This window comes from Ranitomeya variabilis, chromosome 1, assembly GCF_051348905.1.
Source record: "Ranitomeya variabilis isolate aRanVar5 chromosome 1, aRanVar5.hap1, whole genome shotgun sequence".
In the NCBI taxonomy this organism is placed as follows: Eukaryota; Metazoa; Chordata; class Amphibia; order Anura; family Dendrobatidae; genus Ranitomeya; species Ranitomeya variabilis.
The window spans coordinates 552,058,694-552,202,872 of NC_135232.1; the positions used below are offsets into that span (position 1 = coordinate 552,058,694).

At 46.0% G+C, this 144,179-nt stretch overlaps 3 protein-coding genes and 1 long non-coding RNA gene across 8 annotated transcripts in view; 2 read left to right on the top strand and 2 right to left on the bottom strand.

Annotated features, from left to right (window-relative positions):
* Nucleotides 1-3,006: 3,006 nt before the first annotated feature.
* Nucleotides 3,007-33,167, bottom strand: LOC143803321 (uncharacterized). The gene is made up of 3 exons (XR_013220949.1): nt 33,031-33,167; nt 6,357-6,505; nt 3,007-4,197 (listed from the first exon to the last, which is right to left on the bottom strand). It is a non-coding gene; the product is annotated as an uncharacterized LOC143803321 (long non-coding RNA).
* Nucleotides 33,168-33,356: 189 nt separating this feature from the next.
* GBA1 (glucosylceramidase beta 1) lies at nt 33,357-113,431 on the top strand. 4 transcript variants are annotated; one of them, XM_077255851.1, is made up of 10 exons: nt 33,357-33,460; nt 73,200-73,388; nt 73,454-73,600; nt 73,663-73,796; nt 73,861-74,033; nt 74,108-74,345; nt 74,979-75,203; nt 88,545-88,711; nt 112,752-112,868; nt 112,944-113,431. In XM_077255851.1, the coding sequence occupies exons 1-10, from the start codon at nt 33,412-33,414 to the stop codon at nt 113,047-113,049; spliced, it is 1,545 nt and encodes a 514-aa protein (XP_077111966.1). In that variant the 5' UTR covers nt 33,357-33,411; the 3' UTR covers nt 113,050-113,431. The 4 variants fall into 4 exon arrangements, with proteins under 4 accessions (XP_077111966.1, XP_077111975.1, XP_077111983.1 ...); XM_077255860.1 differs by having other exon boundaries at nt 88,548-88,711; XM_077255868.1 differs by lacking the exon at nt 73,200-73,388 and having other exon boundaries at nt 33,390-33,460.
* LOC143803584 (uncharacterized) lies at nt 97,485-101,613 on the top strand. 2 transcript variants are annotated; one of them, XM_077281418.1, is made up of 3 exons: nt 97,485-98,694; nt 99,199-99,597; nt 99,915-101,613. In XM_077281418.1, the coding sequence occupies exons 1-3, from the start codon at nt 98,568-98,570 to the stop codon at nt 99,923-99,925; spliced, it is 537 nt and encodes a 178-aa protein (XP_077137533.1). In that variant the 5' UTR covers nt 97,485-98,567; the 3' UTR covers nt 99,926-101,613. The 2 variants fall into 2 exon arrangements, 1 of the variants encoding a protein (XP_077137533.1); XR_013220955.1 differs by lacking the exon at nt 97,485-98,694 and having other exon boundaries at nt 98,747-99,321; nt 99,427-99,597.
* Nucleotides 113,432-135,823: 22,392 nt separating the features above from the next.
* MTX1 (metaxin 1) overlaps nt 135,824-144,179 on the bottom strand; it is a 131,552-nt gene continuing 123,196 nt past the window's right edge. The window contains exons 4-8 of the mRNA XM_077255889.1: nt 140,601-140,693; nt 140,339-140,521; nt 139,471-139,547; nt 139,242-139,396; nt 135,824-139,160 (exon numbers count right to left, since the gene is read on the bottom strand). Of these exons, the coding sequence (XP_077112004.1) occupies nt 138,937-139,160; nt 139,242-139,396; nt 139,471-139,547; nt 140,339-140,521; nt 140,601-140,693 (732 nt within the window). The 3' untranslated portion in view covers nt 135,824-138,936. The remainder of the gene's footprint in view (nt 139,161-139,241; nt 139,397-139,470; nt 139,548-140,338; nt 140,522-140,600; nt 140,694-144,179) is intronic.

A 144,179-nucleotide genomic window follows, 5' to 3' on the forward strand; every position in this document is an offset into this window, starting at 1 on the left:
CACTTCCTTCACCCCGCTCCCGGCACCCCAATCAATATAAACCCGGGCCATTGGCAAGGGACAGCTGATGCCCCCAATCCCAGTGACAGTTAGGGTTTTCCCCGGAATGATTTCTTCAGGGGCCGCCAGTTCAGGTCGGATGAGGGTTCGTTCAGCCCCGGTGTCCTTGAGGCCTGTAGCAACATGGCCTCCCACGGTGACGTGCTGTACTTTGTCACGCACCCTCCCAGCCACACCACCCACCAAAAGAACTGCTGCATTAGGCCCGGGGCCTTGGATGGGGGTTTCTTTGGCTTGTCTGGACAGTAGGGACTGATATGACCAGTCCGGTTGCAGACGTAACGCTGGCGAGGTTCGGTGGTAGGTCTGATGCTGTTGGCTACGGGGACAGGACTTCTGGCATGGTGGCTGGCAGGGGTACTGGCGTTGGTTGCAGGTTTACCCCCTCTCCAGCTGGTGGTGACTGGCTTTTGCACTTCCGATCTACGGTTGGCCTCATAGGCATCGGCAATCTGCGCTGCTTTTGTCACGTCTTTGGGTTCTCTGTCCATCACGAACTGTCGCACCTCAGCTGGGCAAAGATGTAAGAACTGGTCTTTGATCATCAGGTCTCGCAGCTGTGCAAAGGTGGTCACTGACAGTCCTTGCGTCCACTGGTCAAAGTGGGTCCCCAGTCCATGTGCCACATCACTGTAACTGTCGCGTGGGCCACGTTGGAGGTTCCGGAACTTTCTACGGTACACCTCAGGTGTAAGCTGGTACTTGGCTATCAGAGCCTGCTTGATGGCCTCATAGTCACCATCTTGTTCTTGAGGGAGGGCAGCAAACGCCTCCAGAACTTTGCCTCTCAGCCCTGGGGTCAGGTATCATGCCCATTGGTCCCCAGGCAGCCGGTACTGTCTGCAGGCTTTCTCAAAGGCCCGCAGAAAAGCACCAGTTCAGCGACCATTTGAGCCTTGGTCTTGCCCTGGGAGTTCAGGCCATGGTACGTGCATATCCCAGCAAGAGTGTCCTTCTTCTGCTGGGTGTACCAGGCTTCTCCTTTCGCAGCCATGGTTGCCAAATATAAGATAGGATAGAAAAACAAAGAGAAAGGGAAGGGATAATTACCAGTACACACAATTGTCTCAGGACTAATAAACATTGAGTTCGTTCTCCAAACTTATTTGCGCAGAGTCCTCGCAAGAACTTTGCAAGTTGTTAGTGAGAGGAATGATTGCTCAAACCAAATCACTAATGTTCTAATATCCCAACGCTTTGCCACCAATTTGTCACGAATCCGCACCGCTGACACCAGTTTGTCACGATTCACACCGTGACCGTCACCCCTACGTCACGGATCGGGGTGACTTTAGGCCAACAGACGGCTATCACATGTGCAGGGGGCTTATCTTAGTTATCCCTCCACTCCACAATGTGGTAAAAAGACACACACACACACAAGGCTATTGACCTCTTGGTTTACAGCAGGGGATTATTTTAGGTATCCCACTGCTCTTCAATATACCATGAACTGCAGGGATCTATGAATATCCCGCTTACAGTTCGACTTAAAGCTTGCAGCTCTCTGGCGCCCCCCTTACTGTCAGGTCAGATTAGGTACTGCACCTAGGGTAATTAGTCGCCAGAAAGGCTGCCTGCTATGTACTGGCTATTGGGCACGCTGCAGCGACGCGATAAACTACTCCTGCTCAGGCAGGGACCATAATTATCAACGCCGCAGTCGCTACAGCACCCAAAAGCCTGCACACAGTATTGCTGCCACCAGCTCCGATTAAACGGGTCCGAAGCTAACCCATCACAGTAGCGCAATACCCTTCAAGAGACAGGGTACGTTTTAGAGCAGGAGAACGAATCTAGTATTAATTATTATACTCCGTAAAGCTTAGGCAGTGCTTTATCAAAATATTTTACAAAGATGTTACAAAAGAGACAATTGCAATTATGTACAAGGTAATTATAAAAAAAACAGGGATTACAATAAGAAAATAACACTTACATGTGGTCAGATCATTTCTGGCAACCAGGCTAGTGGAGTTTCCATCTGTTCCAGTGCATTAGGACTTGCAGTCAAGGCTCTTCAGGTAAAAAACTAAAAACTGACTGCTGGAAGCCTGCCAGAAACTTATAACCTGCAGCCTGTGACATCACAGAAAGGGCTGGCTTATCCAGACCCTCCTCTCTTTTCAGTCTGAGTAATTCAACCTTAAATTTGTCTAATTTCTATAACTCCGCTACAAAACATGTCATAGTCATAACAAACCCAGCATTCATCTCGTATTAACGTTGGCATTCTAATGAGATCAAATATGTCCTATCTGTGATGCATATTTACAGAGAAATCCAAAACTCTTTACCTGATGGAGTTAGAAGCTCATGTTTAGAGTGATGGATAGATGCTCCGATGGACTTTAGCAATCTCTATTTAAGATTCTCTTAGCCACAGTCCTTGGCCCAATATCTTACAATAATAGAACAAAGGACTTCCATAGATTTTGGAGCCATTTTTCCCAGTTCCAGCTAGTAGAGTTGGGAGGGGGCGAGTAACTTTCGTGGAGCCTGGAATTTATGACACCAGGGCTATAAAACCCCCTTCTAACATACATTCCGAAGCACACAGAGAAACAAGGAGAGCCAGAGAGAGAAGGGGGGTTTAGCCCAAAGCATGGGCTGAAGAGCAACTAAACTTATATGATATTTCATACCATAGCGTGACAACGGCTATCACATGTGCAGGGGGCTTATCTTAGTTATCACTCCACTGCTACAGTGTGATGAAAAAAACACAAGGCTATTGACCTCTTACTTTACAGCAGGGGCTTATTTTAGGTATCCCACTGCTCTTCAATATACCACGAACTGCAGGGATTTATGTATATCCCGCTTACAGTTCCACTTGAAACTTCTAGCTCTCTGGCGCCCCCCTTACCCTCAGGTCAGATTAGGTACTGCACCTAGGGTAATTATCGACCATATACACAAACGGAGTTCAAGTCCAATTTAATGTATAAAAATGTAATAAATTTTATTAATCAACAATAATCATAAAAACTTAAGTCACATATCACATAATTAATTTTACATGTTCAGCATGGGAAAACAACAATGGTACCAGACCTGTATGATAGCCTACTCACTGCCATTCATTATAATAAAGTGCTCAATGCCATAATACCTTCCAATGGGAAAGGAAAACAAGAACCCCAAGACCCAGACTATTAGTAACTGTTTCACATCATATATGTTGTAGTGCCAGTCTTAGCGCTCTTCCTTACCCATCTAGCAGACAGCAGGTGGTCACACAGTGCAGCCCCAACGCGCGTTTCGCGTTGGCTTCGTCAGGGGGCGGTACTGTGGTGTATACAGGGAGGATATTTATAAGATAACTGATTATTCTTAATTGCGCACAATGGTTCGGCGCATGTGCGCCGACGACCACGCCAGGTGCTGCATCCTGTTCGGCGCCCACCATGACGCCGCGCAACAGCGACGCCCAGCCGACGTCACTGAGGCGCACACGTCACTTACAGGCGCCGCCCACAATGCCCCGGGACTCCAGCCACGGCAGACATGCGCACTATGCACAGGAGGAAGGACCGCCTATGTCCTATGGGGAGGAATCACCGCTGCAGCCTACGTGAATATTAACTCTTTACTGACAAATATACCCACCCACTATTCTTACAGAAACCATCCCTACCATAAACAGTGCTAAATAGAACAACTTAACTGTCCCTAAGTCATTACCCAAATACTAAAGTGCTAACAGATTACATTACAGAAACAGTGACTGTGCCTGAAAATACGGTCATACTGCTACAAGTGAGTGACATTTAACCCCTTTACTATATAATCATTATGTGACCTTAAAATATATACATACACATTTCATAGTGTTAATACTTAAATACAAAAAGACATATACCAATGCCTTCTAAAAAACAGAAATTATTATTACGTGATATTAATATAAATGCATAAATAGTAGTGCCTTATAACAGAAATATAGGTGGATAATAATGCTGCTCCTCCGACATCCCACGTCACATCATAAGGCATAGATAGTTCTAGGGTCCATCTTCCAGATCTAATAACAGAATAAGCTCCCCCGGTATCCCATCATGATGTTCTTTAGAAAATGCTTGTCTCTTTGGCGTCATCACATGTATTAGCTTTCTAGCTTTTTTAGACTAATTTCTATATTTAAAACAAGAACATATAATGAATAAAATAGAAAAACAACACACACAATACATTAAAAATGGAGACTCTATTACAAAAAGCAACTGAAACTAACTTGTTCGTTCAGGCCCTCTGGAGCTACTGTATTTAGGACAGTGATCCACCGACACTCTTGTTGTGCCAGTTTTCTTTTTAGATCCCCCCCTCTAATGCCGGCCCGTATCTTATCTATCCCCCTAACTTTCAATTCTTTGGGGTTGCAATTATGATATGCCCTGAAATGTTTTGGAATTGGTTTTAGGGTGGCCACATCTTCCACTTCACGTGATGCAATTATGTCTCTCACATGTTCGCGTATGCGCACACGCAATTCGCGAGATGTGAGACCAACGTATATGAGTTTACATGTACATTCTGCGTAGTAGACCACAAATGTGGTACTGCAACTAATGTAGTCTTTGATTTTAAATTCTTTTTTACCATCTGATGACGTGAAGGATGTGGCCCTTACCATATTTTTACATGCAAGGCAGTCTCCACATGGATAGAATCCGTTCTTCTGTTTGCCGGCATTAAATGGGTCTGCAGCTTTAGCAACATAGTGGCTATGTACTACCATGTCTCGGATATTACTGCTTCTTCGTGATGTAAGTAAGGGTCTGTCAGGAAGACATTTTTGTAATACCGAATCAGTTTTTAGAACGGACCAATGTTTTTGTAATATGTGCCTCATCATTTCCCATCTATGATTATACATGGAGATGAATCTTATTTGGTTTTCCCCCATTTTCCTATCTTTCCTTTTTGGTCTCAATAGCTCATTTCTATTTTGTTTTTTAGCCCTCATGTATCCTTGTCTAATAGCCCGGCGACTATATCCGCGTTGATGAAAACGTTCACTAAGGTCATTTGATTGTTTCTCAAACATATGATCTGAAGTACATATTCGTCGAGCTCTTAAAAACTGTCCTATTGGGATGGCTTTAATTGTGGATCGAGGATGAGATGATGAGGCATGCAACAAGGCGTTCACCGAAGTCTCTTTTCGGTGCATGTCTGTATAGACATCTCCATTTTCCTGCACCTTCAGAGTGATGTCTAAAAAGGAAATTTCCTTTTTGTTATATGTATAGGTCAACTTGATGTTGGAGCTGCCACGATTGAGTCCCACCATAAATTGCTGTAGTTCAGAGACAGGGCCCTGCCAGATGAACAGGATGTCATCAATATATCTGTACCATCCTACAATTTGGGGGAAGGCCTGCGCGCCCTCTGACAAGATATTTCTCTCCCAATATCCCAAAAATAGATTTGCATACGAGGGCGCACAAGCCGCCCCCATTGCAGTGCCCTGTCTCTGTAGAAAAAAACGATCTTTAAAAACAAAAAAATTATGTGTGAGAACAAAATCTAACAGCTCCAACACCAGTTTCCTAGTATCTGCCTCTAAGTTACTAGACTCCAGAAAAAACCTTGTCGCATGAACCCCATCTGTGTGACGAATGCTCGTATAGAGCGATTCGACGTCTGCCGTTACTAATATCATATCATCCTCCATTACCACACCATCTACTCTCCCCAGGACGTCTGTAGTGTCCCTGACATAGGAGGGCAACGTATCAACTTGTGGTCGTAAATAATGCTCAATAAATTTGCATGTTGCATCACATAACCCTCCTATGCCAGAGACAATAGGACGTCCTGGTGGAGACGTCAAATCCTTATGAACTTTAGGAATTAGATAAAATGTTGGGACCACCGGATGTGGTATTAGTAGTCCATCCAGAATCTTTTTTGAAATAATTCCCCTCTCAAACGCTATTTCCACGATATTTCGTAGCTGTGCCTGGAATTTCTGCATGGGGTTTTGCGGTAACTGTGTATATGTATCTTTATTCCGCAATTGTCTGAAAGCTTCCCGTTCGTACCTCTCCACTGGCCAGATGACGACGTTTCCCCCCTTGTCAGCTGGTTTTATGACAACATCATCCCATTTTTTAATCTCCTCTAATGCCAGTCTCTGTTCCACCTTAAGATTATCCTTTTTTTTTATAGTTACTAATTTTTTTGAAATCTTCCTTCACCAATTTGGTGAATATTTCCACCTGTGGACATAGTGACAGGGGGGGAAAAGTGGTACATCTGGCAGCTATAGAGGGTGGAGAGGTACTTACCACATCCAAATTGGACTCTCGCTCTAGTGCCTCCAAATTTTCTAATGCCTCCATTTCCACTGGATCCATTATGCCGTGAGAAGATGACGGTTGATAATGCAGTCTTTTTAAGATAATTTTTCGTGAAAACAAGTTCAAATCTTTTACTGCTGAGAAAAAAATCAAAATTATTACATGGAGAGAATGATAGTCCTAACCCCAGGACTTCCTGTTGTGGCTTAGATAAGATATGCATGGATAAATTAATCACCTCTAACGTATTTGTTTTTATTTTCTTATCCATCTTTGGGGATGTTGTACTCTTGCGTTTATTGCCAAATTTTCCATTTTTCCACTCATTCCTCACGTGATCCTTTCTTTCCCATGACGTTCTAGCCATCTCCGTATTTTGAGTTCTCTCCTCAGCCGAGGATACTGAAGATAGTGAGGCTGATCGACTCCTTAAATACGTTTTCCTAGATGTACTACGTTTCTGCCACCTATATACACGATCTTGTTGTAGATCTGCCATATTTCTTTGATATTTTTTTGTTTTAAACTGCACTACTTCTGTCTCCCATTTTTTCAGGGCCACATCCATCTCACTTTTAAATTTTGGCACCATATCACCTGTCAGGCATTTGTTAATATCATTTTGGACTATATTTAGTTCCACATCTAGCTCCTTTAGTTGTTTCTCATTATGCTTGGATAGAAGTTCCATAAATTTCCGAGAACACGTAGTGGCTGCTTCCTCCCATTGTTTCACAAATTCTATATCATTAATAGTAGTAGTGTAGCATCGGGTGGTTTCGTCAAACTCAATCTGACAGGTGGCCCGCCCCCTATCAAGATGTATCAAAAGGTTGTAACCCCTCCTCCCCACCCTGTCAGCAGCTGCCTCTCCTTGTCTGTCTGTCAGCTTGTGATATAGTATGATATTGTTTGATCCTTGGATTATTATCCCAGTATTGTTTTTTATATTAGATTTTTTACATATTGCTAATTGGATACATTAACACAAACAGTTGTTTGTGGCACATATGTGTAAAATTGTGTTTTTATAACACACGGTGCCCCGTTATACAATTATATCCTAGTTGTTTTGGGGTCTTCTGTAAGCTGTATTTTAGAGACAGCTGGCCACTGCACATTTAGAATGAAACAGCATATTTTTCAGCTTATAACGCAGTTTCTCATTTTCAGGAGTTTTAAGAGGTCATGTTATGTGTGATAAGGGGCTACATGCTCGTGTGGTTAATAGATAAAATACAGATATAATATGCCAATTCACCAACAGTGACCGGCTTACACATAACTCGGCAATAATCAAGGGTAGCTATACAATACAAGACAATAGACTTTATTAAAGTATGTATCAGACAGGCGTGATATTTACTAAGGCAGCTGAAATGAACTTGCCTCTGTAATCAGAGCAGTGTATTTTATACACAGTGTTCACATATAGTGAATAGTGCTTCTATATGTATTTGTGCTGAGAGTGCATTCTGCAACCAGAGCAATACTGCTAGCTATCAGTGTGAAACTTTCAGACAAGTACAGTATATTCTGGACATATTATGTATAATTATTAGTTAATTGTTCACTAAAACGATCATTTCTGACAGAACAATGACAAATTTTGACAAAGACACTTCAATAATATAAAAATTCTTACAGAATATAAAAAGCAAAAACATTAAATATGTATGTACACATGCATGATTTAGCTTAAAAGACATATTATGTATAATTATTAGTTAATTTTTCACTAAAATGACACAAAATTGTGTTTTATAATACACCATGCTGTTTATTCATTATATGTTGTATTAAATAGAGTCTAACTGTCACATTACACGTCTTGCTGTACCAGTATGTATCAGACTGCAATGGCACATCACACTGCTTGCTGTAGTGAATAGAGCTTCTATATGCAATTGTGCTGAGAGTGCAATCTGTTATCAGTGCAATACTGCTAGCGATCAGTGTGAAAAAATTTTGACAAAAACTATCCTATATTAATGCTCGTATTTTTATTACACTCACCACAGGTCATATTATGTATAATTATTAGTTAAGTTTTCACTAAAATGATAATTTCTGCCCGAACAGCGGATTAAACTTGAAAATTTTGACAAAAACTATCCTATATTAATGTTCGTATTTTTATTACACTCACCCCCAAATGAGCCACTGCTAATTTGATGACCCGATTTTTATAATTTCAATACTATACATTAACTAAATGCTAGAGCTTATGTTACAATATTTTATCTGTTTATTTTATATCATATTAGATTTTCACATTATTTGTAGCTGTTTGTGTGGGTGCTATATTATGTATATTCTGTGTTTCTGCACTATTATTTGTTGAAAATTTTTCACTAAAATGATAATTTCTGACAGCGGCTTCTTTTGTAATATGCAACAGCCCATATTTGTGGCTTCTTTTTCTATTTGCAGGGGAGATGTGACCGTAGCCGCAGCTCACTGAGCGTTACCACCGGACTCACTTCTCTTTGGGGCTTCTGAATGTACACTATTCCCACCCACGGAGGGTTTTCCTTTAAAAATATGAATATTATTGAATATAATGCGTTACTTTCTTACTTTTCTATATAAATAGTGCAATAATTCGCACCCACGGACGGTTTTCCTTTAAAAATATGAATATTATTGAATAGTCTCATATCTCATCTGCGGCAATAGACTCTAATCATTTTTCATATTATTTGTAGACACTCTAACGGACATAATATGTATAGCCGGTGTTTTGACAAGTATGAAGCGGCGTGTTTTTATACGTTTATAACAAGCATAACCACTATATTGTAAACGTTTAAACGTGTATTTTATTCACAGTGTTCACTAGTCAAGTTTAGATTTATTTAAATTCACACGTGGGGTGTATGTACACAGGAATGATTTAGTTTAAAAGCATATAGTTCAGCGATAATGTCAGGAGTTGGACAGGCAGTTATCAATCTTTCATACGTATCACAGAAAGATTTTAGTTTGACCTGGGCGAGTTTAATTTGTGCGTACTGGCCAGCCATGGCAATAAATATTTTGATGTGTTCATCACTCCACACAGGGCCCCCCGTGTAACACGAATGTTCAGCAACAGTGTGTTTTTTACTGACGCGGTGCCGCGGCACGGCGCATTTCTTTAGAGGTAGTACATTGTCAAAATCGCTAGAAGATCCTGCAAGAGCAGAATCTGCAGACTGTACAGCATGGCGCACCCGTATATTGAACGGAACTGTGGGTGACCACATACCCTCAGAGAGCTGTTCGTTTTCACTGTTTTCAAAAGTAACTTGTGGTATGCTGTCGGTGCTATCGGCCTCCTGAGTTATGCAGGGGCTGTCGTTCTGTTTGTGATTGGAGTTTAGCATAGCAATTCCACATGCTTTTGCCTTACGCTTTTTAAAGAATTTTGCACAACTTCACTCCAGTCCCGCCTAATGTATTGTAGGTATACCTGTATTTTGGTGCATTTTTTTGTTTCATCTCGCAAAACATGCAACTTTTTGAGCTAAAAAGTCATAAAAACTTTTCAACACAGAAAAAATTAATATTATGCAAATTTTATGAATTGTGTGTGCCATTTTTAAGACTTTGACAGCGTGTCCAGGGGTTGTGTTATGTGTGATAGCCAGCTACGTGCTCGTGTGGTTAACAGATAAGATAAAATAATGAGTAAGAGACATCCTACAAAGAGAATCCTTTTCCCATTTCATTTGACCTGCGATATTCCACATTTTTTTTCAGCGTGCATGAGAAAGATTTAAACAAGTAGAACTTTTTTCTTAACTATATATTAAATGTAAATACTTGCCCTATTTATAATACTCTTTATATACTCTATATATGTGTACCGGTACGCATGTGCAAGAATAAATTTAAATGTTAGCCAGAAATCTAAAAAATCGAGTGTTTTTATAATCACTAGTATTCATATTAATAGTTACTTTTAACTATCCTTTTAGAGTGTCTAGTAGTTTTATATTCTTTGTCTGATATATTTCTACACAAAGCTTCAAAACTATTTTGTAATTTATAATGTATCACAGTAGTTTCATATGAAGTTACATCTTAGGCTCTGTTCAGACTATTGTAATATCTGTAGCTTAAAATAGAGCCAAATAGCTACTTTCAAATCAGGACATACACCATTGATTTTAATGGGGTCTAAGGGGGTTCTATCAAGGTTTTCCACATAATAGTTATGGAAAGAATAATGCTACAGAATTGTCCGCTCCAGTTATAAAACAAAAAATGATGAAAATTATCCCTGATGATAATGTGAAAAAGGCTTATGCAGTGGGTTTATGGATCTCTACAATAAACACCATGTGTAGAAATTTGGTTCTAGAACTTGTTGGATTAGTGAATATAATAACGTTTGGCATATTTTATAACATACAGCTAATGATTCTTGCTTTTAACTTGTATGTAACTGGTTAATGTTACTAATACCCTCTAACATGGGGTCATAATAAAGAATAATGACCTAGCTGGTTGTTTGGGTGATATTGTAAAATCATTTATTGTTTCTACTACTTGGCAATTGTTACATTCAGTTATTTTTATTTTTTTATTTATTTTTATTTTTTTCCTTGGATTTTGTTAGTCATTACAATTATTTTTGCTCCCAAGATAGGGTTTTAGAGTCACCAAGTAACATAAATGTGCAGGCTCCTGAATATTACAATTACAAAACATTCAAAGTTTGTTTCTCCACTTTTTGCAGATAATAAATCTTAATTTCTTTATAATTTGACTTTTAGTTATAGTTTGTTTCAGTTCTTTGGCGTTCTATGTATACCGTAAATTTTGCTTCCTTTCAGTGAATAATATAAGACAAATTATTTTTATTCAAAGACATCTAACTTATGTATACTTTTAAAGCTTTGTTACATTTCTATCCAGTCTACACCATGCTGTGTAACATAAATACATGTGGTCTTGTAGTGATTTAATATAGTGCACCAAACATGATATGGTTTTTAGTTTCTCTGAATTGCCGCAAACAAAACATATAAGGTAGTACAGCACAAGATGTGAGCGTACCCGCAGCTCACTGAGCATTACCACTGTACTCACTTCTCTTTGCTGCTTCTGAAAGTACACTATTCTCACCCATGGAGAGTTTTCCTTTAAAAATATGAATATTAATGAATATAATGTTTTACTTATGTTACAGTATTTTATTTTCCTGGTGTTACTTTTGTTCATGTATTACCGGCTTCTTCTTCAGTTGTGATTCGTACGTTTTCTATATAAATATGGGTAAATGAATTGTCCATTATAGAACCATTTTGAATCCATGTTTTGTAGACCTTCAGCATTTTGTATAACAGATGTGTTTCTCCTGATTTTTTCTTGGTTAAGGGATCACTGATGTTTTAATAAACTTTGAATAAATAACTGGTCATACATAAGAAACCTTGCAATATATCTTTATAGAAATAATACTTCTGCACTCATGGCCGCTTCTCCTCCACCTTTGCATCCTGAACTCATCATTCACTGTGAAATAATGCAAAAATCCATCTTTGTGCTGATGGAGGCATCAACATTTTGCCATTATAAGTTTGTGGTTTTGTAAAGAGAGAGGAGAATTGCAGAAAGGAGATGATGGCAGACAGACACACACAACACACAGAACACACGCACAACAAACACACATAACATACAGAACACACACAACACATACATCACACACAACAAACATACACACACAACATACAGAACACACAACACATGCAGCACACACAACAAACACAGAACAGACACACAGAACACACACACACAAGAAACACAGAACACACACACACACACACACACACACACAAGAAACACAGAACACACACACACACACACAAGAACCACAAACACAAACAACACACACGTGCTGCTGAAGGCTCTGCTGAGTCACCGTAGTGATTGACAAGTAGCTGCTATGGTGCCTCCATCAGCACAAAGATGGATTTTTGCATTATTTCACAGTGAATGATGAGTTCAGGAGGCAAAGGTGGAGGAGAAGCGGCCATGAGTGCAGAAGTATTATTTCTATAAAGATATATTGCAAGGTTTCTTATGTATGACCAGTTATTTATTCAAAGTTTATTAAAACATCAGTGATCCCTTAACCAAGAAAAAATCAGGAGAAACACATCTGTTATACAAAATGCTTAAGGTCTACAAAACATGGATTCAAAATGGTTCTATAATGGACAATTCATTTACCCATATTTATATAGAAAACGTACGAATCACAACTGAAGAAGAAGCCGGTAATACATGAACAAAAGTAACACCAGGAAAATAAAATACTGTAACATACGTAAAACATTATATTCATTAATATTCATATTTTTAAAGGAAAACTCTCCATGGGTGAGAATAGTGTACTTTCAGAAGCAGCAAAGAGAAGTGAGTACAGTGGTAATGCTCAGTGAGCTGCGGGTACGCTCACATCTTGTGCTGTACTACCTTATATGTTTTGTTTGCGGCAATTCAGAGAAACCAAAAACCATATCATGTTTGGTGCACTATATTAAATCACTACAAGACCACATGTATTTATGTTACACAGCATGGTGTAGACTGGATAGAAATGTAACAAAGCTTTAAAAGTATACATAAGTTAGATGTCTTTGAATAAAAATAATTTGTCTTATATTATTCACTGAAAGGAAGCAAAATTTACGGTATACATAGAACGCCAAAGAACTGAAACAAACTATAACTAAAAGTCAAATTATAAAGAAATTAAGATTTATTATCTGCAAAAAGTGGAGAAACAAACTTTGAATGTTTTGTAATTGTAATATTCAGGAGCCTGCACATTTATGTTACTTGGTGACTCTAAAACCCTATCTTGGGAGCAAAAATAATTGTAATGACTAACAAAATCCAAGGAAAAAAATTAAAATAAATAAAAAAATAAAAATAACTGAATGTAACAATTGCCAAGTAGTAGAAACAATAAATGATTTTACAATATCACCCAAACAACCAGCTAGGTCATTATTCTTTATTATGACCCCATGTTAGAGGGAATTAGTAACATTAACCAGTTACATACAAGTTAAAAGCAAGAATCATTAGCTGTATGTTATAAAATATGCCAAACGTTATTATATTCACTAATCCAACAAGTTCTAGAACCAAATTTCTACACATGGTGTTTATTGTAGAGATCCATAAACCCACTGCATAAGCCTTTTTCACATTATCATCAGGGATAATTTTCATCATTTTTTGTTTTATAACTGGAGCGGACAATTCTGTAGCATTATTCTTTCCATAACTATTATGTGGAAAACCTTGATAGAACCCCCTTAGACCCCATTAAAATCAATGGTGTATGTCCTGATTTGAAAGTAGCTATTTGGCTCTATTTTAAGCTACAGATATTACAATAGTCTGAACAGAGCCTAAGATGTAACTTCATATGAAACTACTGTGATACATTATAAATTACAAAATAGTTTTGAAGCTTTGTGTAGAAATATATCAGACAAAGAATATAAAACTACTAGACACTCTAAAAGGATAGTTAAAAGTAACTATTAATATGAATACTAGTGATTATAAAAACACTCGATTTTTTAGATTTCTGGCTAACATTTAAATTTATTCTTGCACATGCGTACCGGTACACATATATAGAGTATATAAAGAGTATTATAAATAGGGCAAGTATTTACATTTAATATATAGTTAAGAAAAAAGTTCTACTTACTTGTTTAAATCTTTCTCATGCACGCTGAAAAAAAATGTGGAATATCGCAGGTCAAATGAAATGGGAAAAGGATTCTCTTTGTAGGATGTCTCTTACTCATTATTTTATCTTATCTGTTAACCACACGAGCACGTAGCTGGCTATCACACATAACACAACCCCTGGACACGCTGTCAAAGTCTTAAAAATGGCACACACAATTCATAAAATTTGCATAATATTAATTTTTTCTGTGTTGAAAAGTTTTTATGACTTTTTAGCTCAAAAAGTTGCATGTTTTGCGAGATGAAACAGAAAAAAATGCACCAAAATACAGGTATACCTACAATACATTAGGCGGGACTGGAGTGAAGTTGTGCAAAATTTTTTAAAAAGCGTAAGGCAAAAGCATGTGGAATTGCTATGCTAAACTCCAATCACAAACAGAACGACAGCCCCTGCATAACTCAGGAGGCCGATAGCACCGACAGCATACCACAAGTTACTTTTGAAAACAGTGAAAACGAACAGCTCTCTGAGGGTATGTGGTCACCCACAGTTCCGTTCAATATACGGGTGCGCCATGCTGTACAGTCTGCAGATTCTGCTCTTGCAGGATCTTCTAGCGATTTTGACAATGTACTACCTCTAAAGAAACGCGCCGTGCCGCGGCACCGCGTCAGTAAAAAACACACTGTTGCTGAACATTCGTGTTACACGGGGGGCCCTGTGTGGAGTGATGAACACATCAAAATATTTATTGCCATGGCTGGCCAGTACGCACAAATTAAACTCGCCCAGGTCAAACTAAAATCTTTCTGTGATACGTATGAAAGATTGATAACTGCCTGTCCAACTCCTGACATTATCGCTGAACTATATGCTTTTAAACTAAATCATTCCTGTGTACATACACCCCACGTGTGAATTTAAATAAATCTAAACCTGACTAGTGAACACTGTGAATAAAATACACGTTTAAACGTTTACAATATAGTGGTTATGCTTGTTATAAACGTATAAAAACACGTCGCTTCATACTTGTCAAAACACCGGCTATACATAATATGTCCGTTAGAGTGTCTACAAATAATATGAAAAATGATTACAGTCTATTGCCGCAGATGAGATATGAGACTATTCAATAATATTCATATTTTTAAAGGAAAACCGTCCGTGGGTGCGAATTATTGCACTATTTATATAGAAAAGTAAGAAAGTAACGCATTATATTCAATAATATTCATATTTTTAAAGGAAAACCCTCCGTGGGTGGGAATAGTGTACATTCAGAAGCCCCAAAGAGAAGTGAGTCCGGTGGTAACGCTCAGTGAGCTGCGGCTACGGTCACATCTCCCCTGCAAATAGAAAAAGAAGCCACAAATATGGGCTGTTGCATATTACAAAAGAAGCCGCTGTCAGAAATTATCATTTTAGTGAAAAATTTTCAACAAATAATAGTGCAGAAACACAGAATATACATAATATAGCACCCACACAAACAGCTACAAATAATGTGAAAATCTAATATGATATAAAATAAACAGATAAAATATTGTAACATAAGCTCTAGCATTTAGTTAATGTATAGTATTGAAATGATAAAAATTGGGTCATCAAATTAGCAGTGGCTCATTTGGGGGTGAGTGTAATAAAAATACGAACATTAATATAGGATAGTTTTTGTCAAAATTTTCAAGTTTAATCCGCTGTTCGGGCAGAAATGATCATTTTAGTGAAAAATGAACTAATAATTATACATAATATGACCCGGGGTGAGTGTAATAAAAATACGAGCATTAATATAGGATAGTTTTTGTCAAAATTTTCAAGTTTAATCCGTTGTTCGGGCAGAAATTATCATTTTAGTGAAAAATTAACTAATATTTATACATAATATGACCTGTGGTGAGTGTAATAAAAATACGAGCATTGATATAGGATAGTTTTTGTCAAAATTTTTTCACACTGATCGCTAGCAGTATTGCACTGATAACAGATTGCACTCTCAGCACAATTGCATATAGAAGCTCTATTCACTACAGCAAGCAGTGTGATGTGCCATTGCAGTCTGATACATACTGGTACAGCAAGACGTGTAATGTGACAGTTAGACTCTATTTAATACAACATATAATGAATAAACAGCATGGTGTATTATAAAACACAATTTTGTGTCATTTTAGTGAAAAATTAACTAATAATTATACATAATATGTCTTTTAAGCTAAATCATGCATGTGTACATACATATTTAATGTTTTTGCTTTTTATATTCTGTAAGAATTTTTATATTATTGAAGTGTCTTTGTCAAAATTTGTCATTGTTCTGTCAGAAATGATCGTTTTAGTGAACAATTAACTAATAATTATACATAATATGTCCAGAATATACTGTACTTGTCTGAAAGTTTCACACTGATAGCTAGCAGTATTGCTCTGGTTGCAGAATGCACTCTCAGCACAAATACATATAGAAGCACTATTCACTATATGTGAACACTGTGTATAAAATACACTGCTCTGATTACAGAGGCAAGTTCATTTCAGCTGCCTTAGTAAATATCACGCCTGTCTGATACATACTTTAATAAAGTCTATTGTCTTGTATTGTATAGCTACCCTTGATTATTGCCGAGTTATGTGTAAACCGGTCACTGTTGGTGAATTGGCATATTATATCTGTATTTTATCTATTAACCACACGAGCATGTAGCCCCTTATCACACATAACATGACCTCTTAAAACTCCTGAAAATGAGAAACTGCGTTATAAGCTGAAAAATATGCTGTTTCATTCTAAATGTGCAGTGGCCAGCTGTCTCTAAAATACAGCTTACAGAAGACCCCAAAACAACTAGGATATAATTGTATAACGGGGCACCGTGTGTTATAAAAACACAATTTTACACATATGTGCCACAAACAACTGTTTGTGTTAATGTATCCAATTAGCAATATGTAAAAAATCTAATATAAAAAACAATACTGGGATAATAATCCAAGGATCAAACAATATCATACTATATCACAAGCTGACAGACAGACAAGGAGAGGCAGCTGCTGACAGGGCGGGGAGGAGGGGTTACAACCTTTTGATACATCTTGATAGGGGGCGGGCCACCTGTCAGATTGAGTTTGACGAAACCACCCGATGCTACACTACTAATAGTAAATGATGGAAATACTTGGACACGAAGTCCACGTGGTATCAGGCCACATCCCAAATACTTCTCCAGAAACGCCCTATTCCACCAAAGGCGGGTACGTTTATTTAATAGTTCCTTGTATGTTGCAGTTAAACCAGTGGTGTCTCCTATTTTAAAATCACTGGTACCATTGGCACCCTCACTGAACATTTTATCTAGCTGAGTCAGCCACGCTTTCTCGCGTTCACGATAATCCATTTCCTCCACAATGGTAGCTGTAAGGATACAGAATATAATAGCATAACAAAATCCCATCATGGATATACTTCGGCTCATGTGTTCGTTCATCTCACCATAGATGAACCCTGAACTTTGGCCACATAATCATATTAGGACACTCCATACTCAGACTTTCGACCATATACACAAACGGAGTTCAAGTCCAATTTAATGTATAAAAATGTAATAAATTTTATTAATCAACAATAATCATAAAAACTTAAGTCACATATCACATAATTAATTTTACATATATTTTAAGGTCACATAATGATTATATAGTAAAGGGGTTAAATGTCACTCACTTGTAGCAGTATGACCGTATTTTCAGGCACAGTCACTGTTTCTGTAATGTAATCTGTTAGCACTTTAGTATTTGGGTAATGACTTAGGGACAGTTAAGTTGTTCTATTTAGCACTGTTTATGGTAGGGATGGTTTCTGTAAGAATAGTGGGTGGGTATATTTGTCAGTAAAGAGTTAATATTCACGTAGGCTGCAGCGGTGATTCCTCCCCATAGGACATAGGCGGTCCTTCCTCCTGTGCATAGTGCGCATGTCTGCCGTAGCCGGAGTCCCGGGGCATTGTGGGCGGCACCTGTAAGTGACGTGTGCGCCTCAGTGACGTCGGCTGGGCGTCGCTGTTGCGCGGCGTCATGGTGGGCGCCGAACAGGATGCAGCACCTGGCGTGGTCTTCGGCGCACATGCGCCGAACCATTGTGCGCAATTAAGAATAATCAGTTATCTTATAAATATCCTCCCTGTATACACCACAGTACCGCCCCCTGACGAAGCCAACGCGAAACGCGCGTTGGGGCTGCACTGTGTGACCACCTGCTGTCTGCTAGATGGGTAAGGAAGAGCGCTAAGACTGGCACTACAACATATATGATGTGAAACAGTTACTAATAGTCTGGGTCTTGGGGTTCTTGTTTTCCTTTCCCATTGGAAGGTATTATGGCATTGAGCACTTTATTATAATGAATGGCAGTGAGTAGGCTATCATACAGGTCTGGTACCATTGTTGTTTTCCCATGCTGAACATGTAAAATTAATTATGTGATATGTGACTTAAGTTTTTATGATTATTGTTGATTAATAAAATTTATTACATTTTTATACATTAAATTGGACTTGAACTCCGTTTGTGTATATGGTCGAAAGTCTGAGTATGGAGTGTCCTAATATGATTATGTGGCCAAAGTTCAGGGTTCATCTATGGTGAGATGAACGAACACATGAGCCGAAGTATATCCATGATGGGATTTTGTTATGCTATTAACCTAGGGTAATTAGTGGCCCGAAAGGCTGCTTGCTATGTACTGGCTATTGGGCACGCTGCAGCGAGGCGATTTAACTACTCCCGCTCAGGCAGAAACAATAATTATCAATGTCGCCATCGCTACAACGACTCCCAAAGGCACAGTGCACGGTATTGCTGCCACCAGTGTTGTGAATTTGGATTCTGGGCTCCCCCGGTGGCCGCTTGTGGAATTGGACTTGTCATCCTCTTTCCTGTTTCACCTGGTTCCATCAGTAGTGGGTGTCGCTATTTAAGCTCATTTCTCTGGTGGTTTCTTGCCGGTCAACAATGTTATCTGATGCCTCTCAGTGCTTGTTCCTGCTTCTAGACAACTACTAGATAAGTTGGACTTTAGTCCATGTTTTGTTTTGCCTATTTGTTCCAGTTCACAGCTGAAGTTTTGTTACTGTGTCTGGAAAGCTCTCGTTGATCAGGGATTGCTACTCTGGCGTTATGAGTTAATGCCAGAGTTTAAGGTAATCTCTGGATGGTGTTTTGTTAGTGTTTTTCTGCTGACCATGAAAGTATACTATCTGTCTTCTGCTATCTAGTAAGCGGACCTCAAATTTGCTAAGACTATTTTCCTGCTGCGTTTGTTGTTTCATCTGAACTCACCGTCATTATATGTGGGGGGCTACTGTCTTCTTTGGAATATTTCTCTAGAGGTGAGCCAGGTCTTATATTTCCCTCTGCTAGCTATTTAGGTCTTAGGCCAGAGCTGGGCATCTAGCGATAAATAGGAAATGCTACCTGGCTATTTCTAGTTGCGCGGCAGGCTTAGTTCATGGTCAGTATAGTTCCATCTTCCGAGAGCTTGTCCCTCTATAGGCTTGCTATGATCTCTGTCTGCAGAGATCATGACAGTTTGACCGGCCAATAAAGTGTTAAAGACCCAGGTTGAGAAAGGAGAGTTATAAGAAGTCTGCTGGAATTTTTTTTTTTTTTTTTTTTTTTTTTCCTCCAGTCTGCCTTGCTGCAGTCTTTTTTCTCTCTCTCCTCCTAATCTCTGTATGGCTCTGTGTGCACCTGACAATAATGGATCTCCAGAGTGTAACTGCGGGTTTGAATAATCTCATCACGAAAGTACAAAATTTACAAGATTTTGTGGTATATGCTCCGGTATCTGAGCCGAGAATTCCTTTGCCGGAGTTCTTCACAGGGAATAGAGCTAGCTTCCAGAATTTCCGAAATAATTGTAAGCTTTATTTGTCCCTGAAGTCTCGTTCAGCTGGAGACCCTGCTCAGCAGGTTAGGATTGTGATTTCCTTGCTCAGGGGTGACCCTCAAGATTGGGCCTTCTCATTGCCAGCAGGGGATCCTGCGTTACGCGATGTGGATGCGTTTTTTCTGGCCTTGGGCTTGCTTTATGAGGAACCTCATTTGGAACTTCAGGCAGAAAAAACTTTGATGGCACTATCTCAGGGGCAAGACGAAGCTGAAGTTTTCTGCCAAAAATTCCGTAAATGGTCTGTGCTTACTCAGTGGAATGAGTGCGCCTTGGCGGCAACTTTCAGAGAAGGTCTCTCTGATGCCGTTAAGGATGTTATGGTGGGGTTCCCTGTGCCTGCAGGTCTGAATGAGTCCATGACAATGGCTATTCAGATTGATAGGCGTCTGCGGGAGCGCAAACCGGTGCACCATCTGGCGGTGTCTATGGAAAAGACGCCAGAAAGTATGCAGTGTGATAGAATTCTGTCCAGGAGTGAGCGACAGAATTTTAGACGGAAGAATGGATTGTGTTTCTATTGTGGGGATTCTACTCATGTTATATCAGCATGCTCTAGGCGTACAAAGAAGCTTGATAAGTCTGTTTCCATTGGCACCATTCAGTCTAAGTTTATTTTGTCTGTAACCCTGATTTGCTCTTTGTCATCCATTGCCACGGACGCCTATGTTGACTCTGGCGCCGCTCTGAGTCTTATGGATTGGTCCTTTGCCAATCGTTGTGGTTTTGATTTAGAGCCTTTGGAGACTCTTATTCCTCTGAAGGGGATTGACTCCACCCCATTGGCTAATAATAAACCACAATACTGGACACAAGTAACCATGCGTATCAATCCGGATCACCAGGAGATTATTCGTTTCCTGGTGCTGTATAATTTACATGACGATTTGGTACTGGGATTGCCATGGTTGCAGTCTCACAACCCAGTCTTGGACTGGAGAGCAATGTCTGTGTTGAGCTGGGGATGTAAGGGTATTCATGGGGACTTACCTTTGGTTTCTATTTCGTCGTCCATTCCCTCTGAAGTCCCTGAGTTCCTCTCTGATTATCAAGACGTCTTTGACGAACCCAAGCTTGGGTCGTTACCTCCGCACCGTGAGTGCGATTGTGCCATAGATTTGATACCGGGTTGTAAATATCCAAAGGGTCGTTTGTTTAATCTGTCTGTGCCGGAACATGCTGCTATGCGGGAATATATAAAGGAGTCTTTGGAAAAGGGACATATTCGTCCATCTTCTTCTCCCTTGGGAGCTGGGTTTTTCTTTGTCTCAAAAAAAGACGGCTCTTTGAGACCATGTATTGATTATCGGCTTCTGAATAAGATCACTGTTAAGTATCAATACCCATTGCCATTGCTTACTGATTTGTTTGCTCGTATAGAGGGTGCTAAGTGGTTCTCTAAAATTGATCTTCGTGGGGCGTATAATTTGGTGCGGATCAGGCAGGGGGATGAGTGGAAGACCGCATTTAATACGCCCGAGGGCCACTTTGAGTATTTGGTCATGCCTTTTGGTCTTTCTAATGCCCCTTCAGTTTTCCAGTCTTTTATGCATGATATTTTCCGCGATTTTCTGGATAAATTTATGATAATATATCTGGATGATATTCTGATTTTTTCTGATGACTGGGACTCTCATGTCCAGCAGGTCAGGAGAGTTTTTCAGGTTCTGCGGTCTAGTTCTTTATGTGTGAAGGGGTCTAAGTGCGTTTTTGGGGTCCAGAAAATTTCCTTTTTGGGGTATATTTTTTCTCCCTCTTCCATTGAGATGGATCCCGTCAAGGTGCAAGCTATTTGTGACTGGACTCAGCCTTCCTCTCTTAAGGGTCTTCAGAGATTTTTGGGCTTTGCCAACTTTTACCGCCGATTTATTGCTGGTTTTTCGGACGTCGTTAAACCACTGACTGATTTGACCAGACAAGGCGCTGATGTTGCTAATTGGTCCCCTCATGCTGTAGTGGCCTTTCAGGAGCTTAAGCGCCGTTTTGCCTCTGCCCCTGTGTTGCGTCAGCCTGATGTGAATCTGCCTTTTCAGGTTGAGGTTGACGCTTCGGAGATCGGAGCTGGGGCAGTGTTGTCGCAGAAAGGTTCCGACTGCTCCGTCATTAGGCCTTGTGCCTTCTTTTCTCGCAAATTTTCGCCCGCAGAGCGGAATTATGATGTTGGGAATCGGGAGCTTTTGGCCATGAAGTGGGCGTTTGAGGAGTGGCGCCATTGGCTCGAGGGGGCTAGGCATCAGGTGGTGGTATTGACTGACCACAAAAATTTGATTTATCTTGAGACTGCCAGACGCCTGAATCCTAGACAGGCGCGCTGGTCTTTATTTTTTTCTCGCTTTAATTTTGTGGTGTCATACCTACCGGGTTCTAAGAATGTTAAGGCAGATGCCCTTTCTAGGAGTTTTGACCCGGACTCTCCTGGTAATTCTGAACCCACAGGTATCCTTAGGGAGGGAGTAATTTTGTCGGCCGTTTCTCCTGATCTGCGGCGGTCCTTGCAAGGGTTTCAGGCGGATAGACCGGATTGTTGTCCGCCTGATAGACTGTTTGTTCCGGATGATTGGACCAGCAGAGTCATCTCTGAGGTACATTCTTCTGCATTGGCAGGTCATCCCGGAATTTTTGGTACCAGGGATTTGGTGGCAAGATCCTTCTGGTGGCCTTCCCTGTCACGAGATGTGCGAGTCTTTGTGCAGTCATGTGACGTTTGTGCTCGGGCCAAGTCTTGTAGTTCTCGGGCTAGCGGACTGCTGTTGCCCTTGCCTATTCCTAAGAGGCCTTGGACACACATCTCGATGGATTTTATTTCAGATCTGCCTGTTTCCCAGAAGATGTCTGTCATCTGGGTGGTCTGTGACCGTTTCTCTAAAATGGTCCATTTGGTTCCTCTGCCCAAGTTGCCTTCTTCTTCTGAGTTGGTTCCTCTGTTTTTTCAGAATGTTGTCCGATTGCACGGTATTCCTGAGAATATTGTTTCTGACAGAGGTACCCAATTTGTGTCTAGATTTTGGCGGGCATTCTGTGCTAGGATGGGCATAGATTTGTCTTTTTCATCTGCTTTTCACCCTCAGACTAATGGCCAGACCGAGCGGACTAATCAGACCCTTGAGACATATCTGAGGTGTTTTGTCTCTGCTGACCAGGATGATTGGGTTGCTTTTTTGCCATTGGCAGAGTTCGCCCTCAATAATCGGGCCAGCTCTTCCACCTTGGTGTCCCCGTTTTTCTGTAATTCGGGGTTTCACCCTCGATTTTCCTCCGGTCAGGTGGAATCCTCGGATTGTCCTGGAGTGGATGCGGTGGTGGAGAGATTGCATCACATCTGGGGGCAGGTTATGGACAATTTGAAGTTGTCCCAGGAGAAGACTCAGCGTTTTGCCAACCGTCATCGTCGTGTTGGTTCTCGGCTTTGTGTTGGAGATTTGGTGTGGTTGTCTTCTCGTTTTGTCCCTATGAGGGTCTCTTCTCCTAAGTTTAAACCTCGGTTCATCGGCCCTTATAGAATATTGGAGATTCTTAATCCTGTTTCTTTCCGTTTGGACCTCCCTGCGTCCTTTTCCATTCATAACGTTTTTCATCGGTCGTTATTGCGCAGGTATGAGGTACCTGTTGTACCTTCAGTTGAGCCTCCTGCTCCGGTGTTGGTTGAGGGTGAGTTGGAGTACGTTGTGGAGAAAATTTTGGACTCTCGTGTTTCCAGACGGAGACTCCAGTATCTGGTCAACTGGAAGGGTTACGGCCAGGAGGATAATTCTTGGGTCAATGCATCTGATGTTCATGCTTCTGATCTTGTTCGTGCCTTCCATAGGGCTCATCCTGGTCGCCCTGGTGGATCTGGTGAGGGTTCGGTGCCCCCTCCTTGAGGGGGGGGTACTGTTGTGAATTTGGATTCTGGGCTCCCCCGGTGGCCGCTTGTGGAATTGGACTTGTCATCCTCTTTCCTGTTTCACCTGGTTCCATCAGTAGTGGGTGTCGCTATTTAAGCTCATTTCTCTGGTGGTTTCTTGCCGGTCAACAATGTTATCTGATGCCTCTCAGTGCTTGTTCCTGCTTCTAGACAACTACTAGATAAGTTGGACTTTAGTCCATGTTTTGTTTTGCCTATTTGTTCCAGTTCACAGCTGAAGTTTTGTTACTGTGTCTGGAAAGCTCTCGTTGATCAGGGATTGCTACTCTGGCGTTATGAGTTAATGCCAGAGTTTAAGGTAATCTCTGGATGGTGTTTTGTTAGTGTTTTTCTGCTGACCATGAAAGTATACTATCTGTCTTCTGCTATCTAGTAAGCGGACCTCAAATTTGCTAAGACTATTTTCCTGCTGCGTTTGTTGTTTCATCTGAACTCACCGTCATTATATGTGGGGGGCTACTGTCTTCTTTGGAATATTTCTCTAGAGGTGAGCCAGGTCTTATATTTCCCTCTGCTAGCTATTTAGGTCTTAGGCCAGAGCTGGGCATCTAGCGATAAATAGGAAATGCTACCTGGCTATTTCTAGTTGCGCGGCAGGCTTAGTTCATGGTCAGTATAGTTCCATCTTCCGAGAGCTTGTCCCTCTATAGGCTTGCTATGATCTCTGTCTGCAGAGATCATGACACACCAGCTTCAATTAAATGCTAACCCAAAACAGTAGCGTAATTCCCTTCAGAAGACTTAGGGTACGTTTTAGAACAGGAAGAACGAACTAGTAATTTATATATTTTACTCCGAAAGTTTAAGGCAGTGTTTACAAAAAAAGGCATATAAAGATGTTACAATATGAGACAATTGAAAATGTACAAGGTAATTATAAAAATAACAGGGATTAAATAAGAAAGGTAAAACTCACATGTTCTCAGTTATTCAGGCAAAACCATGCTGGCAGGCAGACCCCAGATGTCCCAGTGCACAGTACAGCTCCTCGGGCAAAAAACTGCTGACTCTTGGGCTGGGTTGAGAGTAGAGACTTGTATACTCTAGCCCCGGGGCATCACTAAGGGCTGGTTAATTATATGCACTGAGGTCAGAGATGTTTAAGTTCTGAGCCTCTGGAGACAAAGACATTCCTGACTGAGGAGGGACCACAGGTGGCTTTGCAGGATTGGTCACCTGCAGTTTAAAGCCACACCCTGCTCACACACTAGCTTCAAATTACCCAGTGTCTGCCAGGTGTTTTTGGGACCATGGTCAGAAGTGCAAAAATCCGTCAGCTATGGTATTTACATTATCGTGACAAACATTTTCCTCACACCTCTGTCTTCTCAGAATCTTCTGCTGGCAGTTCCCTATCCTGGATCCTTCTGGACACTCCGGTTTCCACTCCAGGCTGACCAAGCCTCTCCTCACACAACCATCCAGATATCGCTGCCGGCTGGAACAGCCTTTCCGGGATTACGCAGAGCTTCCGAGATTCTCTCCACCGACGGAGCCAGTATTCCACTGTCTTGTTTATACGGTCTGTGCGGGTCATTCCTCTGGTTTGGGTATAGCGGCATATAGGCCACCTGGTGTTGCTATGGGAGATTCTCTGTATAGGGGTATACCTTGCCCAATGCTCCACTACGTGGTTCAGTGTCGTGGTCCAGAGAGTCCTCCCCTCAGGCATCTCACCCCTTTTGTTAAGCTTCTTTTAAATAAATATCTTTGGTTTTTGGAAGCTCATTCACCTATCTCTTGTGTATCGGGTATACAGCTACCACTGCACCATCAGTGGTCTAGTGAGTCCACTATACATCCTCACGCCCAGTGGGCATAACAGTTTGCCCAGGCCATGGACTCTGACACCCGATACTCAGCCCAAAGAGAGCTGGCTGCCCTTCTTCTGAACCAGGATCAGCTAGTAACCTTCATGCAAACCTTGGATACCCATCTGTCTACTTTACAGGCTGCCGAACCCACCAACATGAACCAGGTCATTCTCCTGTTTCTTGTGTATTGGATACACAGCTACCACTGCACCATCAGTGGTCTAGTGAGTCCACTGTTATGATCCTTAGTGGCTGAGGCTCACAGAACTGACTAGCTAAGTTAATGAACATAGAACGAGCTCTAGGGAGGTGGTAACTGGACTGACCGCAATTCTGATCCTAAACGAACACACTAAAGGTAGACGGTGAGCGTGCCTAAATTCCTGGACGTCTCGACGCAGCCTGAGAAACTTGCTACCCCTATAGAGAAAGTAAGACCTCACTTGCCTCAGAGAAATGACCCCAAAGATATAGGAAGCCCCCAACAAATAATAACGGTGAGGTTAGGGGAAAATACAAAACGTAGAAATGAAAACAGATTCAGCAAATGAGGCCCACTAATACTAGATAGCAGAAGACAGGCAGGGAACTGTGCGGTCAGTAAAAAACCCTATACAAAATATCCACGCTGAGAATTCAAGAACCCCCACACCAACTAACGGTGTGAGGGGAGAAACTCAGCCCCCTAGAGCTACCAGCAAGCAAGGAAATCACATATTAGCAAGCTGGACAAGGACAAATAAATAACCAAGGAACATATTGAACACTGATGAGCAAAAAATAACCAAACAGAAAACTTAGCTTCTCTAGAAGAGACTGATAGCGAAGGACTTCAGGAGAGATCAAAACAGCACTGAACACATCGACAGCAGGCAACAACTGATAGTCCAGGTGAGCTAAATAAGAAACCAGCTAACAGATAACGAAACAGCTGATCCAGCCTCAGACCTGCAGAATGACACAAAGAGCCACCAGAGGGAGCCCAAAGACAGCACTCACACAGTACCACTTGTGACCACAAGAGGGAGCCCAAAAACAGAGTTCACAACAGTCCACTATACATCCTAACGCCAAGTGGGTGTAAAAGCTCCTCTGGTCTCATCATCGGGCGTCAGATGTGGAGTCACTGATTATACAGGGCAAATAGAAGCTCTGGAGCCTCCGTTGGGCCCATCATCGGGCGTCAGGAGATGTCGGGTTACTGATTATAGAGGCAAAGCAATATCTATATTTAGAATGTAAATCACACAGATGGTACCACTGACAATTGGTCATTATAAAGCAAAAAGTGGATATAATAAAACGTAACTTTTAATAAATCAAAGAAACATAAAAAGACAGTCACCCAAGTGAAAACACAAATTGAGGCAGCGTCTCAGCCATATAGTAAATGGTCACAAAGACTAGTAAACCTCTATAGCATTAAAAGATTCCGACTGCGTCAGTGCTTACGGAATCAAAAAAGCTATGGTATGGTGTTCCTGAGACACTGTAAACAAACTTCACCTGTAAAGCAGCATCAATTTATATACACATAGTCGCATATGACTACAATGATTGGCTACCTTCAATCATAGCAAATAATGTGGGCCTGTTCACAATTAAATAAAAAACGGAACAGTCTCACCAATTCCATGGGCATCGGAGCACCGGATATTCCCTGGTCAAGCGATAATCCGGAAGAAGGAGAGATGACAATCCCTATGTCAATCCCTATAGGGCTACCAATAGGCTATCCCCAAAGCTCCTGCCCTTACAAGGGCAGTCAGCAACTACCCCTGCACACACATGCCCTGCACTCTCCCTATGATGTCGTCCCAACGCGTTTCTTCCAAGCTATATCATCAGGGGACTTGCTTGTATTAGGAGGAAGGTGCAAATGTGCTAAGTAAAGGAGGGACATAGAGTCCTGCCACCCTCTATGCTGTCCTGCAGAGAGTGATGGAGGTATAGGGCTGGTGTTAAATAAGAGCCGGAGTGTGAAAAAAAACACACACACATGCCGTTGTCAATTAGGAATCACATGACCAATGTGGGTAGTAAAAGAGTTATAGTCTCATAACCGCGCTCTGTGTGCACTCTGTATACTCCATAATAGAAGAATATGTAACCTTATGAGCATGTTAGAATACAGAGACAAGGGTGGAACTCAAGTGTCTTTGGAGTTGCACGCCAAGTGCCATACGGGCAATGGAGGCGCTTCCCATCATGCGCACTAAAACCGGAAGTGACCGCTGCCTAGCAACAAGACCCCAGGCTGTAAGCCGATAACGTCGCAGTAAAGCGCAGATCGGTACCAATGGGCAGTGCGGTAAGTATCAGGGGAAGTAAAAGAGTGCTAACTCAAGCAAAAATGAATGAACACTTACATGTCGAGAAGCGCAAACCGGAAGTAAGCGTAACTAGGTAACCTAGACGCTTATAGAGACGCTACCCATCATGCGCACTCAGACCGGAAGAGCCCGCTGACTAAAAACATGGTCTAGAATGTAAGTCCATAACGTAGCAGTAAAACACAGATGTAAAACACAGATCGGTACCAGCGGGCGGTATAGTATGTGTAAGAAGAAAATGAAAAATTCTTACCGAGGCCAAAATGAGTTAAGAACACTTATATGAAGGAGCGGGAGTCAGCGTAACTGGGCAACCTAGACGCTAATAGAGGCAACCACGAGCGGTGGAGACAATTATCATACCACAACCAGATGCTACAAGGTTAAACCACGTGCGAGAAAGAGGAATGCTCAGGTTAAAGCAACATAAGTGAACGGGCACCGTATAGTACTGAGACCAAAAAAAAAGGGGAGAAAAAATGCCGGCCAAAAGTAACTGTTACCAAGCTACCAAACATGACTGATAGGAACAATGAAGGCAAAAATCTCTCACAACAGGCCGCAGATATCTACAATATTTAAAAAATACACATGATTGAAGCACAATTGTGAACAAAACACATGAATAGAGCAGCACATTTAATTACTAACTCACAATGATATACCTGAAAGGCCATGTAAAAACAACAGAATTTGATGAGCTAGCATATGTTATATGCTTATTAGTCTTGCGAATCCCACAAATGAGTGACGGAAAAAGGGGGATTTCGGCATGATCGAATAATAACTGTATGATATCAGAGGGCAGCTACAAATAAAGGGGCTTAAGGGGAGTCATTCAGATGAAGCAACTGTAATTAATTTGATCATTAAGTCCATGTGGACTCAGTGTTTAAATAGAAGGTCCACTTGGCCTCCCGCTGGAGAAGCAATTGATCCCAATTGCCCCCCGTATAGGTTTTGTCACCTTCTCAATGGCCATGAATTTAAGATGTTTAGGTTGGCCATTATGTATATTATTAACATGCCGAGAGATAGGAGTATCTCTGCCATGTTCCATATCGCCAATATGTTCTCCAACCCTACGCTTGAATTCTCGGATAGTCTTTCCGACATATTCAATGCCACAGCAACAGGATGCTTTATAAATGACTCCTTTAGTACTACAATTTATAAATTGTTTGATGTTATAGTTTTTTCCTGTGACATTGCTCACAAAATTATTCCCTGTCTCGATATATTGGCAGGTAGTGCAGTGTCCACATTTATAGCAGCCCGTCACATTACTCTTAAGCCAAGTTTCCTTGGCAGGACTCGTAAAATGACTGTGTACCAGTCTGTCATTCAGCGAGCGAGCCTTTCTGTAGGTAATTGCAGGGGTGTCACCAAGATAGCTTGAGACATCTGAGTCCATCTGTAAGACTGACCAATGCTTCTCAATGATCTGTCTCACGTAGGTGGCACCATTATCGAAGGTGGTTATGAAGCGTACCACATCATTCTCCTGTGTTTTAATGGAAGGATTCAGTAATGCTGTTCTGTCTCTGCTTTTAGCCTCTTTATAGGCTTTTGTCAGAACCCTAGGTGAATACCCTCTGGCTTGAAAATTACTCCTCAATTCCTTTCCATGGGATTCAAAGGTTACATCATCGGAACAATTCCTCCGAATTCTAAGGTACTGTCCCATAGGGATCCCCCTTTTTAAATGCTCTGGGTGATGACTACTCCAATGAAGAAGGGCATTGGTGGCTGTAGGCTTTTTGTAATTAGACGTAACCAAGTTACCATTGATTCCCTTAGTAATTAATATATCCAGAAAGGGTAGTGAGGAAAACTCAATCACAGACATGAAGAAAAGCCCAATGTTGTGATTGAGCCTATCCACAAAGTTAGCAAACTCACTGATGACACCATTCCAAATCAAAAAAAGTCATCTATGTAACGTGTCCAGAATTCTGAGACACGATACATAGAGAAATCACCACCTTCAGATTCATCCCTCCAAACCACAGTCTCCTCCCACCAGCCGAGAAAGAGGTTGGCGTAGGCCGGGGCACACGGGCTCCCCATAGCCGTCCCCCTCAGCTGGTGGTAGAGTCTGCGGTTGAAGGTAAAAACGTTGTGCGTGAGACAAAACCGGAGAAGCTTCAGGATGAAAAAATTGTGTTCCTGAAATTGACGACCTCTCGTTTGGAGAAAGAAACTGACAGCCTCCAAACCCTTGTCATGGGGGATGGAGGAATAGAGGGCCTCCACATCGATACTTGCAAGATATGCATCCGAGTTGATGGTGAGACCCTCAAGACGGCGAAGGAGATCTGGCGTGTCCTTAACAAACGATTGCAGTGAAGATACAAAAGGACTCAAAACCCGATCCAAGTAGATACCTGCATTCTGACAAAGACTGCCTACCCCAGAGACAATGGGCCTACCTTTTAAGGGGTTAAGGCCCTTATGCACTTTGGGGAGGCAGTAGAAGGTGGCTGTGATGGGGTGGCAGGGAAAAATAAAATCAAATTCAGTTTTATTTTAGTTACTGATTATAGAGCACAAATAGAAGCGCTGGAGCTTCCTCTGGTCTCATCGTCGGGCGTCAGATGTGGGGTTACTGATAATAGAGGACAAATAGAAGCTCTGGAGCTTCCTCTGGTCTCATCATTGGGCATCAGGACATGTGGGGTTACTGATAGAGGACAAATACAAGCTCTGGAGCATCCTCTGGTCTCATCATCGGGTTCAGGAAATGTGGGGTCACTGGTTATACAGGACAAATAGAAGCTCTGGAGCATCCTCTGGTCTCATCGGGCGTCTGGAGATGTGGGGTCACTGATTATAGAGGACAAATAGAAACTCTGGAGCCTCCTCTGGTCTCATCATCGGGTGTCAGGAGATGTGGGGTCACTGATTATAGAGGACAAATAGCTCTGGAGCCTCCGTTGGGCTCATCATCGGGTGTCAAGAGATGTGGGGTTACTGATTATACAGGACAAATAGAAGCTCTGGAGCCTCCTCTGGTCTCAACATCAGGCATCAGATGTGGGGTCACTGATTATAAAGGACAAATAGAAGCTCTGGAGCCTCCTCTGGTCTCATCATCAGGCATCAGGAGATGTGTGGTCACTGATTATAGAGAACAAATAGAAGCTCTGGAGCCTCCTCTCGTCTCATCATCAGGCATCAGATGTGGGATCACTGATTATAGAGGACAAATAGAAGCTCTGGAGCCTTCTCAGGACTCCTCATCGGGCGTCAGGAGATGTGGGGTCACTGATTATAGAGGACAAATAGAAGCTCTGGAGGCTGGAGCCACTTCAGGAATCATCATCGGGCATAAGATGTGGGGTCACTGATTATAGAGGACAAATAGAAGCTCTGGAGCCTCCTCTGGTCTCATCATGGGGGTGTCAGGAGATGTGGGGTCACTAATTATAGAGGACAAATAGAAGCTCTGGAGCCTCCTGTGGTCTCATCATCGGGTGTCAGGACATGTGGGGTTACTGATTATAGAGGACAAATAGAAGTTCTGGAGGCTGGAGCCTCCTCAGGAATCATCATCGGGCATAAGATGTGGGGTCACTGATTATACAGGACAAATTGAAGCTCTGGAGCCTCCTCTGGTCTCATCATCAGGAGTCAGGAGATGTGGGGTCACTGCTTATAGAGGACAAATAGAAGCTCTGGAGCCTCCTCTGGTCTCATCATCGGACGTCAGGAGATGTGGGGTCACTCATTATAGAGGACAAAAAGAAGCTCTGGAGCCTCCGCTGGTCTCATCATCGGGCATCAGGAGATGTGTGGTCACTGATTATACAGGACAAATAGCTCTGGAGCCTCCGCTGGTCTCATCATTGGGCGTCAGGAGATGTGGGGTCACTGATTATAGAGGACAAATAGAAGCTCTGGAGGCTGGAGCCTCTTCAGGACTCATAATCTGGCATAAGATGTGGGGTCACTGATTATAGAGGACAAATAGAAGCTCTGGAGCCTCCTCTGGTCTCATCATCGGGCGTCAGGAGATGTGGGGTCACTGATTATAGAGGACAAATAGCTCTGGAGCCTCCGTTGGGCTCATCATCGGGTGTCAAGAGATGTGGGGTTACTGATTATACAGGACAAATAGAAGCTCTGGAGCCTCCTCTGGTCTCAACATCAGGCATCAGATGTGGGGTCACTGATTATAGAGGACAAATAGAAGCTCTGGAGCCTCCTCTGGTCTCATCATCAGGCATCAGGAGATGTGTGGTCACTGATTATAGAGAACAAATAGAAGCTCTGGAGCCTCCTCTCGTCTCATCATCAGGCATCAGATGTGGGATCACTGATTATAGAGGACAAATAGAAGCTCTGGAGCCTTCTCAGGACTCCTCATCGGGCGTCAGGAGATGTGGGGTCACTGATTATAGAGGACAAATAGAAGCTCTGGAGGCTGGAGCCACTTCAGGAATCATCATCGGGCATAAGAAGTGGGGTCACTGATTATAGAGGACAAATAGAAGCTCTGGAGCCTCCTCTGGTCTCATCATGGGGGCGTCAGGAGATGTGGGGTCACTAATTATAGAGGACAAATAGAAGCTCTGGAGCCTCCTGTGGTCTCATCATCGGGTGTCAGGACATGTGGGGTTACTGATTATAGAGGACAAATAGAAGTTCTGGAGGCTGGAGCCTCCTCAGGAATCATCATCGGGCATAAGATGTGGGGTCACTGATTATACAGGACAAATTGAAGCTCTGCAGCCTCCTCTGGTCTCATCATCAGGAGTCAGGAGATGTGGGGTCACTGCTTATAGAGGACAAATAGAAGCTCTGGAGCCTCCTCTGGTCTCATCATCGGGCGTCAGGAGATGTGGGGTCACTCATTATAGAGGACAGAGCGGTAATGATATGGGGCAGTTCATACTGATTGGGGTCTGTGCCGTGGCCCCCGCTGGGTGTGAGATGCCTGCGACTTACTTCACCATGGCCTCCTTCCTCCTCGGTGTCACCAGGTCATACGTCTTCTATCTCTGGGATATTCCCTCTGATTAGCCGTGTTTTCTGTCTGTGACGATGTGATCGAGCGCAGCCGCTTGGGACACCGCTTCTTTTATTCTTGCTCTGAGGGTTTGTCCTGTGGCCTCGTATAAGTAAGTACACCCCATTAGGTGAAGGCAGAAGAGACTCATGGCGTCATCATGTCTTCTGTCTCCCTGGTAACATAGCCACAAAATGATGGCTGTGTCCTGACTCCGCCCACGTGCAATCCAGAACACACACACACCCTGGTCACATGATCTAATGTCTTATCACATGACCAGGAAGTGGTTACTGGATTTCACAGAGTGAGAGATCATCATGCTGAGACAGCTCATCTTGCTGGGGCTCCTACTGCCGGGGGCTGCAGGTGACTGGGGGTCTGTCTGTCACTATAGTGCGGGGGCTGCAGGTGACTGGGGGTCTGTCTGTCACTATAGTGCGGGGGCTGCAGGTGACTGGGGGTCTGTCTGTCACTATAGTGCGTGGGCTGCAGGTGACTGGGGGGCTGGCTGTCACTATAGTGGGGGGGCTGCAGGTGACTGGGGGGGCTAGCTGTCACTATAGTGCCGGGGCTGCAGGTGACTGGGGGGCTAGCTGTCACTATAGTGCCGGGGCTGCAGGTGACTGGGGGGCTAGCTGTCACTATAGTGCCGGGGCTGCAGGTGACTGGGGGTCTGTCTGTCACTATAGTGCGGGGGCTGCAGGTGACTGGGGGTCTGTCTGTCACTATAGTGCGGGGGCTGCAGGTGACTGGGGGTCTGTCTGTCACTATAGTGCGGGGGCTGCAGGTGACTGGGGGTCTGTCTGTCACTATAGTGCGGGGGCTGCAGGTGACTGGGGGTCTGTCTGTCACTATAGTGCGGGGGCTGCAGGTGACTGGGGGGCTGGCTGTCACTATAGTGGGGGGCTGCAGGTGACTGGGGGGGCTAGCTGTCACTATAGTGCCGGGGCTGCAGGTGACTGGGGGGGCTAGCTGTCACTATAGTGCCGGGGCTGCAGGTGACTGGGGGGGCTAGCTGTCACTATAGTGCCGGGGCTGCAGGTGACTGGGGGGCTAGCTGTCACTATAGTGCGGGGGCTGCAGGTGTCTGGGGGTCTGGCTGTCACTATAGTGGGGGGCTGCAGGTGACTGGGGGGGCTAGCTGTCACTATAGTGGGGGGGCTGCAGGTGACTAGGGGTCTGTCTGTCACTATAGTGCCGGGGCTGCAGGTGACTAGGGGTCTGTCTGTCACTATAGTGCCGGGGCTGCAGGTGACTGGGGGTCTGTCTGTCACTATAGTGGGGGGGCTGCAGGTGACTGGGGGGCTAGCTGTCACTATAGTGCCGGGGCTGCAGTTAACTGGGGGGCTAGCTGCCACTATAGTGCAGGGGCTGCAGGTGTCTGGGGGTCTGTCTGTCACTATAGTGCGGGGGCTGCAGGTGACTGGGGGGCTGGCTGTCACTGTAGTGGGGGGGCTGCAGGTGACTGGGGGGCTGGCTGTCACTATAGTGCGGGGGCTGCAGGTGACTGGGGGGCTGGCTGTCACTATAGTGCCGGGGCTGCAGGTGACTGGGGGGCTAGCTGTCACTATAGTGCGGGGGCTGCAGGTGACTAGGGGTCTGTCTGTCACTATAGTGCCGGGGCTGCAGGTGACTGGGGGTCTGTCTGTCACTATAGTGGGGGGGCTGCAGTTGACTGGGGGGCTAGCTGTCACTATAGTGCCGGGGCTGCAGTTGACTGGGGGGCTAGCTGCCACTATAGTGCAGGGGCTGCAGGTGTCTGGGGGTCTGTCTGTCACTATAGTGCGGGGGCTGCAGGTGACTGGGGGGCTGGCTGTCACTATAGTGGGGGGGCTGCAGGTGACTGGGGGGGCTAGCTTTCACTATAGTGGGGGGGCTGCAGGTGACTGGGGGGCTGGCTGTCACTATAGTGCGGGTGCTGCAGGTGACTGGGGGGGCTAGCTGTCACTATAGTGCGGGGGCTGCAGGTGTCTGGGGGTCTGGCTGCCACTATAGTGCCGGGGCTGCAGTTGACTGGGGGGCTAGCTGCCACTATAGTGCCGGGGCTGCAGTTGACTGGGGGGCTAGCTGCCACTATAGTGCGGGGGCTGCAGGTGACTGGGGGGCTGGCTGTCACTATAGTGCGGGGGCTGCAGGTGACTGGGGGGCTGGCTGTCACTATAGTGCCGGGGCTGCAGTTGACTGGGGGGCTAGCTGCCACTATAGTGCGGGGGCTGCAGGTGACTGGGGGGCTAGCTGTCACTATAGTGCCGGGGGCTGCAGGTGACTGGGGGTCTGTCTGTCACTATAGTGCGGGGGCTGCAGGTGACTGGGGGTCTGTCTGTCACTATAGTGCGGGGGCTGCAGGTGACTGGGGGGCTGGCTGTCACTATAGTGCCGGGGCTGCAGGTGACTGGGGGGCTAGCTGTCACTATAGTGCCGGGGCTGCAGGTGACTGGGGGTCTGTCTGTCACTATAGTGCGGGGGCTGCAGGTGACTGGGGGTCTGTCTGTCACTATAGTGCGGGGGCTGCAGGTGACTGGGGGGCTGGCTGTCACTATAGTGGGGGGGCTGCAGGTGACTGGGGGGGCTAGCTGTCACTATAGTGCCGGGGCTGCAGGTGACTGGGGGGCTAGCTGTCACTATAGTGCCGGGGCTGCAGGTGACTGGGGGGCTAGCTGTCACTATAGTGCCGGGGCTGCAGGTGACTGGGGGTCTGTCTGTCACTATAGTGCGGGGGCTGCAGGTGACTGGGGGTCTGTCTGTCACTATAGTGCGGGGGCTGCAGGTGACTGGGGGTCTGTCTGTCACTATAGTGCGGGGGCTGCAGGTGACTGGGGGTCTGTCTGTCACTATAGTGCGGGGGCTGCAGGTGACTGGGGGTCTGTCTGTCACTATAGTGCGGGGGCTGCAGGTGACTGGGGGGGCTAGCTGTCACTATAGTGGGGGGGCTGCAGGTGACTGGGGGGCTGGCTGTCACTATAGTGGGGGGCTGCAGGTGACTGGGGGGGCTAGCTGTCACTATAGTGCCGGGGCTGCAGGTGACTGGGGGGGCTAGCTGTCACTATAGTGCCGGGGCTGCAGGTGACTGGGGGGGCTAGCTGTCACTATAGTGCCGGGGCTGCAGGTGACTGGGGGGCTAGCTGTCACTATAGTGCGGGGGCTGCAGGTGTCTGGGGGTCTGGCTGTCACTATAGTGGGGGGCTGCAGGTGACTGGGGGGGCTAGCTGTCACTATAGTGGGGGGGCTGCAGGTGACTAGGGGTCTGTCTGTCACTATAGTGCCGGGGCTGCAGGTGACTAGGGGTCTGTCTGTCACTATAGTGCCGGGGCTGCAGGTGACTGGGGGTCTGTCTGTCACTATAGTGGGGGGGCTGCAGGTGACTGGGGGGCTAGCTGTCACTATAGTGCCGGGGCTGCAGTTGACTGGGGGGCTAGCTGCCACTATAGTGCAGGGGCTGCAGGTGTCTGGGGGTCTGTCTGTCACTATAGTGCGGGGGCTGCAGGTGACTGGGGGGCTGGCTGTCACTGTAGTGGGGGGGCTGCAGGTGACTGGGGGGCTGGCTGTCACTATAGTGCGGGGGCTGCAGGTGACTGGGGGGCTGGCTGTCACTATAGTGCCGGGGCTGCAGGTGACTGGGGGGCTAGCTGTCACTATAGTGCGGGGGCTGCAGGTGACTAGGGGTCTGTCTGTCACTATAGTGCCGGGGCTGCAGGTGACTGGGGGTCTGTCTGTCACTATAGTGGGGGGGCTGCAGTTGACTGGGGGGCTAGCTGTCACTATAGTGCCGGGGCTGCAGTTGACTGGGGGGCTAGCTGCCACTATAGTGCAGGGGCTGCAGGTGTCTGGGGGTCTGTCTGTCACTATAGTGCGGGGGCTGCAGGTGACTGGGGGGCTGGCTGTCACTATAGTGGGGGGGCTGCAGGTGACTGGGGGGGCTAGCTTTCACTATAGTGGGGGGGCTGCAGGTGACTGGGGGGCTGGCTGTCACTATAGTGCGGGTGCTGCAGGTGACTGGGGGGGCTAGCTGTCACTATAGTGCGGGGGCTGCAGGTGTCTGGGGGTCTGGCTGCCACTATAGTGCCGGGGCTGCAGTTGACTGGGGGGCTAGCTGCCACTATAGTGCCGGGGCTGCAGTTGACTGGGGGGCTAGCTGCCACTATAGTGCGGGGGCTGCAGGTGACTGGGGGGCTGGCTGTCACTATAGTGCGGGGGCTGCAGGTGACTGGGGGGCTGGCTGTCACTATAGTGCCGGGGCTGCAGTTGACTGGGGGGCTAGCTGCCACTATAGTGCGGGGGCTGCAGGTGACTGGGGGTCTGGCTGTCACTATAGTGCGGGGGCTGCAGGTGACTGGGGGGCTAGCTGTCACTATAGTGGGGGGGCTGCAGGTGACTGGGGGTCTGGCTGTCACTATAGTGCGGGGGCTGCAGGTGACTGGGGGGCTGGCTGTCACTATAGTGGGGGGGCTGCAGGTGACTGGGGGGCTGGCTGTCACTATAGTGGGGGGGGGCTGCAGGTGACTGGGGGTCTGGCTGTCACTATAGTGCCGAGGCTGCAGTTGACTGGGGGGCTGGCTGTCACTATAGTGGGGGGCTGCAGGTGACTGGGGGGCTGGCTGTCACTATAGTGGGGGGGCTGCAGGTGACTGGGGGGCTGGCTGTCACTATAGTGCGGGGGCTGCAGGTGACTGGGGGGGCTAGCTGTCACTATAGTGCCGGGGCTGCAGTTGACTGGGGGGGCTGGCTGTCACTATAATGGGGGGGCTGCAGGTGACTGGGGGGGCTAGCTGTCACTATAGTGCGGGGGCTGCAGGTGACTGGGGGTCTGGCTGTCACTATAGTGCGGGGGCTGCAGGTGACTGGGGGGCTAGCTGTCACTATAGTGGGGGGGCTGCAGGTGACTGGGGGTCTGGCTGTCACTATAGTGCGGGGGCTGCAGGTGACTGGGGGGCTGGCTGTCACTATAGTGGGGGGGCTGCAGGTGACTGGGGGGCTGGCTGTCACTATAGTGCCGAGGCTGCAGTTGACTGGGGGGCTGGCTGTCACTATAGTGGGGGGCTGCAGGTGACTGGGGGGCTGGCTGTCACTATAGTGGGGGGGCTGCAGGTGACTGGGGGGCTGGCTGTCACTATAGTGCGGGGGCTGCAGGTGACTGGGGGGGCTAGCTGTCACTATAGTGCCGGGGCTGCAGTTGACTGGGGGGGCTGGCTGTCACTATAATGGGGGGGCTGCAGGTGACTGGGGGGGCTGGCTGTCACTATAGTGCGGGGGCTGCAGGTGACTGGGGGGCTGGCTGTCACTATAGTGGGGGGGCTGCAGGTGACTGGGGGTCTGGCTGTCACTATAGTGCGGGGGCTGCAGGTGAACTGAACAGCACATCCCAACTAGTGTGAACAGGTGCCAACTAACACATTTCTAGAAAAATATAAAACTTCACTCTGGATTGTTTAGAATGGTAAATCTAGAAAATGGGGACTGCATTACTGCCATAGAAAATAGTTAAGTGCTCTATTATATTATGTACATGTGGAATTTTGGAAAATTGGATATGCAATATTACTATTGAAAAATGTTCAGTAAAAAGAAGGTACCTAGCACATAAATTGGCCAATGTACAGTGGGGGAAAGAAGTATTTGATCTCCATTTTGTGGATTTTATTTTTGATATTCTATCTTTTAATGTTAAAATTCAGCCAATCGGAGCTGCGGAGCCTTCCTTGCACTTCTTTTTTTTTTTTTCCTACTGCCTCATGGCGCTCTCTCTCTGGTTCCGCCCCTTCCTCTTCCCGCCGTGCCATTATTTCCAGGGCCTGTGGCCTCTCCACATATGCATTGGTGGTGGCTGCGGTCCCTGAAGCAGATTCATTCCCCCAACAGGGGCCTCCGCTCAGAGTAAGGTGCGCCCTTTCTAGTCTGTCTGACCCTCATAAGTCCTCTGTAACAGAGGCCCAACAGTCTAGCCTCAGGAGGGCGTCTCGATTCTCCCTTCCTCCTGTTTATCTCTTGCTTCAAGGTAAGGAGACAGTGTCAATATAATCCAAATCACTAAATGATTTAGTTGGGTGCCAGACCTTTGCTTCAGAGTTGTGGCACTTGTGGAGCATTCCACTTTTTGTCCCCTGTGCACATATGACCGTGCTTGCAGCATATGTACTAGAGTGTGAACTTGTTAGAGACTTCCAAACTCCATCCATAGAATTGTGGGATTTCTCGTTCCAGAGTCATATAACTGGTGGGATTTTCTAGTGCACATAGAGTTTTTGGCACACCTTGTTCAGAAGGCTTTAGCCCCTTAGTGACCGGGCTAAGATTTTTAAAATCTGACCAGTGTCACTTTATGTGGTAATAACTACCAAACGCTTCAACATATCCCAGTGATTCTGAGATTGTTTTTTTGTGTCAGGGACCTATCCAAGTTGAAAGTGACTTTAGGAATCTATATATATATATATATATATATATATATATATATATATATATATATATGAGGCATCGTGATTACTCGCTAATCCCGCCCCCTGCACAGTAGCTCCGCCCCCACCACATTACCACACATAATCCCGCCCCCCACCACATCACACATAATCCCGCCCTCCACCACATTACCACACATAATCCCGCCCCCCACCACATTACCACACATAATCCCGCCCCCCACCACATTACCACACATAATCCCGCCCCCCACCACATTACCATACATAGTCCCGCCCCCCACATTACTACAGATAATCCCGCCCTCCACCACATTACCACACATAATCCCGCCCCCCACCACATTACCACACATAATCCCGCCCCCCACCACATTACCACACATAATCCCGCCCCCCACCACATTACCACACATAATCCCGCCCCCCACCACATTACCACACATAATCCCGCCCCCCACCACATTACCACACATAATCCCGCCCCCCACCACATTACCACACATAATCCCGCCCCCCACCACATTACCACACATAATCCCGCCCCCCACCACATTACCACACATAATCCCGCCCCCCACCACATTACCACACATAATCCCGTCCCCACCACATCACCACACATAATCCCGCCCCCCACCACATCACCACACATAATCCCGCCCCCCACATTACCACACATAATCCCGCCCCCCACCACATCACCACACATAATCCCGCCCCCCACATTACCACACATAATCCCGTCCCCACCACATTACCACACATAATCCTGCCACACATAAATTACCACCTGCGTAAGCGCTATTGAATGTTGTCATTATTTACTTTAGTTTAATCACCAGCAGCATTAATTAGATAGCAATGAGCGTGCCGAGCGTTAGCTGGCTGGAAAAATCTAGTCCTATGTATTGGAAAAACCCCAAAAGTGATACCATTGTAAAACCGGCACCCCCTGACATACTGAAAACTGATGTCATGTAGTTTATTAACCTGTCAGGTGCTTTTCAGGAATTAATACAAAATGACATAACAGGAAGGAAGAAGCGTAGTTTTACCACCTACCGTACAGACCAAAAGTTTGGAGACACCTTCTCATTTAAAGATTTTTCTGTATTTTCAGGACTATGAAAACTGTACATTCACAATGAAGGCATCAAAACTATCAATTAACAGATGTGGAATTATATACTTAACAAAAAAGTGTGAAACAACTGAAATTATGTCTTATATTCTAGGTTCTTCAAAGTAGCCACCTTTTGCTTTGATGACTGCTTTGCACACTCTTGGCATTCTCTTGATGAGCTTCAAGAGGTAGTCACCGGGAATGGTTTTCCAACAGTCCTTGAAGGAGTTCCCAGAGATGCTTAGCACTTGTTGGTCCTTTTTGCCTTCACTCTGCGGTCCAGCTCACCCCAAACCATCTCGATTGAGTTCAGGTCTGGTGACTGTGGAGGCCAGGTCATCTGGCGTAGCACCCCATCACTCTCCTTCTTGGTCAAATAGACCTTACACAGCCTGGAGGTGTGTTTGGGGTCATTGTCCTGTTGAAAAATAAATGGTCCAACTAAACGCAAAGCAGATGGAATAGCATGCCGCTGCAAGATGCTGTGGTAGCCATGCTGGTTCAGTATGCCTTCAATTATGAATAAATCCCCAACAGTGTCACCAGCAAAGCACCCCCACACTATCACTCCTCCTCCTCCTCCATGCTTCACGGTGGGAACCAGGCATGTAGAGTCCATCCGTTCACCTTTTGTGCGTCGCATGAAGACACGGTGGTTGGAACCAAAGATCTCAAATTTGGACTCATCAGACCAAAGCGCAGATTTCCACTGGTCTAATGTCCATTCCTTGTGTTCTTTATCCCAAACAAGTCTCTTCTGCTTGTTGCCTGTCATTAGCAGTGGTTTCCTAGCAGCTATTTTACCATGAAGGCCTGCTGCACAATGTCGCCTCTTAACAGTTGTTGTAGAGATGTGTCTGCTGCTAGAACTCTGTGTGGCATTGACCTGGTCTGTAATCTGAGCTGCTGTTAACCTGCTATTTCTGAGGCTGGTGACTCGGATAAACTTATCCTCAGAAGCAGAGGTGACTCTTGGTCTTCCTTTCCTGGGGCGGTCCTCATGTGAGCCAGTTTCTTTGTAGCACTTGATGGTTTTTGCAACTGCACTTGGGGACACTTTCAAAGTTTTCCCAATTTTTCGGACTGACTGACCTTCATTTCTTAAAGTAATGATGGCCACTCGTTTTTCTTTACTTAGCTGCTTTTTTCTTGACATAATACAAATTCTAACAGTCTATTCAGTAGGACTATCAGCTGTGTATCCACCAGACTTCTGCTCAACACAATTGATGGTCCCAACCCCATTTATAAGGCAAGAAATCCCACTTATTAAACCTGACAGGGCACATCTGTGAAGTGAAAACCATTTCCGGTGACCACCTCTTGAAGCTCCTCAAGAGAATGCCAAGAGTGTGCAAAGCAGTCATCAAAGCAAAAGGTGGCTACTTTGAAGAACCTATAATATAAGATATAATTTCTGTTGTTTCACACTTTTTTGTTAAGTATATAATTCCACATATGTTACCGTATATACTCTAGTATAAGCCGAGATTTTCAGCTTTAAACCTTGCTATAGAGCTCCCGCTGCTTCTGTGGATCCCCGCATTGTTATACAATATTTGGGCTTTATTTATTGTGCCTTATTTTTGGCTCTACTTACCTAGCACATGGACAAGCATTCAAATGTAAATCAGATAGATGTACTACCTCTGAACTCCCATGTGCACCTCACTGCTGTATGTACTTCAGTGTCCTTGTCCTGATTGACCATTTTATTATATGTGTTTTTCTTTGATTTTTTTGAAATACATTTTGTACTTTCTTACTTATTTATTGGTTACTCCAGTTTTTCTCCTATTTATATAGTTACATTACGGAGTCAATAAAATATTGTGAATGTGGGTTGATCCTACTTAGTATCCCCACTCTTGGCATATTAAATATGCAATGGGGGTTTTTTCTTCTGTGTCTATTCTTCCTGTACTGAGCGGTCACATGGTACCGCTCATTACAGTAATGAATATGCGGCTCCACCTCCCACAGGGGTGGAGCCGCATATTCATTACTGTAATGAGCTGTAACGGTGACCGCTCAGTAGAGGAAGAAGCAGCAGCGCCGGGGAAGCAGGGACTGAACACTTAGTATCCCCACTCTTGGCATATTAAATATGCAATGGGGTTTTTTTCTTCTGTGTCTATTCTTCCTGTACTGAGCGGTCACATGGTACCGCTCATTACAGTAATGAATATGCGGCTCCACCTCCCACAGTCTTCATTGACGCTCAGGTCAGAGGGCGCGGTGATGTGGTTAAGTGCGCGCCCTCTGCCTGAACGTCAGTGCAGAAGACGCTGAAGATGGAGCGGCGCCCGGAACGAAGTCAGGTGAATATTGAAAGTGCCGGGGGCCTGAGCGACGGCGAGGTGAGTGTGTGATTTTTTTTTTTTTTTTTTTTATCATCGCTGCAACAGCAAATGGGGCAAGTGTCTGTATGGATCATCTTATGGGGCTATAATGTTTGTGCAGCACTATATGGGGCAACTGTCTGTATGGGGCCATAATCAACGTTTGTGCAGCACTATATGGGGCAAGTGTCTGTATGGGGCCATAATCAACGTTTGTGCAGCACTATATGGGGCAAGTGTCTGTATGGGGCCATAATCAACGTTTGTGCAGCACTATATGGGGCAAATATCTTTATGGAGCATCTTATGGGGCCATAATCAACATTTGTACAGCATTATATTGGGCAAATGTGTCTATGGAGCATCTTATGGGGCCATTATTAACTTTTATGCAGGATTATATGGGGCATATTTTAATATGGAGCATCTTATTGGGCCATCATAAACTTTATGGATCATTATATGGGGCTCCTGATTCAATATGGATATTCAAAAACACTTAACCTACTGATGTCTCAATTAATTTTACTTTTATTGGTATCTATTTTTACTTTTGTCATTTACCGGTAGCTGCTGCATTTTCCACCCTAGGCTCATACTCGAGTCATTAAGTTTTCCCAGTTTTTTGTGGCAAAATTAGGGGGGTCAGCTTATACTCGAGTATATACGGTAATTCATAGTTTTGATGCCTTCAGTGTGAATGTAGAACTTTCATAGTCATGAAAATACAGAAAAATCTTTAAATGAGAAGGTGTGTCCAAACTTTTGGTCTGTACTGTAAATGTCGCTAACTTCTGAACAGGCCGCTGTAGCCGGCAGACTCTAAGGCCGCCAATTGCTATGGCAAATGTTAGAATCACACAATCATGATCTCAGCGTGCCAATGGGGTTTAAGCGGAAGCCCCCACACTCTGTTAACCATTTATATGATGTAGTCACTATTGACAGCAGCATCTAAGGGGGTTAAAATATATGGACGGTGCCGACACTGATCGTGGCTGATGCAGCAAGTTGTCAGCTATAGTGGTCAGCCGACAGCTGCTGGATTGTCACCTGTATGGGGATGCTAGTCTCTTATATCTCAGGTCAGTAAAAAGACGTATTAGCGGTCATAAAGGGGTTAAGGCTGTCGGATATATCATTCCAAAACCATAGATCTGTGGGAGATCTCATTTAAAAATAATTAGAGTTGGTGGGCCATCTCATTCCTTTACCAAAAACCATATTTATTTATGAGACATCCCTCGACACTGACCACAGCACAAGTCTTCGGCCACCAGGGACAAGGGCGCACCTCCTCTGAGTAGGTTGCCTCCCTATTTTCCTTCAGTACAGGCCTAACCAGCATATCTCAGTTGTTGGTAGAGGCCCCCACACTACTGGTTAATAGTCCTCCTGTCTCTGTGGCTCTGATCATTCCCTGCGTGTATCAGAAGCATGCAGCTTTTACAGACTACAGATAGATCTATGAAGTGGGCACACACCAGCTATACATTTGGTTTGCCTTCGCTTTCTGCATCATCCAGGACTATTTCCATGTCTCCTCTGTCTCAGAGGCAGCCCTCGGGTTGGACCTTCCACACCTGTCACTTCAATCTAGTTTCTAACTAGATTCTCTAAGTTACAGGACATGATGGACAGACGGATAGTAGCCGCTAGTAGATTCTCAGTCATAGAAGATGAATCTCCTTCTATGGAACCCCCTGTCTCCTTCAAGAAGAACTATCCCCAAGAGTGTGTCCTCCATCCACCAACAGCCTCATGGACTGTTTCCATAGAGGGAAAACTGTTGGGCACAGAACTGTATTTTTTCTAGCTATTATTTCATAACGGGCTCATCGCCGAAGGTCCTATCAGGAATAGATAAGTGAGCAGGCCAATGAGCTCTTACGAACTTTTGCCCTCCTCCATTTCTTCTGCCACGGAGGATCATGTGTATGACCTACCCAGGACTCCGACCCCCACCCATCAACATTAGGGCCTGATCGACTCCATCCTGCAAGCCGGACAAAAATATATCTAAGCCAATATCCGTTAGGTGAACTCCATCCGGTCTAAATAGTGCCAAGTTATCGCCTTCTAGCTGGTGGTGACAAACCACAATACCACATTTACTCCTCACGAATTTCGCCATCCGCACGTTGATCTTTCTCCTTGTGCGTTCTTTGGCTTTTATGTCCCTTGCGCCATGCCAGACAGCTCTTGGTATTTTCTCTGACCACACCTATACCATATCTGTGAATAAACATGTAAGACGTTCGATGGCCGTTTTCATTATTGTGTAAAGTTTGGCGATTTTGCTTTTGCCGAGATCATTTTTCCCAGCGTGTATCACCAATAGTATCGACTGAGAACACCTTTTGCAGTTGGAGCCCTCTGATACCTCTCACGTTAACCTTTAATCCCGGGAAGCCAAAATTTTTTCCCTCCGGGCCGAAGCTCGGCCCATTTTGATGCCCAGTAGACATATGAATGTCCTAATACCCAAACTGTGGGCTTATAGACACCTGTAAGAGAAAAAATGTGTTACTTCAGCAAATCAGGTCTTGTATATCTGGCGAAGCATGCAATTTTCCAATGACCCATTTTCTGAACTTTGGCCTCCGATACTCCTGCCCTAGCTGCTTCAGTGGCTGCCCCAATTCGGAAAGAATGCATCCCGTATTCCTTTGGATTAGCGCCGTTTTTTCTAAACACAGCTTGAAAATTGCCTGAAATTGATATTTCGTAAGAGGGGAAGCGTCTGTATATGAGAGAAAAAATCTGCTTGCGTGTCTTATTAGCGCGTAGCGTTTGACTATTTTTAGTGGGCAAACTAGGCCATCTGATGAGTTAACCAGGACCCACATGCCCCTACCGGCAGGATAGCACTTGGATTTGTGTAAATGCGCAGAGCGTCGCTGCATATGACTAAGTCCTTGTTAATTAAGCCATCTTCCGTTGCTATTTTTAACAGCGGCAACAATTTCGCTAATGCCCAGCGTGCCGAAAAAAGTGATAGCGATGGCTGCCGATATGAGGATCGCCTCATATTGTGACTTGCATACCGATGGGGATATTGAAATAATGTCGTGTAGTAATCTGAGTGAAATGGGGCGACAACATTCCTGACTCGGATGAAGGCTTTTCCAGCCTTTAATGGCTTGTTTGATGAAAAAGAACTTGGTAACGTCCACCCACGACAGTAGTTAAACGAAAAAGGCTATTCCTGATGAATGCCGTTGCGCCGATGTACACTACGCACCTCTTTCCTTCAGCCGAATCAAAAATTCCATCATCACTTCGCCTTTTGCTCGGTTGCACTTATCAACAGGCCTCCCCTGAATTAGAGAACACCACTCCTCCCAAGCATTACCATAGACTTGCCAGGTAGCCAGTGTAACTGAGGTGCGGATTAAGGGCATCAGCGATTGCCCACTGTGTCCCATAGGGATGGAGGACACTGGATACCTGATGGTTGCGCATTGGGAAGAAGGATTCTGAAGGCCTGCCAATCGGAAGATAACTGTGAGTTAATGAGATTGTCTACCTCTGCCACTAATGTAGCTCGGTATCAGATGTTGTTTTTCTCTGACGCCCATGACGGCACCACGGAGAGAGGGGGATCCGCCCACCAAGGACAGGAAACCTACAGATAAAAAGGCGGTACCTCTCTCCTGCATCAGTTGGTTTCCTGTCCTTGATGGGAGACCTACAGATTCACCTCCGTCAGAGGAAAAGATTCGTCGTTGGAATTCCGGGGCCAATCAGCTCGATTCAGGCAGCGGGGGCCCCCCTGCCTCAGCTGGTGTGGTGACCTGACGCACCACCTCTGGGGCTAGTAGGCCTTTAGGGTGTGCAGGACCTCGGCCACCTCTCTAGGTAAGACTTACCAGCAGCAGCAGTATCCAAGGGAGGTCCCTCTATGGATAGGAGCCGGTGTCTTGCTCCCTAGCGTCAGTCTGCGGGCTGTAGTTCCCGGGGGTTCCGAGGAGCCCAGCATGCGGTGATGCGCGTCGCCATCTTGCCCCCGTCTGCGCACGCGTGAGATCGAGCGAGATTTCAATCAGCGGGGGCTTTGCGCATGTGCGGCTGGAAGGGTACCGCGCGCGAGCACTGCGATCTTTGCCTCTGTGCTCATGCGCAGCCTCTGGGAACTGCGCAGGCGTGGGATTTCGCGTGAGATGCTGCAACTGCGCATGCACCGGGGATGAAGAAGAAAAAAAAAAAAAACGCCATCCACCGATATTTTAGCAAGGTACACCTGGGGCAAACGCTTCCAATGGAGACCGGCCAGTGCTCACCAGCCATGAGCGATGTAGAGCAAGTATCTCCCCTGCCCAGGGCATCTCCACAGCCACAGCAGCAGCAGAAGCGACGAACCCAGAAAGAACACCAGGACTCTACCGGCAAAGGGTGTTCTGGATCACTGTGCAGCAAGGAGTCCAGTGTAACGTCCGGCTCAAGGGATAAGTCGATAACAAACATGGATCGTCCCCAACCGGTATTTATGGGTCCATAAGGTGGTAAGTGATCTTTGTGAAAGTTAGTGATAGTGAGGGCCTATCTTTGTGTTTTCTTACTATAGGGGAAGAAAAGCGCAAGCAAAACTAAACATATAACATGTGCCTTATGTAAGGAAGATCTTCAATCTTCATGGGAAATAACTTTGCAGTGTTTGTATTCAGCAGACAGTGTCAGAAGGTCTCCCAGGCTTCGCAGCGGACCTTAAAAACCTGATTAAAGTCCAGGTAGGAGAGACCTTTAAATCCCTCAAAGGGGGGAAAAAAGCGAAGGAAGACTAAGCACAGATCTCCGTCTCCTGAGTCTGGTGATTCAGGGGAAGATATGGATTCAGACACATCTAATTCTTCCTCCTCATCATCTTCATCATCTTCTTCTTCCTCGGGAGGCCGTAGTTGCTTCCCTATAGAGGAAACTGACAGTCTTGCTAAGGCCGTTAGGAGCACTATGGGGCTGGCAGACCCTCACCCAAAAAGATCTGCTCAAGACATAATGTTCGGGGGGCTTGACCAAAAAAAGAGAAGGGCCTTTCCCCTTAATGAGAAAATCCAGGCTTTAATTAAAAAAGAATGGAAAAAGCCTATAAGAAAGTCACTACTTACTCCGAAAAGGAAATATCCGTTCGATGACCAATCCTGTTCCTTCTGGCATAAGGCGCCTAAACTGGATGTGGCAATCGCTAAGGCATCCAAAAAATATGCCCTTCCTTTTGAAGACATGGGGGTCTTTAAAAGACCCAATGGACAAGAAGGCAGATGGCTTCCTTAGAGGTTCATGGGAAGCGGCTGGTGGAGGCCTTAAACCGGCAGTCGCTGCCGCATGTACATCTCGCTCCCTGATGATATGGTTAGACCAATTAGAAAGCCAGCTCAAAAACAGGTCATCCCGAGACTCAATTTTAAATATGTTACCTGTTATGCGTGGAGCTGCTGCCTTCTTATCAGATGCTTCGGCCGATTCAATCAAACTATCCGCTAGGTCAGCAGTTTTTTCTAATGCCGCAAGACGGGCCCTTTGGCTGAAATGTTGGCCGGGAGATCTCCAAAGTCTAAATTGTGTACCATCCCCTGTGAAGGAGCGTTCCTATTCGGGCCCACTCTAGATGATATATTAGAGAAAGCGGGTGATAAAAAGAAATCGTTTCCCTCCCTGGGTTTCCCTTCATACAGGAGGCCCTTTCGGAGCAAGCGGTTCTTCCGAAGGAAGCCAGGGAAAAACCAAGATAGGTGGGAATACAGGCGGAACAAAAACAAGGGTTTCATATTCAACAAAAACCCTAACGACAACAAAAAAACCACCCAATGAATGCTTGCCCCAGGTGGGGGGAAGACTGTCCCTCTTCCTCTCAGCCTGGGAGAAAATTACCAGCAGTCCTTTGGGTTTTGAACATAATAAGATCCGGACTGAAACTGAAATTTCAAAAGCCCCCTCGTTCATGACGACTTCGCTAAGGTCTTCGGAGGAAGAGCAACTAGCATTAGAAAAAGTAGTCATGGGACTAGTGAGCAAAGGGGTTCTCATGGAAGTTCCCCTACAAGAAAGAGGACAAGGGTATTACTCCCCTCTGTTCCTGAGGAAGAAGCCGGACGGATCTTTCAGGACTATCATAAATCTGAAGAGTCTAAACAAATTCCTAGAAATTCAGTCATTCAAAATGGAAACCATAAAAACCTCGATAAAAATGTTGTTTCCACTGTGTTTCATAGTAGTCCTGGATCTGAAGGACGCCTACTATCATGTCCCTATCCACAAAGATCACCAAAAATTCCTCAGAATAGCAGTCTACATCAGGTGATATACCATTTTCAATTCTTAGCTCTCCCCTTTGGGCTGGCTATAGCCCCACGGGTCTTCACGAAATTAGTTGCAGAGGTAATGGCTCACCTGAGGGAGCAAGATACCCGGATAGTGCCATACCTCGACTACTTTTTGATAATCGGTTCCTCTCCACAACACTGCGAGGAACAGCTGAAGACAATCAGACATTCACTGGAAAAACTGGGCTGGTTAGTGAACGTAAAAATATCCAGATTGTTACCATGCCAAATCCAGGAGTACCTGGGCCTTACTCTGGACTCTATAAAACAAGAATGCCGTCTTCCAGAGGAAAAAATTCAAAACATCATAAAACTGGTATCCAGAAGGCGAGACACCCCCTACATAACCCTCCGCCAAGCAATGTCCCTCTTGGGATCCATGACGGCCTGCATCCCTGCAGTCCAATGGGCTCAGTTACACTCAAGAGAGCTTCAATGGCAAATCTTGTCAGAAGAAGTCTCTCTAAAAGGGAATTTAGAAAGTCGGCTCAATTTATCTCCAAACACAATTCAGTCACTAAGTTGGTGGACATCGCAAGACAATCTTTCTCAAGGAATCCCGTGGGTAACTCCAGTCTCACAGATAGTAATAACAGATGCGAGTCCCAGCGGGTGGGGGGCACACCTGAACGACCTGTTAGCTCAGGGGGCTTGGCCACCATATCTGAAAAAAGTGTCCTCCAATATGAAGGAACTACTGGCAGTCAAGTTTGCACTATTCGAGTTCCTGGGTCCCCTTTGGTCTCACCATGTCAGAATTATGTCGGACAACAAAGTGGTGATAGGGTATCTAAATCACCAGGGGGGTACCCGTTCTCTGAGTCTGATGGAGATAACCAGATCAATCTTCCACATAGCCGAAACCAACCTTCAATCCCTATCGGGCCTTCATATAAAGGGGGTGGACAACTACAGGGCAGATTACCTAAGTCGCTCTCGCTTGAAACAGGGGGAATGGGAGCTGAATCAGTCAGTGTTCACTCAGATCTCGGTAAAATGGGGCACACCAAACATAGACCTTTTTGCAAACCATCTAAACAAAAAGTGGACACCTTTTGCTCAATAACACCGTTGGGGAGCCCTGTTTCTCTAGATGCGTTCCTGATCTCCTGGAACCATCAACTAGCATATGCTTTTCCCCCTATTGCTCTGATTCCGGCAGTGCTGAGGAAGATTCGGGAGGACGGGGCTCACATACACTATGTTCCAAATTATTATGCAAATTACATTTTTATCGAATTTTCCTAAATGGTCTGTGTAAATGACAATCAGTCTAATAAGTCATCACCCTTTAGATTATACATCAAATTTTATTGAAGAAACCTCCCAATGAGAACAGTATAATCTCCAAAATGAATAAAAACTCAAAAAGCACTGTTCCAAATTATTATGCACAGTAGAATTTCTAAACATTTGATATGTTTTAAAGAACTGAAAATGCTCATTTGTGGAATTTGCAGCATTAGGAGGTCACACTCACTGAACAAAAAAGCTATTTAACTCCAAAACATCCTAACAGGCCAAGTTACATGTTAACATAGGAACCCTTCTTTGATATCACCTTCACAATTCTTGCATCCATTGAACTTGTACGTTTTTGGAGAGTTTCTGCTTGTATTTCTTTGCATGAAGTCAGAATAGGCTCCCAGAGCTGCTGTTTTGATGTGAACTGCCTCCCACCCTCATAGATCTTTGGCTTGATGATCCTTAAAAGGTTCTCTACAGGGTTGATGTCAGGGGAAGATGGTGGCCACACCATGAGTTTATCTCCTATTATGCCCATAGCAGCCAATGACTCAGAGGGATTCTTTGCAGCATGAGATGCATTGTCATACATGAAGATGATTTTGCTCCTGAGGGCACGTTTCTGCTTTTTATGCCTTGGAGGAAAGTTGTCAGTCAGAATCTCTGTATACTTTGCAGAGGTCATTTTCACACCTTCAGGAACCTTAAAGGGCCCTACCAGCTGCTTCTCCATGATTCCGGCCCAAAACATGACTCCTCCACCTCCCTGCTGACGTTGCAGCCTTGTTGGGACATGGTGGCCATCCACCAACCATCCACTACTCCATCCATTTGGACCATCCAGGGTTGCTCAACACTTATCAGTAAACAAGACAATTGTACATAGTCTTCATGTATGTGTGGGCCGAATGCAACCATTTCTGCTTGTGAACACTGTTTAGGGGTGGCCGAATAGTAGGTTTATGCACCACAGTAAGCCTTTGAAGGATCCTACACCTTGAGGTTTGAGGGACTCCAGAGGCCACAGCAGCTTCAAATATCTGTTTGCTGCTTTGTAATGGCTTTTTAGCAGCTGCTCTCTTAATCCGATGAACTTGCCTGGCAGAAATCTTCCTCATTATGCCTTTATCAGCACAAACACATCTGTGCTCAGATACAGCCACAAATCTCTTAACAGTACGATGATCACGCTTAAGTTTTCGGGAAATTTCTAATGTTTTCATCCCTTCACCAAGGCATTGCACTATTTGATGCTTTTCAGCAGCAGAGAGATCCTTTTTCTTTCCCATGTTACTTGAAAACTGTTACCTGCTTAATAATGTGGAACATCATTTTTAAGTAGTTTTCCTTTAATTAGAATCACCTGGAAAACCAATTATCACATGTGTTTAAGATTGATTTCAGTGATCCATTGAGCCCTGAGACACAATACCATCCATGAGTTTATTTGAAAAACAAAACAATTAAATCTTTATGACACTTAAATCCAATTTGCATAATAATTTGGAACACAGTGTAATCTTAATAGCCCCGTTCTGGCCGAAGAGGCCTTGGTTTTCCTGGATGATGAGGATGTATGGACATCCATCCGATCCATGGGTACTACCGGATCTCCCAAACCTCCTCTCCCAAGGCCCAGTTCATCATCCACAGGTGGCAAGTTTGCACTTGACAGCTTGGCATTTGAAAGGGAGTTACTAGAAAACAGGGCCTTAGGGCCATAATACAGGTGGAAATAAGACTCCTTAAAAATAGCCCTTAAAAAAATGAGGAAAAGAAGCCGCAAGGTGCCTTCGCTGGCCTCTCAAGGAAAGGAAGGTTGGGAAAGATCCCTGTCTCCCTCTACCACCTCCTGCTCTCCCCAGTCCTCAGAATCCTCCTCGGACAGTGACATAGGGGGCCGACCATGTTTCCCAACTGAGGATGTAGAGAGACTGGTTAAAGCAGTCAGGGCTGCAATGGGCCTAAAGGAGGAAAAAACACCTAGTGTGCTGTTCCATGTATGTTGTTACATTTTACTCTGCTGCCACCCAATGGCCTTTTTCCGTATGGCAGCTTATTAATTATTCTTGTTTGCATGTCTTCCACTTCCGGTTCAAGGGTCAAGTCTTCTCTTCCTCTGGCAGCCATCTGCCTCACATCGAAGAAATACTGAAGGTACGAATCTCTCACAACTCTTAATAGTCAACCACACCTCCATTCGCCTCATGTGGGGACAGAACAGTCGAAAGACTGCCTTGAAGCCCGGCCAGAATCATCCTTATATCCCTATCCATGCGCCCACGCTCTGCCTGCTCACATACTGCATCCCTGCTCTGCTGAGAAATCTCCTGCAGCATCACCTCAGACCGCATTGTGCATAAAGACTCTCTGTGTATTACACCACATCGCTGCAGATTGTCAGACGCAGAACCCCACAATTCTCCAAAAACCCCTTGGGAATCTTATCAGGGGGTCGCAACGAAGCTACACCGCAATTTCCAGCCCCCAATTCAAAAGTTCAGTTTCTTAAAAGGACAGTGCACCTTAAATCAAAATGGCCGAAAAGGACCTTACGCAGTTCCCCAATGCTGAAACAGAGCAAATACAACCTGATACTGTCCATTATGAAGACCGGGGAGCAGAGCCCGCTTCCGCAGCAGACCCAGATGCACGACCAGTATGCTCCATCAAGCCAACATTAAAGGTCCTCGAGAATTACCATTCCACAAGGGATGAGTTCAATGACAACCTGGATGACCTATGGGAATGAGTTGCCTCCCTCATGTCAAGCGTCCAACGCCACAAAGATGATGCAGTGAGTTTACAGGACACTATAAGACAGCTAGACGCAGCCCACGGCAGATACAAGAGACAGTCCGCAAAGTACGCCGCCTTCCTAAAAGACTAAAATCGACGAAGCCCTATCAGTTAAGCAAGGCAGATTCCTCAGACAGAGAAAGGGACGCCGCCGTGCAAGACGCCAAAGATAAGGCGGAGCGTCGTATCGCCCATCTGCAAGAAACTAGATTGCACATGTCAGCCTCATCTAAACACTCTGTTCGGGCATACAAATCATCCTGCTCAAGAACTTCAGCCCTCAGCGACAGAATTCTAGAAACCCGTTTAAACACAGAGCGATCCAAACGAAGATGTTCATACACAGAAAAGAAAGCAGAGGCAGAGGCCTGAGCAAGGATTCTTGAAGCAGAGGCAAAAGCAGAAGCCAGAAAAGCAGAAGCAGAGGCAAAAGCAGAAGCAGAGGCAAAAGCAGAAGCCAGGAAAGCAGAAAGAGAGGCTCGAGCAAAGATTCTTCAAACAGAAATGGAGGAAGAAATCGCGCAAGCTGAAGTAAAAATACTCGAGCAAGTATTGAAGCAAAACCTTGACCCGATTTGCCTGCCACCACAGGAAGAAGACGACCCAGCTGTTCATACCAGCGACTACGTGCAGAAACAGATACCTGCAGCGCACACCTTTCCCAGCGACATTCAATCCAACATTGCAGAAACGTCCAAGTCAGCCCAACCTATGGTGCCAGTATCGCCCACAGCCCCTACAGTGACCCAAGACCAACGACGTGATGCACCCCCTCAGGAGCAGTCATCACCGCAAGACGACCGCAAGGCACACTCCAGCCTGCCTCCGCAGTTCAAGCAGCAGTCTTCAGAATCTCCAGAGGTTAAACCACAGCTCAAATCTGCAGCGACATTCTTCCCGGGAACAATTCACCCTTCCATGCCACGCAGCTTATACGCCCGAGGGGCACCACAAGCTAATATGGTAACAAGGAGTGAAGGATCAGACATGTCCGAGTTTGCCAGGTTCATGGTGAGCAGAGAGCTAATCAGCACTAGCCTCTCAAAATTCGACGACCGTGCAGAGAACTACAGAGCCTGGAAAGCAACCTTCAAGGCCGCCATTGCTGATCTCAACCTATCTGCGGAGCAGGAGCTCGACCTCATGGTAAAATGGTTGGGTCCTGAATCCACAAATCGTATTAAGAGTCTTAGGACCGTCTATGTGGGGCAAGCTGAAGCAGGTCTCGCTGCTGCCTGGCAGAGACTCGAAAGAACCTACGGCAGTGCTGAAGCCATAGCAAAGTCCCTATTCGAGAGACTGCAGAATGTTCCAAGGATCAACCTTAAAGAAGCCCACAAGCTTCTGGACTTAAGTGACCTGCTTATGGAGCTGGAACTTGCTAAAAGTGACCCTCGTCTGTCTGGACTGTGCTACCTGGACACTGCCCATGGGGTGAACCCAATCGTCTCAAAGCTGCCACATAGTCTGCAAGAGAAGTGGGCAGTGTGCGTCTCCAGGTATAAAAGGTCACACGACGTCACCTTTCCTCCATTCAGTTCTGCAAGTTCATTGACGAACAAGCCCAAATGAGGAATGACCCTAGCCTCGACTTCCTGGAGTCTAACACTGCAGCTCCAGCAACACCTTCATCAAGGTATGAAAGCGTCGCACATAGACGCAAGGACTCGAGGAACAGTGTAAGCGTCAGAAAGACTAACCTGTCTCCCCGTGTCTCCCCTTTTCCTCATAGATTGTAAGCTTGCGAGCAGCAGGGCCCTCATTCCTCCTGGTATCTGTTTTGAACTGTGATTTCTGTTATGCTGTAATGTCTGTTGTCTGTATAAGTCCCCTCTATAAGTTGTAAAGCGCTGCGGAATATGTTGGCGCTATATAAATAAAATTATTATTATTATTATTATTATTATTAACCTGCCATCACCTGCAGTACCTGCCGATAAGCAGTACACTGTTCCGTCGAGGGATAAGTCTTTCAATCGTGAGTGTCCCATTCACAAAAGACCACACTCAATGAACAAATGTAGAGGCTTCAGGTCCAAAACCATGCAGGAGCGCAAGAAAATCCTCAGCGCACCTGAGGATCCTTGGGGTATGTTTCAAGTGCTGCGCTTCTTCAGAAAACATGGCCAAGGACTGTAAATCCGCCATTAAGTGTGAAGTGTCACAGCGACAGACACCCATCAGCCTTGCACTCAGCCACCAGCGATACAGCAGTCGCAGTTACCTCTAGTCCCGCTACAAGCCATGACGGGGAGCCACAGAATGACGCCAAGTCAACCACAGCTGTTTCCTGTTCATGCTCAGTGGTATGTGGGGAGAATCAAAGTGCTAAATGCTGTGCCCGGATATGCCTAATCAGAGTTTATCCAGAAGGGCAACCAGAGAAGGCAGTAAAAATGTATGCCATCATGATGATGATCAGAGCAATCGATCCCTAGCTGGACCTAAGTTCTTTGAAGCCTTTAGAATCAAGGGACCAGCAACGCCCTACACTCTGAATACTTGCTCGGGGCGCATAGAGACTAGCGGCAGAAGAGCACAAGGTTTCATTGCTTCTCTTGTCAATGGAGATGTAGAAATACCCTTACCTACGCTAATCGAATTCGATCAAATACCCAACCAAAGGGATGAGATCCCTACCCTGGAAGCTGCATTCCACCAACCACACTTAAGGCACCTAGGCAGCGTCATCCCACCTTTGGACACAGATGCTGAAATCCTACTTCTACTCAGCAGAGATAATTTAAGGATACATAGGGTCCGCCAACAGTGTAATGGTCCTGACTATGCCCCCTACGTCCAGAGACTTGACTTGGGGTGGGTAGTCATAGGAAATGTATGCTTGGACCGAACAGGAGTCCATTCCTTTAAGACCTACATACGCCAGGATGGGCGCACTACTTTCTGCAATCCATGTCCTCATCACTATGAGGTGAAGGAAAAGCTTCTAGATCCTGTACAGCTGCCTGATGTTATCCCTTCTCCCTATGCAGACGACTTGGGAAGATCGGTACCACTAAGGATGACAACAAAGTAGCCCCGTATATGGAAGACAAGGAATTTGTCAGGATAATGGACAATGAGTTCCTTAAGGACGAGACTAATCACTGGGTTTTTCCCTTACCCTTCCGAGCTACCAGGGTAAGGCTCCCGAACAATCGTGAACAAGCCTTGTCCAGATTCAACTCTCTCCAGCGCACACTAAGCAATAAACCGGAGATGAAAGAACACATCGTCACCTTTATAGGCAAAATATTCCATAACAACCATGCGGAGCCAGCGCCTCCCTTAAAGGAAAACGAGGAGTGCTGGTACCTACCCTCATTTGGAGTATATCACCCGAGGAAACCTAAGCAAATTAGAGTTGTCTTTGATTCAAGCGCCAAACATCAAGGCGTATCTCTCAGTGATGTCCTCCTCACAGGTCCTAATCTGACAAACAACCTAGTAGGAGTGTTGATGAGGTTCGGAGCCCATTGCCATCACCGCCGACATTGAACAGATGTTCCACTGTTTCATAATCAGAGAGGACCACAGGAATTTCCTCAGGTTCCTGTGGTACAAGGACAATGACCCCAGCAAACAGATGGTGGAGTATCGCATGCGGGTGCACGTATTCGGGAACAGCCCTTCACCCGCAGTGGCAACCTATGGCCTGCGGAGAACCGCACTAGAAGGAGAGTCTGAGTATTGAACAGACGCCAGAGACTTTGTAGAGAAAGACTTCTACGTAGACGATGGACTAAAATCTCTACCCACAGAAGAAGCGGCAATCGACCTACTTAAAAGGACCCAACGTATGCTGTACCGAGCTAAGCTTAGACTGCACAAAATTGCTTCAAACAGCCTGGCTGTCATGAGAGCTTTTGAGTCGTGACCACGCACCTGGATTCAAGGACATAGACCTGGGACCAGACCGTCCGCCTGTGCAGAGACGCTTAGGCCTGAGGTGGAACCTGTCAGCCGTCGCCTTCGGTTTCCAAATCAACTGTGCAGACAAACCATTCACTAAACGTGGTGTCCTGTCATTGGTAAATAGCCTATATGACCCACTGGGATTCGTAGCACCAATTACCATACAAGGTAAATGGAGCGCCCCCACGTTAGGGCAATGGGGTACTCGGTACCGGGTCCTTCTCGGTTCTGGGGATGTCACGGTGGCCCGACCCGGTCCGTGGCCCTTTGAGGGGCGTCCAATTAAAGGTGTAGTTTGTATGAAGTTCGTGACGCCACCTGTGGTATTCTGTCAGGGTGACCGACGCTGCTTAGGGGTCCGCTGGGGTGATGTTATGGTAGCTAGATAGTATACCTTCCCACAGGTGAAGTGTATCCCCAGGGCTTCCCATAGTGTAGATGGTGATGGTGTAAGGCACAGGGAATAACGAGGACACAAGGTTGCAGTCTCTTTACCTTTTACTGAAGGCTTCAGTGTCCACAGTCCTGGGCGCCGGATCACGGGGTAGGCAGAGTCCGGCCGGTCTGAAGGCAAATCCAGAGTCTCCTTATCCAGGTGGAATGCAATAGCCTTCCTATGCGCACAGTAGGTCCTCACTTGCTTAAGCTCTAATGAAGTCCTCACTGTTATTACTCTTCTCTCTCTGTTCCCCGTGGTCGGATAGAACAAAACCCGTATGACTGATGGCCTGATGCTTGTTTATAGGGACCCTAGAGACGCCCCGACCCCCACAAGTTGCCACCGTGTTTTCTTAGGTATTTTAGGTCGGGCAGCCAACTTGGAATTGACTGTCCTGCCATTTTCTGAAGCAATGGCGTAGAGCACTTTACTCCCTCGGTATTCTGGCTACCGGAACACGCACCAGAAGGATGCAGCTCCTCTCGTCTACTATCCTCTCTGGTATCCACTTGTTGCTATGCCTTCGTTTCTCACTCACTAAAACACGCTTCCTTTCAATGTCTCTTCCTTTGGATGCTGCCGCATGGGGTGCAGGCGCAGCTCCATGGACCCTCGTCCTCCTCAGACCGTAGTCTGGAGCTGGTTGGGCCTAGCTCCAGCCAGCTCGGCCTGGAGACCTTTCTCTCTGTCTCCAGCCAGGAACTCTCTAATTTTCTAACCAACCCACCAGTTTTACCTAACTGTGAGGAGTGGCCTAGTAGATAGAACCTTTGCTCCCCCTGGTGGACTGGAGTGTGAAGTGTGTGGTGTGTTTATGATACCTGGACAGGAGATCTCCTTTATTGCCTCCAGACGTAATATCACTCCCTCTGGTGGAGGAATAACATTACTGCAGCAACCAGGACTCTGGGGCGCTGCACTAATCCCTTCTGACACAGCTTTCCGAAACCGTCAAGGACTGGGATGCCCCGCTCCCTCCTGATAAGGAATCAAAATGGGAAACCTGGAAGCAGACTTTGTGTGCTTTGGATGAAATCCAAATACCGAGATGCTACCCTGGAATCTCACTTGCTGCTAGCACTAGGACAGAACTCCACGTGTTCTCGGATGCATCCACGGAGGCCATTGCAGCTGTTGCCTACCTGAAGGTGATGGTATCCGACAATCAAGATCATGTTGGGTTCTTTTTTGGCAAAGCTAAGTTGGCTCCCAAGCCTGACCACACTATTCCCAGGCTTGAACTCTGTGGGACCGTGCTTGCAGTAGAACTTGCAGACTTTATTCAGCATGAGCTGGACACTCACATAGATGACATACAATACTACAGTGACAGCAAAGTTGTCTTAGGTTACATCTGCAACCAAACAAGGTGCTTCTACGTGTACGTCAGTAACCGCATTGAGAGAATAAGAAGGTCTTCCAAACCTGAACAGTGGCACTATATCCCATCTGAACTTAATCCAGCCGACCACACCACTAGACCTATGTCTATAAATTCCTTTGCTAACTCTTCTTGGCTTTCAGTTCCAAAGTTTCTGCTGGAAGTGAATGTGTCCAGGAAGTCTTCAGCATCCAGGATCCGGATAATGATCCAGAAGTCCGCTCCGAGGTCAGTGCTATGGCCACGAACGCTAAACCAACCTCCACCCTCGGTTGCCAGCGCTTCGAACGCTTCTCCAATTGGATGAAACTCGTTAAGACTATAGCAAGGTTAGTCCACATTGTGAAATCTTCTCTTAACTCACATGGAGACAAAGACTGTCATGGTTGGCACATCTGCTAAAAAATCATTCTCTATCGAGGACATTCCAGTAGGATAAACTACGAACAGAACACTGCTCTAGTACTATGTCCATTGAATTACAGTGGGTCAGAGATAGTTTGGCCTAGTGCAGCTTCTCTGATCCGAAGATGGGTTTTCCTTTGGATTATCTCAGGAACTGACTTGAATTAATGTCTTATCTTGTTAAAAGTTGTTGTTATTGCATTACATGCATGTTTGGTTTCATTTTCTAGGTTGTTGGACTTTATTTCAAGGACATTAATATAGTGAAATCCCTTACGGAATTTCAGACGGGGAGTGTGCTGTTCCATGTATGTTGTTATATTTTACTCTGCTGCCACCCAATTGCCTTTTTCCGTATGGCAGCTTGTTATTAATTATTCTTGTGGGCATGTCTTCCACTTCCGGTTCAGGGGTCAAGTCTTCTCTTCCTCTGGCAGCCATTTCAGTTTCCGTTTCATGCTGTTGTGAGAGGACACACTTTAACCGGGCTTAGGAAGGCATCAGTCTTTCGACCTCTTGCTGTTCACTCTTGCTGTTCACTCTTGCTGCTCACACTTGCAGTCATACGTGGTGCTACATCTTACTGTACCTTGTCTACACCTGCATTTCTGGAGAAAGTACTGTATTACCAGTTATACGCTGTATGTCTAGATTTACAAAATAAACAAGTCTGGATTGCAATCCCTGGTGTGCATCATCTCTCCGGACGCTGAACAGCATTGGTCCTGTCTGCCTCACATCGAAGAAATACCGAAGGTGCGAATCTCTCACAACTCTTAATAGTCAACCACACCTCCATTCGCCTCATGTGGGGACAGAACACTTGGGTCATTAAAAGATGTTATGTTCGGAGGTCTGGAGGAAAAAAGAAAATGCACGTTCCCTGTCAATGCGAAAATAAAGGCATTGATTGATAAAGAGTGGAAAAAACCTGAGAGGTCGAGTACTTCACCTTCTTCATCAAAGAGGACGTACCCCTTTGAGGAGAAAGACTCCGAAACTTAGGAAAATATCCCTAAAATTGATGGCACCGTGGCCAGATCTTTAAAAAAATCGTCCCTTCCATTAGAGGACTCGGGCGTACTAAAGGACCCGCTTGACAAAAAAGGAGATGGCTTTTTAAGAAACATCTGGGAAGCATAGGGCAGGGGGATTAAAACCAGCAATAGCTGGGACATGTACTGCCCTTGCTCTCATGATCTGGCTATAGCAGATAGAGGATCAGCTGAGGGATAAAGTACCAAGAGAGGATATCCTAATATGACCTTCGTGCATGGAGCAGCATCTTTCTTAGGCTAGGTTCACATTGCGCCAAGTACATGGCGTTAAACGGATCCGTTAAACGCATGTACAGAAAAGGATCCAATTTGTCGAAAAATTGGCATCACGTTAACGCTTGCGTTAACGCACGTGACCGCGTTTTTCTCATTTGGATGTCCGTTTGCGAAGTATCCGTTTGTCTGTGTTTGTCACTGTCAATAAAGTTTTTTTTTTTTTTTCTCCTTTTGTCATCGTCGGGGTGTGGGTGTAGACTCATTCTCCATTTTGAAAGCATTGAGTGAACTTCTGCTAGCAAGATGTTTGTGTCTGAGCTCGTTCGATTTCGCTTGATGCAGTTGCGACTTCGGCAGAGAAAGCGTAGTTCGCAAAGGAGATATTGGATCCACGAAGTGAATTTCTTGCGGAATACATATGGTGCCTTTCACACCCTGTATGTTCAGCTTCGGGATCATCCCTCCAAATTCCAACGCTATCTACGGATGTCCATTGAGACCTTTGATGTTCTGCTCTCACATGTGAAGGATGAGATACATCATCATCGCAGCACTTTCCGTGAAAGCATCTGTGCGGAGGAACGTTTAGTAGTGACTGTGAGGTAATTATAAATTTTTTTATCATTCTATTGACAAACACTAGATGTAGGTATCGTGGGGCATAATTATGTTCATTTAAGGCAATTGTATATTCTATTGTATGTAGCCTTTTAGTTGTCCTTTAAAATCCTAAACAATTTTTTTTTTTTTCTTTTTGAATGCCGACAGATATCTGGCTACCGGAGAATCTTTTTCGTCACTGCATCATCAATTTAGTCTTGGGAAGTCAACAATTTGCCAACTGGTTCGGGAAACTTGTGATGCCATTTGGAACAACTTGCAACCACTTGTGCTACCAACCCCGACATCAGAAATGTGGCTAGCGATTTCCCAACAGTTTGAGGATGTGGCTAATTTCCCCAATTGTATTGGTGCCGTGGACGGCAAGCACATTCGGATTCAGAAACCAGCGCATAGTGGATCCCTCTACTATAACTATAATAACTATAAGAAATACCTTTCGATTATATTGATGGCTATTGCGGATGCAAGATACCGTTTTGTAGCTGTGGATATTGGTGCGTATGGCCGGACTAACGATTCCAGAGTCTTCAGAGACTCCAACATGGGGAGATGTTTGTACAGCAACAATTTCAACATACCCTCATCACGACCTCTGCCGGGGACAGAAGACCCAAGTTTGCCCTATGTTTTAGTTGGTGATGAGGCGTTCCAACTTGGACAAAATCTCCTAAAGCCGTACTCAAGCCGTAGTCTGAACTCCACCAGGCGCATTTTTAATTATCGCTTGAGCCGGGCAAGACGTTATGTGGAGTGTGCCTTTGGTATTTTGACATTAAAATGGCGAATTTTACTAACTTGCATGCAACTGCAACCAGAAAATGTGGACCGTGTTGTGAAGGCATGCATCTGTCTGCATAATTTTGTTGCCAGACATGAACCCCAGGTGGTTGACCCCGATGAATGTGAGTCGAACCTCATTAGCATTGAATCTACTGCTGTTCGGTCTGCAGCTCAAATAATGAGGATTCGTGATCAATTTGCACAGTACTTCACACATGAAGGCCATGTTCTATGGCAAGACAGACACGTGTGAAAATTATTTAAAGTCTAAAGTTGTGTCCTGATGTTTTGCTGAAATGTGAGGGTTTTTTTTTGTTTGTTTTATTTCCCACAACCTTATGTCTTGTAAAAAGTTACATTCATGTTATTATGTTGTGCTCAAAGTTAAAGTCATACAAGAATCTTAAATTTGAAACAGTTTACTAAAGTTTCGGAATTTGTTTAACATATGATATCCCATAGGGATGTAAAAAAAACCACGAAATTGGGTGCAAAAAAAATAATTAACCAACAAAACGTGAAACGCAGTAATTGCACCTGGCTGGGGACAGTGAGCAGTACTATAGACTCTGGTATTGCGCGGGCGTATTGTCTGCCCAACTGTATGATGGACTGCTACTTTGTCTCTGATGTTCCATGCTCGTTTCACCCCGGCCTCTATATTGAGGGTTGTGGGCCGGCATGTCTATGCTTCTTGTTCTCGATGGAGCGGGTTCCTGGGGGCCCACAAATTCCTCAAGAAGGTCATTCAGTCTTTGCCTAAACAAAAGGTTTCTGTGTGCCGGGATATTTTGTGCTACAGGCACATAGGACAAAAAAAGTAGCTTCCACTCATTTGCAGAATATACAGACTCGCGGGATTGCAAGTCTGTAATTTCCCACCTCAGGTCTTTGAGTTCACTACGACACATGTCCTCTACCCTTTGGAGTCCATCGACGATAATGGCATCAGCTTCATCTTTTTGTGATGCTCGCTTGCGTCCACGCTGTGATTGCAACCGGACACTCACACCAGAAGCAACAGTGCTTCTCTCCCCAGATCGTGGCTCGCTGATGCCAGACACATCTTCAGCGCCCGTCTGCTGGCTTGGTTCCAGTGGAGATGGCTCCAGTTCCTCTGCCTGTCTAGGTGCGGCAGTACTGCATATCGTGCTGTAACCCCCCCCCCAAAAAAAAAAAAAAATTATTATTTTTCTTTAATTAAACAATTTTGTCTCGCACACAGACCTATTTGTACTTACGAGCGCTGAGACACTGTTTTTTGCAGAAAGAGCAATTGCTCGTAATGCACATACGGGGTCACCCGTTTGGCACCTGATCCGCTTGCTGCATTTTGACTGTTCCGGTAGTCACGGACAAAGTGATCCCTTATTGATTTCCAACGGGTATGGACCGCATCGTCTTTAAATAAAAAAAATAAATAAATAAAAAAAAGATAGATAGTTCTTATATTGATAGTTTAAAAATTGTGTATAGATAGTTAAGATAGTTGATATATAGATAGTAGATAGATAGTTGATAGATAGTAGTTATTAGATAGATGATAGAGAAATAGTTTAAGAAATAGTGTATAGATAGTTGAGAGATAGATAGTAGACAATTTAACATCACCAATATTTACCAATTTTTTTCTTTGAGGTTGACGACTTCTCCATGTATCGGGGATCGAAGTGACAGATAATTTGATCCCACAACTTGCGGTTCTTCACGATGTCATGGTGGGAGCTGTCGCTTTGGTCCCATATTGAGGGGTTGGCTTCCACAAGGTTGATCAGTGTCTCGTTGTGAATGGTCAACGGCTCCTTTTTTTTTTTTGGCTCGCTGACTTGGACTATGTAAACACAAAACGTTATGTTGAAAGGTTCAATTTCACTTTATTGGTAGACTGCTAGATAGATAGATACATAGAGCAAAAGATAGAGAGAGCGAGATAGATAGTGGATATATAGTTTATAGATATAGTAGATAGAAAGTGAATAGATAGATTGTAGATAAATATTGGATAGAAAATTTCTAGTTTTATATTTACCACTGGCAGTTGTGGCGACGACAGACGGCGAGGAACCTTCTTTCTCTTGTGTCCTCCGTGTGCCACAACCTATTGTGTATGTAAATGGAAAAAAATAAAATTACATTTCTTGGATCAATAAATTTATGCTTGCAAAACTAAAAATGTCTGCCATGTACCTTTGTGGGTTTTGCCTGTTTTTTTGGGGGGGCCTAGCAGCCTCGGGCTCCGAAGACTCCTATTTGCAATAAAAACATGATTATACACGTGCTTAGCTCAATACACTGGAGTTTCACACAACTTTTAGTGGTTTTTTAAAGTGCAAGCCTACCGATTGAGAAGAAAAAACCGCAGACACGCTGCTGCTGCTTCCCTCACTATCCGACATCTGCAACAAAGCAATACATTTTTAGTACACACACATCCGACGGACAATACAGACTCCCATGATGTATACATATATATATATATATATATATATATATATATATACAAATGTACTTACATTTCCTGTGATCTCTTGCAAGACACTTTCTCTCTCACGTGCAGCAGGCCTCAGGAAAAATGTGTGCTAGGGACATCAATGGCCGAAATCATGTTTCCTGTCACATGACCACATGGACCACCCTCAAACGCTATTAAAACGTATGGTTCTATTTGGAAATTTTTCACGATTTGCGTCTGGCTGCGTTTGCCATAGCCATCAATGGCAGAATTAACACTTCTGTTAGTATTGCGTTAGCTTGGCCGGACTTGAAAACGCTGCAAGCTGTGTTCCAAGGTCCGTCAGAAAAAAACGTTATGTGACAAACGCATGCCAATTTTGGCATGCGTCATGATGCGTCAGACAATGCAAGTCTATGGGCGCGTTAGTATGTGCGTTATATTGCGTTTTCAGTACTTAAAAACGTGTCCGTTAGACGGACTCACCTAGCGCAATGTGAACCTAGCCTTAGCAGATTCCTCAGCGAGATTCTGCAAGATTAACAGCCAGAGCAGCGGGCTTGTCCAATGCAGCAAGAAAAGCCCTGTGGCTCAAAGGTTGTCCGGGGGATTTACCGTCCAAACATAAACTGTGGTCCATCCCTTGTGACGGTCAATTCCTTTTTAGTAAAAGATTAGAAGAAATCTTGGAACAAGTAGGGGACAAAAAGAAAGGCTTTCCCAGTTTCTCTAGAGAACCCAAAAAGCCTTTCTTTTGGAGGGGAAGATTTAATAGAGGTCGCCCCCCAGGAGATAGGAGAAATTGGGACTTTAAAGATAAAAGAGGGTCGAGCTATATGTTCAAAGAGCCCTCTACGTCATCAAAAAAATCCCCCCCAATGACATTACATCAGAGGTTGGGGGAAGGCTCTGTCGCTTCCTCCCGGCCTGGGTAAACATCTCCCCCAGTACGTGGGTTTTAAATATAATCAAAGACGGTTTCAAGATAAAATTCATCCGTCCACCCAGGCAAAATTTCATAGTGACACCCCGAAGGAAGTCCCAGCAGATATAATCTGCTCGTGAGACAGAGGTCTTGGGACTTGTTCAGAAATATGTTCTACAGGAAGTCCCGATTTCAAGAGGAAGGAAGGGGATTCTAGTTCCCCCCTCTTTTTGATACAAAAACCGGGTGGTTCCTGGAGAACCATAGTCAACCTGAAGAAGCTCAATCAGTTGGTAGAGAATTGCTCCTTCAAGATGGAGCCTATCAACACGACCACAAAAATCCTGTTCCAACACTGCTTCATGGCAGTAATAGACTTAAAGGGAACCTGTCACCCCGGTTTTTCACTCGGAGATAAAAATACCGCTACATAGGGCATGAGCTGTGCTTTACAAAAGTGTTTTTTTTCTACCCTGATTCCCCACCTAAGCTGCCGAAATTACTTACCAAAGTCGCCGTTTTCGCTTGTCAATCATGCTGGTCTGGTCATAGGGGCGTGGTGACAAAGCTGTTTCTTCCCCCAGATCTTGCTTAGGTTTCCGTTGGTGGCGTAGTGGTTTGCGACTGCGCAGGTGACGAAAAACAGCGCGCTCTGCGCTATATCCCTGGTGATCGGTGGGGGCGGCCATCTTCCTGTGGCTGCGCGTGCGCAGTTGGAGCGCTCTGCTGCCCGGGGCTTCAGGAAAATGGCCGCGGGATGCCGCGCGTGCGCAGATGGGGTTCGCGGCGGCCATTTTCCTGAAGCAGAGTTCGCATCTCGGCTTCAGGAAAATGGCCGCCGCGATCTCCATCTGCGCACGCGCGGCAGCCCGCGGCCATTTTCCTGAAGCCCCGGGCAGCCGAGCGCTCCAACTGCGCACGCGCGGCCACAGGAAGATGGCCGCCCCCACCGATCACCAGGGATATAGCGCAGAGCGCGCTGTTTTTCGTCACCTGCGCAGTCGCAAACCACTACGCCACAAATGGAAACCTAAGCAAGATCTGGGGGAAGAAACAGCTTTGTCACCACGCCCCTATGCCAGACCAGCATGATTGACAAGCGAAAACAGCGACTTTGGTAAGTAATTTCGGCAGCTTAGGTGGGGAATCAGGGTAGAAAAAAAACTCTTTTGTAAAGCACAGCTCATGCCCTATGTAGCGGTATTTTTATCTCCGAATGAAAAATTGGGGTGACAGGTTCCCTTTAAAAGATGCGTATTACCATATCCCAGTACATCGAGAGTATCGGAAGTACTTGAGGGCAGCGCTCTATGTCCAAGGTCAGGTCAAACATTACCAATATACAGCCCTTCCATTCGGCCTGTCTACAGCTCCCAGGGTCTTCACCAAATTGATGGTCGAAGTAATGTCATGCCTTTGATCCCAGGACGTAGTGATTGTCCCATACCTGGACGACTTCTTCTTGGCAGGGAGATCGGAGACCCACTGCACCCACCAAGTAAGAGAAGTAACTTCAACTCTAATAGTTGGGATGTATAATAAATACCCCCAAGTCAAGATTAGCGCCAGGAAAAGTGCAATCTTTCCTAGGGTTAATACTGGACTCCGAGTGACAGCTCTGCCTCCTGCCAGAGAACAAGGTAGACAAGAGAAGGAAACTGGCTCATACAGCAATGCAACAGCCAGCAATGACTCTAAGGAATGCAATGTCCCTACTAAGCTCATTACCATCATGCATACCGACTGTAGGGTGGGCACAATTTCACCTGAGACAGCTGCAGTGGGAAGTACTGTCAGCGCAGAAGTTATTAAATGGACATTTAGAAGGAAATCTTTATCTTTCCTTGGGCGTAAGAGATTCCCTAATTTGGTGGACTATGAAGCGAGCTATGTCTAAAAATGGTTTGTCATAACTCTGAGAAAAGAGGAGTGCATTTCATAACTCAGCCCACTTAGTGATGTCAGGAGAGGACGGTATGTTTTAACCCTGCTGAGTTGTGAGTGAGTCTTTTGCCCGGGGTCTAGCTGTTATACAGATGATTGATGCATCTTGATGTGTCCCCTGAGCACACGGTCAGCCAGGAGATGAAATTATCTGAACGAAATGTAAGTGTTTTTTCAACTTTAAACCCATTTTACTTGTAATTGTACTGTACATACGATACTTGTCTTTTTTATAACATCTTTTTATACTTCTGTAAACACTGCCTACATTTTTTGGAGTAAAAAAAAAAATTATATAGATATAGATATAATATATATATTAATTATATAGATATAGATATAATATATATATCTAGCTTTGTCTCTCCTTGCTCTATAACAAACTGTCACGTCCTCTGAGGTGATTTACGCTACTAGCCTGGGTTGGCTCTGGACCTGTTGATAATTTAATTTAGAAATCAAAGCTGGTGGCAGTGGGATTTGTCCTGTGCATTTGGGAGGCTTTGTAGCTACGGCGGCATTGATAATTATTGTTCCCACCTGAGTGGGAGTAGTTATACCGCCCTCGCTGCAGTGTTCCCATTAGCCAGTACAAAGTAAGACAGCCTTTCTGGCGACTATTTATCCTAGGTGCAGTACCCAGTCTGGCCTGAGGGTAAGGGGGGTGCCAGAGAGCTGCAAGTTCCAAACCGGAACTGGGAAGTGGGACATAGATAAATTTCCTTCAGAAAGAATCCGGGGCAACCAAACAACCCCGGTTCATGACAAATTGGTGTGAGTGGTGAGGATGATAAAGGTATCCTCCCCATGAACCGTGACGGTGTTCTTTGTATTTTTTCGACGGGTAAGCGAAAAACCATCAAGCTTGTGTCTATATCAATGCCAAGGAGAGGCAGTATATTACATTGTCCAACTGTTTTATTCTGGTGATAGCGGTATGCCGAAATGCCGTGATATATATTTAAATTTTTCGAGAAGGAAGGAGCAGAGTTTAGAATTACTGAAGCCAACGAACAAAAAAAATCATCTAGGTAGTGAATTAGATAATTGCTAGCTGTCTCATCGGGGACTACCCAGTCCAGGAAAGAACTGAATAGCTCGAAATAGTGACACAAAATGGAACATCCCATCGGCAAGCACATCTACTATATAATTGCCTAAGGGTCACTTCCGTCTTTCTGTCTGTCACGGAAATCCCAAGTCGCTGATTGACGAATCAGCGATGGGCACAGTCCGGCCGTGAAATGGCTGCTACCTACTCCCCTGCACTCCCCTGCACTCAATGCCCCCTCCATACTTCCCCCCCCCCCCCCAATCCCCCCCATCAGCGCCCGCCACCCACATAGCGTTGTAGCAGTCCGTTAAACCGACTGCGTTACACCGCGGCATAACGCGGTGTAACGCAGTCTTTTAACACTGCTATTAACCCTATGTGACAAACTTTTTACTATTTATGCTGCCTGTGCTATATACTACGTGGCTGTGCTATATACTACGTGGCTGTGCTATATACTACGTGGCTGTCTGTGTTACGTGGGCTGTGCTATATACTATGTGGCTGCAATATACATACATATATACATTCATACATATTCTAGAATACCCGATGCGTTCGAATCGGGCCACCATCTAGTATCAAAATAATAGCGCTGGTCCACCTTTCAACCGAATAGGTGGAAGCTTTCGGGGTGCACGGGTAATAGGCGGAATGCCGACTCTGTCTAATTTAGCTAGCAGGGCCCTGGCCCAGCAGTGCGGACTAATTCTACCGGCTTGTCACAGAAGCTTCCTCTGGGGGGATAGCGTCATTAACCGATTATCCTTTTGGGTGTGACAGATGATGGATCAGACAATATTTTCCGGGTTCCTTTTTAGGAATGATGCCCAACGGTGAGATTCTGATGTTTTGGAACGGCAACGATAGAAAGGGGCCTGCCATTCTATCTAGTTCTACCTCTTTTTCTATTTTTTTGTTCAAAATTTTCATGGAATTTGTGAGCGAATTTTAGGTTTTTCAGCCAGAGTTGGTGTTCTACTGAACTTGAAGGGAATAAAAAATAGTCTGTAAAGCCAGAGTATAATTGCTGTGCCGCTTCTTTATTGGGGTAAAGGTTTAGCAAGACCCATCGCGGTTACACTCACAGGATTTATGCCTTGTAGGCGCTCTGTTTGCCTGACGAATAAACCTTGCTGCTGGGTGTCCCTTCCCCGCAAGCTGAGCAGTTGTGTCTATACATGAGGCATAAAAGCGTCAGTTTCCTTCGTTAAATAGCCAGCCGGCCCTGCGTTTTCGTACGACCACTGAGTGTTGACCTGCGGCTGTGGAGTAGTTAGTGGTCGCAGATGAAAACATCTGTGACAGCATCAGTCGTAGCCATACATGTGTCGCTTTAACTCCCCAACCTATATCGGGCTGCAGGGCCAACCGCCTGCGGAACTCCTCGTCATACCACCTCCAGACGGAACCGCCATGGGATTTATTCAAATTATATATCAGATCTTGATATATAATTCAGAACATCGTTCTGGATGCTTCTGGCCCATAAAACAGCCTAGGACTGTGAACACCTATAGCCAATTATTAATTGTTTGCGCTGTTTTTGGTTTATTTCTATTATATAACCGTTCGCGTGTCCTCCTTTCCTTATCTATGGACTGTTGGTCGGCTGACAATAGTGACCATATGTCTATATAATCGTTATTCCATATTTTTTGTCGAGTCTCTTGATCTGTGTGCGCCTAGCGGGCTAATTCCACAGAAAAAAGCATCTTTGTGTAAACTCAATGACTGAAGAGTCGAATTGTTGTCAGTTGAATCGCATGGGTGCGTCAGATTTTGAACCAGCGCCTTAATGGCTGAGGCTAGCTCATTTTCCCCTATGTTATGCACCGCGTCCTGCATGGCGTGGTTTTCACTGGCTTCGAAACACTCACTGCTGTCTACCGCAGGAGGGGTGACTCCCGTTGTTGGAGGAACTCCGGCTTGGGCGATGGTTTGTGGCTTGAATTGGCTATAGGCTCTGGGAGATAGGTCTCCCCGGCTGGCAGCCAATGATGACTGCTTGTGTCTGTCGTGTGCCCGAGCCTGAGTGGCACCTGGTGCTGGAGGAACTCTGGCTCCCGCACTGGTCAGATGGTTGAATTGGCTGGAGGCCCTGGGAGATGGAGATGGGTCTCCCTGGCTGGTAGCCCCCGATAGAGCACGTGACTGCTGGCATTTGTCGTGCGCCCGAGCCTGCCTAACGGGTCTCTGCGATGCGCCGGACCATTCCGATGTGGAAGGGGAGTGCCATCCAGAGGACTGAGATCTGTGGTGTATCCTATGTGAGCTGTGTCTGCGGTGGTATCGGTAGGAACGTCTTTTAGTGGGACAGCGGGATCTGTCTTGTTGGACCAATCCGCGCTCTGCAGCTGTGTTGAGGGATCTCAGACCGGTCTTGAAGTACCCCCATACAGGTAGTGTAGCTGCGCCTGCAGGAGGAATGATAGAGACCGGTCCTGGGCTGACCCGGCAGTGTCTCGGAGGGGACCAGAAGTGACTTGAAGTGGGCAGAACCTGGCCTGCCGCAAGGAGCCAAGGTGTTATGGAGCCAAGAATGCTGCCTTGTTGTCGACCCGGAGATGCTTGGGAGGATGGGGGCACCGCGCAGACTGCCTGCCCCCCCGCACCATAGGAACAGTACTCAGAGCGGCAGCTGATGACTGAGGGGCGGCGTGCGGCTCGGGCGAGGAGCCGGGTATCCCAACGCCGGACAAATAATCAGGTCAGGCCGGGGACGCAAGGACTCTAGGCGCAGGTCAGGCCACGTCAGGAGCAGAACTCAGGGTAGCAGGGCTGTGGGTGAGGTCAGGGGGGCGGCAGCCGATGGTGCCCCAGAGGAGGAAGGCAACAGCAGAGGCACGGATGAAGGCACAGGCAGAGGGTCAGGAGAGTGCACAGGGAGGTGAGCGTCGAGGCCAGTAATGAGGGCTTGAAGCCAGTGCTCACCTTCTTGTGCTGCTCTCTGCTGCATGGCCTCTATCAGGGCATCCGACATAGGGGTAAGCTGGAGGTAAAGGAAGTTACTGACCTGGACACCTGTATTTAACCCCTGTAGGTGTGGCTGTAGGACCCTTCCCCTTTCATTCTATTGGACAGCTTGGCATGCCAAATTAGTGCATCACCTGGGGAGTGGTGAAAGGGGGGAATTGGGCACCAAACTATTTTTTTTTTCTAGCTTTTACCCATATGGGCTCCACAGTCAGAGGCCCGTTCCTTAATTAGTACCGTGCTTACCAATACAGCACCCACCCTTATTTGTGTCTTTGTTGGTTTACCTTAGGGTAATTTCTTTTTTTACCTCCTTTCTAACTGCTTTCTCACAAACTAGTTAGTTCCCGGCCAGTCGGCGGGTGTACACTGCTGGGGAGGAGTTAGCCTTTTTTTCTGCCATCAGCCTCCTGGTGGCAGCAGCACATCCCCATGGTTTCCTGTGTCCCCCAATGAAGGCTCCGAGAAACAGATTTTACAGTGAGTAACAAAAAATCTTCTTATTTCCCCCACTGTATATGAGCCCAACTGCAACATCAATGCGTGCCCTGTAGTTGGGTCCATGTCCTCATAAGATACCTGTCTTGGACTAAAAAGCCCATCAGTCTCAGATGGTTTTAACTAGCTGGTTCCTTCCGCCCCAATATATTGTAGGCTTTTTAGTTCAAGAGAGGTATCTTTTTCAGGACAGGGACCCAACTATAAGGTACACATTGACGTTGCATGTTGGGTTAATATACATTGGCCAATTTATGTGCTAGGTACCTTCTTTTTACTGAAAATTTTCCTATAGCAATATTGCATTTTCAATTTTCCAAAATTCCATATGTACATAATATAGCACTTACCTCTTTTCTATGGCAGTAATACAGTCCTCATTTTCTAGATTTTCCATTCTAAACAATCCAGAGTGCAGCTTTTTATTTTTCTGTGAGCAGTGGAGGCTGTAACTGAGCGACATTGGTCGTGGTGCAGGGGGCTGTAGCTGAGTGGCGTGCCTGTGGTATCGCTGGCTGTAACTGAGCAGTGGTGCCTGTGATGTGAGAAGCTGTAACTGAGCTGTGTTGGTTGTGGTGCGGGGAGCTGAAGCTTTGTGGCGGTGGTCGTGGTGCGGCCATCTGTAGCTGAGTATTGTGCCTGTGGTGTGGCTGGCTGTAACAGAGCAGTGGTGCCTGTGATGTGGGAGGCTGTATCTGAGCAGGGGTAGATGTTGTGCGAGGGGCTGTAGCTGAGTTGCATTGGTTGTGGTATGGCGGTCATCATAGTGCTGGGGCTGTAGCTTTACGATGGTAGTGGTGCTGGGGGCTGGAGCCTTGTGGTGGTGGTCGGGGTGCGGCCGCCTGTAATTGAGCAGTAGTGCCTTTGATGTGAGAGGCTGTATCTGAGCAGCGGTGGTCATGGTGCGTTGGGCTGTAGCTTTGCGTCCTTGTCATGGTGCTGGGGGCTGTAGCATTGTGATGGTGGTTGGGTGCAGCCAGCTGTAGCTGAGTGGTCTGCCTGTGGTTCGGCCGGCTGTAACTGAGCAGTGCTGCCTGTATTGTGGGAGGCTGCAACTGAGCAGCGGTGATCGTGATGTAGCTTGGTTGTAGCTTGGTGGCAGTGAGTGTGGTGTGGGGGGCTTTAGCTGAGCGACTGTGGTCATAGTGTGGGAGGTTCTGCCTTTTCTCTGGAAGACTTTGCTCTTCTTTTAGGGTCTCGACCGTGTTTGCCACAGAGCTTTGGACAGAGCTCAGTGGTCTGTACCTGTAATGCCACGTACTGTGACAGTCTGGGGCTCGTGTCGCTGCCAAAGTTGGGGGACTTCTCGGTGTATGAGACCAGCAGGTCTGGGAAGCGTCTGCAGGAGAGTGGGGGCCCCATACTAAAGACTTCGCGGTCTGGTAAGAGATAACTGTACTACCCCATACAAGGAGAATTGCAGCCAGATAACAGTCTCTCCCCACAGGTCTCACCTTCAGCCTCCAAGACAAGAAGCGCTTCCAGGTCATCAAGGGGTTTGGTGGCGCGGTGACTGACTCGGCCGCCATGAACATCCTGGCACTGAGTGCGGGGACTCAGGGCAAGCTGCTGAGCGCATACTTCTCAGAGGAAGGTAATGATGATGCAGCAGGACGAGGTATTGTGTGTGCTGTTATAATTAGTGTCATTACAAAGGGATCGGGTACAACGTGTTGAGGGTGCCCATGGCCAGCTGTGACTTCTCTACGCGGGTCTACACTTACCTGGACAGTGATGGCGACTTCGCGCTGGACACATTCAGTTTACAGGAAGAGGACATGAAGCTAAAGGTGAGCGGTGATAGCGTGGGCGCCGCTGATCCTTGTCATCATATTTATACATATGCACACACAGATCCCAGTGATCCAGAAAGCCCAGGCCTTGTCCCGCCAACCCATATCCTTGTTTGCCAGTCCCTGGACAGCGCCAGCATGGATGAAGACCAATGGGAAAATCACAGGCAAAGGCACCTTAAAAGGGTCACCCGGGGAGCGATACTACAAGACCTGGGCACAGTACTTCATCAGGTGTGTGGTGCCGCTGGCCCCTCCGCATGGTGCTGAGCAGAGACACAGAGCACTGACTGTCTCCTCTCTTCTAGGTTCCTGGATGAATACGCCAAGCATAACGTAACGTTCTGGGCTATGACTGTGGAGAATGAGCCAACGGCGGGGATGATCAGCGACTACCCCTTCCAAAGCTTAGGGTTCACGCCCGAACTTATGAGGGACTTCATTGCCTTGGATCTGGGCCCAGCATTTACCAACAGCTCTCACAAAGATGTCCAAATCATGATTGTAGATGACAACCGTATCTTGCTGCCATACTGGGCCAAAGTGGTGAGATGCCCCAAACTGTAGCCCTGTATTATACCCCAGAGCTGCAGTCACTATTCTGCTGATGCAGTCACTGTGTACATACATTATGCAGTCACTGTGTACATACATTACGTTACTGACTCTGAGTTACATCCTGTATTAAACTCCAGAGCTGCACTCGCTATTCTGATGGTGCACTCACTATGTACATATGACATTACTGATGCTGAGTTACATCTTGTATTATACCCCAGAGCTGCACTCAGTATTCTGCTGGTGGAGTCACTGTATTCATTCATACATTGCATTACTGATCCTGAGTTACATCCTATATTATACCCCAGAGTTGCACTCACTATTCTGCTGGTGCAGTCACTGTGTACATACATTACATTACTGAACCTGTAATGATCCTGAGTTACGTCCTGTATTATACCTCAGAGCTGCGCTCAATATTCTGCTGGTGCAGCCATTGTGTACATACATTACTGATCCTGAGTTATATCCTGTATTATACCCCAGAGCTGCACTCGCTATTCTGCTGGTGCAGTCACTGGGTTCATAGAGCACTGCATTATGCTCCAGAGCTGCACTCTGTCCCGTAGTACGTGGGGCTCTGCTACCTCATAGATGTGTTGACTCCTTTCTCTCCAGATCCTGTCTGACATGCAGGCCTCCCGCTATGTCCATGGGATTGCAGTGCACTGGTACTTGGATGCAGTGGTCCCGGCAGACATCAGCCTCGGCAGCACTCACCAGCTCTTCCCAGAATACTTCCTGTTTGCTTCGGAGGCGTGTGCCGGCTTTACTCCCTGGGATAAAGGCGTGCGGCTGGGAAGCTGGGAGAGGGGAAATCACTACAGTCGGATAATCATGGAGGTGAGTAATAACAGCTGGGAGCTCGGAGTAGGCAGCTCATATCTGGTATATGGAGGATGTGCTGCCTTGCTGGTAGGGACTGGGTTGTAGTTATTTGCAGGTATATGAAACATATGTCACCCCGTTTGTAGGGATCGATAGCTACGTCCTTCTGATGACAGGGATCAGGTTGTTGATGTTGGTGTCAGGAATACACAGCTGGGGGGGTCACGCAGATCCAACCACTGTTACCTTTTTGGTCATAGAACGCAACTCTTCTGCCTTCAATCATCAAGACAATTACACAATTGATTGATAAGTGATGGGCGAGACTGCGACTGCTTCCACTACTAGGACGGTTATTGGGGAACTCACAGTGAGTGTATGGTATTTACACCTCTGATTCCAACTCCTGGAAAATATATATATTTATTATATACACACCCCAGTTCAGTCACTGCCAGCTCCACAATAACGAGCTACTAGCTGCCACAACCAATCGTGTATACAGGCTGACTGGACACCCCTCACAGGTAGCGTATGACTTCAGGGGTGCGGTTTACAGAGCAAGAGGAACAGAGCTATTACTTTTTTTGTATTTAATCCAGAAGATAAGCAATGGGTTTTTAAAAAAAAAAAACACAAATATGCAAAATATTTGACAAAGGAGACAAAACATTACACCATGTACAATTGCATAAACTATAAAAAGAATAACAAAAGAAACTTTCTAAACCTCGTCACAGAAATGGCGCAGATTTATGCAGGGAAGAACTCCTAGTGAAAACGTGAATCAATCCTAGACAACTTTGTATCTTCCTGTCATTGAACAAGAATCATAAATTGATATTTGCTTTTTATTAACAGAAGTTGCACCCACACACCTCCCCTCTGGTGACTCATAACAGGTCTGGACTTTAGAGAACCATACTATGTGTCGTTTAAAAAAAAAAAATATGAGATTCACAGCTTTTAATATATCTTCACCCCTGTGGGTCCCAGATACTGTCATTTATCTGGCCGATATTCATTTGGCGGCACACTGGGCATTGTCCAGTGACTTGAAACCATGCTTTGCGTGTTCTCCATTTCATCACATTTCTGAAAATATGATGTGACAGATGTTCCCGGGTCAGGACCAAGAGCGAAAACCATGGGTAAAGACAAAGGTGTAAGTCAGGTCACAATCCGAGGTCAAAATATTAGTAGATAGCGAATCAAAGCAAAAGGACAAAATCAAAGGGATGGAGAGGACACGGTGTCATATATGTAATTGTAAAATCTATAAGCCATTTCATAGTTGACAGTGAATATTGAAGCAAGGCTAAGACCTCCAGATGATCCAGATGCAAGGGAACCACCTAATGTGAACAGATAATTAAAGAGGTTTATCTGATGGATTGCAGGACTACATTACAGACAGAAAAGCATCTAACTGTCATCAGTGTCTCAGATTATAAACCCAACAAAGTGGAGCTGGCTGTGCTTTTTAGAAGACTCTAATTTTGTCCTACTAAGGCGGAATATTCCAATGATACAGAAGATTCAGAAAACACTCGGACTGACGGAAAAGGGATCCTGACAACCAAGAAGAGGTCAGACTGGACACTACCTGGACACAACCCTCATTTGGATAAATATATAGACTCCTTCAGACACTTTATAAAATCCACCATCGTAGACACTTAGGCTACTTTCACACTTCTGTCTTTATAAAGACGTTGCAATGCGTCGTTCTGTGCAAAAAAATGCATCCTGCAAAGTTGCCCACAGGATGCGTTTTTTGCACACAGACTTGTATTACCGACGCATCGCGACGTATGGACACACATTCCATACGTCGTGCACTGGATGCGTCGGTAATTGGCGGACCGTCATCACAAAAAAAGTTCAATGTAACTTTTTTTGTGCGACGGGTCCACTATTTCCGACCGCGCATGTGCGGCCGGAATTCCGCCCCCTCCTCCCCGGAACTCACAATGGGCAGCGGATGCGTCTGAAAACTGCATCCGCTACCCACGTTGTGCAATATTTGCACAACGTCCGTCGGGCCAACTGCTTGCGACAGCCCCCGTACCGACGGAAGTGTAAAAGTAGCCTAACAGGAGACAAACATCCAACATCAGTGCCCAGGAGAGAAAGGCCATACAGTCTGTGAAAACCAACAAAAATCCTCATCAAACTTGCTGACCATGGAGGTGCAATAGTCATAATGGAGACAACTTAAGGACACACTACTACAAAACAATGAAGTTGGACCCTACACCGGGAACTAAACAAGTTCGTATCTGGTCTTTCAGACAAATCCATAAGAGACTGTGATCTGACACCAGAGTGTCCAAGAATAGGGACATTCTACATGCTTACCAAAATGTGGAAATCCAGGAAGACAAATTCTTTCATGCGTGGGCACCTTACTGAGCAGGTATCTGGATGGGTAGAGGGTATTCTTAAACTACTGGTAAAGGATACACCCAGCTACACTCGGGACACAGCTGACCTATTGAATAAACTAGCAGCAATAGGTTCTTAACTAGAAGGAACCATCCTGGCCACAATGGATGTGGAATCTTTGTACACTAATATCCCACACAAGGATGGATTAAATGGCTGCAAAGTCTTCATGGAAAACACAGGGCCTGATACTGATTCTGTGGTGAAACTTATAAAATTCATAGTAATTGTGGGTGAGGATGTATTTTTTAACAAGATATAGCTACAGGAGATGGTACCGCAATGGGAAGTAAAATGGCTCCACAGTATGCAAATCTTTTCATGGTCATGCTTGAAATTGATTTCTTGTGCTCATGTCCTATCAGGCCTCTGGCCTATCACCGTTACATTGACGATATTTAATCATCTGGACGGAGTCTGATCAACAACTAAAGACATTCCATGAACCATTTAATCAATTTCATCCCACCATCAACTTAATACTCAACTACTCCTGTACTGAAATTACATTTTTGGACACCATCACTAACAGGGCTGTAGAGTCGGAGTCATGGAGTCGGAGTTAGTTTTGGTTGGAGTCGGAGTCGGTAGAAATGTACCGACTCCGACTCCAGCTTTAAAAAAAAAATGTATTAATATTTCATAATTGAACTTTCATATGAATTTTATAAATGTTGTTCAAATATATATGTTTTATCAAACTATGAACAACAGTGATAAGCAGTTCTGCTGGAGATAGAGACATTTCTTACTTCTTGTATTTCACTGTTCTCCACTGCCCTTATCTAATCTTATACTTGGTTAACCTCATGCTGCCCCAACCCCCCTACTTACAATGTATGAAACTGAAAGTGAAAATGTGTTGCAAATTCTTAGTAGTAAAGCTCCTCCTCTAGACTAGATGTTTACTACGTGTGCGTCTTCCAAGCATCTCACAGCTGCTACTCAGAAGAGGAAGACTGTAAGAAGTATTATCCTTTCAACAAACTTTGCATCAGTTAACTGTGAGTACATGAGGAATAACAGTATTACTGACCACTATATCAGTTGTACGACCTGGCAATAATTTTGTACAATTGTTTTTAGGAAAAACAATGGTTATTTGGATTGTGAATGCAGAATTAAAAACCTGAGAATGTCAAAGAAGCGTCGCATTAAATCAGCTGTATTTGAACATGTCACCAGCACTCAAGATAGAAAACATTATGTCTGTCAGTGTATGACAAATGATCCAGACGAAAACAAATGCTGTGAAGCCAAGATCAGTGCATATTCAGGCAAAGATAAAAATGCTCCTACCAGAGCTTCTAATCTAAAGAGACATTTACAGCGCTTTCATCCAGAAGTACTGAAAGCAGTGGATGAGAAACACTGCATCCAAACCAATGAACCAGTGCCCAGCTCTTCCAGCCAAACAAAGGAGCAGAGAACTTTGCAGCCATTAGTTGCAAGATATTTTGTCAATGACAAAGTTACTGTGACAATGACAGTAGATACATTTAAAAAACAGATCATAGAGCTTGTTGTAAAGGATAGTGTGCCTATTTCATTATTTTCACGACCAGCTTTTATGTGTCTGAATGGGGAAATGGCCCGCAAGCTTCGTGTTTCTCTGGAGAGAGAGAGAGTATTAGAAAATTAGTAATCGAAGAAGCTTTTAAACAAAAGGAAGAACTTAAAAATACTCTCAAGGGATGCTTTCTGTTTCTTAAAATGGATGCCTGCACACGTCACAGAGTGAACTATTATGCCATCAATGTCCGATTTGTTTGTGACAAAAATGAAATAGTTACCAAGACATTGGCAGTAAAAGACACCAAAGCTCATCACACCAGTGAGTTTCTCCAGGTCTTGGTGGAAAAGGTTCTGCAAGACTATGAACTTACGACAGAAAGAACTTGCTCTTTTTTAACTGACAATGCTTCAAATATAAGTACTATTAAGCTAATGAATGAGAGTAATGATGGTGACCAGTAGCTAGAAGAACATTCTGGGTCCACAGACACAGAAATGTTTGAAATAGAGGAACACAGTATTGTAACTGAGGAGCAAACTGAAGTTGCTTCAGATGAACAGCAACAAGATAGTTTAGATGATCTTGTTGAAACTGTGTCAATACGTTCTTTCATTCATCACATGCGCTGTGTTGTGCATACGCCTACAGCTGGCTATAAGAGACAGTCTACAAGAAGGACATGCTGCTGCACTGATTGGCAAGGTGAGAAAATTGGCTACTGTTGCCAGAACCCCTAAAGTTGACTCAATTTTGAAGAGATGTGCTGGAAAAGGAGCAATTATTGATCAAGCCACACGATGGGGCAGTACTTAATGATTCAGTGCTTGGATGAACTGAAAACCTTTCTTGTAGACATGGCTAACCCTCAACTGACGCTAAATGAAAGTCAGTGGAATCAGTTGACTGAGCTGGAAAAATTGCTAGAGCACCCATTTACAGTGACTAAAAAATTACAAGCCGAGGACTTAACTCCAGGAATTTTCTTAAAGAAGTGGAAGAACCTGATGTTTCGCCTGTCCCAAAGAGGAGGGTTAATTGCAAGTGGCATTGCTACATCAATGAAACGGAGAGAGGAGCTACTATAAAAAAAATTACATTCTTTTGGCAGCTGTTTATGTAGACCCAATGCATCAGATTCTTCTAGATGATCAACAGCTAACTAAAGGAAAAGAAGCTCTGTTTGAAATAGCTGTAAGGATGAAAGGGTTGCAGAACAGTCAGGAGGAACAAGAAGAATTTGGTCGTCCTGCCACATCTTCACCCTCATCAACTGATGACTTTAATTTAAAAAAATATTTGGATTACAAGGACCATGCAAAGCGTTCCCGCATAGAAGAGTCATCCCCATCAAAGAACACAGCCAGTACATTTTAGCAGAATTTTTCATGTGCACTAAAAGAAATTGAGAAATTTGACCGTTCATCAAAAATAACAGTGCAACAAGCGATTCCTCTGTATCCTGACATGGTCAGAGATGTTGCCCGAGTGGTTACTGCTTTGCCACCAACCCAAGTTAGTGTAGAGAGGTTATTCTCTGCTCCCAAAATAATTAGATCAGATTTGAGGGCATCCATGAAAGAGGATCTGACAGAGGCAATACTTTTTCTGAGGACAAATTTATAGATTTCTTCTTATTAACTGCATAACAGTGTTTATTGCATATTTACTTACAAGAGTTTAGAAAAGTTTATAAAAGTTATTTGCTATATTCTAATTGTATTCTAATAAATATAGTTTTTGCTCTAAGTGGTCTGATTACTTATATGATGGTGAGAAACTGAATAAGCACGATGTTAATATTTTACAACAGTAAATTTATTGTTACGAATTGGCCATTTATGAAGGAGCCAGAGTCGGAGTAGGAACCTGATAAAATCCAGGAGTCTGAGTCGCAACTGTGGCTTACCGACTCCACAGCCCTGATCACTAAGCTCCAGAACAATGAAATAGAAATATCCTTGTATCAGAAGCCAATCCACCTTCCAACTTATCTTAAATGGGACAGTTACCATCCAAAACACATAAAAACTGTATTGTCTACAGCCAAGCCATCAGATACAATCATATACCGTATTTTTTGGACTATAAGATGCACCGGACCATAAGACGCACCCCAAATTTGGGGTGAAAATTGCAGAAAAAAAGATTTTTTTATAAGATGGGGGTCCGTCTTATTGTCCGAATTTACAGAATCTTACCTGAGGGCTGGCGGTGGCAGAGCAGGGTCACATGAGGCATGGTGTCGGCAGAGGTGGGGTGATGCGGTACGGCGTGCACCTGAACAGGGTCCCTTCCTGCTTAGGTGGGCGACGCCACGGCCTGTTGTCCATGGGAGGGTTGCAGCAGTGGTTACCGGCAGAGGTGCGGGGATGAGGAGGCGCAGTGAGAGGTATGGTGTGAGAGGGGTCCCTTTCACCGGTGAGGTGATGCAGCAGCTGGGTAAGCAGCAGAGCCGGGTGAATCCTGTTATCGGTGGTGGAAGCCATTTTCCTGAGGCCGCGCGTGCGCAGATGAAGTGCTCTGCTTCCCGGGGCTTCAGGAAAATGGCAGAGATGGAGATCGTGGGGGCCATTTTCCTGAAGCCAAGATCTAAATCTGCGAACTCGGCTTCAGGAAAATGACCACCGTGCTCTCCACCTGTGCACGTGCGGCCTCCCGCGGCCATTTTCCTGAAGCCCCGGGAAGCAGAGCACTCCATCTGCGCACGCGCGGCCTCAGGAAGATGGCCGCCACCACCGATAACCGGATTCACCCGGCTCTGCTGCTTACTGGGCTGCTGCATCACCTCACCGGTGAAAGGGACCCCGCTCACTGCGCCTCCTCATCCCCGCACCTCTGCCGCCGCGGTAAGCCTGCATTACGACTATTAGACGCACCCCCTATTTTCCCCCCTTTTTTTGGGGGAAAAAAGTGCGTCTTGTAGTCCGAAAAATATGGTATGTTCCAACCCCATGGATAGAGACAAACACCTTGGTGACCTCAGAAAGACCTTTTTGAATCAGGGCGACCATCCAAGAACAATTGAAAACCAGATTACAAGAGCCACCAGAATATGAAAGAATCACCTCCTACATTACAAAGCTCTGTGTTTTAGGCAGCCCCCAAATCTAAGAATCATCATTGTCAGAAGATCCCTGTCCTCTCCAACAGCTTTCCCTGCAACCAGAAAAAAATTTAAAACCTGTCCATTTATAATGGCCACGGACAAGATAAAGATCCCAACTCACTTTAGGACTAAAAGATCCCAGATACTTTCAGCTGCATCACATATAATGGGGTGTACTTACCATAATTACTTGTACTAAATGTCCAGCTGGGGGTCTGTATAGAGGGGAGACAGGGCAAAAGCTTAGGATGAATTCTCATTGCCACACAATAAGAGAAAAAAAGAATGGATCTACCTGTGGCCAAACCTTTTTGTATTGCTGATCACAGCACCATGGACATGAAATTACTTGTATTAAAAGTTAACTTCAAATTTCAGAGAGACAGAAGAGTCTGTGAGTATAAACTGATGACAACCTGTGACCCACTCAGTGCAGGAATGAATGTGTCACATGGATTTAGGTCTTTCTACATCAACTAAGGAATTTGCTCCTCAGACCTTGGGGCATCACAATCCTGGACCAGACCCCAATCACAGGACAATAAAACTTTCACACTCCTTCCTATGAACTGTTCCAATATTTATGGCCACAACTGTTTATCCCGCTTCCATAATGATAGTTCTGTTTCATGTCACTTATCTTATATATTGCATAATTCCTGTGCTGTGTCCTCATGTATAAATATGTGATTCTTCAGATTTTGAGTTATTCTCTGCCTGATGGAGACCTGAGTAGTCTTGAAAGCTGTGATTTGTTACCATCTCTTCAGTTAGCCATTAAAAGGTATCAACCACTGAGGACTCTCAGATCTAAATATTTTTCAGGGCTGGGAAAGGAATTTTGGGATACAAAAGATTTATGGCCTGCGGAGATAACCCATCGCCTCAGCTTGAACCATGTTTCCTCTGTATAGAAAGGTAAAATCGTGTTTGGAAACATGACAGTAATACAGGACCTCCAGCGGCAAAGATATTGTAGAAGCTGGGGATCCAATAATTTTCTGAAGACAAGCCACATCCCATGACCAGCCCTGCTACAAGTCACCAGAGGGGAGGTAGAGTTGTGGCCAAAAGCATTGACACCCCTGCAATTCTGTCAGATAATACTCAGTTTCTTCCTGAAAATGATTGCAATCACAAATTCGTTGGCATTATTATCTTAATTTAATGTGTCTTAAATGAAAAAACACAAAAGAGAATGAAGCAAAAAGCAAAACATTGATCATATCACACAAAACTCCAAAAATGGGCCAGACAAAAGTATTGGCAACCCTCAGCCTAATACTTGGTTGCACAACCTTTAGCCAAAATAACTGCGACCAACCGCTTCCGGAAACCATCAATGAGTTTTTTACAATGCTCTGCTGGAATTTTAGACCATTCTTCTTTGGCAAACTGCTCCAGGTCCCTGATATTTGAAGGGTGCCTTCTCCAAACTGCCATTTTTAGATCTCTTCACAGGTGTTCTATGGGATTTAGGTCTGGACTCATTCCTGGCCACCTTAGAAGTCTCCAGTGCTTTCTCTCAAACCATTTTCTAGTGCTTTTTGAAGTGTGTTTTGGGTCATTGTCCTGCTGGAAGACCCATGACCTCTGAGGGAGACCCAGCTTTCTCACACTGGGCCCTACATTATGCTGCAAAATTTGTTGGTAGTTTTCAGACTTCATAATGCCATGTACACAGTCAAGCAGTCCAGTGCCAGAGGCAGCAAAGCAACCCCAAAACATCAGGGAACCTCCGCCATGTTTTACTGTAGGGACCGTGTTCTTTTCTTTGAATGCCTCTTTTTTTCTCCTGTAAACTCTATGTTGATGCCTTTGCCCAAAAAGCTCTACGTTTGTCTCATCTGACCAGAGAACATTCTTCCAAAACATTTTAGGCTTTTTCAGGTTAGTTTTGGCGAACTCCAGCATGGCTTTTTTATGTCTCTGGGTAAGAAGTGGGGTCTTCCTGGATCTCCTACCATACAGTCCCTTTTCATTCAGATGCCGATGGATAGTACGGGTTGACGCTGTTGTACCCTCGGACTGCAGGGCAGCTTGAACTTGTTTGGATGTTAGTCAAGGTTCTTTATCCAACATCCGCACAATCTTGTGTTGAAATCTCTTGTCAATTTTTCTTTTCCGTCCACATCTAGGGAGGTTAGCCACAGTGCCATGGGCTTTAAACTTCTTGATGACACTGCGCACAGTAGATACAGGAATATTCAGGTCTTTGGAGATGGACTTGTAGCCTTGAGATTGCTCATGCTTCCTCACAATTTGGTTTCTCAAGTCCTCAGACAGTTCTTTGGTGTTCTTTCTTTTCTCCATGCTCAATGTGGTACACACAAGGACACAGGACAGAGGTTGAGTCAACTTTAATCCATGTCAACTGGCTGCAAGTGTGATTTAGTTATTGCCAACACCTGTTAGGTGCCACAGGTAAGTTACAGGTGCTGTTAATTCCACAAATTAGAGAAGCATCACATGATTTTTCGAACAGTGCCAATACTTTTGCCCACCCCCTTTTTTATGTTTGGTGTGAAATTACATCCAATTTGGCTTTAGGACAATTCTTTTTGTGTTTTTTCATTTAAGACAAATTAAATGAAGATAATACCAAAGAATTTGTGGTTGCAATCATTTTCAGGAAGAAACAGTATTATCTGACAGAATTGCAGGGGTGTCAATACTTTTGGCCACAACTGTATGCTGGCTTGTTAATAAAAGCAAATACCAAACTATAAGCATTGTCAGTGCGCTGTAGGTCTGTACCGTTATCCCCCAAAACAAAGAGCTCCCCTTCAGAAGAGACAGTGCGAACCCTACGGCACCAGGTTTAGTACGTTTCTTTTGTGTATGCTTTTTATTTTATTAATTGTATATATTGTATTGTTCTATCCATTTTGTATATCTATATATAATTGTCTAAGGGGTACTTCCGTCTCTGTCTGCAACTTCCGTCTCGGAAATCCACGTCGCTGATTGGTCTCGCCAGCTGCATGTCCTGGCTGCCGCGACCAATCAGCGACGGCCACAGCCTGGCCGAAAATTAGTCCCTCCATACTCCCGTCCAGTCAGTGCCCGACGCCCGCTCCATACTCCCCTCCTCTCAGCGCAAACACAGGGTTAATGACAGCGTTAACGGACCGCCTTATGCCGCGGGTAACACACTCCGTTAACGCTGTTATTAACCCTGTGTGACCAACTGCGTGGGTTGTGTTATATACTGCGTGGGTTGTGTTATATACTGCGTGGGTTGTGTTATATACTGTGTGGTCTGTGTTATATACTGCGTGGTCTGTGTTATATGCTGCGTGGTCTGCTATATACTGCGTGGTCTGCTATATACTGCGTGGGCTGTGCTATATACTGCGTGGGCAGTGTTGTATACTACGTGGCTGCTATATACTACGTGGCCAGTGTTATATACTACATGGGCAATATTATATACTGTTTGGTACGTGGCCTGTGCTATATACTATGTGGCTGCTATATGCATACATACTTATTCTAGAATCCCGATGCGTCTATTCTAGTTTTTTTAAACGCTGCCTGTCTCTCTGGATGAACGCGCTTCTCTCCCAGATATAATCACTATTCGGCTGCATATCCTAGATAGTTTATCTGCTAAACGTGTACTGTTGCTGCGCTGCCATCTGCTGCCCACTATTTACCGCTTGCTTTTGTTCGTTAACATTAAGTTGGCTGAAACTTCGCCTGGCTTCATGCTGCCGTTCATAGGTCCCTGCTGTAGGCAGCCATTTTATAGCCTGAGTTGCTGTGAAATGACAGGGACCACTTGTGCTGGGCTGGTGAAGTTATCAGCTTCTGACCAACAACAACGGACGTCCGCGGCTTCACAGAAAGTTACAGTATTGTACCAACAAGTATTATTTCTGAATCCGGATCTTCATAAATAAGCCATGTGGTGAATGGGTACTGCTCCCGTTTTTTCTACATTCAAGTCTGCGGACAGGGAGTCTGGAGACACGCTTGGCCAGTCCAGCACCTTTACCCTTGGTTTCATTACAAGTAGTGGTGGTCTTGGAGGTGTTTGGGGTCTTTATGTTGGTATACTGCCCTGTGGCCCAGTTTTCGGAAGGAGGGGATCATGCTCTGCTTTAGTATGTCACAGTACATGTTGGCATCATGGTTGTCTCAATGAACTGTAGCCCCCCCACAGCTGGCAGCACTCATTTATCCCAAACCATGACACTCCACCATGCCTGACTGTTGGCAGAACACACGTGTCCTTGTACTGCTCACCTGGTGCCACCACACGCCTGACACCATCTGAACCTATTAAGTTTATCTTTGAGTCATTAGAGCACAGCACGCAGCTCCACTAGTCCATGACCTTAATTTGCTTGTCTTCAGCACAGTGCTTGCAGCTTTCTTACACATCATTGTTAGAGGAGGCTCATTCTGGGACAAGAGCCATGGAGAGCAATGTGATACAGGGTCCGGGGTATGGTCTGAGCACTGACGGGCAGAGCCCCACCCCTGTAACCTCTGCAGCAATGTGTATGATGTGAGCACTGACAGGAGGACCCCCACCCCTGTAACCTCTGCAGCAATGTGTATGGTCTGAACACTGACAGGCAGACCCCCCACCTCTATAACCTCTGCAGCAATGTGTATGGTCTGAGCACTGACATGCGGACCCCCCAACCCCTGTAACCTCTGCAGCAACGTATATGATCTGAGCACTGACAGGAGGACCCCCCACCCCTGTAACCTCTGCAGAAATGTGTATGGTCTGAGCACTGACAGGTGAATCCCCCACCCCTGTAACTTATGCTGCAATGTGTATGGTCTGAGCTCTGACAGGCGAACCCCCCCACCCCTGTAACCTCTGCAGCAATGTGTATGGTCTGAGCACTGACAGGCGGACCCCCACCCCAGTAACCTTTGCAGCAATGTGTATGGTCCGAGCACTGACAGGCGGACCCCCACCCCTGTAACCTTTGCAGCAATGTGTATGGTCCGAGCACTGACAGGCAGACCCCCACCCCTGTAAACTTTGCAGCAATGTGTATGGTCTGAGCTATGACAAGCGGACACCCCACCCCAGTAACTTCTGCAGCAATGTGTATGGACTGAGCACTTAAAGCCAGACCTCCACCCCTGTACCCTCTGCAGCAATGTGTATGGTCTGAGCACTGACAGGTGAAAACCCCCAACCCTGTAACTTATGCTACAATGTGTATGGTCTGAGCTCTGACAGGCGAACCCCCCCACCCCTGTAACCTCTGCAGCAATGTGTATGGTCTGAGCACTGACAGGCGGACCCCCACCCCAGTAACCTTTGCAGCAATGTGTATGGTCCGAGCACTGACAGGCGGACCCCCACCCCTGTAACCTTTGCAGCAATGTGTATGGTCCGAGCACTGACAGGCAGACCCCCACCCCTGTAAACTTTGCAGCAATGTGTATGGTCTGAGCTATGACAAGCGGACACCCCACCCCAGTAACTTCTGCAGCAATATGTATGGACTGAGCACTTAAAGCCAGACCTCCACCCCTGTACCCTCTGCAGCAATGTGTATGGTCTGAACACTGACAGGCAGACCCCCCACCTCTATAACCTCTGCAGCAATGTGTATGGTCTGAGCACTGACATGCGGACCCCCCAACCCCTGTAACCTCTGCAGCAACGTGTATGACCTGAGCACTGACAGGAGGACCCCCCACCCCTGTAACCTCTGCAGCAATGTGTATGGTCTGAGCACTGACAGGTGAATCCCCCCACCCCTGTAACTTATGCTGCAATGTGTATGGTCTGAGCTCTGACAGGCGAACCCCCCCCACCCCTGTACCCTCTGCAGCAATGTGTATGATCCGAGCACTGACAGGCAGACCCCCATCCCTGTAAACTTTGCAGCAATGTGTATGGTCTGAGCTCTGACAAGCGGACACCCCACCCCAGTAACTTCTGCAGCAATGTGTATGGACTGAGCACTTAAAGCCAGACCTCCACCCCTGTACCCTCTGCAGCAATGTGTATGGTCCGAGCACTGACAAGCAGACCCCCATCCCCTGTAACCTCTGCAGGAATGTGTATGGTCTGAGCACTGACAGGTGAACCCCCCCACCCCTGTAACTTCTGCAGCAATGTGTATGGTCTGAGCACCGACAGGCAGACCCCCACCCCTGTACCCTCTGCAGCAATCTATATGGTCCGAGCACTGACAGGCGGACCCCCCCACCCCTGTAACCTCTGCAGAAATGTTTTGATGGTGGGGTTGTGAAGGATGTGCAGCTCACGATACAAGGTAACTGTTTTATGATTTCCTGTCAGCAGGATTTGAATAATCATGTAATTGGCTGGACGGATTGGAACCTGGCCCTGGATGTGAGCGGGGGACCCACCTGGGTGGGTAATAATGTAGACAGCCCCATTATTGTGGACCTGGATAGAGACGTCTTCTACAAGCAGCCCAGCTTCTATCACATGGCACACTTCAGGTGAGCCCCTGCCTGCCTGTGTGTGATGACCCCAACGCCCACTGCCTGCCTGTCTAGGTGATGACCCGTGGCTCCTCCCACCTGTATAGGTGATGACCCCAGTGCCCCCCTCTGTGTGTATGACCACAGTGCCCCTGCTGCCCCCACCTGCCTTTGTATGTAATGACCCCAACGCCCTCCACCTGCCTGTGTGTGTAATGAACACGATGCCCTCCGCCCGCCTGTGTGTGATGACCCCAACCCTCCGCATGCCTGTATATATTATGACCATGGTGCTTGCCGCCTGCTTGTATATATTATGACCGCAGTGCCCTCCGCATGCCTGTGTGTGACGACCCCGACACCCTCCGCCTGCCTGTATATATTATGACCGCGGTGCTTTCTGCCTGCCTTGTATATACAGTGGGTTTTCACTCTTGGTTTCATTGCAGCCATTTGGTAAATGAAGAAAAGTTCATATTTTCTCATTAATGTACACTCTGCACCCAATCTTGACTGAAAAACACCCCCAGAAATGTAATAAATTTGCAAAAATTTCTACAGAAGAAAAACTGAAATATCACATGGTCATAAGTATTCAGACCCTTTGTTCAGACACTCATATTTAAGTCACATGCTGTCCATTTCCTTGTGATCCTCCTTGAGATGGTTCTGCTCCTTCATTGGAGTCCAGCTGTGTTTAATTAAACTGATAGGACTTGATTTTGGAAATGCACACGCCTGTCTATATAAAACTTCACAGCTCACAGTCCATGTCAGACCAAATGAGAATCATGAGGTGAAAGGAACTGGCCCAGGAGCTCAGAGACAGAATTGTGGCAAGGCACAGACCTGGCCAAGGTTACAACAGAATATCTGCAGTACTCGAGGTTCCTAAGAGCACAGTGGCCCCCATAACCCTTAAATGGAAGAATTTTGGGACCACCAGAAGTCTTCCTAAACCTGGCTGTCCAGCCAAACTGAGCTATCGTGGGAGAAGAGCCTTGGTGAGAGAGGTAAAGAAGAACCCCAAGATCACTGTGGCTGAGCTCCAGAGATGCAGTAGGGACATGGGAGAAAGTTCCACAAAGTCAACTATCACTGCAGCCCTCCACCGCCTTTATGGCAGAGTGGCCTGACGGAAGCCTCTCAGTGCAAGACATATGAAAGTCTGCATAGAGTTTCTGCTAAAAAAACATGAAGGACTCTCAGACTATGAGAAATAAGATTCTCTGGTCTGATGAGACGAAGGTAGACCTTTTTGGTGATAATTCTAAGCAGTATGTGTGGAGAAAATCAAGCACTGGTCATCACCTGCCCCATACAATCCCAACAGTGAAACGTGGTGGCAGCATCATGCTATGGGGGTCTTTTTCAACTGCAGGGACAGGACGACTGGTTGTTATTGAAGGAAACATGAATGCGGCCAAGTACAGAGATATCCTGGGTGAAAACCTCTTCCAGAGTGCTCTGGACCTCAGACTTGGCAGAAGGTTCACCTTCCAACAACACAATGACCCTAAGCACACAGCTAAAATAACAAAGGAGTTGCTTCAGAACAACTCTGTGACTATTCTTGACTGGCCCAGTCAGAGCTCTGACCTAAACCCAATTGAGCATCTCTGGAAAGACCTGAAAATGACTGTCCACCAATGTTCTCCATACAACCTTACAGAACTGGAAAGGATCTGCAAGGAAGAATGGCATGGCAGAGGATCCCTAAATCCAGGTGTGAAAAACTTGTTGAATCATTCCCAAGAAGACTCATGGCTGTACTAGCTCAAAAGGGTGCTTCTACTCAATACTAATCAAAGGGTATGAATACTTATGACTAGTGTTGAGCCATCCCCCTAGTTTTCGAATTCCGTTCGTCGAATTGGGCCGTCGAACCCCATTGAAACCAATGGCAGGCAAACACATACAAACACATAGAAAACACCTTAAAAGATGTCCAAAAGCTGACAAACCGCTCAGAAGACACAACAAACACATGGAAAAGTCACAAGTACATATAGTCATGCGAAACGAAAAAAGATGGAGGAATAAAAGGAGGAGACACAGATATAGGCATGTCATGCCCTTCTAAAATCAAGAAAGGCTGGAGTAAAAATCTAAAATCAGCCTACCAACACCCAGACGTCGTGACAAAAAAAAATTATAAAATAAATATCTTTAGGTAGAATGGCGGGTCAATTCAGAACACTTTCCTTAGAAGATGTAGTGGTATCCCCGTTGGGAGTCGGGCCAAAAAAGGAACCCAATACATTCAGACTAATCCACCATTTGTCATCCAAGGTGCAACAACATCGACGCGGAACCAAGTACAGTACTATATACTGTACCTCCTTTGACGAGGCAATCAGGCGGGTCAAGAAGTTGGGAAGGGGCACCCTAATGGCCAAAACAGACATTGAGGGGGCGTTCCGGTTACTACCTGTACCTCCGAATAGTGTCCGCCTATTGGGCTGCTTCTGTGAAGGAGCATACTACATAGATCGCTGTTTGCCCATGGGGTGCTCCATATCCTGCTCACTATTTGAGGCTTTCAATTGCTTCCTCGAATGGGTCGTCATAGACGTTGCTAAGGGGGCACATATTATCCATTACCTCAACGACTTCTTATGCTTGGGCCCAAAAGATTTGTGAATACATGCGGTAGTCCACCTGTGAGAAGGAGTGAGCTGGAGGGAGAGCCGACACCCCAGAGCCGAGGGGGTTAGATTGAGAAAGGAATAAGGTGGTGTAGCTTGCTTCATGGGTGGGGTACTCTGCTGAGTAGCAGACACTGCTACTAGGCCCAAAGTATTTCCTGGGCTAGATGCAGTTAAAAATTAGTAATTAGATCAACAGGCGGTGTAGCTTGCATCATGGGTGGGGTACTCTGCTGAGTAGCAGAAACTGCTACTAGGCCCAAAAGAATTTCCTGGGCTAGATGCAGCTAAAAATTAGTAATTAGATCTACAGGCGATGTAGATTGCTTCATGGGTGGGGTACTCTGCTGAGTATCAGACACTGCTACTAGGCCCAAAAGGATTTCCTGGGCTAGATGCAGTTAAAAATTAGTAATTAGATCTACGGGTGGGGTACTCTGCTGAGTAGCAGACACTGCTACTAGTATACAAAAAAAGGTTGCACTCTATCGTGCCAAAGCATGTCGAATATGAAATACATGAAATATGAATAGCAAAATGGCTTTTTGAACATTAGGAAAAAATTTTGTGAGACGCTTTGCACAGAATTTGGCCAAATAGTGTGAGCCCATCAACCATCGTCAAGGGTGGTCTCATTAATCTGATGGGTCCCTGACCTCCCTGTCCAAATGTGAACACTTAACGAAGGCTAATGTCTGTATGCATGGGTGAATGTGGACACCTCTGTCAGTAAAGCCTACATATGGGTTGGCCGGAACCAAGTGTGATTAGATGTAATTAAGAACCACATGGTGAAAGGAGGAGTGCTCAGTCAGTAAGCTAACATAGAAATGACAGAAAAATGACTGGCACATCGAAACTAGTGTGAATAGGTGCATACCAGGAGCAGCTACCTCCATATACAATATACAAAAAAAGGTTGCACTCTATCGTGCCAAAGCATGTCGAATATGAAATACATGAAATATGAATAGCAAAATGGCTTTTTGAACATTAGGAAAAATATTTGAGAGTCGTGTTTCTGTCATTTCTATGTTAGCTTACTGACTGAGCACTCCTCCTTTCACCATGTGGTTCTTAATTACATCTAATCACACTTGGTTACGGCCAACCCATATATAGGCTTTACTGACAGAGGTGTCCACATTCACCCATGCATACAGACATTAGCCTTCGGTAAGTGCTCACATTTGGACAGGGAGGTCAGGGACCCATCAGATTAATGAGACCACCTTGACGATGGTTGATGGGCTCACACTATTTGGCCAAATTCTGTGCAAAGCGTCTCACAAATATTTTTCCTAATGTTCAAAAAGCCATTTTGCTATTCATATTTCATGTATTTCATATTCGACATGCTTTGGCACGATAGAGTGTAACCTTTTTTTGTATATTGTATATGGAGGTAGCTGCTCCTGGTATGCACCTATTCACACTAGTTTGGATGTGCCAGTCATTTTTCTGTCACATCACTGCTACTAGTAGGCCCAAAAGGATTTCCTGGGCTAGATGCAGTTAAAAATTAGTAATTAGATCTTCAGGCGGTGTAGCTTGCTTCAGGGGTGGGGTACTCTGTTGAGTAGCAGACACTGCTACTAGGCCCAAAGTATTGCCTGGGCTAGATGCAGTTAAAAATTAGTAATTAGATCTTCAGGCGGTGTAGCTTGCTTCATGGTTGGGGTACTCTGCTGAGCAGCAGACACTGCTAATAGGCCCAAAATATTGCCTTTTCTAGATGCAGTTAAAAATTTGTAATTAGATAAACAGGCAGTGTAGCTTGCTTTATGGGTGGGCTACTCTGCTGACTAGCAGATACTGAAGCTTTGGAGCAGACCTCTGAATCCCAGGCCATAGTATGAGTAAACAGCTCTGCAGACTCAACCATCTGTGTTACCCCAAGCCATAGTGTATGTAGTTTCTAAAGGTTAAAAGGGGGAGGGAGTGACCCCACCCACCTGAAATTGACGATGCCAACGTCTTGTAAAACACAGCAAGGGGACTCCAAAAAGAGTCCACATTTTTTCGAAAAAATTGTGCCACTGACAACACTTAGGCTATGTTCACACAGTGCAGATTATTTGCGGTTTTTTAGCGTTTTTGCGCTATAAAAACGCTATAAAACCGCAAATAATCTGCATACATTAAGCATCCTATCATTTTTAATGAAATCCGCAATTTCTGTGCACATGTGCGTTTTTCCGCATGAAAAACGCATTGCGGTAAAAATCCGGACATGCTCATTAATTTTGCGTTTTTTTCGCGGTTTTTCCACTGTCTAATGCATTGGGAAAAACCGCGTCAAAAACGCGTCAAAAACGCGCAAAAACGCATTAAAAAACGCATGCGGTTTTCATGCAGAAAACCGGCAGAAATGTCAGGATTTTCCCAGGATTTTTCTGCATCAATTCCTGAACGTGTGTATGGGGCCTAAAGTGGCATCAATTTCCCCAGAGTTTCTTAAAATGGTTGGTGAGGTGATTTTAAAAAATCATCGAGCTTTTAGTCTCCCCAGGATGACACAGGGGTAGAAAAGTCCTTGCGGATCCAGGATTGGTTTATCTTGATGAACCTTAGTGTGTCTACATTCTCACTGGACAGCTGCGTGCGCTTATCTGTCAGCACACCACCAGCAGCGCTGAACACACGTTGAGAGAGAACGCTGGCTGCGGGCCACGACAAGATCTCCATGGTGTGAGTGGCGAGCTCAGGCCATTTTTCCAGATTGGAAGCCCAAAATGAGCAAGGGTCCAGTTCCACAGTCATGGCATCAATGTACCATCCTCCTTAGGCATTGGCTATGCATCAGACTTCTTGTCTCCTGTGGCCTTGCAAAGGATGGTCTAAAAAATTCTTGAAACGATTGGAAAAAAATTGCTGTTACCACCAGATACGATGTTACTGTTATGGTTTGAGTGATGACTCTACAGTCCCACGGTTGGCAAGTTAGAACTCAGAGATTCACTACGTGCACCACTGGTGTTTTGTGGAAAAGCAGATGTAACAGTCTCTGCTCATACTTCTGCATGCGTGAATCCCTTTCTATGGCAGGAATTATTTTGCCAAATTTACTTTTGTACCGGGGATCTAAGAGTGTGGCAACCCAGTAGTCGGCATTACTTCGGATTCTGATGATCCGAGGGTCATGTTGCAGGTAGTGCAGCAAGAAGGCACTCGTGTGTCTTGAGCATCCAGGAGGACAAAGTCCTTGTTGTCTTGGTGGCGTCGAGGTGAGAATCATGCTTCCTTCCTCTGCCCTCTCCCTCCAACCTCGCACAACAGAAATTTGATCAAAGTCTCCCTCATCTGATGAGTCTTCCATGCCCAGCGACAGTTCGTCCTCCACTTCCTCCTTGGCTCCTGCACCTTCCTCAACAGTTTGGCTGCTACCATGCGCCCTCAGTAATCCCTCTCCCCCACCCTCCAATGCCAGCCGCCTTGGTGCTGCCGACCGTCTGGACCTTGGAGATATCCCTTCCGCATACGACTCCTCCTGTTCCTCCTCCTCTTGTTCCACCACCTGACTCCGAATACTGTTTAAGGTGTGCTCCAGCATGTAAATGACCGGAATAGTCATGTTAATAATGGCATCGTCAGCACTAAACATCTTCGTCGTTATTATCTGTGCAGAAGTGTGCATAGGTCCGTGATCTGAGACCACTCCTGCAGCGTGATTTGCCCCACCTCTGGATCTCATTGGCCAAGGCTATATGTCATAACGTATTGCACCAGGGCTCGTCGGTGCTGCAACATTTGCAGAGTTGAATTCCACCTTGTGGGCATATCACATTTCAGCTGGTGAACTGGCAGGCCCAATGACTTCTGTAGAGATGTAAGTCGTTGAGCTGCGGGATGCGAATGGCGGAAGTGAGCACACAGGGACCGGTGCCCTCTGCAGAAGCCCATCTAGTCCGGGATAGTGGGATAAAAATTGCTGGACAACCAGGTTCAAAACGTGAGCCATACAAGGCACGTGTGTGACATTTCCCCGGCGAAGGGCCGCACTCAGGTTTGCAGCATTGTCGCACACAGCCTTCCCTGACTTCAGGTTCAGTGGACACAACCATTGATGGAACTCGGTCTCCAGAGCTGACCACAACTCCTCAGCTGTGTGACTCACATTTCCCAGACATTTGAAGGTAAACAGCTGCCTGGTGCCCTTGAGCCCTGGTGACAGCAAAGTAAGGAGGTGTTCAGGATTCCTTCTGTGCAGTTAGAACGCGGGTGGCATTACCAGACAGGCTTTGGGTGCAGGTGGAGGACCGAGAGGAGGTTGTGGAATAACTTATTGATACAGAGGATCGACGCACAAATCGTTGGGACGGTGAGACTTGGACAGCAGCCCCTTCTCCTGCTGTCACCATAGTTACCCAGTGCCCAGTCACCGACATGTAATGCCCCTGTCCATGTCTACTCGTCCAAGTGTCTGGTGAAATGCATCCTGTCACACAGAGTTTCTCAAGGAAGCGGTGATGTGTGTGACATGCTGGTGTAGCACAGCTTTCTTTGAGAAGTAGTGGCGACGGGGCATCTGGTACTGGGGTACTGCGATGGACATAAGGTCTCAAAACTCCTCTGTGTCCACCAGGCGAAAAGGCAGCATTTCTGTAGCCAACAGGTTGCAGATGGTGAAATTCAACCTCTTTGCTTTGTCATGGCTAGGAGGAAATGGTCTTTACTTGTCCACATCTGAGGGACTGAGGGCTGGCTTCCGTGCTTAGATGGGGTTGAGTAGGGTGTCCCCGGCAAACTGCTGGTCTGTGAGGAAGGTGCATGCGGAGATATTATGTTGCCTTGATCAAAATGTGGTGGTCTCGATGTCGGAGAGCGCTCAACACGAGCTGGTGTTTCCTCTTGCAAATGTACTAACGACCTGCCAATCACACTGGCTGTTGCGGGAAAAGAGGTGGAAGGTCTGTGTCCAATACAATGTGCGACTGCTGTCCTCACAGTCACCGAGGATGAAGAGGCCACAGATACACTTGATGGGGAAGACAGTGGTTGGCCTGGCCTACTAGGCCGCATTGTAGCACAGTGAGCTTCCCACTGCAACTTATGCCTCATATCCATGTGACAGTTCATGCATGAAGTACTCAAACTATTCATTTTTTGGCCTCTACTGAGATTTTGGTGACTAATCTTACAGACAACATGAGTTGGGTCGTCCTTTGCGATCTCAAAAAATGCCCAGCCTATGCAAGGCTTAGAGCCCATGTGACCTGAAGAGCCACCACGACTTGTGCTCAGAGGCACAGTTGTGGTTGAGGATGCAGTTGTTGGCGTCCTTCTAGTACTCCGTCTCTGTCCAGGTAGGCGCAACCTAAACTCGTCATCACTAGCATCCTCCACCACCTCCTCTGCTGACCTCACGGACTGGCAGACTGTGGTTTGACAGTAAGTGGTGTCTCCAACCTCGTCATCATCACCCCGTGTGTTCTCAGACCCGTCGTCCTCAGAGCCAACCTCTTCTTGCCCTGACTGAAAAGTCAAGTTTTCGTTCCAATCAGGTATCTCAGTCTCATCATCATTTTCCTCATTGTCTCCACCAACAGGAGTTACAGTTTGGGAACGAGGGTCTACATTATGCTCAGAACCTTTGTCAGGACTCTGAACATTTTTTATTACCTTTTTGTGCATTACTGCCCTTTTCCAAGATGGCGTCTTTGGTCTCATGTGCACTGTGTCTTCCTGCTATAAAACTCCACCCCAGCCTTCAGTCTGTGCTTGAGTATTCTGCCTTGCATCCAGCTCCTGACCTCTGGTGACTCCCTGTCTATATACCTGCTCCTGGGAACCTGTGTGGTGATCCTGCTACTCTGCTCTGAGTTCCTGCTGCATACACCAGTTCCACCAGTTCCAGTAATCCTCCTTCATCTGCTGCTCGTGTTTACTTCCATCTGCATTTGCTGGACATGTAAGCTGTTTCTGCTCTGCAAGAACCTGAAACTATTACCCAGACCTCGCTGTTTGAGCTAAGATATTATTTGAACTGCCTTATAAGCATATCTATCTGTGTTTTGGACTAAGCAAGGACTTATTCGTGTCAAGTATCCTCAAGAATAATTGTGCTTCATAGACTTTCTGCATGATTCCATTTTCCTCTGAAGTTTCCTATAGACTGCTGAGCTGCATTTGATATTTTGCACCAAGTGTTGTGGACTTGAGTTTCTCTCTGCACCTGTTTGAATCACCGTGTGATAATATAGACTTTACCGCTTATAAAACTATGTCCTGTAGTTGTCTTGTTCCACGCAAAGAGTCTCCTGAGTTATCCCCTATAATTATTACAGGATACTCTAGCCTAAAAAAAAAAAGAGACTGCTGGAACAATGACTGCAGAAAGCAGACTAGAGCAGGTGTTTTCCATAATTAGATCACTGCAGAAAGATGTGGAAGGTCTGCAAAAGAAGTTTGGAAGCTTTGAACACAATCAACAAGTGTTTGGACAGACTTTGCAGGTCTTAAGCACCCGCATGGCAGCCCAGGAAAACAAACTTGCTGGAATAGAGTCCCAGTATGGACATGCTTTTCAGGACATCGTACAAGCAGGAGACGAGATACAACTACAGGAAACGATAGCTATGACTTCCCAACCTTTTCTTGAGCAACAGAATCTACAGGACTCAGATAATTTACAAATTATCAATTTGAGTACACACGAGTTGACACCAGCAGAGAAAATGGTTTTAGGGAAGGGACTTACATTTGCCCCAATGAACACCTTAGACAAGTTTACTCTTGTGAAAGACGTTTATCTATTTTGTCGCCAACTAACGTTCAAACTTTTATACCACCATCCTTCCTCAGTAGACCTACTCCCGAATGATGAGAGGCAAGTCCTCAGGGATCTCATGGATCTACTCCATGAGAATGAAGTCGCACCCACCAGAAGACGTTTTGGTGGAAGACTACCCTCGCAAGCCACCCCTTCGTTTTCTCTTTTCCAAGCAGTTCAGATTTTCTTCAACTAAACATGCAGAGATATACAGGCCCTCCATCTTGATGGTAATAAAAACAAAAACCTGAATTTGATTGAACATAGGGCACTTTGGGGTCTGCAGAACAACAAGGAATTTTTGGTTCGTGAAGCGGACAAGGGGGGCAATATTGTTCTGTGGCCTAATTCCCTTTACTTACAGGAAGTTGGACGTCAATTGGGATATTCTTCTTGCTACTTACGTCTTCCAGCAGACCCCACGGACATCCTTAAAGGAAAATTGGATCAGCTCATGGGACGAGCATTACGGTGTGGCACTTTGAGTAAAAAGGAAGTGGACTTTCTTACAACAGATCATACTGTGGTGCCGACTTTTTACCTTCTTCCGAAGGTGTACAAGTCCTTGGTCAATCCCCCAGGTAGGCCTATAGTTTCCGGTATTAATGGCCTCTTTGAGAAACCTTGTAGATATCTAGACTTTTTTCTACAGCCTATGGCCATGACACTCAAATCGTTTCTCAGGGACTCGACACACTTGATCCAACTTCTCCAAAATTTTTGTTTACCACCAGGTACAATTTTAATTACATTGGATGTCGAGTCCCTTTATACCAGCATTAATCATGACATAGGATTAAAAGCGGTCTCTTTTTTTCTGGATTTGAACACAACAGGGGACAGAGAGCATGATCAATTTCTCCTGGATCTTTTGTTTTTCGTCCTTGATAAAAACTACTTCGTTTTTGACAGGAGTTTTTATAGACAGATCAAGGGTACCGCCATGGGGGCACGGTGCACACCTTCTTACGCGAACCTGTTTTTAGGTTGGTGGGAGGAGTCAGTGGTTTACAAGCATACGGCCTTTAGGGAAAGATGCCAAAAATGGCTCCGGTTTATCGATAATATTATAATGTTTTGGACAGGTACCGAGGAGGACTGTAACCAGTTTATTGCGGATTTAAACAACAATCCCTTTAACATCAAGCTCACATCAAATATATCACGGACCTCAGTGGAATTCTTGGATCTTAAGTTAAGCCTGGAAGGTTCGTATGTTGTTACCACACTGTATCAGAAACCAACGGCGACGAATAGCTTATTACACTATTCAAGCTTCCACCCTAGGCACCTAAAAAACGGTATTCCAACAGGTCAATTTCTGCGATTGAAGAGGAACTGCAGTTTGATGTCGGACTTCCAGCGTGAAGCGAAAAAATTGACGGACCGCTTTAGACATCGGGGATACCCTAAAAGAATCATTTCCTCCGCTTACCAGAGGGCCAGGACCAGTTCACGTTCGGAGCTACTTCAAAGATGGACACGTGAGTCAACTACACCTTTGGACATTGTTACTACCTTCAATAACCAGTGGAGGGACGTTTATAGGATTCTGGATCGGAGTTGGGGCATTTTATTGAGTGAACCTAGACTAACACCCCATATTTCAGCTACCCCTAAACTGATTGCCAGGAGGGCAAAAAATCTGAAAGATCTGCTTTGCCACAGCCATTTTGTGCGTCCAACTACTAGACTAAATAGGGGAATGAGCGTCTTCGGCACTTTTCCGTGTGGCAATTGTAATATTTGTCAGTATATGGTAGCCCAGGATGGTTTTTCGCTCACTGTCTCTCCCTTCTAGATCTCGCCTAAAAAGTCCTTTAACTGCAAGACCCGTTCACTCGTCTACGCCTTGATCTGTGATTGCCCAAAACTCTACGTAGGACAGACCACCCAAGAATTGCGAAGAATTCAGCAACACCTGTCAAACATCTCTACAGCTTCAAGGGATCGTGAAAGGGGCAAGGGTATCTCATCTGTCGCTACACATTTTTTGGATTTCCACAATGGACGCACTAAAGGTCATGGGGCTTGAAGAAATCCCACAAAATGTCAGAGGTGGTGATGTATTAGATGTGAATCTAAGTGGATTCATAATTTGAACAGCCTCACCCCACATGGACTCAATGAAGATCTGCTTTTTACCGGCTACTATAAACAACTTTAAGGGCATAGTGTGGTTTTGGTTTTTTTTTGCAACTAATTGTGAACACTGTTGCCAAATGAGCTATGATATGTTTGTGTGGGAGGAAGTTACAAATAACTTCTTTCTTCCGTACATCTTTCATCTATTTAGCCCGGAGAGTTTTTGAATAATGAAGGTGTTTTGTTACTATTCAATAAAATTACTCCTATGTACGGATGAACTAGTTTCTATCCGTTGAAAACCATGGTTTTCTAAATACCTTATATGCAATTGTTTATGTAACTGTATATGCTTATGCCCTCTAAGTATACCAGATTTTTTCATCCAGAGTTCTAAAGTGTAGAGATCTGCACCTTTTCTGTGCAGACTATATTGGGTTTTATGGTTGGTGCCCTTTTGCGCCAATTTTCCTACATTTAAATGGTCTTGGATGGGGTAAACCTCTCTTACGCATGCGCTTTTTAGCGGCACTACTTAGTGTTAAGAATCCTCTGGCCGGGGTGGTCCCTTGTTGCTCTGTGTCCGCCTTTGGATCTGCCGCGTGTGCGCCGAACGGCGCGTGCGCGTTTGGTCTTGGGCGGACATGTTGGAACAGGAGCCCGCACTTCATTCACCACACCGCGCAGGCACTGGCATTTTTGACTTTTAATTTTTGGCCAGGGTATCTCCTGTTTGCTCTGTGTCCGTCTTGGATCCACCACGCGTGCGCCGAATGGCGCGTGCGCGGTTGGTCTTGGACGGGCATCGTGGAGCAGGAGCCCAGTCTTCACTTATCACACTGCGCAGGCGCTGGTGTCTTAGTCACCTCCGGTCTACTCCCACATACCGGGGCTATTGTAATCTCCTGTTGTTTCCTTGGACTCCAGCTGCGCCTGGTCTAACGTTCATTACCAAGGTATTTAAGAAGATTACATGCTCACTGTATGCATAGCCCCTGAAGAAGCCAGTGCAACTGGCGACACGCGTTGGGCGTTCAGTGCCCAGACCCACCCTTTGACACTATTATCCTTCATTGCATTGATGCGTCTTACAGGGACACTGCTTGGGAAATCTTGTGAACAGGTTCAGGTTGTATAGGTTGCTATTGTTTGGCACTTTAAGCCTTAAAGGATTTTTGAACGGGTAAATATTGCACCTGTAACCCTTGACATTTGACTCCTATTTATAGATCCCTGCTGTGTTATACTGACATGTTGTAGCTGTATGTGGTTACTTGTGAATTAATGATAGCATTTGCTATATTTATTTGTGTTTAGGGTGGGACTGTGGTATGACCTTATTATGGGTCTTTGTTTCTATATTTGCTTTGGTTTGCAATTTTAAATGTTTTTAACTTTTTGTGCAGTGTTTAAAGTGTGACTTAATAATAAAATTATTCTCTTTTTGATACTTCTGAGTGGTGATCCCTTCTGAAATGCATGCTACCCTTTTGTCTTTTGCTATGACTGCTTTTCAGGACATAAGCACGCAAATAGCTGCACAAGCAACTTTTCCCTCTTGGCAACCGCCACCAGCTAGCCCACCTAAGTTGCCCCATTCAGATTAAATGGTGATCGCGACAAATTTCGTGGTTTTGTGAATCAATGTATGCTATATTTTGATGTGCATGCTGACCGTTTTCCTAATGATAGATCCAAAGTATTGTGTATAATAATGCTGCTGACCGCACAAGTGCTCGCCTGGGCAAATCCGATGATTGAGTCTCGTGACCCACGGTTAAATAACTTGGATGATTTCTTGGCCGCTATGGCATTAATGTTTGATGATCCTAATCGCCGTGCAACCGCTGAATCTGCTTTATTGTCTTTACGCCAGGCAAAATGTTCTGTTATTGAGTATGCTACTGAATTCAGGAGATTAGCGGTAGATACCAATTGGGACAGTTATGCACAATTGCCTATTTTTAAAAGGGGTCTGTCTAGTATTGTAAAAGATGAACTAGCTCACTCTGAGTCACCACAAGAGCTAGAGACATTTATACAGCATTGTGTGCGCATTGACATTCGCCTTACTGAGCGTAGGCAGGAGAAGTTTGCTGCATATAACCGTATTTCTAACTTTTCCCTTCCTTCCAAAGAGCCTGCAGGTAAAACATCTCGGGAGGTGGAGGAGGTGCCCATGCAAATTGATTCCGTTCAGAGGCGCGAGATCAATGAGCGCTGGGAGCATCGCCTTCGTGAAAGTCTATGTTTCTACTGCGGCCAGTCTGACCACTTCTTGATCAATTGTCCTAAGTGTCCTAGACGGCCTAACAAGGTGCTAGCAGCAGTAGGGGAGTATGACAACTGTGATGATGAATCTGACATCTCTGAATGTAGCCTGCCTTTAAACTCTGTATTCCATTCACTTTCTATGACTTCACCCCCAAAGGAGCTTAAGGAAAAGAACTCTCACTGTTCTCTCCCTATTAAGATCCTGTGTTCAGGACAGTGGATTTCCAGTGCAGCTATGATTGACTCTGGTGCAGGTGGCAATTTCATGGATATCGCATTTGCCAAGGAACATGGTATTGAAATTCAGCAAAGAGCCTCTCCAATTACCATGGAAACAGTGGATGGGTCATCTTTAATCTCTGGGCCTGTGGATCAGGAGACCATACCCCTTGAAGTTTTGTTGGAGCCTAATCATCAGGAGCAACTTTCTTTCTTGCTAATTTCTTCTCCTCATTTTCCTGTGATTTTAGGCATTCCTTGGTTGCGTTCTCAGATCCCAATTATCAACTGGGAGACCAAGGAGATTATCTTTCCAATAAGGAGCAACTCAGCGTTAACAGAAGCTGTCCCTGAGTCCACGGCTACGGAACCACATGTACAGGTATTTTCTTTACCTCCAGCATATAAAGAGTTCTCTGACATCTGTGACAAGAAGAATGCAGATCAGCTTCCTCCACACAGGCATTATGACTGTCCCATTGAGTTGCTTCCTGGGGCAGCTATTCCTTTTGGTAACGTATATCCTTTGGCGGCACCTGAGCTTCAAGCCTTAAAGGAGTATATTGATGAAAATCTGGCCAAAGGCTTCATACGTCCTTCTTCCTCACCAGCAGGGGCACCTATCTTTTTTGCAAAGAAGAAGGATGGGACCCTGAGACCCTGTGTTGACTCAATAAGGTAACCGTACGAAACCGTTACCCTTTGCCTCTGATTCCCGAATTACTGGAAAGAGTCTGCCATGCTAAGGTGTTCTCTAAACTGGATCTTCGTGGGGCTTATAATTTGGTGCGTATTCGTCCAGGGGATGAGTGGAAGACGGCACTCAGATGCCGGTATGGACACTTTGAATCTCCTGTGATGCCCTTCGGGCTTTGTAACGCCCCTGCAAAGTTTCAACACCTTGCTAATGACATTTTCAGAGATTTGTTGGACCAGTTTGTAGTGATCTATTTGGACGATATACTAATCTTTTCTGACTCTACAGGAACATGAAGAACATGTCAAAACTGTTTTAAGACATCTGAAAGAGAAACATCTGTATATTAAGCCGGAGAAATTCGAGATCTGTTTTGTGTACATGTAATCCCTTTAAAACTTCACTTTTAATTAATAAATATAAAACCCAAACCCAGTATAACAGATATATCTAAAGTCACCAAGTTAATTGGCCTATTTGGGTCCTACACTACACCTATTGCTCACGCCTGCCTGACTGTGGAGGTTGGCACCCTAAAAGATGATTTTTTGGCGCCCCCACTCACCGTAGGCTCTCCCTCTCTCCCCTACAATGTCCCTTTTCAATGAAGGTGGGAAAACAAAATAGCTGAGAGCAGTGGTGAAAAAAAGATATGCTAAAATAATGATTTAGACCCAAACAGATACCTCCAAAAAGTATATCAACATTACCATCACAACGCATATGATGCAGGTACACAGTCCCCTATATTGTCAAATGATACTCCATATAAGTAAAAAAGCTGTCATGGTCTTTGCCAACCATAAACATATCATGACTCCATGGCCAAACAGGAATGACAAAAACACATTTGACAAATCTCATAATATATAGAGTAACTTAGCGTGTGTGGATGTCGTCCCGACGCGTTTCCCCGTTATCACGGTTCATCAGGAGGAGATGATGATCATGATGCCGGATGCTCTATGGATAAGTGGCCACTTAAATGCGTCGGGGCGACATCCACACACGCTAAGTTACTCTATATACTATGAGATTTGTCAAATGTGTTTTTGTCATTGCTGTCTGGCCATGGAGTCATGATATGTTTATGGTTGGCAAAGACCATGACAGTTTTTTTACTTATATGGAGTATCATTTGACAATATAGGGGACTGTGTACCTGCATGATATGCGTTGTGATGGTAATGTTGATATACTTTTTGGAGGTATCTGTTTGGGTCTAAATCATTATTTTAGCATATCTTTTTTTCACCACTGCTCTCAGCTATTTTGTTTTCCCACCTTCATTGAAAAGAGACATTGTAGGGGAGAGAGGGAGAGCCTACGGTGAGTGGGGGCACCAAAAAAATCGTCTTTTAGGGTGCCAACCTCCACAGTCAGGTAGGACCCAAATAGGCCAATTAGCTTGGTGACTTTAGATATATCTGTTATACTGGGTTTGGGTTTTATATTTATTAATTAAAAGTGAAGTTTTAAAGGGATTACATGAACACAAAATTTAATTTTTGATTCCTGTAGAATCTCTTTTTTGAGTGGTCGGAGAAATGCGAGTTCCATCGTTCTGAGATACAGTTCTTAGGTTATATCATCTCTCCCCAGGGGCTGAACATGGAATCTGGTAAGATTCAGGCTATCCTTGACTGGCCGGTACCCAAGAACGTTAAGGAGGTCTAACGTTTTATTGGTTTTGCAAATTTCTACAGACGCTTCATTCGAAATTTTTCTGATATTGTCCGTCCCATTACTTCCTTGACAAAGAAGGAAAAACCCTTTAAGTGGTCATCACAGGCTCAAGAAGCTTTTGATCGGCTTAAGATCTGTTTCACATTGATTGCCGTATGTGGGGTCGGGAAGGAATTTTTTTCCCCATGGTGGAGCTTACTCTTACCACATGGGTTTTTTTTGCCTTCCCCTGGATCAACATGTTAGGCTATGGGTTGAACTAGATGGACTTAAAGTCTTCCTTCAACCTTAATAACTATGTAACTATGTAATATCAGCACCGCTGTTGATACACCCAGATCCAACACTTTCTTTCATTGTGGAGGTGGACGCTTCTGATAATGCTTTGGGGGCTATTCTCTCCCAAAGAACTGGAGAGAGAAGGGTCTGCTACATCCTTGTGCTTTCTTTTCCCGTAGACTAACCTCAGCAGAGAAGAATTACGACGTGGGAGACAAGGAATTGCTGCCTATTATTGCGGCTTTCAAAGAATGGAGGCATCATCTGCAAGGAGCTGCACAATAATAAGAATAATAATCTTTATATAGCGCCAACATATTCCGCAGCGCTTTACAGTTTAACAGTTTCAAACACAACAGTCATAGGTAACAACGTTAACAATACAGTAATAAAGCAAAAATAAGACAAAATAAGACAACCCTGCTTGTGAGAGCTTACAATCTACAAACAACAGATCATAGTGCTAACTGACCATCGCAATTTAGGGTTCCTTAGATCCGCTAGATGTCTTTCTCCTCGTCAGGCTCATTGGAACTTATTTTTAAATCAATTTAACTTTGTTATCTCGTACCGTCCAAGTTCTCGTAATGGGAAGGCTGATGCTTTATCCCAAATCCATGCTGCGGATTCCGTACCTGGAGCCCCGTCCAAGACCATTCTATCTGATGCCAATTTCATTGGAGTTATCCACGATCAGGACTTGTGGAAGGAGTGCAGGGAGGCCTATGACTGTGATGTATTTCTGGCCAACCCACCTGTGGATATTAATCTTGTCTTTAAGGGTGGCATGTGGTTCAGAGATCGATGTATCTACGTCCCTGAGGTCGTCCGTCTGCAGATCCTCAAGTTGGTACATGACTCCAAGTTGGCTGGTCACAGGGGGGTACAGAAGACACAAGAGGTCCTGAGCCGATTTTTCTGGTGGCCAACTTGCCTGAAGGATACCAAGGACTATGTTCTCTCTTGCGAGGTATGTGCTCGTTACAAGACTCCTCATGTAGCACCTACGGGTCTTCTACAACCATTACCTGTTCCGTCCTGCCCTTGGGGGTCTATATCAATGGACTTTATTGTGGAGCTGCCTACATCGGGGGGCATGAATACAATCATGGTGCTAGTTGGTCGCCTGACTAAAGCTGCTCATTTTGTTCCGTGCACCGGCCTCCCCTCAGCTAAAGATACAGTGAACTTGGTTATACAGAATGTCTTTCGGTTGCATGGGGTTCCGGATGAGATCATCTCTGACCGTGGAGTACAGTTCACTTCAAGATTCTGGAAGGGGTTTTGCTCTGCACTCAATATTAATGTCTGTCTCTCTTCCGCTTACCATCCCCAGACAAATGGTCAGACTGAGTGTACCAACCAGACGCTGGAACAATATCTAAGATGCTATGTCAGCCATCTCCAGGATGATTGGTTGGAGTTGATGCCGTTAGCCGAATTTTCATATAACAATTCTCAGAGCGCCTCCACTAAATTTACACCTTTCTTTGCCAAGCTGGGTTATCATCCGTGTATCTTACCTAGGTCTCCAATTAATTTTCGGGTTCCGGCAGTGGAGGAAAGGCTGACTGCGATGAGGCAAAATCTGGAGGTTCTGAAGGAATCCCTGACCACAGCTCAAGAACGTTATAAGAGATCGGCTGATAGATTCCGTAAACCTGCACCCATGTTCAAGGTAGGAGATTCCGTGTGGTTAGCAACTAAGAATCTGAAGTTAAACGTTCCTTCACAAAAACTTGGACAGAAATTCATTGGCCCTTTCAAGATCAACGGTATTGTGAGCTCTGTGGCCTGCCGGCTGAAGCTGCCTAGGACTATGAAGGTACACCCAGTTTTTCATGTATCTTTACTAAAGCCTGTATCTCCTAATACCTTCCAGGGACGTGTCGTGCCACCTCCGCAGCCTGTGGTGATTGATGGGCAAGAACAATTTGTGGTGGAGGAAATTGTTGATTCCAGGATTCGCAGGAATCGGCTCCAATATCTGATAAGATGGCAGGGATATCCCCGTGAGGAAGACTCTTGGGAACCTGTGGAAAACATCAATGCCCAACAGAAGATTTCTCGTTTTCATCAGAGATTCCCTGAGAAACCAGGTCCAGGATCATCCTGAGGCCGCTTCTAAGGAGGGAGTAATGTCAGGACTCTGAACATTTTTTATTACCTTTTTGTGCATTACTGCCCTTTTCCAAGATGGCGTCTTTGGTCTCATGTGCACTGTGTCTTCCTGCTATAAAACTCCACCCCAGCCTTCAGTCTGTGCTAGAGTATTCTGCCTTGCATCCAGCTCTTGACCTCTGGTGACTCCCTGGCTATATACCTGCTCCTGGTGATCCTGCTACTCTGCTCTGAGTTCCTGCTGCATACACCAGTTCCAGTAATCCTCCTTCATCTGCTGCTCGTGTTTGCTTCCATCTGCATTTGCTGGACATGTAAGCTGTTTCTGCTCTGCAAGAACCTGAGACTATTACCCAGACCTCCCTGGTTGAGCTAAGATATTATTTGAACTGCCTTATAAGCATATCTATCTGTGTTTTGGACTAAGCAAGGACTTATTCGTGTCAAGTATCCTCAAGAATAATTGTGCTTCATAGACTTTCTGCATGATTGAATTTTCCTCTGAAGTTTCCTATAGACCGCTGAGCTGCATTTGATGTTTGCACCAAGTGTTGTGGACTTGAGTTTCTCTCTGCACCTGTTTGAATCACCGTGTGATAATCTAGACTTTACTACTTATAAAACTGTGTCCTGTAGTTGTCTTGTTCCACGCAGAGAGTCTCCTGAGTTATCCCCTATAATTATTACAACCTTCTTCAACTGGGCCTGGGTCCGACTCACAAAGATTCTGGGCATCAGTGCAGATCATTTCCTCATCTGGATTCACAGAAACTCTGGAGCAGACCTCTGATTCCCAGGCTATAGTATGAGTAAACAGCTTTGCAGACTCAACCATCTGTGTTACCCCATACTCAGACTGGCGGCTGGAGACTTGGCAGCTGTGAGGAAGCAAGTGCGATTGGGGTGACACCTCTGAGGACTGGAGTATTTGTGATGTTGAGGTGGAGAGCCCACTTGAAGCAGCACTTGATATCCGTTCAAGCACCTGCTCTTTTTGTGCCTCATCTGGAATTTTAGACAACATATGGGAAACTCAGTACGAATTAACCCCTGAGAAGAAGAAGAGAACCAAAGAATACCAAAATATATCTTATTTTATTAACAAAAATTAAAAGAAAACAGGTATAGTACATAAAATACAAAAAATACCCAGGGGACCAGAATACCACCCTCAATCATATTACATAAATATATGCCACAGAACACAGCAAAAATGAGAGCCTAATGCATATTAAGGTTAGCGTATGCTATTAAAGCATTGCCAAGTATGCCAAGTATATGAGGTGGAAATTAACCAACAGTGCCCTGACAGGGCATACATCATAGACCATATTCATATAAAGCAAAAATCGTAGAAAATATTACCTCACAACCGTGAATCATAGGTATGTTAGGGCAGTAAATTAGATAGTGCAGGGTGATTCGGTGCTCCCCTGTCGCCCCGACGTGCGTTTCGCCCTTAGCTTCTTCCAGGGGCGTGCCCAGGGGATGAAAGGTGGGGTCTTTTGAACGGGTGGCAGCCAATGGGTGTACAAGGAAGAGGAGGGCCTATACCATAGCTCATATCCTATTGGTTGTGCAGTGCACTAGCAACCAGAGGGGGGAGATGATGTCGGTGACCAGCACATGGAATGCATAATAACTACACCCCCAAAGCTTTAACTGTGCCACGAGCGAAATCAGCGGCGCATGCGGTCATCGTCATCATCCATAGTAGAGCATTTCCGGATCAGCGTTCCCTGGACCCCCGCACAATAGCGTGCACAGGCCCAGTGTGGAACGCTTTAGGAAATGCATGGTGACGCGATAGACTGCGTATACGCTCTGTCGTTCGGGTGCCTGATAGGCTACGTTCACATTAGCGGCGGGCGCCGCAGCGGCGCCGCATGCGTCATGCTCCCCTATATTTAACATGGGGGCGCATGGACATGCGTCGCACTTGCGTTTTGCGCCGCATGCGTCGCTGCGGCGCCCGCGTCCGGGCGCAGAGGACGCAGCAAGTTGCATTTTTGCTGCGTCCAAAATCAATTAAAAAAAGGACGCATGCGGCGCAAAACGCAGCGTTGTGCATGCATTTTGCCGCGTTTTTGTTTGCGTTGTGCGCTGCGGCGCCGACGCTGCGGCGCACAACGCAAATGTGAACGTAGCCATAGAAAAAAGTGCTGGAAGGAAGGTGCTGGAATGAAGGGATATAAAAAGCAAAAATCCTACCCATTATAAAGGATATTTGCGGTGAAGGGTGCAATTATGTGCGGACGGATGAGAATGTATAGAACAAGAAAAAGTGCACTAATGTAAATAAAGCATTTTATTAGTTAATAAAGGGAACCTGTCACCTGAATTTGGCGGGTCCTTTTTTGGGTCATATGGGCGGTGATTTTGGGTCTTTTATTAACCCCTTTTTTTCCTTCTGGTCGCGAAATTGACTTGATGTTGATTCGCTTTCCTCCCTAGTTATCGCGTGCGCAAAGCAATCTTGCCTTGCGCACGCGCAGTATGCTTTGCCCAACTGTGGGCAAAGCCGAAAACCATTAGTGCGCATGCGCCGCCGCACTATGTCCCTGAAGTATTTCGCTGTGTTCCGGGACATAGTGCGCCGGCGCATGCGCACTAATGGTTTTCGGCTTTGCCCGCAGTTGGGCAAAGCATACTGTGCGTGCGCAATGCAAGATTGCTTTGCGCACGCGTTAACTAGGGAGGAAAGCGAATCAACGTCAAGTCAATTTCGTGACCAGCGGGAAAAAAGGGGTTAATAAAAGACCTGAAAACACCGCCCATATGACCCAAAAAAGGACCCGCCAAATTCAGGTGACAGGTTCCCTTTAAAATCGTGATGAAAAAGAGGGGGAGGTGCAGATCTATAAAATTACAATATTATTAGTGGGATATACCAATCCCCTTTAGTGCATAGGCAGAGTGAAATAAGTGATATCCCTTATAATTAAAGGGGCGTGCATCCTAGTGTATCTTGTCAAGCGAAAAAATCAATTGGGCAATAAAAGTGAACAATATACAATCAACATGATAAAAACGTATTGAATATAATAAATACAATGCAACATTCTTAAAGTGACAATTGTATCAAGCATAAATATAGCATAACATATGTTACTGACATTATAAAATGCAAGGATGCTCAGAAGGTAAGTGCAATACAAAGCCACCATCCATCCTAGCCTAAAAAGGCAATCCACCTGACTCTTCTATGACTATGATTTCAAACACCCGAATAGTACTTATATTAGATAATACAGGCCTGTGAAGCTCTTTAAAGAAAGTTCATATATAAGCAGGAGCCTCTTCAAGAACACCCATCCCTAAAAAAGATGCCTCAAATTTGTATCATGAAGATCAGCATAACTATAAAAATGCTGCAAACCCCAAACTCTCATTAAGACCCCCCGTGCTCATGGTACCCAACCAGTAAATCCATTTGCTTTCTACTTGGGCTATAACCTTAGACAGGTCTCCACCACGAGGTCCAAGTGTGACTTTTATCATTAGTCCCCTCGTATTACATCTGGAATTTGTAGCGATACTCGTAGTGATGGTTGTAAGAAAGGGATCATATCAGATTGTCCACGAAAAGAAGTAGACATCTTACTTTGGCTGGAAGATGGTCTTTCTTCTGCAGATGTTACTGTTGCTTTACCACCTACCCCACGGACACAACCTTTTTTTCCCTTTCCAACACTCCTATTCCCCTTTCCACCAGCAGCAGGCCTTTTGCCACTCATTTTGGTGCTTAATTGGCAACTCTGTAGTTGTTGGCACAAAAAACGATGCATGGAAACCGAGCAGAGCTGAGTGGCCAAACTGTGGTACTAGCCCAAAACGATTTACTGGGTTAGATGCAGTAATAAATTATTAGATACACAGGTGGTGTAGCTAGCTTCACAGGCGGGCTACTCAGATGACTACCAGACAATGCTGCTAGCCCAAAAGGATTGGCTGAGCTGGATTACACCAAATGCTGTGACAAACACTTGCACAGCACTGGCACAGACCTGCCTGGCAAAAAGTGCTAGGAACTGCTGTAACCTACCCTGAAAAGGGCTGATATTACAAATAGTCCCGACTCCCTAAACCTATCTCTCTCTCTAACTGAAAATTTGCTTGCCAAAAACACTGTCTGCACAGCGCCCACAGCAGCAGCGGTGCCATCTAACATTAAGCTGCAGTGAGGAAATGGTGGCGACGGGGCAAAGGGCTGGTTCTTATAGGGCAAGGACATGTGACAAACACAGCCAATGACACATGCCCTTGTGTGCACCACATGCACACTGCTGATAGGCTGAGCGACTGCACCGCCCCACTGTAAAAAAAAAACAAAAACTGGAGATTGGCGTTATTTCAGCACAGATCTATCCCCCCCCCCCCCCCGCACACTATACACTGAAACAGTCTATTAACAATGATAAACAGTTTAAATGTGAAAATCAAGTTAGGCTTTTGGTGAACGAACAGTTATCGAACAAACTCGAACAGCTGAATTTTAAGCAAAATTGTTCGAGTTCGTCGAACGACTCGAACACCGACCAAAACAGCTCGAATTTGAAATTGGCGAACAGTTCGACTCCAACACCGCCATCTCTACTTATGACCATGTGATATTTCAGTTTTTCTTTTTTAATACATTTAGAAAAATTACTACATTTCTGTTTTTCTTTTTTGTCAAGATGGGGTACAGAGTGTACGTTAATGAGAAAAAAATTAACTTTTTTGAATTTACCAAATGGCTGCAATGAAAGAGTAAAAAATCTAAAGAGGTCTGAATACTTTCTGTACCCACTGTACCACTGTATTATGACCGCAGTGCACTCCGCCTGCCTGTGATGACTCCCAACGCACTCCACCTGCCTGTATATATTGTGAATGCGGTGCCGCCTCCGCCTGCCTGTATATATTAGGACTGCGGTGCTCTCCGCCTGCCTGTATATATGATAACCTCCACCTGCCTGTTTGTGATGACCCTGGTGCCCCTGCCTGTATATATTGTGACCGTGGCTCCACCTTCCTACCTGTGTGATGATCCCCGCCTGCCAGTGTGTTTGACCCTGGAGCCCCCCACCTGCCTGTGTGTGATGACCCCGGTGCCCTCCACCTGCATGCATGCGCGTGTGTGTGTGTGTGTGTGTGTGTATATATATATATATATATATATATATATATATATATATATATATATATATATATATATATATATATATATATATATTTATATTATGACCCTGGTGCCCCCACCCTTCGCTCACCACTCTTATCTAACGCTTGCAGTAAGTTTATTCCTCCGGGGGCTCAGCGTGTCGGGTTGGATGCCAACCAGAAGTCATCCCTAGAGAGCGTGGCATTCCTCTGCCCAGACGGCTCAGCCACTGTCGTCATCCTGAACAGGTAATGGCTCCTGTCATATAGTGCAGGGGCATCGCCACCTTGCACGCGCTGTACTGATGATTTCTCTTATTACAGAGATTCCCATGACGTCAAGTTCTCCATTTCTGATCCCTTACTGGGGACGATCAAAGCCGTGTCCTCGGCAGAGTCCATCCAGACTTATGTGTGGAGGCGCCGCTGAGTGTGTGACCGTGCAGAGTCCTGGGGCTCCGTTCATCCTTCCTGTGACATCCTGACGTGGCACCTGCACAATCCACACTTTGGGGTTATAACCATCCAGATATGGTTAGCACTGCACGAAGGGGGGGGGGGGTCTCAGTGATTAATACTGATATCCTGCAGATCTTGTCTTGAAATCCCACAAAGGATGAAAACTGAAGTTTGTATGTTCTCCTTGTGTTTGCAGGGATTTCCTAAGGGTTCTCCGTTTTCTTCCTGCACTCCACTTACTGATAGGGAATATATATTGTGAGCCCAATGGGGACAGCAATGATGTCTGTAAAGCACTGCGGAATATGATGGCACTATGTAAGTGAGAAAAATAAAAAATAAGTTGTACGTTTCTAATTCTTGATGTGTGATCTGTGATTCAGGGCCTGGCCAACAGGTAGTGCCCTTCCCCAGCAGTCATGAATGGTCCTGATGTGTGATTGGTGGTCGGACCCCAGGATGCGCTCTCCTCCAGCAGTCTTGTATGGTCCTCATTTGTGGTCTGGCTTCCAGGGGTTGCTCTTCCTCCTGCAGTCATGTATGGTGCTGATGTGCGAGAGGTGATTTAGGGGTCCAGCCTCCAGGTGGCGTTTTCCTTCAGTGGCCGTGCATGGTCCTGATGTGTGATCTGTGATTCGGCGTCTAGTCTTCAGGTGGCGCTCTCATCTAGCAGTCATCTGTGGTCCTGGTGTGTAATATGTAATTTGGGGCCTGGCCTCTAGGTGGAGCTTTCCTCCAGCAGTCATGCATGGTCCTGATGTGTGATTGGTGGTCTGACCCCCATTACTTGTTTATGGTCCTGATGTGTGATCTGTGATTCACCGTCTGGCCTCCAGGTGGTGCCCTTCTCCAAGCAGTCATGTATAGTCCTAATGTGTGGTCTGTGATCCTGAGTTCCGCCTCCAGGTGGCATTTTCCTTCAGTGGTTGTGCATGGTCCTGATGTGTGATCTGTTATTTGGCGTCCAGTCTTCAGGTGGGGCTCTACTCCAGCTGTGGTCTGTGGTCCTGATGTGTGATATGTAATTTAGGGCCTGGCCTCCAGGTGGAGCTTTCCTCCAGCAGTCGTGCATGGTCCTGATGTATGATTGGTGGTCTGACCCCCATTACTTGTTTATGGTCCTGATGTGTGATCTGTGATTCAGGGTCTGGCCTCCAGGTGGTGCCCTTCCCAAGCAGTCGTATAGTCCTAATGTGTGATCTGTGATCCTGAGTTCCGCTTCCAGGTGGCGTTTTCCTTCAGTGGTCTGCATGGTTGTGATCTGTGATTCGGCGTCCAGTCTTCAGGTGGCGCTCTCCTCCAGCAGTCGTCTGTGGTCCTAATGTGTGATATGTAATTTGGGGCCTGGCCTCCAGGTGGAGCTTTCCTCCAGCAGTCATGCATGGTCCTGATGTGTGATTGGTGGTCTGAACCCCATTACTTGATTATGGTCCTGATGTGTGATTTGCGATTCAGGATGTGGCCTCCAGGTGATGCTTGCCCCCTGCAGTCATGTATGGTCCTGATGTGGGACAGATGATCCGAGGCCTGGCCTCCAGGTGGCGCTCTCCTCCAGCAATCGTGATTTTGGATCCAGCCTCCAGGTGGCGCTCTCCTCCAGCCGTCGTGTGATTTAGGGCCCAGCCTCCAGGTGGCGCTCTCCTTCAGCGGTCATGCATGGTCCTAATGTGTAATCTGTGGTTTGACGTCCAGCCTCCATGTGGCGCTCTCCTCCAGCAGTCATGTATTGTTGTGACGCGTAAGCTGGGTTGTTAAGGTTCAGTCTTCAGGTGGCACACTCCTTCAGTGGTCAGGCATGGTCCTGATGTGTGATCTTTGATTCGGGGTCTGGCCTCCAGGTGGTGCTCTCCTCCTGCAGTCATATATAGTCCTGATGTGTGAGCTGGATTTTTAAGGTCCAATCTTCAGGTGGCGCTCTCCTCCAGCAGTTCTCTATGGTCCTGATCTGTGATTTGGGGCCTAGCATCCAGGTGACACTCTCCCCCAGCAGTCGTCTATGGTCCTACTGTGTGATTTGGGGCCTGGCCTCCAGGTGACTCTCTCCCCCAGCAGTCATCTATGGTCCTGATGTGTCATCTGTAGTGTTGAGCGATACCGTCCGATACTTGAAAGTATCGGTATCGGAAAGTATCGGCCGATACCGGCAAAGTATCGGATCTAATCCGATACCGATACCCGATACCAATACAAGTCAATGGGACTCAAGTATCGGACGGTATCCCTGATGGTTCCCAGGGTCTGAAGGAGAGGAAACTCTCCTTCAGGCCCTGGGATCCATATTAATGTGTAAAATAAAGAATTAAAATAAAAAATATTGCTATACTCACCTCTCCGACGCAGCCTGGACCTCACCGAGGGAACCGGCAGCGTTCTTTGCTTAAAATGCGCGCTTTTACTTCCTTCCGTGACGGCTTGTGATTGGTCGCGTGCCGCCCATGTGGCCGCGACGCGACCAATCACAGCAAGCCGTGACGTAATTTCAGGTCCTGATGCCTATTTCTGCATTGAGGACCTGAAATTACGTCACGGCTTGCTGTGATTGGTCGCGTCGCGGTCACATGGGCGGCACGCAACCAATCACAAGCCGTGACGTAATTTTAAAAATGCGCGCGTCTCCTGCCTCCCGTGACGTCACGGCTTGTGATTGGTCGCGTCGCCCATGTGACCGCGACGCGACCAATCACAAGCCGGAACGTAATTTTAAATTCCTGAATGCCTAGAATTAGGCATTGAGGACCTGAAAATTACGTCACGGCTTGCTGTGATTGGTCGCGTCGCGGCCACATGGGCGGCACGCGACCAATCACAAGCCGTGACGTCACGGAAGGAAGTAAAAGCGCGCATTTTAAGCAAACAACGCTGCCGGTTCCCTCGGTGAGGTCCAGGCTGCGTCGGAGAGGTGAGTATAGCAATATTTTTTATTTTAATTCTTAATTTTACACATTAATGTTGTTTCGATACCGATACCCGATACCACAAAAGTATCGGATCTCGGTATCGGAATTCCGATACCCGCAAGTATCGGCCGATACCCGATACTTGCGGTATCGGAATGCTCAACACTAGTCATCTGTGATTTGGGGCCTGCTCTCTAGGTGATGCTCTTTCCCAGCAGTTGCGTGTCGTTCTGAAGTGTGGTTAGGGGTCTGGCCTCCAGGTGGCGCTCTCCAGCAATCGTGCATGGTCCTGATTTGTGATCCAGGATCAGGCCTCAAGTTGGAGCTTACAGTAGTGTATGGTCCCAATGTGTGATCTGTGATTCGGAGTCCCGCCTCCAGGTGGCGCTCTTTCCCAGCAGTCGTGTGTGGGCCTGATATGTGATTTGGGGCCCAGCCTCCAAGTGACGCTATCCCCTAGCAGTTGTGTATGGTCCTGGAGTGTTGTGATTTGGGGCCTGGGATACAGGTGACTCTCTTTCCCCAGCAGTCATGCATGGTTCTAATGTGTGATCTGTGATTCCTGGTCCGGTCTCCGGGTGGCGCTCTCCCTCAGCAGTCGTGTATAGTCCTGATGTGGGATCTCAATGTGGCACTCGCACCCAGCGGTTGTGTGGTCCTGAGGTGTGATCTCTATGATTTCAAGTACAGCCTCCAGGTGGCGCTCTCCCCCAGCAGTCGTGTATGGTCCTGATGCGGGATCTGCGATTCCTGGTCCATGCATGTGTCGTGACTGTGACACAGCCGCCACACATGCAGCTGCGGCGCCGGTCAGCTGATCGGCCGGCGCGATCCAGTAAGCCGGGTTCCCTCTGCAGCTTATATAATGTCACTGGTCCATCACTGTATTACTTGTACACGGACACTAAACATGATATACTATGCACAGAGCTCCTGTGTATAATGGCACTTAAAGTAATATTAGTATTGCTTTTAGTGATCTGTCATGGTTCTCAATGGCAAGAGAACGTAGTAAAGCATACAAAAAGAACTAGCTCTTGGAAGATGGGAACTCGAGCTGACTGTGAGCTAAACCTACCGCACAAATAACAGTGGCCGGGTAGCGTGCCTACGTTTTATCCCTAGACGCCCAGCGCCAGCCGGAGAACTGACTGACCCTAGCAGAGGAAAATACAGACCTGGCTTACCTCTAGAGAAATTTTCCCCAAAAGGCAGACAGTAGCCCCCACATATATTGTCGGTGATTTCAGAGGAAATTGACATACGAAGTATGAAGATAGGTTTAGCAAATTGAGGTCCGCTTACTAGATAGTAGGAAGACAGAAAAGGGAACTTCACAGTCAGCTGAAAACCCTTTCAAAACGCCATCCTGAAATTACTTTAAGACTCTAATATCAACTCATGACACCAGAGTGGCAATTTCAGTTCACAAGAGCTTCCAGCCTCAGAAATTAACAATCACAGAGAACTGGAACAAAAATGCAAACAAACTTAGGACTACAAGTCCAACTTAGCTGATAGTAGTCTAGGAGCAGGAACATGCAACAGAAAGGCTTCTGGTAACATTGTTGGCCGGCATAGAAATGACTGAGGAGCAAGGCTAAATAGACAACTCCCACATCCTGATGGAAACAGGTGAACAGAGGCGATGAAGCACACAAGTTCAGTACCACCAGTGACCACCGGGGGAGCCCAGAAACCAAATTCACAACAGTACCCCCCCCTCAAGGAGGGGGCACCGAACCCTCACCAGAACCACCAGGGCGATCAGGATGAGCCCTATGAAAGGCACGGACCAAATCGGAGGCATGAACATCAGAGGCAGTCACCCAAGAATTATCCTCCTGACCGTAGCCCTTCCACTTGACCAGATACTGAAGTCTCCGTCTGGAAACACGGGAGTCCAAGATCTTCTCGACAACGTACTCCAACTCACCCTCAACCAACACCGGAGCAGGAGGCTCAACGGAAGGCACAACCGGTACCTCATAGCTGCGCAACAATGACCGATGGAAGACATTATGAATAGAAAAAGATGCAGGGAGGTCCAAACGAAAGGACACAGGGTTAAGAATCTCCAATATCTTGTACGGGCCGATGAACCGAGGCTTAAACTTAGGAGAAGAAACCTTCATAGGGACAAAACGAGAAGACAACCACACCAAGTCCCCAACACAAAGACGAGGACCAACACGACGACGGCGGTTGGCAAAATGCTGAGTCTTCTCCTGGGACAACTTCAAATTGTCCACCACATGCCCCCAAATCTGATGCAACCTCTCCACCACAGCATCCACTCCAGGACAATCCAAAGACTCCACCTGACCGGAAGAGAAACGAGGATGAAACCCCGAATTACAGAAGAAAGGAGAAACCAAGGTGGCAGAACTAGCCCGATTATTGAGGGCAAACTCCGCCAAGGGCAAAAAGGCAACCCAATCATCCTGATCCGCAGACACAAAACACCTCAAATAAGTCTCCAAGGTCTGATTAGTTCGCTCGGTCTGGCCATTAGTCTGAGGATGGAAAGCAGACGAAAAAGACAAATCAATGCCCATCCTAGCACAGAACGCTCGCCAAAATCTAGACACGAATTGGGTTCCCCTGTCAGACACGATATTCTCCGGAATACCATGCAAGCGAACCACATTTTGAAAAAACAGAGGAACCAGCTCGGATGAGGAAGGCAATTTAGGCAAGGGGACCAAATGGACCATCTTAGAGAAACGGTCACACACCACCCAGATGACAGACATCTTCTGAGAAACAGGGAGATCAGAAATAAAATCCATGGAGATGTGAGTCCAAGGCCTCTTCGGAATAGGCAAAGATAACAACAATCCACTAGCCCGAGAACAACAAGGCTTGGCCCGAGCACAAACATCACAAGACTGCACAAAACCTCGCACATCTCGCGACAGGGAAGGCCACCAGAAGGACCTAGCCACCAAATCCCTGGTACCAAAGATTCCAGGATGACCAGCTAACGCAGAAGAATGGACCTCCGAGATGACTCTACTGGTCCAATCATCAGGAACAAACATTCTACCAGGCGGGCAACGATCAGGTCTATCCGCCTGAAACTCCTGCAAGACCCGTCGCAAGTCTGGGGAAACAGCAGATAATATCACTCCATCCTTAAGGATACCTGTAGGTTCAGAATTACCAGGGGAATCAGGCTCAAAACTCCTAGAAAGGGCATCCGCCTTCACATTTTTAGAACCCGGTAGGTAAGAAACCACAAAATTAAACCGAGAGAAAAATAACGACCAGCGCGCCTGTCTAGGATTCAGGCGCCTGGCAGACTCAAGATAAATCAAATTCTTGTGGTCAGTCAATACCACCACCTGATGTCTAGCCCCCTCAAGCCAATGACGCCACTCCTCAAAAGCCCACTTCATAGCCAAGAGCTCCCGATTACCAATATCATAATTTCGCTCAGCGGGCGAAAATTTACGAGAAAAGAACGCGCAAGGTCTCATCACGGAGCAGTCGGAACTTTTCTGCGACAAAACCGCCCCAGCTCCGATTTCTGAAGCGTCGACCTCAACCTGAAAAGGAAGAGTAACATCAGGCTGACGCAATACAGGGGCGGAAGAAAAGCGGCGCTTAAGCTCCCGAAAGGCCTCCACAGCAGCAGGGGACCAATCAGCAACATCAGCACCCTTCTTAGTCAAATCAGTCAACGGCTTAGCAACATCAGAAAAACCAGTTATAAATCGACGATAAAAATTAGCAAAGCCCAAAAACTTCTGAAGGCTCTTAAGAGAAGAGGGTTGCGTCCAATCACAAATAGCCTGAACCTTGACAGGGTCCATCTCAATGGAAGAGGGGGAAAAAATGTACCCCAAAAACGAAATCTTTTGAACCCCAAAGACGCACTTAGAACCCTTTACACACAAGGAATTAGAGCGCAAAACCTGAAAAACCCTCCTGACCTGTTGGACATGAGAGTCCCAGTCGTCCGAAAAAATCAAAATATCATCCAGATACACAATCATAAATTTATCCAAATATTCACGGAAAATGTCATGCATAAAAGACTGAAAGACTGAAGGGGCATTTGAAAGACCAAAAGGCATTACTAAATACTCAAAATGGCCCTCAGGCGTATTAAATGCGGTTTTCCACTCATCCCCCTGCTTAATTCGCACTAAATTATACGCCCCACGAAGATCAATCTTAGAGAACCACTTGGCCCCCTTTATTCGAGCAAACAAATCAGTAAGCAGTGGCAAAGGATACTGATATTTAACCGTGATTTTATTCAAAAGCCGATAATCAATACACGGCCTCAAAGAGCCATCTTTTTTAGATACAAAGAAAAAAAGTCGAGGACTGGGTTATGAGATTGCAGCCATGGCAATCCAAGCACCAACACATCATGTAGATTATACAACACAAGGAAGCGAATAATCTCCTGGTGATCCGGATTAATACGCATAGTTACTTGTGTCCAGTATTGTGGTTTATTACTAGCCAATGGCGTGGAGTCAATACCCTTCAGAGGTATAGGAACTTCCAGAGGCTCTAAATTAAACCCACAGCGTTTGGCAAAGGACCAATCCGTAAGACTCAAAGCGGCGCCAGAGTCGACATAGGCGTCCGCGGTAATAGACGATAAAGAGCAAATCAGGGTCACAGATAGAATAAACTTGGACTGTAAAGTACCAATTGAAACAGACTTATCAACCTTCTTAGTACGTTTAGAGCATGCTGATATAACATGAGTTGAATCGCCACAATAGAAGCATAACCCATTTTTTCGCCTAAAATTCTGTCGTTCGCTTCTGGACAGAATTCTATCACATTGCATAATCTCTGGCGCCTTCTCAGTAGACACCGCCAAATGGTGCACAGGTTTGCGCTCCCGCAAACGCCGATCAATCTGAATAGCCATTGTCATGGACTCATTCAGACCTGCAGGCACAGGGAACCCCACCATAACATCTTTAATGGCATCAGAGAGACCCTCTCTGAAATTCGCCGCCAGGGCGCACTCATTCCACTGAGTAAGCACAGACCACTTACGAAATTTTTGGCAGTATATTTCAGCCTCATCTTGCCCTTGAGACAGGGCCATCAAGGCTTTTTCAGCCTGAATCTCTAAATGAGGTTCCTCATAAAGCAACCCCAAAGCCAGGAAAAACGCATCCACATTGAGCAACGCAGGATCCCCTGGTGCCAAAGCAAATGCCCAATCCTGAGGGTCGCCCCGGAGCAAGGATATTACAATCCTGACCTGCTGTGCAGGATCTCCAGCGGAGCGAGATCTCAGAGACAAAAATAATTTACAATTATGTTTGAAATTCTGGAAGCGAGATCTATCCCCGGAGAAAAATTCAGGCAAAGGTACTCTAGGTTCAGATATAGGAGCATGAATTACAAAATCCTGTAAACCTTGAACCTTCATAGCGAGATTGTTCAGACCTGTAGCTAAACTCTGAGGATCCATTTTCATCAGGTGAAATCAGAACCATTCAAGGATTAGAAGGAGAGAGAGAGAGACGAAGGCTGCAGTAAGCAGAGATGCTAGAGAATAAACTAATGAGCAAACTCAGGAAAAAAAAAAAAAAAAAAATTCTCTGCAGACTTCTCTTCTCTCCTTTCTTCTGCCAATAATTTTAACCCTTGGCCGGCCAAACTGTCATGGTTCTCAATGGCAAGAGAACGTAGTAAAGCATACAAAAAGAACTAGCTCTTGGAAGATGGGAACTCGAGCTGACTGTGAGCTAAACCTACCGCACAAATAACAGTGGCCGGGTAGCGTGCCTACGTTTTATCCCTAGACGCCCAGCGCCAGCCGGAGAACTGACTGACCCTAGCAGAGGAAAATACAGACCTGGCTTACCTCTAGAGAAATTTTCCCCAAAAGGCAGACAGTAGCCCCCACATATATTGTCGGTGATTTCAGAGGAAATTGACATACGAAGTATGAAGATAGGTTTAGCAAATTGAGGTCCGCTTACTAGATAGTAGGAAGACAGAAAAGGGAACTTCACAGTCAGCTGAAAACCCTTTCAAAACGCCATCCTGAAATTACTTTAAGACTCTAATATCAACTCATGACACCAGAGTGGCAATTTCAGTTCACAAGAGCTTCCAGCCTCAGAAATTAACAATCACAGAGAACTGGAACAAAAATGCAAACAAACTTAGGACTACAAGTCCAACTTAGCTGATAGTAGTCTAGGAGCAGGAACATGCAACAGAAAGGCTTCTGGTAACATTGTTGGCCGGCATAGAAATGACTGAGGAGCAAGGCTAAATAGACAACTCCCACATCCTGATGGAAACAGGTGAACAGAGGCGATGAAGCACACAAGTTCAGTACCACCAGTGACCACCGGGGGAGCCCAGAAACCAAATTCACAACAGTGATCAGTATTTTAGTATTTGGTCACTATGTAGTAACGATATGTGGTGAGGTCATGGTGTAGCGGTATTTGTCTCTTGTATGTGGTATTATTCAGTGACTGTGGTGGTAATATGTGGTCTGGCCATTATGTGGCGGTATTTGTTCCCTATATGTGGTATTATTCGGTTACTATGTGGTCTGGTCATGGTGTGGTATTTATTCCTAGTACGTGGTACTATTCGGTCACTATATGGTGGCAATATGTGGACTGGTCATGGTGTGGTGGTGTTTGTTCCCTGTGTGTGGTACTATTCGGTCACTATGTGGTAAGATACGGTCTGGTCACGGTGTGACTGTATTTGTTCCTTGTATGTGGCATTATTGGTTATTTTTAAAAATGTGACACATTCCCTTAAAGAAAAGTAAATAAAAATATACCTAAACAGTATTGGATATTTTAAGAAATGTTTAATAGAGCAGGGCCCTGCCAAAAGAATCTACCTTGTGATGGTGGGCTTAAAAAATCTTTTGGTCAAACACAAGCGGATAATGACCGATGTAATATAGGGTTAGATTGGAACGGGTAATGAGTGATTGGTGAGGTCGTGGTGCAGAAGTGGAGTTTTTCCAAGAGTGGGTGGTGGGACTGTGGGAGGTTTGAGCGATGCAGGCGGAGCTGGGGTAGAGTCTCAAGGGGGCTAAAAAATTTGGCCAGTATGGGACCCTGAAATTCCTGGTGGAAGCTCTGGGTCCAGCCTCCAGCATTCATGCATGGTCCTGCTGTAGGATCCGTTATTTGGCGTCCAGCCTCCAGGTGACTGTCTACTCCAGCAGCCGTGTATGGTCCTGATGTGTGACTTAGGGCCTGGCCTTCATGTGGCTCTTTCCCACAGTAATTGTCTGTGGTACTGATGTGTGATCCTGCAGACTGTGAGCCCTCACGGGCAGGGTCCTCCCTCCTTAGTTACCTGTGTGCATTGTTTTTTGCTCATGTTTAATGTATTTGCCTTTATTTGCCCCCATTTCACATGTAAAGCGCCATGGAATAAATGGTGCTATAAAAATGTGTAATAATATTTCAGCCTGATGTGTGATTCGTGGTCCGACCTACAGATGGCGCTCTTCTCAATCAGTCATGCATGGTCCTGATTAGTGATGAGTAGTGTTGAGCGATACCGTCCGATACTTGAAAGTATCGGTATCGGAAAGTATCGGCCGATACCGGCAAAGTATCGGATCCAATCCGATACCGATACCAATACAAGTCAATGGGACTCATGTATCGGACGGTATTCCTGATGGTTCCCAGGGTCTGAAGGAGAGGAAACTCTCCTTCAGGCCCTGGGATCCATATAAATGTGTAAAAGAAAGAATTAAAATAAAAAATATCGCTATACTCACCTGTCCGACGCAGCCTGGACCTTAGCGAGGGAACCGGCAGCGTTGTTTGTTTAAAATTCGCGCTTTTACTTGGTTACGTGAAGTCCCGGCTTGTGATTGGTCAGGGCGGCCATGTTGCCGGGACGCGGACCAATCACAGCAAGCCGTGACGAAATTACGTCACGGCTTGCTGTGATTGGTCCGCGTCCCGGCAACATGGCCGCCATTAACCAATCACAAGCCGTGACGTCACGGGAGGCTGGACACGCGCCCTTTTTAAAAAGCGCATTTTAAAATGCGTGCGTGTCCAGCCTCCCGGCTTGTGATTGGTTGACCGCGGCGCAACCAATCACAAGCCGGGACGTCACGGGAGGCTGGACACGCGCCCATTTTAAAAAGCGCGCGTGTCCAGCCTCCCGTGACGTCACGGCTTGTGATTGGTTGCGTCTCCCATGTGACTGCGACGCAACCAATCACAAAGCCGGGACGTAATTTTAAAATCCTTAAGGACCTGAAATTACGTCACGGCTTGATGTGATTGGTTGCGTCGCCCATGTGACTGCGACGCAACCAATCACAACGCCGGAACGTAATTTTAAAATCCTGAAGGACCTGAAATTACGTCACGGCTTGCTGTGATTGGTTGCGTCCCGGTCACATGGGCGGCACGCAACCAATCACAAGCCGGGACTCACGTAAAGGAAAGAAAAGCGCGAATTTTAAACAAAGAACGCTGCCGCTTCCCTCGGTAAGGTGCAGGCTGCGTCGGAGAGGTGAGTATAGCAATATTTTTTATTTTAATTCTCTCTTTTACACATTTTTACATTAATGTTGTTTCGATACCGATACCCGATATCACAAAAATATCGGATCTCGGTATCGGAATTCCGATACAGCAAGTATCGGCCGATACCCGATACTTGCAGTATCGGAATGCTCAACACTAGTGATGAGCGAACGTGGTCATCACTAATCGTTACTCGCCCGAGTATCACTGTACTCGGCGAGCACCGAGCATTTCCGGGATTACTCGGTGGGAACTCTGGTCTGCACCCTGCATTTTTGGCAATTATCTGCCAGGCACTGTACCGCCGCAGCCATCTTTGTTGGGGTATTACAGTGATTGGCTGGCTGCACAGCATCATCAGGGTATAAGAGACCGGACGCCGCCCTGCTCGGCTCATTCAGCTCTGGAATCAGTGTCAGGAGAGCTGCGGCTGAGATAGGGTCAGATTTGGGGATTTCTTAGTCAGTGTGGGGTCTACCATTCTAAACTACTCAAATCCAGCTAAACCAACAGTCCTTTTAAGGACTAATTCCTTAGTATATAGGTTGCAGTGTTAGGTAGGCAGGGGAGTGTACGTCGCTCTATACATATCAGTGCAAGACCTGCAGGCACTGTATGTGTGTATATAGATATCATTGCATACATCAAGAGGGTCCATTCCATTACGGTCTGCTGCTGCTACCTATAGCATATATGGACCGTATATACCTACCCCCAGGTATAGTTGGCTAGGAATTTTTTTTTTTTTTTGCCAGGTTAATCGAGATTTTATTGCAAAGCAATCCAGAGCCCTTTTTTCTCCATTTGCCTTTTGACACTGCACAATACAGCATGACCCTTTTCCTAGCAGAGCGTGAAGATCCAGCAATTTAAAAGGGGTCACAAAAATCACTTATGAGTGCGCAGAAAAAACTTTCATTTTTTGTAGTACGGTAGAGTAGAATATTTTTTGAGTCTTACACAATTTCTTACACAAAAAATACATACAGGCCACATATTTTACAATGTCGAATATCTGTGACACACTTCATACATCTGGAACGCCCGCTAGGACTGTGGGGTACTCTGTACCGTGTCCGGTGGTACTTAAAGGGGTGGTCGCAGTGGCTGTGACCTGGTCCATGGCCCTGGGTGTCCAGTTAAAGGGGAAGTGGATGAAAGTGGAAATAAAGTCTTTAATGGATGATTCGTGACACCACTTGTGGTGTTCGGCCAGGATGGCCAATGCTGCTTAAAGGGACCACTGGGGCTGATGTTAATGCGGCTTGGATGGCTCGACTCTCCACTCCGCCACTATTTCTCCCGCTGTGCCGTCCCGGCATTACACAAGCACGTGTCCCAGGGCATTACCCGTGCCCTCATCAATGCAGTTACTGGGAAAGTACACCTTAACACGGACACGTGCACAAGTGCTTGTGGCCAGGGACGGTACATCTCGCTGACGGCACACTGGGTTAACATAGTGAAAGCCGGGATTGCGGGCCCTACGTCAATCAGGGTTGTCTCCACAGTCTACAGCTCCTGCACCTCCTCCTCTTCAGCCTCCATCTCTGAAATGAGCATATCAGTCCCAGGCTGTGCTGAAGCTAATCTGCTTAGGTGACAAACCGCACAATGCTGCAGAGTTGTGGACAGCTCTGAAAGAGCAGGCAGATCTGTGGCTGAACCTCCAGCCAGACCAGGCATGGTTGTGACAATGGCAGGAACCTGGTGGTGGCTCTGAGGCAAGGGGAATGGACACACGCACCATGCCTGGCCCATGTGCTTAACCTCGTTGTTCAACAGTTTCTAAAAAGCTACCCGGAGCTGCCGGATCTGCTTGTGAAAGTACGCCGCTTGTGTGCCCATTTTAGAAAGTAAGCTACAGCTTCAGCCGCCCTTGCCCTGCTTCAGCAGCAATTGCAGCTTCCGGCTGGTGTGTGATGTCCCCATGCATTGGAACTCTACGCTGCAGATGTTGGAAAGGATTTGTAAGAAGAGGGCAGTTGTTGAATACCAGCATCAACAAGGCCGTTGTTATTCAGGTCAGACTCAACACTTAAGGAGTGGACATGGATGTCAGATGTGTACCATCCTCCAAAACTTTGAGTCCAGCAAGATGGTGAGCGGCGATAACGCCATAATTAGGGTCACTATCTCTGCATTCTGAAAGAGCTCTGCTCACAATGAAAGAGGCACTGAAGGCGGAGCAGGAGGACATGGAGAAAGGAACCATACAGGGTGATTACACACAGCCCAGCCTCATACCATCCCAACGTGGATTGTTTGACAATGAGGAAGAACAGGAGCTACTTTCCTGTTCTGTAGACGGTACTACAAGCACAACTGTTATACCGTCTGTTCAGCGTGGATGGCCTGAGGACAGGGAGGAAGAGGAGGACACCTTGGTCAGTCATCCTGTTGGTGAGGACATGGAAGGCTTGCCTGCTACCAGTCTGGCACATGCAGCGCCCCAGAGTCCTGGTCGTTGCAGTACTGATGCTCCGCCGCTAAGGGGGGCTATGGTACGTCTGATGGCACTGAAGGGGTTCACCTGACCAGGTATCACAGACACCAATACACTTCACAGACTGGCCTCCAGGGGGAGCTAAGGGTGCTATGTATTAGGCCACTCCTCACAATCTGGTAAAACTGGGGGTTAGATAGGAAGTTAGACAGAAGCTGACCGGGAATCGAACAGGCAACATCCTGTGGCAGAGGGTGTTGCGGGGAGAGACTCAGGGGGGTCACTGTCAGGGGTGGGATCCTGACAGAGGCCTAGCGAACAGAGAGAACGTTACGGGACCGCGCCTGCACGAGATAGCGGCGGTGTCCTAAGAAAGGACAAGAAGCGAGGTTTATTGTGCTGAGTGAGAAACGAGATCAACGCAACAAGAAGAATCACCAGTAGGAGTCGTGCTGTAAGATGAGGCAACATCCTACTGAGGCGCGCAGCCGGTGGCCGGAACGCCGAGGAAGTATAGAGCTCCAGGCCTAACTTCAAACCTATGGCAGGACAGTCAGTTATAGGCGGGCTGTCTCACCCAAATCACCTAAGAAGACATAGGGGGGCAACAACAGGAGAGGGGCGACACTAGGGTCCAGGAAGAGCTCCGAGCCTACCTGTCATACGGGTGCGTCCTAGCCATATCATCTGGGGGACGAAGAAGAACATCATAATCGAGTTGTGAGGGAACTTCAGAAACAGACACAACAGTTGTGGGGACTATCCCGTAAGCACAGCAGGGGAGGACCACAACACACAAGCGCTAGAAGGTAGGCACAGATTTCCACCTGCAAAGGGAACTCTGGAGGTGCCGTCGGACCGGCCGGACTTGCGCAGCCCGGTTAACCGTATTCCGGACTGAGGATCCCGTAGCCTTCAGTAAAGAGGTAAAGAGACTGCAACCTGGAGTCCTCGTTATTTCCTGCGACCTGCACCGCACCATAACATCAACACCACCCACACCTTTCATTGGGCGCCCCTCAGCAGGGTCACGGACCAGGTCTAGCCACCGTGACAACCCCAGGACTGAGACTCAGAGGCCCGGTACCAGGTACCCCTCGGCCCTGCGGCAGTGGGGGCGCTACACACACATGGCTGACTTTATGTTGCGCTGCCTTTCCCGTGACCCTCGTATTGTAAAAATTTTGGGTGACACTCATTACTGGGTAGTGACACTTTCAGACCCACGCAACAAGGAGAACTTTCAATCTCTTCTTCCAGAGGCAGACCGGTGTACAAAAATTTTGCATTACCAGAGGGCCATTGTTTCAGAATTAGTAAAAAAAAATTCCCATCTCAAAACGCTGGCGGCAAACATAACAGTTCATTGGACAACCAAGGAGTACAGGCGAGAGACAACTCCAATCCAGCAGAGAACCTTTTGGTGAGGAGTCACTACATAACTCTGATTAGGAATGTATTTAACACTCGGGGTCCTCTCCTAGGTTGTTTCCAGTGTAGCCACTGTCTGGCATGTGCAAATGTCCAGCGTAGTTCTATATTTGAGTCATCTGACGGCCTTAAACAATTTGAGATCCAACAGCATATTACTTGTGGCACGAGTAATGTTATTTATTATGCCAAATGTACTTGCCCTTTGGTATATATAGGCCTTACCTGTAGGGAACTTAGGCCATGTGCACACGTTCAGGATTTTTCGCGTTTTTTCGCTATAAAAACGTGATAAAAATGCGAAAAAAACGCTTACATATGCCTCCCATTAGTTTCAGTGTACTCCGCATTTTTTGTGCAAATGTTGCATTTTTTTCCGCGAAAAAATCGCATCGCGGAAAAAAAAAGCAACATGTTCATTAAAAATGCGGAATTGCGGGGATTCCGCACACCTAGGAGTGCATTGATCTGCTTACTTCCCGCACGGGGCTGTACCCACCATGCGGTAAGTAAGCAGATTATGTGCGGTTGGTACCCAGGGTGGAGGAGAGGAGACTCTCCTCCACAGACTGGGCACCATATAATTGGTAAAAAAAAAATTTAAATAAAAAATAGTCCTATACTCACCCTCTGATGGCCCCCGAAGTATTCCAGCCTCTCCGGTGCATGCTCTCTCTTCCGTTCCTATAGATGGTGTGGTTCAGGACCTGTGATGACGTCGCTGTCTTGTGATTGGTCGCGTGAGTCACATGAGCGGTCACGCGACCAATCACAAGCCGCGACGTCATCGAAGGTCCTGAACCACACCGGCATCTATAGGAACGGACGCCGCTGAGGACATCGGCTGTCTGCAGAGGGTGAGTATAACCATTTTTTTATTTTTTTAATTATTTTTAAACATTCTATCTTTTACTATAGATGCTGCATAAGCAGCATCTATAGTAAAAAGTTGGTCACACTTGTCAAACACTATGTTTGACAAGTGTGACCAACTTGTCAGCCAGTTTTCCAAGCGATGCTACAGATCGCTTGGAAAACTTTAGCTTTCTGCAAGCTAATTACGCTTGCAGAATGCTAAAAAAACCGCGAAAAAAACCGCAAAAAAAAAAAAGCGGATTTCTTGCAGAAAATTTCCGGTTTTCTTCAGGAAATTTCTGCAAGAAATCCGGATGTGTGCACATACCCTTAGAGTTAGGGTACGTGAACAGGTTCGTGACATTTGCGCTGCCAGAATGGTGGTCGATTTCTCTGCGTTGAAGACTATCCCGCGCCACTTTCGGATACACCATAATTGTGACACGAGGTCGCTCAGAATTAGGGGTATAGAAAGCTTACATATGGGGGTAAGGGGAGGGAACAAGAAATTGTTGGCACAAAAAGAGGCTAAGTGGATAGTGCAATTAGAGACTATGGTACCCAAAGGGTTAAATGAAGCATTAAGCTTCGCTCCCTTTTTATAAATGGGTAATTATATTCTATACCTCCCTCCCCCCCTTGTTCCTTTTCTCTCGCCATCGGGTGTTATGCCCTCCTGTTTACCAGCTTCTTGCGCCTCCTTGATCATGTTTGAATCCATTTTTTAACTGTTCCTTTTTTCTTATGTTAGCTATTCTAATTTGGTTTGTCACATTCAGTTTTAATCTCTCCGTGCTTGAACCTTCTTATGCCCATTTGCATACGTCTCCAGCTGTGCCGCTTGACCCATTGGAAGAATTTAATATGCCATTGAATTTGGATCCAACCCTTTGCATCAATCGGAAGATTTTGCACTCTCATCTACTTTTGTATTATCATATGCTGTATTTTTATGCAAATAGTGTTGTCTGATATTATGGTATGATTAATTTATTTATATCGGGCTGTCCTGCAGTAACTTCTGAGGGGAGTATTTGGTGGCGCGCATGTGCCGTCTATCCAGCGGCTCCTCGTCTGCCGCGTCTTCCCAGCCTCACACATGCTTTTATGCATGCATGATTGTGCCTGACGCCGGTGGCCGCTGTAGGTCCTGCGGAGTGCAGGGCACATGCGCCAAGATACCAATACTATTGGCCGAGACACATCATGTGACCGGCGTTAGATGAGTCACCAATGGGATAAAGGTCCTTGTGTGCAGTAAGTTATCCCCTTGAGAAAGCAACAAACAAGCAAAATGTACGTTGGGGGCTCTGTTGGATTCCTTTGGTGCCATCCACCCCATTCTGGTGTTAGCTGCTGGTAAGCGCCATTTACAGCTATTTGCTTTAATTATTATATGGTCACTTTGGGTTAGCACTTCATTATTTATTTATTTTTTCTTTAGTGCTATTCATTTCGTTTGGTGCTGGCTGCAGGGAAGTTCTATTGTATAAGGATTTATTCAATGAGACCATACTATTGCACTATATTAGCACCTTCATTATGGCATGCCTTTCTGATTTATGCGATACTGGCAGCTACGTGGGGTATATGGCACTCATGATCTTTCGTGTCATCCTGTTGTAATTTTTACTGTGTGTTACACTTTATTAAATTTTCACAATAAAATACTCTTTTTAACCTAAGTACTCCCTTTTCCTCATTTTTCTAGATAGTATATGGAGTTAGTTTCCTTTGCTGTCCTCTTTTTTGAGGCTTTGTTTTGCATAATTTTATGCAAGGTATTTAGACAATGTGGGTATCTGAGTCTCCAATCCAGCAGAGGCAGGGGAACACTGGCAAAGTCTCTGGGACAGTTTTCTAAGACCCTCCCATCGCCCTGAGGCGCGGGGTAATGTCACAAGGAATGGAATGTTTTCTAAGATGCTGAGGGAGTACCTTGCTGACCGTACCAACGTCCTCCGTGCCTTTTAGTTATTGGGTACCCAAGATGGACACGTGGCATGAACTGTCTCTCTACTCCTTAGAGGTCCTGGCCTGCCGCTAGCATTTTGTCAGTGGGTTTTTAGTGCCGCTGGTGGAATCATCACAGATAAGTGCATTTGCCTGTCAATGGAAAATGCAGACAGGCTGACTTATAAAAATGAACAAGGGCTGGATTGGGCCAGACTTCCCTACACCACCAAATGACAGCGAAACATAACTTCCAATACAGTGTCTTTGTAATGGGACGTTTTTTTTATGAGGTCCTCCTCCATATTTCTTCCACATGGGGATTGGGGTGCGAGCAAATTTGGGTCAAGGTTGACCTTGCATTCAATGCATAATGAAACAGTATGGTAGGACCAACTGAAGAATGTGAAGTGGGTTTTCCTGTGGCCATCCAGTACCTGAGTTCAAAGCCTTCTTTGGGTTTATATGATTTGGCAGCAGGGCAAGCCTTGCAGTCAATGCAACATTTTTTCAGGAAGCCCTCCTGTACCTCTCATGAAAGGGGTATTGGGGTGGGTCGTAATTCTTGGCAGCCCAGCCACTCACTGCATAGGCAATAACAGCATAGGAGACCCACTGTTTAATAATGGCCCTTTAAGAATATTAATGCCACCTGATGCCCCTTTAAAAATAGGCTTTGTGACTTTGAGTCCCTCCTTCATAAATGAAACAAGATGTGTCTCTTTATGTGTCACAAACCACATGGTCAGCTAGGGTTGTTAAATGTTATACAAGGACATTTCCCAGTGAATGCATTTGTATTGGTTGAAAGCAATGTTGAAGTTGAAAAACGCATCAAAAACGTTGCGTGTGAACATAGCCCAAGTGGTGGAGGAACAGTTTGGTCTAGGGTTATTTTGCCTTATATACACATTATTACCCTGGAAAGGATGTACCTTAACATATTTCCCGGCAAAATCCATTTTGTTTTTGTATGTTTTTGGTGCACCTGTAAAAATGGCATGAAACTCTTGACAACATTGCTTACAGCTGTGACCTTGGAGTCAGAAATGCTTCCAGGGGAGATCCCCATGATGTTCCCGTGTCATTTTAGTGTTTCCATCATTTCAGACGTTTAACCCCCAGGGGTGATTGCGGTAAAAATGCTTGGGTTTCCCATAGACTCACATTGGGCTTGGTGCTCAGGTCAAGTACCCAAGTATTCCAATTTGCTCGACCTGAGCAACGAGCATTTTAGTGCTCGCTCATCACTAGTCCTGATGTATGATCTGTGATTTGTGGGTCTGGCATCCTGTTGGCGCTCTCCTCCAGCAGTTGTGCATGGTCCTGATGTGTGATTTGGGGCCTGGCCTCCCGGAGACGCTCTCCCATAGCGATTGTGTGTTCCTGCGTTTGGTTTCCAGGTGGCTACTCTCTTCTAGCAGTCATGCATGGTCCTGCATCTGTGATTCAGGGTCCAGCCTCCAGGCGGTGCTCTCTGTCATGTATGGTATTGATGTGTCATTCGAAGCCTGGCTTCCATGTAGCGCCTTTTCCCAAGCAGTCGTGTATAGCCCTGATGTGTGATCTGTGTTTCAGGGACCAGTCTCCAAGTGGCGCTCTCCTCCATCAGTCATGTATGGTATCTATGTGTTATTCAGAGCCTGGCCTACAGGTGGTGCTCTCCCCAAGTAGTAGTGTATTGTCCTGACATGTGACCTGTGATTGGGGTCTAGCCTCCAGGTGGTACTGTCCCCCAGCAGTTGTGTATGGTTCTGACATGTGATCTGTGATTTGAGGCCTGGCCTCCATCAGTCTTGAATGGTCCTAATTTGTGGTCTGGTCTCCAGGTGGCACGCTCCTCCAGCAGTTGTGTGTGATCTGTGGTTCAGGGTGTGGCCTCCAGGTGATATTGTCTTCCGCTTATCATGCAGTGCAGGTCTCTCCCGTTTCCATACTGGTGACACTCTGTTTCTGATGAGACATGGCTACCAGAACTGACCAAACTCCACAGCCAGAAAGTTCCTCTCTTTGCCGATGCTGGCAGCCATGAGCATTGCTGTGCAGTGACGTGATCAGAGCCTCAATCACTGAGTATTACTCACAGGTTGGAAGAAGCGGGGTCTGGGGAACGTGTCAGATTCCTGTGCTGCATTCACTCGGCTGTGTTAACTCCTTGTAAACAGCAGAGAACCTGCCCCCACTGCGGGTAGACATGATCCTCGCCTGCTTTATTGCAATGTAGATGTCTATACACAAAAACCAACAAAGAAATCATCATCAAACCTGCTGACAAGGGAGGTGCAAGAGTCATGATGAACACATCAGACTATATGAAAGAAGCAAAGCAGACAACTTATGGACACACACTACTACAAAAAACGGGAATTGGATCCTACACAGGACTATTACAAGGAACTAAACAAGTTGGCATCTTGTCTACCTGACAAATCCATAAGAGCTGATACCAGAGAGTCCAAAAAAAGGGACATTCTACATGCTTCCCAAAATTGTGGAAATCCAGGAAGACCAATTATCTCATATGTAGGCACTCTAAGGCTGGGTTCACATTGCGTTCGGTGACTCCGTTAAACGGACTACGTTACACCGCGGCATAACATAGTCCGTTAACGCCGCCATTGAAAGCAATGTCGGACGCATCGCTAGCGCACGCCCACAATGGGCGTGCGCTAGGGATGTGCCGTCATTGAGTGACGGACCCTGAGATGCGAGCTGCAGCGTTTCCAGGTCCGTCACTGCTAGCACAGATAGAGCTAGCAGATGCTCTATCTGCGCTAGCGCGCTGCAAACGTCGGCACTTACGTTACAGCAGCCCGTTAGCGTATGTGCTGAACGGGCTGCTGCTAACGCAGTGTGAACCTAGCCTTACTGAGCAGGTATCTGGATGGGTAGAGGGTATACTTAAACCCCTGGTAAAGGATACACCCAGCTACATACAGGACACCACTGACCTATAGAATAAACTAGCAGCAATAGGTTCTCTACTAGAAGGCACCATCCTTGGCCACCATGGATGTGGAATCTTTGTACTCTAATATCCCACACCAAGATGGATTAAATGCCTGCAAATTCTTCCTGGAAAACACAGGAAATGATGCAGATTCTGTGGTGAAATGCACAAAATTCATCCTCACCCACCATTACTTTGAATTTGACAAGATTTATCTACAGGGGACTGGTACAGCTATGGGAAGTAAAATGGCAAATTTTTGTCCTCGTGTCCCATCAGGCCTCTAGCCTACTACCGCTACATTGATGATATTTTAATCATCTGGACGGAGTTTGAGCAACAGCTAAAGACGTTCCACGAACAGTTTAATCAATTTCATCCCACCATCAACTTAACACTCAACCACTCCAGCACTGAAATTAACTTTTTTGACACCATCATTAAGCTAAAGAACAATGAAATAGAGACATCCCTGTATCAGAAACCAATCGACTGTTCAACATATCTCAAATGGGACAGTTTCCATCCAAAACACATAAAAAACTCTTGTCTACAGCCAAGCCATCAGATACAATCGTATATGTTCCAACCCCAAGGATAGAGACAAACACCTTGGTCGCCTCAAAAAGACTTTTTTGAATCAGGGCTGCCATCCAAGAACAATTGAAAACCAGATTACAAGAGCAACTAGATTATCAAGGAATCATCTGCTAGATTACAAAGATAAAGAAGAAAATAATCGGGTGCCTGTAGTAGTCACCTACAATCCAAATCTGGAGGTGCTAAGGGGAGCTGCATGGAAATTACAACCTTTACTACAAAAAGATGCCCGCTTACAATCGATTTTCCCAGACCCCCCCACTACTGTGTTTTAGGCATCCCCCAAATTTAAGAAGCATCATTGTCAGAAGCTCCCTGTCCTCACAAACAGCTGCAGGAACCATTCCTTGCAACCAGAAAAATAATGTAAAAACTTGCCCATTTATAATGGCCACGGACAAGATAAAGATCCCCAGCTCACATCAGGACTACAAGATCCCAGGAACTTTCAGCTACAATCACATCTAATGTGGTGTACCTAATTATTTGTACCAATTGTCCAACTGGGGGTCTGTATGTGGGGGAGACAGGGCAAAAACTTAGAACAAGAATGAATTCTCATCGCCACACAATAAGAGAAAAAAGAATGGACCTACCGGTAGCAAAACATTGTTGTATCCCCGGTCATAGCATCATGGACATGAAATTACTTGTTTTAAAAGGTAATTTCAAATCTCAGAAAGACAGAAGAGTCTGTGAGTAAAAAAACTCATGAGGACCTTTGACACTCTCAGTGCAGGAATTAGGCTATGTGCACACTCTGCGGCGTGCTCTGCAGGTTCTCCCGCAGCAGAATTGATAAATCTGCAGGGCAAAACCGCTGCGGTTATCCCTGCAGATTTATCGCGGTTTGTTTTGCGATTTCCGCTGCGGGATTACTCCTATACTATTGATGCTGCATATGCAGCAATATGCAGCATCAATAGTAATGGTAAAAATAATAAAAATTGGTTATACTCACCCTCCGATGTCCGGATCTCCTCGGCGCTGCACCCGGCGCTCCGGTTCCAAAGATGCTGTGCCGAGAAGGACCTTCGTGACGTCACGGTCATGTGACCGCGGCGTCATCACGGTCATGTGACCGCGACGTCACCGCAGGTCCTGCTCGCACAGCAACCAGAGCGGACGGCCGCGTGCAGCGCTGAGAGGTGAGTATAGCATCATTTTTTATTTTAATTCTTTTTTTTTTTACACTATTTATGCTTCCCAGGGCCTGGAGGAGAGTCTCCTCTCCTCCACCCCGGGTAGCAACTGCACATTATATGCTTACTTCCCGCATCGTGGGCACAGCCCCATGCGGGAAGTAAGCAGAACAATGCATTCCTATGGGTGCAGAATCGCTGCGATTCTGCACAAAGAAGTGACATGCTGCGGGTTGTAAACCGCTGCGTTTCTGCGCGGTTTTTCCCGCAGCATGTGCACTGCGGTTTGCGGTTTCCATAGGGTTTACATGTTAATGTAAACGCTATGGAAACTGCTGCGGACCCACAGCATCAAAATCGCCGCGGATCCGCGGTAAAAACCGCAAAGTGTGAACATGGCCTTAATGTTTCGCATGGATTTATGTCTTTTTACATCAATTAAGGAATTTGCTCTTCAGACCTTCTGAGGTCATCAGAACATAGAACCAGTCCCATTCAGAGGACCATAAGGAAATCTTAATGTTTTATCTATGAACTGTTCCAATATTTGTGGCTGTCCCTCTCACAGAATGATAATTCTGCTTCACGTCACTTGTCTTATCTATTGCCTTCTTTTTCTTTGTGCTGTGTTGTGTATAAATATGTGATTCTTCAGAACTTGCATTAGTCTTTGCCTGATGACTGATGAAGGGACCTGCTTAGTCTCGAAAGCTTGCAATTTGTTACCATCTTTTCAGTTAGCCAGTAAAAGGTATCAACCACTGAGGACTCTCACATCTAAATAATTTTCTATACACAAATAAGGGATTCATCCGAATTCTTCCTACAGACCCTGTGGCCTCAGGACCAGTGTCTCAAGAGAATCTGTCACATTTGACCTTTATAAACTATTACTATGGACACATAAGCTGTGGATTGCTGAGGACTGCAATCCCCCAAGTCTCACAGCAGCTGTGTTATTGCTGAGAAATCCTCTTATCACTTTATATAAATGACATCTGTGAGGATAATGTATAATATATGTTTTAGTCTCTTGCCTGTTAGTGCCATGCTGTGGGCTAAAAAACTCCCTTCACTCTGTGTTTTGCTTGCTGGAATGTGTGTGAAGCTATTCTTCCCAATTCTCTGCCCTGCCCCCAAGCCAGGAAGGTCTATTGCGCTTGTGGCAGACACTGGGTAATTTGAAGCTAGTGTGTGAGCAGGGTGTGGCTTAAAACTGCAGGTGACCAATCCTGCAAAGCCACCTGTGGTCCCTCCCTTCTCGGTCAGGAATGTCTTTGTCTCCAGAGTCTCAGAATGTAAAGATCTCTGACCTCAGTGAATATAATTAACAGCCCTTTAGTGATGCCCCGAGGCTAGAGTATATAAGTCTCTACTCTTAACCCAGCCGGCAGTAGTCAGCAGTTTTACTTGAGAAGCTGTTTCTATCCAGACCTCCTGATACACTGGGATTTTTGGGAGTTCTGCTCTGCCCGCATGGGTTTGCCTGACATGAACTGAGAACATGTGAGTTTTACCTTTTCTCATTTAATCCATTTATTTTATAATTACCTTTGTACATATTTTCAATTGTCTCATATCGTAACATCTTTTATACCTCTTTCTAGACACTGCCTTAATCTTTAATGGAGTAAAATATATAAATTACTAGTTTTCGTTCTTCATGCTCTAAAACGTACCCTAAGTCTTCTGAAGGGAATTACGCTGTTTTGGGTTAGCTTCGGACCCGTTTAATCGAAGCTGGTGGCGGCATACCTTTGTACCGGGTAGTTGGGAGTCGTTGTAGCGACTGCGGCGTTGATAATTATTGTTCCTGCCTGAGTGGGAGTAGTTATATCGCCTCGCCGCAGCGTGCCCAATAGCCAGTACATAGCAGGTAGCCTTTCTGGCGACTAATTACCCTAGGTGCAGTACCTAATCTGACCTGAGAGTAAGGGGGGCACCAGAGAGCTGCAAGTTTCAAGTGGAGCTGTAAGCGGGATATACATAAATCCCTGCAGTTCGTCGTATATTGAAGGGCAGTGGGATACCTAAAATAAGCCCGGCTGTAAACTAAGAGGTCAATAGCCTTGTGTGTGTTTTTTCTCATCACATTGTAGCAGTGGAAGGATAACTAGGATAAGCCCCCTGCACATGTGATAGCCATCTGCTGGCCTAAAGTCACCCCGATCCGTAACGTAGGGGTGACCGTCACGGTGTGAATCGTGACAAATTGGTGGCAGCGGTGTGGAATCGTGACAAATTGGTGGCAGCGGTGTGGAATCGTGACAAATTGGTGGCAGCGGTGTGGATTCATGACAACATCATTCAGGCTCCGGGGAGGAAGGGGACTGCCCCAAAGATGCCAAAGCTGAACTTCAAGTACTAACATCACAATGTCAGCTCATGCTTGGATCCTGTGCGATATTACCACCAGCACACACTCCAATGCTTAGAGGGGTAATCATCGGACAGCGCACGCTCCAATGCTGGGAGGGGTCAGATCCTTGTGTGACATAACCCTCATTTATTATCATACATCAGTAGTGGGTGTGCAAGGTCAACCACTGCATATATAGAGGCACTCACAGGACAGCCCCACATACTACTCACCCTCTACCCATCCTACCAGAGGCCAGTCCCCCACTGCAGCACGCACACTGCTCACCCTCTAGCCACCCTACCAGAGGACAGCCCCCCACTGTGGCACGCACACTGCTCACCCTCCAGCCACCCTACCAGAGGCCAGTCCCGCACTGCAGCCCGCACACTGCTCACCCACGAGCCACCCTACCAGAGGCCAGTACCAAACTGCGGCCCGCACACTGCTCACCCTCTAGCCCCCCTACCGTCCCCGCACACTGCTCACCCTCTAGCCACCCTACCATAGACCAGTACCCCACTGCGGCTCACACACAGCTCGCCCTCTAGCCACCCTACCAGAGACCAGTACCCCACTGCGGCCCACACACAGCTCGCCCTCTAGCCACCCTACCAGAGGCCGATTCCCTGCTGGGCCTGCATGCTTGGACACTATATAGAAAGGTAATGGAATGATATGCGGCCGCCCAGCCCCTGCCTCACCCATCATCCTCCTCCTCCTCCTCCAGGGCTAACCCCTTTTTCACTACCCTGTCCCCAGAACCCCGCTGGATGGATACGATCCCACTTAGCAGCGCATAGCTGATCATGGCCAGCAGCCCCACCGCCACAGACAGAAGCTGGTTACGCCTTTTGTGGGGCTCTTCCTCATATTCGGGAGTTTCGGTCGGCGGCAACTTAGGGGAGATGCGAGGAAAAATCTCTGCAAGACACAAAGCACAGTGTTGTGAGCGAGCAGGAAAGCAGACACAGAATGGGAAAATCGTCCAGCCCGGGAACCCACCTCCATCCTGGGAGAAGTAGATGCTGAGGATGGATGAGCAATACTGGCACAGGTTGGGCAGAGACCTTAGATGCTGCTGCAGGCGACTGCTGGGCAGCTTCACTCTCAGGATCAGGGCCAGGTGGCTGAAGATGTGGGCGTCCAGAGAAGCTGGGCTGTAAGGGACAGGCAATGAACAAGATAGACAAAAAAGACCCTAAACAAGAATCATAGCACCAGTCACACTTACGATTCTCCGAAGAAGAACTGGTGCATTCCCAGCCGTTGCGAGAGGAGGGTGAGACATTCCTGGGCATCCGCGTACAGCTGAGGAGTACAGGGTTACTGGCACCGGCCCATCACGAATATCACAACCCAAGCCGCTCCCTATCTTCCCACCAGCTCCCATCCCTGCTTCGAGGGCAGTCGCATTGTCCTTCCCACCAGCTCCCACCCCTGCTACAAGGGCACTCTCATTGTCCTTCCTGCCAGCTTCCACCCCTGCTTCCATCTTGGTCTCATTGTCCATCCAACCAGCTTCCACCCCTGCTTCTTGGGCGGTCTCTTAGTCCTCCCCTTCCACACCAGTTTCTCAGCAGTCTTGTTAACCTCCAGTCAGCTCCTCCCCTTCCACACTTGTTTTTCGGCGTTATCCTCCCACCAGTTCATTCCCCTCCCACATCTGTTTCTTGGCGGTCTCGTATTCCTCCCGCCAGCTTCTCCCCTCCCACACCTGATTCTCGGAGGTCTCATCATCCTCCCGCTTGCGTGCCCCCTTCTCATACTTGTTTCTCTGCAGTCTCATTCTCCCACCACCACCACTTGCTTACCGTGTGGTCCTACCCGCTAGCTCACACCCTTGCTTTTTGTACAGTTTCATTGTCCTTCCTGGTGGTCTCTTCGTCCTCCTGCCATTTCCTCCCCTTCCCACCCATTTTTCGGCAATCTCGTCATCCTCCCGCTGGCTTCTCCCCTCCCAAACCGGATTCTCGGAGATCTCATCGTTCTCCCGCCATCTTCTCCCTTTCCCACACCTGTTTCTCAGCAGTCTCCCCATCCTCCCAAACCTGTTTCTCAGAGGTCTCATCATCCTCCTGCCAGCTCCCCACCTCCCACACCTGTTTCTCGGTAGTCTCATCGTCCTCCTGCCAGCTCTCGCCCCGGATCAGCTGCAGACGCTCCAGGTGTTTCTTGTGAATCTGGTTGGGGATGAAGCGGTTGAGTGGGAAGGGGATGGTCTCGGAGTACCACCTGCGCGTGTGGTCCACATAGTTCTTGGCATCTACCCAAAACGTATGGATCTAAGAGGAAAGAAATGAAACTGAGTCAGGGTGATGGGGGTCTCTGCGTATTAATGCTGGAGGTGATGGCAGGACTCACCAGTGCCGGAAGTAGCTTCTCCTCCAGCAGAGAGATGAAGGCCAGGGTGTCTGCACCTTGCTTAGCAGTCAGGTCGTAATCGGCGTTGTATTTCTGTGGACAGAAAACACCAGTCATCCCAAAATACCCCCAATACAGTAGATATTGAAGCCCCACTTCCCGCTATTCAGTAGATTGAGGCCCCACCTCACCTGTAGTGAAAAATATGTTTTGGAGGCAATGTATGACAAGCAGTAAATTAGTATCTGTTCTTAGGTTATGACCTTTGTGAAGAGCTGCAGCCTATGTTACCTATTGCAAAGGTAGCTTTCCTGATCTCAGACCCCAGAATTTGAAACATTTCACACCTCTGATGCTTTAGAAGGAAGACGCCAAATGGGAACTAGTGCAGCCTGACAATTTCTATTTGCTATGGGAAGGAAAGGTTACGACAAAGAGCGTTTAGAGAAAAAAATAATGTATTCATTGGTAAAGTAGCCATGGTCCAGTCAAAAACCAGGAATTAGAATACTAAAGGGAATCGGTCACCTCATTTTGGCCCTATAAACTTCGGCCACCGCCATCAGGGGCTTATCTACAGCATTCTGTAATGCTGTAGATAAGCCTCCGATGTAACCTGAAAGATAAGAAAAACAAGGTCCGGCGCCTCCCATCTTCATACGGTGTCGTCATCCTCCTTGCTTCTGTTGCGGCTCTTGTGGAAGCATACTGATTTGCCCTGTTGAGGGCAGCATAAAGTACTGCAGTGCCTCTCTGACCTTTCCCGGCGCCTGCGCACTGCAGTACTTCGCCCTGCCCTCTGCAGTACTTTGCCCTGCCCTCAACAGAGCAGAGAATTACGCCTGCACAGGAGCCGCGACAGAAGATGGAAGAGGACGTTATCGCATGAAGATGGGAGGCGCCGGACCCGGACCGCACCTGGGTGAGTATAATATAACTTGTTTCTCATATCTTTCAGGTTACATTGGGGGCTTATCTACAGCATTACAGAATGCTGTAGATAAGCCCCTGATGGCGGTGGCCGAAGTTTATAGGGCCAAAATGAGGTGACCGATTCCCTTTAACATGAAAGGCTGGTCCAGAAATCTGATCTTCAGGTTAAACCAATAAATCTGGCCCACCACAAAGAAAGTTGTTCACAGACTGAGGGCAGCCAAGATGAGATCCATTTCCTATTCCCATTGCAGCATAGACTAGAGGTTGAATGCTGGATTAAGTGAGAGGAGATAAATTAACCCTCGCAGGCGCAACCCCTAGTCATGTGCCAAGAAGTGGGTACATGACAAATTGGTGGCAGCGGTGGGATAGAATTTCTATTAGAGTATTAGTGCATGCTTTAAGCAAATATTCCCTGTACTAAAGAATTGCTATCAAAGCGAGGAGTGCACCAGTTCTACAAGGTTCAATTCGTTGCTTATTTAGACATACTTGCAGCAGTTTGCCTTCCCCATTTTTCTTTTCTAGCTTTTATTTTGCAAAGGGCTGTTCATTTATATGGCAGCCCTGTACAAGAAGATCAAGGAGGCTCTGACTGACCTCTGTGAGCAGAGAGGAATAGAGACCACCGACAAATCCAAGGAACTGCTGATGTGCGCTTTGGGTGAGCAGGACATAGAGCTAAGTACTGGAGCACCTGACCAAAGAGAGAGTCCACCTCGGAGAGACCCAGCAATGCCAGCTCTTGCACCGGAGATACCTGATGGAGCTGCCAGTAATGCTAGTTCTGAGGAGCCTATGGACTTTACAAATGGCCTTACAGCAGCTAGGAACAAGTGATCCCAATCTGCGCCTGCAGCTTATTCTACAGTACCGACAGGCTGATAGAGAGGCTGCTGCTGCAGAACGCCAGGCTGAGAGAGATTTCAGGCTTCAGATGGCTCAAATAGAGAGGGGTAACAGTCCTCAGCTAACCCCCTCCCAGTACATAAATCCAAGGAGATCACGTTTGGAAAACTTCCCTGTGATGGACAAGGATACGGACTTAGATACCTTTCTTCGGGGGGTTTGAAAAAACCTGCAGGCAACAACATCTACCCCGTGAGCAGTGGGCGCGGTATCTAACTCCAGGGTTGAGAGGAAAAGCCCTGGAAGTTTTTTGCTGGACTCCCACCAGAGCTAGATGGGAACTATGAAGCCATAAAAGAAGCCCTGATCAGGAAATACAACCTAACCCCAGAAGTGTATCGGAGAAAGTTCCGGAACCTACAGCATGGATCAACTGACCGCTATGCAGATGTCGTGAGCACCTGGAGGACCACGACATACTAATGGATCAGGAGTCTTTCTGTTAACAGTTTTGAGGACTTAATGGATCTTATAGTCAAGGATCAATTTCTTCATATGTACCCCATGGATATACGACAATTTGTGTGTGATTGAGAGCCGCACACTGCGGATCAGGCTGCAAAGATTATAGACTGCTATGTGGCTAACAGGATGACTCAGGTGCAGAAACCACTGTCCAAGCCCACCTCCTATGGGGTCCCGGGTAATAGACATTCTTTAGGCGATTAACGCCGATTCTTCTCCTGCAACAAAGTGGGACATGTTACAGCCGTCTGCCCTGAAAGGGAGAAACGCCCAACTACAACCTCCAAGCCGTCTGGGCCCCCACCTTGTGGCCTTTTAGGACCAATGAGAACTGTTAATCTGTCACTGTTAGCAATAAAGTTACCATTGGCCTCAGAGACACTGGAGCAGAGGTAAAGGTACCGTCACACTAAGTGACGCTGCAGCGATACAGACAACGATGCCGATCGCTGCAGCGTCGCTGGTCACTGGAGAGCTGTCACACAGACCGCTCTCCAGCGACCAACGATGCCGAGGTCCCTGGGTAACCAGGGTAAACATCGGGTTGCTAAGCGCAGGGCCGCGCTTAGTAACCCGATGTTTACCCTGGTTACCAGTGTAAAATGTAAAAAAACAAACAGTACATACTCACCTTCGCGTCCCCCGGCGTCCGCTTCCTGCACTGACTGAGCGCCGGCCCTAACAGCAGAGCGGCGACGTCACCGCTGTGCTGTGCTTTCACTTTACAGCCGGCGCTCAGTCAGTGCAGGAAGCGGACGCCGGGGGACGCGTAGGTGAGTATGTACTGTTTGTTTTTTTACATTTTACACTGGTAACCAGGGTAAACATCGGGTTACTAAGCGCGGCCCTGCGCTTAGTAACCCGATATTTACCCTGGTTACCATTGTAAAACATCGCTGGTATCGTTGCTTTTGCTGTCAAACACAACGATACACGGCGATCTGACGACCAAATAAAGTTCTGAACTTTAATCAATGACCAGCGATATCACAGCAGGATCCTGATCGCTGCTGCGTGTCAAACACAACGATATCGCTATCCAGGACGCTGCAACGTCACGGATCGCTAGCGATATCGTTTAGTGTGACGGTACCTTAACTCTGGTGTGTCCAGAAATGGTAAACCCTGCAGATATAACAGGAAAGACTGTCTATAACCGGGCTTGGATGGAGTCAGTCCAGCCGTGCCCATGGTCCAAGTGTCCCTGGACAGTCAGAGCTTCCAGGAGGCCCTGCTGACAGATGTTAGTCTGGAGAAGCTCAGATGTCT

Bases quoted from the DNA above. Each gene is read 5' to 3' on its own strand.
- GBA1 (XM_077255851.1), top strand. From the start codon at position 33,412: ATGCTGAGACAGCTCATCTTGCTGGGGCTCCTACTGCCGGGGGCTGCA. The intron at 33,461-73,199 runs GTGACTGGGGGT...CTCTTCTTTTAG, and splicing joins CCTACTGCCGGGGGCTGCAG to GGTCTCGACCGTGTTTGCCA. The intron at 73,797-73,860 runs GTGAGCGGTGAT...ATGCACACACAG, and splicing joins AAGAGGACATGAAGCTAAAG to ATCCCAGTGATCCAGAAAGC.
- LOC143803584 (XM_077281418.1), top strand. From the start codon at position 98,568: ATGGGACGAGCATTACGGTGTGGCACTTTGAGTAAAAAGGAAGTGGAC. The intron at 98,695-99,198 runs GTAGGCCTATAG...TGTTTTGGACAG, and splicing joins GTCCTTGGTCAATCCCCCAG to GTACCGAGGAGGACTGTAAC.